This window comes from Phocoena phocoena, chromosome 4 (genome assembly GCF_963924675.1).
Source record: "Phocoena phocoena chromosome 4, mPhoPho1.1, whole genome shotgun sequence".
NCBI lineage: Eukaryota > Metazoa > Chordata > Mammalia > Artiodactyla > Phocoenidae > Phocoena > Phocoena phocoena.
In genome coordinates, this window is record NC_089222.1 from 128,292,169 (window position 1) to 128,436,347 (window position 144,179).

The following is a 144,179-nucleotide window of genomic DNA, read 5'->3' on the forward strand; positions in this document are numbered from 1 at the left end:
CCAATAGCTTTCAACAACATCTGGAGGTGGGCACAGCCCCCGGGGTTATTCTTCATGATAGCTCAGCCACTGCAATAGTGGGCAGTGATACTGCGACATAGCAGCTCCTGGAAGGAATCCTGGTGTCTGGGCACAGCAAACCAATGCACAGATCCTAACAAGGGTCGTCAGCAGCATGGCAGTGCCACGTGACCTTCATGTAATCTAGTGGTTGGCAAATGTCTAGCCAATTACATCTGTAAAAGGAAGCTGGAGAAAAAGAAACTGGGAGATGAAACCTGGTAACTGAAAGGCCATAAGAAATATCCTCTGCGGACTCCCAAATATAATTATAAGTTGTACTTTGCAGGAGTGTGGAAGTCCTACAGTAGCAAATGAGGCCCAAGATGGAGAAATATCATTTATTAGATTAGTATGGTCTGGAGAAGCACAGACTTCATAAATATTTTAATTTTGACATTCATGTATAGACAGCTGTGTGCTGGGCAAAACTTGTTGTATTTTTTGATTGGTATAGAACTCTGCTGTTTATGCAGAATTATCTGGAAGGCTACTATTGCCTTTTTCTCATTTAAAAATCCTTCCCTCACTATTCTAACATATTATTAATGTCCTTTAATATTTTCTTGCTTATATGTATTTTTTCTTTTAAAATTCTGTAGACCTCTCAAGCTTCTAAAAAAAATGCACAACAGAAAACCAACAACCAATTCCATAACAATATGAGATGTGTACAATGTAGACACCAATTTTTATAGTTTTTATTCATTCTTACCAATATTTATGACTAACCCTTCAAAATTAGTTAAAAGTTCACATCGTTTTGCAGATGTCTCCTTCCTTTATCCCTTTTCCATAAATATTGACTCATTCCTTGTCTGGTCAAAAGAAAATATAGAGCATCCACTGAAAATTCATAGTGGTTTCTGTACAGGTGAAAAGTCATGACCTGGGAGATAACTGAGTGAAAGTACCTGCTGGGACCAGGTGCTGTATCAGAAATGAAAGGGTCCTGTTGCTCTCTATTTCAGCCACAGTGTATGTAAGAAATGGAACCTATGGAGACTAAATGATGAATTGCAACAGATGGACCAAGTGAAGGATATGAGTCATCACGATTGTTCAAACATGTACAATCATCCACTTGGAACTCAAGCCATGAAAAGGCCGCTTCTATGATCAGCTCCAAGATTGCCATGGGTAGCTCTTACAAGCAAAGTGTAAATATGGATATATTTCTTTGCAGCATTAAAGGTTTATTGTCACTGAAAGATTATTTTTTTAGGACTGTGAAGTGATGTATCTACAGTTCCTGCAAAATGGGGATAATTTTAATACCTAGACCATGGGACTGGAAGATTAAATGTAATTAAATGTAAAGTGCTTACAACAGTGCCTGGCACCAACACCCCCCCAAACTATTGTTATTATTATGATTTAAAGTTAGATATTTTTAGGGAGGATTCCATTGAGAATCAATCTTTCTTACAATGGTATTATTGCTTTTCAGGACTTGGATAAACGCTCTGTTGCTCTCTGTACATATTAAAATAGTAATAGCACAAAAGCTGGTAGCTATTTTATTACCCATTTCCAGCAGTTTTGGTCTTTTTTGTCTCATTTCAGAATACTCAGCGGTCTTCCAACATACCTTGAAGGAATGGTAATATGAAAACAATGGCATCATAGTTTAGTAAAACTGCCCTTAGTGGATCCTTTGGACAATGCTTCTGAAATCTACATTACATTAGGATCCATTCTATGGAAATGTGATTTATGAGGTAATTCTTTTCTGATATTTGGTTGGTATTTTTCTTATGGAAAAAATGAGAAGCTCAATTTTAATCTGAAGAATTATGAAAGTGCCTCTCCCAGCCTAGCATGTTGTCTTGTTTTGACTGAGTCAGTGACGATTAGCGTGTGCATTTACCTTAGCCAACATGTGTTAACTTGTGCTTAAAAACACAATCCAGCTTTATCTGGATTGACATGCATCATAATTAAAAACTACAAAACTATATAGCCTTTTTCCCAGTTCCCTGACCCATATCTTGGATTATGGACCCCTTTTAGAATATGTTACTCACTATAAACTCTCTTCCTTTCATTCTTAAAGTTATTTTAACTTTCTTTAATGCCAAATATTATTTGCTGACCTAATATATTCAATCATCTATTTCATATTTCAAATCTCGTAGAGTGACCACCTGGAGATGACAGATGTCCAGGAGATAGTCCTTGGAGTACAAAGATAGGTACAAAAAGGGTCAGAGGTGGGACTCAATTATTTCTGATTGGAGGAATGATCAGAATTCTCAGAGTATAAGCCCTTTAGCTACATCTGGAAAGAAGAGCAGGGGATTTACAGAAGTGAGAGGCCTATTCCCAGGCAAGGAAGTGAGGGAGTTTGTCTTGTGTGTTCAGGTGGTGGTGAGACCCAGGGGGTGGGTCTCCTAGTGCATTTTCACAGGCAAAACAGAACTTGAACTTTAACAGTTTCATTCTTCTGAACTGCTTTCAAGTTGTTCCCAGTTAACAGAGAAGATAATATGCAAGATGTGTGATAATGAAGACATTGACTTCAAGGTACAAAAATGGGGAAATCAGATCACTTGGTTCTCTTTGGATTTTAATCAGAAAAAATTATCGATCTTTCAGGCCGTGGAAACAATATAAGATCTCTCATTCACTTATCACTCACTACCAAACGTGATTCAGAAGGTGATTCCTCTGCCTCTTCTCTAAGAAATGGCAAGTGGTAGACACTCAAAAGCTCCTCACGACTGGGATATCAGAGGGGGAGCAGAGAAGAAATAGGAATCGAAGAGTCTAACTGTGCATCATTGTGTTTTGTTTTGTTTTTTTTTTTTTTGCAGTACGTGGGCCTCTCACTGCTGTGGCCTCTCCTGTTGCGGAGCACAGGCTCCGGACGCGCAGGCTCAGTGGCCATGGCTCACCGGCCCAGTTGCTCCGCGGCATGTGGGATCTTCCCAGACTGGGGCACGAACCAGTGTCCCCTGCATCGTTAGGCGGACCTCAACCACTGCACCATCAGGGAAGACCCTGTGCATCATTGTTTTAAACCAGTTATTCCTTAATGCATCCAGAGAAGGCAAGCATTCCCAACACATGTTTCTGCAGTCCCAAACATTTGTTGGGTTTGTTTCCCATTTTTAGTGAAGGTATTCAGGATTAGGTTAGGTAGCAACTTGATCCACTGAACACTCATCTGGAAACTTGTCTTGGAATTCTTTTCTTGATGAAGATTAAATATTTTGGAACAAAGTTGAAACAGAGGTTAGAACTGGGACCACGTTAAGACTTGTCCAGAAGGTATGTGGTATGTGTTGTACTTCATTCCCTGTCAAAATGTGATAGACTTTAGTACAGCTTGTAAATAAAGTTCATGAAAAATGCAAATGTAGTGTCTCCTTTCAATATTCCTTAGGAATGCAGCACTTACCCAGTTAGCATGGGCCTCTGTTGCTGGCTCCATTCTAGCCCTGCCAGGTCACTAAAAGCAATTTGATCACAGCCAAGCATGGCCCTGGTATTCTTTCAGCTGCTGAGTTGGCACATTCTTGGTTGAGGCAAGATTGCCTGAACTTCAAATAATGAATTTAAAGGGAATGAGATGAACTATCCTTGCTCTGGTAGGCTGACTACCAAGAATGCTCTCACCTCCTGGTATTTGCACCTTCATGTAATCCCCTCCTCTTTTGTACAGAGTGGACCTAGGGACCTGATTCTAAGGAATAGGACATGGCAAAAGTGATGGGATATCACTTCCAAGATTAGGTTTTAAGTCTATGACTCCCCTCTGGCTAGCACTATGTTTTGCTACCAGGTTCTTTCACTCTATGGCTCTTCTTGCTGTCTCACACTGGGAAGCAAGCTGACATATTTTTGAGTTGCCCTAAGGAGAGGCCCATATGGTGAAGAATAGGGGTAAACGACAGCCAGTGAGTCATTGAGGCCCTCAGTCCAAAAGCCTGCAAGGAACAGACTCCTGTCAATGACCACGCATGTGAGTGAGCTTGGAGATTGATCTTTCCTCTGTTGCACACTGACGTGACTGCAGCCTGTGACAGTCCCTGAGCTGGAGGACCAGCTAAGCGACGTCCAGATTCTGTACCTATAGAAACCGAGATAATAAATGTTGTTGTTTCAAGCCACCAAGTTTTGGGGTAATTTGTTACACAGTGATGGATAACTGTTACACCTGCTTATAGAAGTGGTAAGGCCTGGGATTGGGGGCACAAAGGTTGGAAAGAGAATTAGGTATGTATATTTGTGTCACCAACCTAGATAGAATCTTTATGACCGATGTCCTACCTCTACTTTTATTTATTTATTTATTTATTTATTATTATTTTTTTTTGCGGTACACGGGCCTCTCACTGCTGTGGCCTCTCTCGTTGCGGAGCACAGGCTCCGGACGCGCAGGCTCAGCAGCCATGGCTCATGGGCCCAGCCGCTCCGTGGCATGTGGGATCCTCCCGGACTGGGGCACGAACCCGTGTCTCCTGCATCGGCAGGTGGACTCTCAACCACTGCACCACCAGGGAAGCCCTATAGGTAAGATTTTCTAGAGCAGCACTGCCCAATAAGGTAGCCACTGACCTCATGAGATTATGTAGCATTTGAAATGTGGCTAGTGAGACTGAGGAATTAAATTTTTCCTTTAGTTTAATTTAAATTCATTTAAATTGAAATAATCATATGTAGCTGGTGGCTAATGTGTTAGATAGCTCAGTTCTAGAGGCTGTCATCCTTATGTTATTATTTTGTTAATTTATTTTTGGCTAATATTTATACAACATTTTCTACATGCCAGGCACAATATGTAGAATGTTATGTGTAATCATCCAATTTTCACAAAACCTGATGAAGTCGATTCTATTATTTACATTTTCCAGAGCAGAAAGTTGAATTTTAGAGAGATGAAGTGGCCTGCCTCAAATCATCATACAGGCAGGAGACAGGATTCCAAACAAAGTTTATCTGGCTCCAGTCCCATGTTTCCTGTACGGAAGAACGAGGCTAAACCGGCAGAGATGGAGGGTGAAACAAAACAGACGCAAGACAATTTAAAATATAACTCTTGTTATAATCGGTTATTTCATTTTATTGCTTATTATAAACACTTTGGACATAGCAAATACATGAGTTTTTAAATAACCATAATTCAAAGCTTTCATATCATATACTATTTCCCCCCAAGATGTGTCATCTATGAAAATAATCAGTGAACTCCAAAAGTCTATACTGATATTGTGCACCTTTATGCGATTGTGACACTAAATACAAATAGTAAAAATACTTATCTGTTGTAGGTGTGTGGGTTTGTGATATGCTTTAAGGGAGGCCATAAAAGGGTTTGTGATATGCTTTAAGGGAGGCCATAAAAAAACTCAAAGAAGAGAGATGGTGTGGATTGTAATAGCTCCTATGTGGGTCATGTTTGCAGAACATAGAAGGTATGCACAATAAACATTTATTGACAGAGAAGGTATGCACAGTAAACATTTATTGACAGTGAATATGATGAGAATTCAATTTCTGCTGGACTCTTCCTCTCCAGTTTTTCTTAAGTGCATTGGGAAACATCATTCTGAATGTCACAGAGGCTCTGGCACTTTGAGTTGTGTAGCTACAGTGTAACTGGGTCTGATCGCACTTGCAGAAGGGAGATAAATTAAAGCATATGCATTGTTAAAATTGTGCTAAAATCTCAGTTACTTGGATGGACTAGAATGCTTGAATGCTTTCTGGCTTCATAAGCAAGAAAATCACCAGTGGCTAAAAATCAAGCAAGTCATTCCAAACAAATCTAGCTTCTAGATTTCACTGGCAGTTAGACTGTATTTCAGTCAGATCAATGTATTTGAAAGTAAAATATGCTACTTATATGAGCTACTGAGTTTCCCAACTACAACTACTGAGTTCCTGAACTATAACTTTTACTTTAAGACATTTCTTTTGGTTGTTTTGTCCAGCAAAATCCTTAGCATCATTTTGGGATTTCACTGAATTGTGCTGATGATGTTGGATTAAACATTTTAGGTTTAATTGAAAAGTGACAAACAAATATAATCATCTATTCCCAATAGTTTCTCAACGTACAATTTTAAATACATAAAAGGACCTCATAAAAATAGAAATGTTAATTAAGGTCACTGGCAACAAAGTATGGCATATTAGAATTATTTATTAAAAACTTTTACACCTAAAGGTAGGCACTTCATAAAATATGGATTTTGGCAAAAGGCAACAGTTTGATGTCAATATCTTACTTTTCCATTAACTGTATAACTTTTTCAAGAGAATAGACTATTAAAATATTACAAGAAAAACAGAAATTTGTCTAAGCTGCATGTGAGTGGAGTTATACAGAACAGAATCCAAACTTCATTTTTCCCTCCTCTTTTTGTAAACTTTTGTATATCTTCCTGGTCGGGTTCTGAAATTGCACTCCCTGATGTAAAATCCCATGGGATTCTGGCTTCTCATCTTTTAATCTGAAATGAAGTATTTGTTGCTTGTGGAACTTGGTAAATTTTTTTTCACAGTTGGAATAACCTTTATCATAATACACTAAATAAAAACAGATGATTTTTAGGTGGCAGTATCTAGCATTGAAGAGTTCTTGGCTTCAAGCAGCTGTTAAGTCCTTTTGATTGTTTTAAGTCTCAAATTAGATAGATTCAACTATCTCTGTTATTTTCATTCTTGATGGCATAGAAATTCACCTCACATTTACCTAAAACATGAGCAGAGCTTTGGGGGCCCGTTGAACCCATCTACCATTTAATTTAGCTCTCCCTTCTCGAGTGTGTCTCTACCAGGTAGTCAGCCAGGTTCTGTTTGGAGTCTTGGTGATAGGGAGCTTCACAAAGCAATCTAGTCAATATGAAAGCTTCAGCAGCCCTTTCTTATACTAAAGCTAAAGTTCTCTTCCTGTAACTTCCATCTAGTGTTTCCAACAATATAAGGCACAGAGTAGGCTTTCAGGCACTCGATCTGCATTTGTTGATGAACAAAAAGACTGAACAATTCTAGTTCTGACTTTTAAAGCTACAGAGTATAGTTGTTTCCTTATGTAGTCCAGGTTATCCTCTTGTCTTACATAAATCTTCTCCTTTTCAGGATCAATATTGCAATTTCCTTCATTTGTTCCTTAAACAACATGAATTTCCGATGTTTTGTCTATCCATTACTCTTCTCTGAGTGTGCTTATGTTGATCAGTAGAACTCTTCAAATGTGGTCCCATTGAACCCAACATAATACCCCATATGGGATCAGCTCTGAGCAGGGTAGAAACCCTGAATCTCTTCTCTTAGCCTGGACATTCCACTTGACATATTGTCTAACCCAAAAAGGTTTTCCTTAGGGCAATCCTTTCCTGTCTGTTTCTGAGTAGAGACATTTTATCCTGGGCAAGATCTCTGATTGGCACATATTCTGTTCTGGGGGAAGGATTACTTCCTTGAATTTCCAGGATATGGAGGGGGTGGAGAACGCTGTGCTGGGGTCGGGGAGTACGGAGGGGGCAAGTCTGCACAGTGTTCCATCTCATGGTCGTAACTGTAGGGGGGTGGTGCCACTGGAAAAGAAAAGGAGAGGGGCATCAGGCATTTAGCAATAATTGAGTGTCCACTATATTTGAGCCACTGGGCTGGGTACTTTGGGGGAGGACATAAGCTTTGCTTTCAATAATCATAGTTTTATCAGGCTGGCGACACACATGTATGGAAGGGCAAGTGCTATAAAAAGTGGTGCCGTTGGCCAAAGTATTTAGAATTGGTGGCTTAGGGCAAGTTTCTTGGAAAGATGATATAGAAGGGGCAGATAGAGAAGGGGCTAAAGGATGATTCAATTTGAGCAAAAGCACCAAAGCAAGAGAGAACTTGTTCAAAGCAAAGGATACATGGAGGAGAGAAACGGGAAAAGATGTTGAGGAATCTGATTGTATCACCATCATGGTGGGCTTTTACAAAATTCTAATTTAAATGGATAACTAATAAGAACCTGCTGTATAAAATAAATAAAATAAAATACAAAAAATATTCTAATTTTTTTTTTTTTAATTTCATACAATTTTATGGACTTCCCTAGCAGTCCAGTGGTTAAGACTCCGTGCTTCCAATGCAGGGGGCATGGGTTCCACCACTGGTCAGGGAACTAAGATCCTTCATGTTGTGTGGCACAACGAAAAAAATGTTTTTTCATATAATTTTTAAAGGTTACACTCCATTTACACTTATTACAAAATATGGGCTATATTGCCATGTTGTATAACATAGGGGTCGGGGGAGTGGGGGGTATAGACTATTGGGTGTAAGATAGGCTACATGGACATTGCACTTTGAATATCACAAAAGGAGTATGTGATATGCAGGCATCAGAGATTTTTTGAATATGCTAGTGAATATGCTTTAGGAAGGTGACTCTTTCGGCAGTATGGATTCAGGTGGAGCAAAGAACAGGTGAGATGATGTAGTAACATATGTGAGGGATGATAAAGGACTCATGGAAGTTGGGGGTGGGGATTATAGGAGCCCTTGAGCAGCTGAGTGCTTAAGTGATGACTGAGTAGGTGGAAAAGGGGTCGAGGGTAAGAAGGTGTTGAAGTATTGGGTACCTGGTACTGGGCTCCTGTAACTTGGAGGGTCATGGAGCCATTACAGAAATAAGAAAAAAAAAAAAAAAAAGGAGGACAAACAGGTTTAGAAATGGGGATGGAGAATTTAGTTTTCTAAATCTTATTAGAAAAAGTGTTTTTAATTTTTTATTATACTATTATATGACAGTGTGTTTTAAAATCACATTTAATACATTTGTTATGACTGTATATAGACATCTATTTTGTAGTGCTCTCCACCCCGTCTCCAGGGTTGGAAGAGAGGTATTCCTTGAGCACTCCATGTCTTTAAGAACCAAATCACTGGACAACATCTGAGCAACCTCTCAGCAACCCCTCTGATGATTTTCTAGTAATTGATTTATCATCAAGATTGTGATTCTAGTTGGAAATTGACATGTCTTAATTGCTTACTGTGAATGTAGCCTAAACCACAAGGCTAGTGTTATAATGATGCAAATAAGCAGCCAAGCTTTTACTTCTAGAATGGAAGAAAAGAACAAGCAACATTTCAACAAACATTTCTAAAACGTCTTCTAAATTGTACTCTTACAATAAGATTATGACGGTATTCTGATCAATATGCATGTATAAACATAGGGCTTCACCCTATATGCAAACACAAAGTTTCTTCTGAATCTCTTTATTTAAAAAATTTTTTTTAAATTAATTTGTATTGGAGTATAGTTGATTTACAGTGCTGTGTTGGTTTCTGCTGTACAGCAAAGTGAATCAGTTATACATATACCCACTCTTTTTTAGATTCTTTTCCCATCTGTATCTCGTTAACTTGGCTCTCTCTACCAGGAGCTTGATGATTTAAACCATTTACTGATCTGCCTGTACTTAGGGATGTGAAGAAGCAGAATTGAGGCACCTGACACAAGAGAAAGATGGAGACACAGAACTGGGTGGGATGTCCTCTGAGGGATGCTCTGGTGAGCAAAGGCTTTGCAAGTCTCTCGTGGGCTGAGCAGGCCAAGGGCTCAGAGCAGAGGACACAGATCTGTGGAGAAGGCAGCTTCTCCACGGCTGCTTTAGACCTGGGAGGCTGGCCTATTCCAAGCTTTGTTTTCTACAACAAAATGGAATAACTCCTGCCAGAGTCTAAACACACATTCCCTCTGCATTATGCCTACTCCTTTGCTTCGTTATATCCAAGAGGACTGAGACAAAGAGATTTATAATAAACTTTATCCAAGGCAAGAAATGCAGCCTCCATGTAAAACAGGAAGTTACAGCTGGGTTCCCATTGAACTGTTTCTTATAAGCATGTGGGTTCTAAGCTGTTTTTATGATGAAGCTTTTCCTTGCCTCCCACTTGAGAAGCACACACCAGATGATTCTACAGATCGACTCTGCATCCTTCTCTGTCATGAAGCTGTGGTGTGTCTTTATGCTTCAGTAACAAAGCATTTATATTTTTCCATCTGCTGGAGGACATTTCAGGGAGATTCCCTACGGTTTATACAGCTGCATGTTGAGCATGAAAATCTAAGATATGAAACAGTGTTCTTTCATTCATGTAGCCTTTGTTATTTTGATAAGGTGATAATATAATGCTGAAGAGTGGTATTTGGAGGACTACATCCATCATGAAATAAACACGGCACATCTTTTATAGTACCAGCCGCAGAAAGACATTTTGAAATAATAATGGTGTAACTGTGGACTGTGCTATCTTTCTTTCTTACAGATAAAAATATTTCACTAGGAAGTAAACTTTTCAGGGTATCAATTTTAGAATTCTTGATTAACCCTAAGAGGTTTTGTTCTCTCTTAAAGGTCAAATCATCTTTAAAAGATACATGGATGCAGCTGGAGATATGGTGCTTTTGAAATTCTTTCATAACCAATAATTCTAATTCTCTGACTTAAGTAGGGCAAATATGTCATTTATCATGTATGTCAATGTAGTTGTGTAGAATTTTGCAAAATTTAGGGATTCTATGAAATTCATAGGAGGAAGTTAATTTTTTTTTTTTTTTTTTTTTAGCAGTACTTGGGCCTCTCACTGTTGTGGCCTCTCCTGTTGCGGAGCATAGGCTCCAGACGCGCAGGCTCAGCGGCCATGGCTCATGGGCCCAGTCACTCCGCGGCATGTGGGATCTTCCCGGACCGGGACACGAACCCGTGTCCCCTGCATCGGCAGGCGGACTCTCAACCACTGCGCCACCAGGGAAGCCAGAAGTTAATGTTTTTTTACCCACTCAGGATAACATCTCTAAAACAAATATAAAGGGAAGGTGCATGGTGTTATAAAAATTGTACAACTTTATTTTAGAAAATGTGGAAACAGAGGAAAATCATCCATAATTCTGTCACCACAGTTTAACAAACAATATCTTTATATACTCCCTTCTAGTCACTTGTGTTTTTATATCCTTGTAGTTACGTAAAATAGTGTATGCTTTTTCACTCTGTATTGTAACAATCTTCTTCATTCTGCGACATATTTTTCATGAACACTATTGTTAACAGCTGTACATTATTTCACTTACCATTCACTTATTTTGAGATTAGCAATTTTTTATTATTATAAATAGTGGAGTGACAAATGTCTTTCTACATATAGACTTTTTATTACTTTGATTTAGTTTTTTAGAATAAAATTCCAGGAATCAACTAGCTGGCTATCATTTAATATTTTGGTAATTTAATAGTGAAAAAATTTCGCTATTAAAATACCCCTTAATTTTACATTTCTTTGACAGTTTTACGTCTTGTTTATTATTTGTAATTCATGTTGTGTGATTTTTTTGTTTGTTGTGAGCTGATAATTTACAAACTGGGATCTTAATTAGAATTAACATACAATTAAGATAACAAGATATAAATATGTATACAAAGTTATTTATCTTTTCTATATCTTTCTAAAAATAACTTTGTCAAAATGATTAGCTATGGTATTTTTACCTTATTGACATCCCGAAGTTTAAGACTTGTATCTAAGAAAATATATGTGGGCTTTTCATCCTTTTTATCTCTTCTGTATTGTTTCCAAATTTAAACATTTGTCTTTCAGATATGTGGTTCATAACCAATCTATTTTTGAGTTTTTCCATGTAAATTTATATATTTGGTGCTTCCTTACATCTGTTATTTTACATCAGAGTTTATTTTTTCTAAGTTTTAAATTTTGATTAAGCCAAAGTATTGAAGCGTTGCCTCTTAATCCTCACTTTTCACATTGTTTTGTTATCTCTCCTTTAGAGTTTGTGAAATTTTAATCACTTGTTCTGTTCCAATTACCAAGGCATATCTTTTTTTTTACCAGAAACACCTGATTTTAATTATTATTGAGTTTCAATGATTTTACTATCTGATAGAACAGGTGAAATTCATGACTTATTTTTTTAACACTTTTTAAATTTATTTTTTCAGTTGAGATACAACTGACATAACATTGTGTAAGTTCAAGGGGTACAATGTATTGATTTGATACATTTATATATTGCAATATGATTACCACCTGTTAAATTAATTAAACAAGGAGGTTATTAGACTGAGGTGGCTCTAATGCCATGGTGTCTATGTAAGCAAACCAAAATCTAAGCTGCAAGTGCCTCAAAGTTATGAAATCAAAACGCTAAGGACAACGAATCACAAACAGCCAACTAGGCTTTAAGTTAAAGGAAATCAAATAATTTCCTTTTGTTGCTTCCATGCTTCCTCTGTATAAGGCAGGGCCCCCCTAACCACTTTGGGTTTGGTGCTGCCCCATTTTTGCTCAAATAAACTCTTCAAGATTTTAATATGCCTCAGTTTATCTTTTAACACATCTTAGCATTAGCTGACACTTCTATCACTCATGACTTATTTTAAAAGACAACTTCTACGAATGACCCAATTTCATTTCTTTTTATGGCTGGGTAATATTCCATTGTATATATGTACCAGTCTTCTTTATCCATTCATCTGTCAATGGACATTTAGGTTGATTCCATGTCCTGGCTATTGTAAATAGTGCTGCAATGAACATTGGGGTGCATGTATCTTTTGGAATTATGGTTTTCTCAGGGTATATGCCCAGTAGTGGGATTGCTGGGTCATATGATAGTTCTATTTTTAGTTTTTTTAAGGAACCTGATGTAGATGAAACTAGAGTCTATCATACAGAGTGAAGTTAAGTCAGAAAGAGAAAAACAAATATCATACACTAACGCATATATGTGGAATCTAGAAAAATGGTACAGATGAACCTATTTGCAGGGCAGGAATAGAGACATAGATGTAGAGAACAGACATATGGACATGGGGAGGAAGGGGAGGGTGGGATGAATTGGGAGATTAGGTTTGACATAAATACACTGCCATGTGTAAAATAGATAGCTAGTGGGAACCTGCTGTATAGCACAGGGAGCTCAGCTCGGTGCTCCATGATGACCTAGATGGGGGAGATGGAGGGTGGAGGAGGGAGGTCCAAGAGGGAGGGGATGTGTGTATGCGTATGGCTGATTCAGTTCACTGTGCAGCAGAAACTAACACAACATTGTAAAGCATTTATACTCCAGAAAAAGAAAAAAAAAAGGACAACTTCTAACATTATTACTAGGAGCAAACCTTCTCGTCACCCTCCCCCAAACCCCACTACTCACAATTCACCTGAACCCCACTCAGAGCAGAGGCCCACAGAGCTCCTGGCAGGTCCTCCACTGCCTGCCCCTCACCACACAGCACAGCCCTGCCCGTCTCTTCCTCTACAATGGCCCGAGATGCACCTCCGGAAAGGGTGACATCATTAGAACCTAGCATCCCCCTTCCTCTCAGATAACATCAGGACACGTCCTGTCACGTTTACATCCCTCTGTTAGCATGAGAAGGACAAGCTCCTAGAGCACCCTTCAGTGTAGATCTTTAGCTCTGGAAGGCTTTACATATCTAATCTAATTAATTTTCCCAACTTTCCCCACCCCCTTCACTGTGCTCAGTGGAACACAAAGTCTGTCATCAGAAAAGCCCTTTGTACCCTCACCCTCTTTTCATCCCTTTACATGTTACCCCAGCTCGGAATATAAGGAAGTTCTCCTCCAATTGTGTCTGTTTTCTCAGAGAAGTAACGTCGGCTGAGAAATTATCTGCTGAGAGAGAGAAAGGCTGAGGGTTTTTTTCGAGCTTTGAGAAGAGAGAAGAATACATGAGACAGTTATCTCAGGGAGTGAAAGGGAACATTTGCTTCACCTTTCTAATTTAATTAAAATCTGGTTTTCCATGAGAGGACAGCTTCCTCTGCAGCACTATTAAATCAGAGCTATCCTTTTTCTCCCACATCCTACATTTTATGGGACCAGGAGGTATGCAGGGTGTTCCCTATGATTCAGCCATTTTTAAACAACTTATTTCCCTCTTTAAAAACCTGAGCTTGAAGTCTGTAAGTCTGTTTCTGTTTTGTAAATAAGTTTATTTGTACCATTTCTTTTTAGATTCCACATATCAGCGATATCATGTGATATTTCTCTTTCTCTGACTTACTTCAATCAGTATGACAATCTCTAGGTCCATCCAAAAGAATTTATGGTTACCAGGGGGGAAGGGTGGGGGGAAGGGATAGACAGGGAGTTTGGGATTGACATGCACACACTGCTATATTTAAAATAGATAACCAACAAGGACCTACTGTATAGCACAGGGAACTCTGCTCAGTATTCTGTAACAACCTAAATGGGAAAAGAATTTGAAAAAGAATAGATACATGTATATGTATAACTGAATCACTTTGCTGTACACCTGAAACTAACATATTGTTAATCAACTATATTCCAATATAAAATTAAAAGTTAAAAAACAAAAACAAAAACAAAAACCTGAGCTTTTTGTAGCATATGCCATGAGATTCTGCTACTTTCTGCTCCTCGTTATCCATAGCTGTGGTTCTCTCTACCCCAAAATCTCACTTATTGAAGTGCGGTACGCGGGCCTCTCACTGTTGTGGCCTCTCCCGTTGCGGAGCACAGGCTCTGGACGCGCAGGCTCAGCGGCCATGGCTCACGGGCCCCGCTGCTCCGCAGCATGTGGGATTTTCCCGGACCGGAGCACGAACCCGTGTCCCTTGCATCGGCAGGCGGACTCTCAACCACTGCGCCACCAGGGAAGCCCTCACTTATTGAAGTTTTAGTATCAAGCCCATTACTCTTCTCTGCATCACGACTTCTGTTATCATTCTAGGTGATTTCAACATCCACTTGCTGAAATAAATTTCTAGCTCCAGGATGGAGCCACTCCTGCCTGGGTTGCCACATCAGCAAACTGGAGCTTAGGTAACTTTCACGTCATTGAAAAGCTCCACTTGATGAGAAACTCAGTATATCCAGTCAACTAATCCGCAAACGCCAAGCCAACTCTGGGCTCTATACTTAACTTCCTGGTTCCTTCTCACCCCAAACAAGGCTGCCTCTGTGGCCCCAGCCAATCAGATAGTTTCTATTTTTCTCTTCTTCGTTCTTTATTCTTCACCTTATAAAAGCTTCCTGCCTTCTGTCCATTTTACTGTTCTCCCCATGAAGACCTTTTGATTCATGAAGTTTGCATCACCTAAATTGTCTTCTTTAATCCGTTTTTAACACATGTAACCCTGCCTCTCAGTCCTTTGAGCCTTTTGCCTTCAAAAATCTTTTTCTCACCCTTACTGTAACCAATTATGGTACCATTTTGTAAATATGACCACCCACTTATCTTTCTAAAATATACATCCCAATACATCTTGGACCTCACCTGGATTTCTGATTTACTGATGACATTAAAAAAATTAATTTAAACTGATGTCACCTCTTTCCTGTCATGTCTTTCTTCATTCAGCTTAGATTTATGGTCCATCACAAAAATTATTCCTGTGCATCTATCAACAACTTTCTCATCTCTTTCTCTCCCCATTGCTTCACAAAGCTCCAGTCCAGCATTTTGGCTACCCCAGATCTGTATCTAGGAGCTTAATATGCTTAGAGCAAAATGCACAGCCATGCTGGCTCATTGCACTTCAAATGCATGACCATATTCTTAAGTGTGGAAGCCCTTGGCATTGCTTGGAAATTGCACATTAGGCATTTCACCACCCCTCCATTCTCTGAGATTACTGTTTCATGCTTTTTTCTTTCTCCTTAGCTACAAACACCTCCTCAAGCCACTTGCAGCCTAAGACTTGCTTCTTATTTCACTAGGAAAATAGATACAATCAGAAGAGACCATCCTCATATCACCAAATCCTTCGAGTGCATGAGTCTTTTCATGTTCAATGTGGTTGCCCTCAATTGTGAATTCAATTATGCAAATGGAGATTGGATTCCTTTTTTTAAAAAAGAAATAAATAAATTTATTTATTTGTTTACTTTTGGCTGTGTTGGGTCTTCATTGCTGCACGCGGGCTTTCTCTAGTTGTGGTGAGCGGGGGCTACTCTTCGTTGTGGTGTGCAGGCTTCTCATTGCAGTGGCTTCTCTTGTTGCAGAGCACGGGCTCTAGGTGCGCAGTCTTCAGTAGTTGTGGCTTGTGGGCTGTAGAGCACAGGCTCAGTATTTGTGGTGCAAGGGCTTAATTTCTCCGTGCATGTGGGGTCTTCCTGGCCCAGGGCTTGAACCTGTGTCCCCTGCATTGGCAGGGGGATTCTTAACTACTGTGCCACCAGGGAAGCCCCTTGGTTTCTTAATGAAATATTTCCAAGAGATTTTAAAGAATACAAGCCAGCTATTTTATAGAATGTTCCTCAGCTTGGGTTTGTCAGATAATGTCTCATGTTAAGATTCAGGCTATGAGCTTCCAGCCAGAACACTACACAAGTGAAATTGTATGATCTTCAAAGTAACACCCAAAGGTGCAAGATGTACATCTGTCCCTCTTTGTTGATATTAATTTTTACTTCCTCGTCAAGATGTTGTCTGGTTTCTCCACTGTGTAGTTACTATTTTTCTCCTTGTAACTAATGAGAAATCTGGAGGTAGACAGGTTGAGAGTATGCAAATATCCTGTTCCTCAGCAATGTGTCCCCCAAATTTAGCATCAATTGATGAATCTTGTTCTAAATTTTTCTTATGATGGTTTTAAATGATGATTTTTTTACAGTTCCACAACTTCTTTCTACATGCATCTTTTGGCATTTTTCTGTTATCAAGAAACTCAGATCCTTCTTCATTGTTTATCTACCTATCTGTCTATCTATCTAAATTCATCATCATCTATCTGTCTATTTGCCTATCTATATTGTCTATCAATCATCTATCAATCAATCAATCTATCATCTACCTACCTACGTACCTACCATTAGGGACTCAGTAATGTACTTCATGGCATTTGATTTTTATATCTTTGCCAGGCCTTTTCTTCTGTTCTTTCTGCATTATTTTCCTCCAGATGTGTGTCATCCAAACCCATTTTTAAAAGAAGAGTTAATATAATCACTTTCTTTTGTTTATACTGAAGTTCTGGAAAGTAGGGGAAACGTAAGACTTGACAAATAATTCTTGTTTTCACACTGATGGTTTTAAAAATAGTTGTCATTAAACAGGACACAGTTCATGCCACCCAACATGGCAGGAGTATAAAACTATTTCAGATGGTCACTGTTCAACAATAGGTTGGGTGTGGCATATTACCTGTTCTTGGTAATCTACTCCCAGTGCAGAGTCATGTTCGCTGTAGGGTTCCCCACTGAGTGCTTTCACCAAGGGATGAGATAACCTTGACTAAATTATTTTCTACCCATTTATGTGGCCTTCAGGTTGTAGGACTATTCAATAACTTGAGTGATTATTCAATTAGCACAGGGTTAATTAATTAATGTGGGTAAAATTATTTTTTATTTCCATAGATGAAAGATTTTGAAAAGCAGTCAGTGCTACTCTGTGTTATTTCCTGATCCTTTAAGTAAAAGCTTAATTAGGGACTTTGAGAAGGAAATGAGAAATAATCAAGCGAATCATGTTTTCGACGGCCTAGTCTTTTGCAGTGAAAATGTTTCCATCATAAGGTTTATGATGTTTTTTGCATTATTCAGTTCCCAGAACAATGCATTTACTGAAAATGCAACATGGTGCTGTGATCTGCCATTATAAATAACGCTACTAGGGCTTCCCTGGTGGCGCAGTGGTTGAGAGTCCGCCTCCCAATGCAGGGGACGCAGGTTCGTGCCCGGGTCCGGGAAGATCCCACATGCCGTGGAGCGGCTGGGCCCGTGAGCCATGGCCGCTGAGCCTGCACGTCCGGAGCCCGTGCTCTGCAACGGGAGAGGCCGCAACAGTGAGAGGCCCGCGTACCACAAAATAATAATAATAATAGTGATGCTACTAGAATAAAGTTTTTGAAAACCTGTTTACATGCATGAAATAGAAACCTCAGACCCCAGAAAACACATTAAAATATTTTGCATTTTCTAGTCTAGTTTTATAAAAAATATTTTAAAAATTAATTTTAACTACACTTTTTGATCAGGAAAAGTGAATCTGGAGCGTTATGTACAGATTGATTCTCCTCATCTTCTCTCCAATTAATGTCTCTGTCAGATGCTCCTCTTCTGCTCTTGAGTTACGGATTGGCCAGGTGAAAATAGGGAGATCTGAAGAATAAAAAATAACTCCCCCTATTTTTTCCTTATACCATAGTTTTAACATTGTTATACTAACCCTAATGATATTCTTAGTAAGTTGGAAAGATTCAAAATAGTGAATTGCTTTTGTAGTGAGTAAAAGCTATACATTCCAGGGTGGAATTGAAGGTAAAATTTCTAGGCATTGATATAATTAAATCAGATTTTGTCATGATATTCATTCGTTCAGCCATGTCTAGCTGAGTGCCCGTTACATGCCAGTTCCAGTCTTGTATGCTTAGGATTGAGTGGTGAATAAAATTGACAACAATCCCTGCCTCATGGAGCTAATGTTCCAGAAAGTGGGGATAGACAATAAATAGTAAACTTAACCACTAGGTGAACAATGTAGTATCTTAGAAGATTAAAAGAAGCATTCTGGACAAAAAGTAGAGTAAGGAGGATTGGGGTGCTATGGGGGAGGGACACATTACAATCTTAAGTAGGGTGATCAGGGAAGGCCTCATTCAGAAAGTGACCTTTGACAAAGACTTGAATTAAGTGAGGGAGTCAGTGTTCTAGGCAAACCTAGATGGCAGTGTGCCCTGTATCTTCACAGCACAGCAAGGAAAAAGTATGAGTGGAGCCAAGTGGCAAGAGGGTGAGTAGAAGGAAGTGAGGTCAGAGAAATAAAAAAGAGGGGCCAATTCATGCATTGCCTTGCAGGCCTTGGTAAAGAATTTTTCTTTTACTTTGGATAAAATGAGAAACCACTGGCTTTAAGTCTTCTCCTGGGGAAAATGGGGAGCCACTGGAAAATTTTGAGCAGAGAAGTGATATGATTTGACATTTAATCATCTTAAATGTGTTCAGTTTGCTACTGTGTTTGTTATAGACCCCTGGGAGGCACGAGTGGATGCTGGCAGAGCAGTTAGGATGTTTTCACAGGAATGAGTAGGAGAGCTGATGGTGGCTCCCACCAGAGAAGGAACAGTGGGAAGTATTCAGATACTCTTATATTTTGTAGATGGAGCTGAGAAGTGTTCCTGTTAGATTGCATGTAGATGTCGGGGAAAGAGAGGAGTCCAGGATGATGCCAAGGTCTTTGGCCTGAGCTCCTGGGAGGCTGGAGATGCCATCAACTGAGATGGTGAATGGTGAGTGGAGGAGGCTTTGGGGGGATGTTTGGAAGTACAGCTTTAGACATGTGAAATTTGAAATATATCAGTTAGATATCCAAGTGTAGATGTTCAACCAGCAGTGGGATCAAATGAGTTTGAAATTCAGGAAAGAGGTTTGGAAAGGAGATATATAACATTGGAAGACATTTAGCATGTAAAGAGTACTTAGTACCATGAGGCCAAATGATAGAACCAAAGAAGTGAGTGTTGATACAGGATGGAAGAAAACACAAGAGTGAGCCTGGAAGCAGTCTAACATGGAGATATTGGAGAAGAGGGAGGATGGACAAAAGAGCACAGGGAAAATGACCATGCTCGCACTCATCTGAAATTTGCTCCCTCAAGCTGAAGATGGTAGGGAAAAAGTTAAGAGAGGAGAGACATTACTAGGGAATTGATACTCAGGGCAGACTGGATGTAGAAGCTACCTTATTCCTTTCCTATAGGGACTGAGAGAGAGGACATGAGTATGGATAGAAAATTATCTTCCTAAGGATTTGTTAAATTTAGAACTTGACTCCTTTTTATATATCAAATTATATATATACAGGTTGACTTAAAAATGCTATTGAAATCAAGGCAAAATGAAGCACTTTGTTTATGTGTTCAATATATTTATATATGGAACTTCTAGTAAATTCTCAAGAAATACTTGTCAAATTATTAATAAATTACCTTTTTGCTGATAATTTTACTATTATGTTAAGACTGTTTTCTTTGCATAAGGGGGACACATAAAAACTTTCTTCAATACTTTTTCTCAAGACATACATACCTATTGAATCAGATGTCAGTTAATTCAGCCATGTAACTTATTCCTTCTCTATAATTATTTGTCAGAACTCACTAGCAAATAGACACAGTGGGTGTGAATTGTCTATTCCTCTTCACTATGGCTGATTGGCAACTGTAGTCAATAAGACAACCACTGAAAATATGAATGTATTCAAATAGGAGGTAGATTTTATTATGTGGATCTAAGTAATCTCCATTGAAAGTTAGAGCTTCAATCTACATTAATTTAGAAATATCCTACATACTTGGAGATTATTCCAGTGAGAGTCTTCTACCCCAGGAGGACAGCATAACTAACAAATCTGACTCTTCCTTCAGAAAGAGTAAGCAGTTTTGCTTACCAGGGTAGGAGGAGATGGCATTGATGTGGGTGGTCCTGATGACACCCACCCGTGTCCCACGGTTGTTTTTCATGCACATGCAGATACATATGGCAATTCCAGCAATGACCCCCATGATGAATACGATTCCAAATACTATGCCAGCAATTGCTGTGCCCCTAAAAAGGAAAAGCGAAAGTACATTTATTGAAAAGGCTCATAAAGATTCCTCAGCCTTTCAACTATAGTTCCATGACTACATGACAAGTGCCCCTTTAAATATGTTCTTAAGGATAATGTTAAAAAAGACTCATGTTGGGCTTCCCTGGTGGCACAGTGGTTGAGAATCTGCCTGCCAATGCAGGGATGTGGGTTCGAGCCCTGGTCTGGGAAGATCCCACATGCTGCTAGAGCAACTGGGCCCGTCAGCCACAACTACTGAGCCTGCGCGTCCGGAGCCTGTGCTCTGCAGCAAGAGAGGCCGTGACAGTGAGAGGCCCGCACACCGCGATGAAGAGTGGCCCCCGCTTGCCACAAATAGAGAAAGCCCTCGCACAGAAATGAAGACCCAACACAGCCTAAATAAATAAATTTATTAAAAAATAAAAAAGACTCATGTTTTCAGTTCTTGAAACCATTCCATAAGTTAATAATTTCCTTTGCAGCGTTTTCTCTGTTTCTCTTTCTGAAAGTCTATTCTGAAATAAACCTCTGAGCCTCCTGGATAACTTCTCTAATTTTTCCTGTCTCTGTTTTCTTGAACTACTTTCCGAGGAACTTCATTGACTTTATCTTCCAAACTTTTATTGAACTTTTAAATTTCAGCTATCATATTTTTAACTTCCACGTGCTCTATCTTATCCTTTATTGCAACACCTGTTTTATAGTGTCCTTATTCTGCTTTTATGGATGTAATTTCTTCTATTAATCTCTAACAGTACTCATGACATAGTCTTTGAAACTTTATCTGTTTTTTGTGTTTCCTCTGTCCTGTCTAGGCTCCTTCTTATTGATTGTTTACTTTAATCTGTTTCATGTTTGACATTTTCCTTAAATGTCTGGTGATCCCTGAATCTATTCCTATGTAATAAGCTGCTATTTAGTAATAGCTGGTTGGGAGTTCAGTGTGCAAAGCTAGTATTGGACAGGTGAACTCTGCAGTAGAGGATCAACTGAGGCCAGTTCACATAGTTTTGTTTTTCTTTGTAGCTGTTCATTTTTACTCCTTAAAAGGATCCTCCAGTTTCATACTTGGGGAATATGAACTGGGCTGCCAGTTTCCTGGAGCCTGGGGTTTTATCCATAAGGGTATGGACTTTCACAAAATCCTCCTGCTTTCAGCTCAGAGACTCAGTCTCATTCTGCTATGACAGAGGAGGCTTTCAGGTTAAGTCTTCAGTAACAAAATCTTTGTGGTTTAAAAGCATGACTTCTAAAGCCAGACTGCCATGGTTCCAACTGTAGCTGGGTAACCTCGGGCAAGTTGCTCAATGTCCCAGTTTGCTTCTTAATGAAATAAAGGTCAGCTTGGTGCTTATCTGGCTCTCCTCCCAAATTTAATGTTATGAAATAACTGTGCTTCTAGATTCATTTGCCACATAAATAAGTTCCTGTTCTCAAGTGCTATATGAACATCTATCGTGTACTTTTCTAGGACAGGTTCATAAACTCTCATCCCAAGGCCTTGGGACTAGATGTGTCTCGTAAGTCAGGAATGTTCAGATTTTGAAAAGGGAACATGCATATACTGTATATTATATGATATTCCCAGGGCCAACATCCTGAGCATAACACATGTACATTTCTGCAGTAAAGGTAGGAATATTAACACTCGTGTATTACATAGAAGCTATAAAAAAAAGCCCCAGGTTCGTTCAGGTTCAGTCCTGCCACCAATTGAGTTGTATAAAACCTTTACTTTTCAGAGTTTTTGAGGACTTCAGAATTGCAGATAAGGGACTGTGAACGTATATCTATACAACTCAGAAGAGATCTTCTCTTTCTGACTTTTCCCTACTCACTTAAAAAAAACAGAATACTGGAGAACGGACTTGAGGATATGGGGAGGGGGAAATAAAAATAAAAAAAAAAAAAAAACAGAATACCATTATGCATTCCAATAGACTCCTTTAAAATATTCCCACATGCATTTTAACGTTGTTAGTAAATTATGAAAGTAGAACGTGAGACATATTTGGATGGGCTGCTATTAGCAATTAAAGAATGGCAGAATCTAGCAGTTCAATAAATGTCTTTTCAAGAAAAAAGATTTATCAAAGGTGGTAACTTGAAATTAAAAAGAACTAAAAGTAATCTGGAAACTTCTTTTTTTATTGTAATTTTCAGGTCTAAATAAGACTAAATTGGAGGACTTAATTTATGTTCCAGAAATAATCAATGGTCTAATTATTCAGGTGTAGAGTTTCCAAAGTATGTGTTATGGAAGCTATCAATTTGGGACATATTTATATTCATTAATTCCTTTTTAAATAGAGAAAAGTAAAAAATCAGTCACATTTTGTTTTCTTGTTGGCAGCTTCAGCAAAAATGCCTGCCCTTGAGGTCAATAATGAGGTTGAAACTAATGTGTTAAATGGGGTTTTTGATTAAATCATGATTTTCATGTCCTTAATCCTTTGATACCCATTAGCAATTGTAAATTAGTTATTTAAGACATAGTAAGTATAAAAGTTATAGCATTATTTAGTCTGTTATTAATTTAAAAAAATAAGCAGTCACCTTCCAATATATAAATAATTTGGTTTAGTCAACTGTTGGAAAGAGAGAAGCTATTAAGTTGAGAAATTTGGCATCATAAAATCCTTGAAAAGATTTATTTAGGGAATGTATTTTTTTTGAAAGAATGCATTACAAGGTTTGCATATTTTCTCTTCTCTAAAATTCTATTTCGAAATAATTATAGATTCAGAGAGGTCCTGTGTATCCTTCACCCAGTTTCCCCCAATGGTTACATCTTAGGTAACTAAAGTACAACATTAAAACCAGGAAATTGGCATTGGTATAAAGTGTGTGTACAGTTCTATGTCATTTTAACACATACATAGATGCATGCAACCAGTTCAGGAAGCAAAGTACTATAACATCACCCCAAAATATTTCCCTGGGCTCCTCCTTTACAGTCATATCCAACCTCTACCACCATCAATAACCCCTGACACCATTCATCTGTTCTCCATTTCTATAACTTTGTCATTTCAAGAATGCTATACAAATGGAATCACATAGTACATGACTTTCTGAAATGCTCTTTTTTCACTCAGCATTATGTCCTTGGAAGCCATACTGGCTTTTCTGTATAGCAATACATTCCTTTTTATTACTGTGTAGTATTCCATGGTATAGATATAACACCAGACCTGAAAATTACAATAAAAAAGAAGTTTCCAGATTACTTTCAGTTTTTTTAATTTCAAGTTATCACCTTTGATAAATCTTTTTTTTCTTTTTTCTTTGTTTAACCATTACTTCTTATAGGACATTCTGTTTACTTTCAGTTTTGGCTTTTCCACTTATAAAGCTGCGATGAACAATCATGTACTGGTTTTTATGTGGACATAAGTATTCATTTCTCTGGAATAAATGCCCAGGAGTAGGACTGCTAGGATATATAAGCATATGTTCTATTTTAAAAGAAATTGCCAAACTATTTTCCAGAGTGACTGTACTATTTTACATTCCCACCAGCAGTATAGGAGAGATCCAGTTTCTATACATCCTTGTCAGCATTTGATATTGTCATTATTGTTTATTTTAGCTGTTTTAATGGGTGCACAGTGATTTCACTTTGTAATATTAATTTACATTTACCTTAAGCTAGTGAACATTTTTCATGAACTGATTTGCCGTTTATATGTCTTCTTCAGTAAAATGTCTCATATCTTTCACTCATGTTCTAATTGAATTATTTGTGTTTTTACTGTTGAACTTTTGAGAGTTCTTTGTAAATTCTAGATATGATTCCCTTATCATATAAGTAGTTTGTATATATTTTCTCCCAGCCTGTAGGTTGTCTTTTCATCCTCTTAACAGTCTTTTGCAAGAGCAAAAGTTTTTCATTTTAATGAAGTCCAACTTATCCATTTTTTCTTTTATGAATTGTGCTTTTGTTGTCATGTCTAAGAACTCTTCACCAACCCCTAGTTTCTGAAGGTTTTCTCCTATGTTTCCTTCTAAAAGATTTATAGTTTTATGTTTGACATTTAAATCTATCATCCATCTTGACTTAATTTTGTATGTGGTGTCAGGTTTAGATCGAGTTTCATTTATTTTGTCCATTGATAGCCAACTGCTCTGGCACATTTATTGAAGACACTATCCTTTCATTGCACTGCTTTTGCACCTTTGTCAGAAATCAGTTGGCCATGCTGTTTGGGAGTATTTTTGGGTTCTGTATATTTTCTTGCTGTTGGACAGGGTGTTTTATAAATGTTGAGTAGATTCTGTTGGTTGATGATATTGTTCAGTTCTTCTATATCCTGTTGATTTTCTATCTAGTTTTACTAATTGTTGGTGAGGGATGCTGAAGTATCCAACTATAATTTTGGATTTGTTTGTTTCTTCTTTCAGTTCTATCAGTTTTGTTCCATATATTTTGCAGCTTTTCTGTTCTGTCTAGGTTCTGCACTTGACCTATGCTGATAGACATCGGGATGAGGCTGTATTTTTTTTTTTTTCTTATGGTGTTTGGTTATAGTCAAATTAGTTAAATTGTTACTGTCTCAAAGTTTTCTGTTTTGCTAGGCTGTCTCTTTCTGGGGACTTTGGCTGCAGAGATCAGGCCTTTGTTGGGGTTTTTATTGTCTGCTCCTATTGGTGCTTATGGGTTGCCAGCTTCTTTATCTACAAACCTGGGGGAAATGAGGCAAAAAGAAAACCCAGGGAGCTCACTGTCATGTTGTTCTTCAGCCCACGAAGTTCCTAGCTGCTCTGCCTTCTTCTCTTCACCTTTCAGAATTTTCTTGTTTGTTTTATAGATAATATTTAGGGTTTTAAAGTTGTACACAGAGGGAGGAATAGGGAAATGTACATCTACTCTGAAAAAATAAAATATTGCAATAAATGGTATTGGTTAAAATTGTAAAGTGATTTTTTAAAGCATAATATAAAAACATTTTTATAGAAGAGATAAAAACTGTGATGAATATCCTTAAAAACATAGTTGGGTTTTTAGGGAAAAACATTGCCATTGATCTACATATATATATCTCCTATGATTTTGAACCTTTTCCTATACATATTAAAAGTGCTCAAAAATCTTTAATAAATACACAAATTAAGCTAACCTTACCCACAATTATTAAACTGTTAGGAACTATCACCCACAAAATTCTTCTTCTGTAATGAAAGTATTTCCTAAAGGCATGTGTTAATTCCCTATTCAAATGAAACCTGAAAGGGCATTTTTCTTGGGAGAAGAACAAAATATAACTTCTTTTTGATGTTGTTAATTCTTTCTTTTTTAACTGCTGATATTTTGGACTATAAAGCATAATTCATGTAAATGTATATGCAAAGACAAATTTCTGTTTTCAGGAGGCTACCGCAACACCTTTTATGAATTCTACAATTTCACAAGTAATTATCTTTTCGTGCCTTTAATAATTTTGTGTGAGCTCAGTTCTAAACAAAAGCATTTAGTTTTTTGGTTACATACAAGAATCACCAGACAAAAAAAAATCCAAGGTTATATAAACAAATTATTCTTTTAAACTATCCATTATAATTATTTATTATAGTGAATGACTTTTTTCGGACAATTTTTAGTCCAAGAGTAGGCAATCTATGGCCATGGGCCAAATGGGGCCCACACGTTGTTTCAGTAAATAAGGTTTAATCGGAACAAAGCCAAACACATTTGTTTACCTGTTGTTTGACTGCTTTGGGGCTATCATGTCAAAGATGAGTAGTTGTGACAGAGACCACATGGTCACAAAGCCTAAAATATTTACCATATTGCTCTTTGTAGAAAAAGTATTGAACTCTGATTTATTTCACTTGTGAATAAATTAATGCTGCCTTTCCCTAGATGATGTTTTCTAAAACATGATGTCAGTAATGATATTGTAACAAAGCAAGTGGTAGCACAGGCCAGACAATTTGTACTGAAAAATCTAACATTTAATGGTATTTGGAAGCTCTTTTAATTCCAGTAATCAGAAATTCACAAGAGTTGCAAGGTCTGAATATTCTTTTTGATTACCACTACTAATGTTGTTTACTCTAGTGCATTTCTGATGCTATTTCAATACAAAAATTACTCATGTTTTGTGGTATAGTGAAAATAAATATTTAGTATTTGCCCAAAGATCTTGGCACAAAGCTTTTAGAACCCTTAGAATCTCTGAAGTGATTAAAGTGTCTTTTGTATGCTAATGAGATGACTGGTGGTTGAGGGGCCCTAGATAACTTTAACAGGGGCACTGGTCTCCAGAAAGACCAAAGCATAATTAGAGGGTTGGAACTTTTCCCACTTCTGACCTCCAGAGATGGGGACAGGGCTGGAGGCTGAGTTAATCACCAATGGTCAGTGAGTTAATCATCAATGGTCAGTGATTTAATCAATCATGCCTACACAAGGATAGCACTGTAAAAACATGATGGGGTTCAGAGAACTTCCAGGTTGATGGACACATCATGGTGCCAGGAGAGTGGAGCATAGAGAGGGAGCATAGAGTAGAGCATGGAGAGGGCATAGGAGGTCTGAAAGCTCCATGCCCCTCCCCACATACATTGCCCTATGTATTGCTTCCACTTGACTGTTCCTGAGTTGTATCCTTTATAATCAACTGGTAATAGTAAGTAAAGCATTTTTCTGAGTCCTATGAGTTGTTCTAACAATTAGTCAAACTTGAAGGAAGGGGTTGGGGGGATCCCTGACTTTGTAGTCAAGTTGTATGGACGTGTTTATAACCTGGGGACTCAGTACTTGTGACTGGCATCCTAAATAAGGGCAGGCTTATGGGAACAAACCGTTACACCTGTGGAGTCTGACACTCACTCCAGGTAGTGTGCGTCAGAATTAAATTGAACTGTAGGACACCCAGCTGATATGAGAATTGGTTGGTGTCAAGAGGAAAGACACCCCACAGGCTTTCTTCTCTGTTCTCCAAAAGTCTTTGTGGACACATCTAAGTATCAGTGTGTATGGTTTAGCTCCATGGATGGTTTTTGACCATTTGCAGATAATAAAAAAATTTGGAACAAAATTATAGATTGAACTGTGTACCAAAATGAGACTTTATAATCAAGATATTAAGTGTACTTGTAGTGGCTTTAATATACTATGAAACCGGGGTTTATAACAAGGCTCAGAGACAATATTTTTCATTCCATAAATAGCTTTTCATAAGTAAAAACGATTCTGATAATGTTGCAATTGTTACAATAATATTTACAACACATTTTAACCTTGGTACTGCTATACAGCAACTTAAAAATACAGATACCTTGACATGGTTTTACTATTAATTGATGTTTAAGGTAAAGAGTAAATATGCAAAGAATGCCATTAGATTATTTCTGTTCTTTCTCTGACATGACCAATTTATAAATGCATTTTATACAAAGGACATGAATATTCCATGCAATAATTTAATAACATGTCTCTATTAAATAGGAAAAAATGGCCACAGAGATATTTGATGCCTACATAAGTTGCAGGAAGAAGCATAGAATATTTCCATTAGGAGAAACTTTTCAAATGAACATAAGAGTTTTTAAGAAGTACATTAAGTGAGAAAACTTTTAGAAGAGAGTTTTCTGGAATAACTGCCTACAATTTCAAAAGAATAAACTTAAAATGAGTTCATTTACTATTAGAATGAAAAATAAGTCATAAATGCAGCAAAAGCATTTTATCTTTCTATTAAAGAGGAAATATTAAATAATCTTATATATTTATAATAATCCATAAGTGATTAATTAAAGCAATGAAAAGATATCATTTCAACTGTAGGGCTGAAAGGAAAAAGCACACATGAGAAAAATAAAACTTGGCAAAGTTCTTCTTCAGACTCTTTCATTAGCTCAATAATTGTTCTTTCAGCCAGTGCATTAAAATACGTAATACAATATTTTCATGCTCGAAATCTTCAAAACCCATGTTTTATTCTACACCTATTCACAATTTATAAAGTCTATAACTTTAGCAAAACTCTTACTGGCTTAATTTAAAAATGATGCATTTTCCTCATTGTTGCTTTCATAAATCAATACAGAAGAGTAAGAATAGAAAAACAAGCTCAATGGAGTATTGTTTTCAACATGGAGAGTATTTAGTTCCCTCACTTTAATGAATAATAGTAGGTCCCCAGAACTAAATATATCTATATCAGTATCTATATCTGAATCTGTATCTCTCTCTACCTATTTATATACATATACATTTATATATATATCAAATACGATGACTATAACTTCAAGTGGTTAAATTATTGCTAAATATTGTTACAATTCGACATGTTAAATGCTTATGAAGAGTTGAAACACCAATCCATGTGATTTTCCCAATAAGTCTATATTACTTGCAAAAAAATCCTGTAAAATTCAAATACATTAAAGATGTTTATTTTACCTTTTTTTTTTTCATTTTAGTCCTTCTCTCTAATAACATAATTCAACATATCTTCCTTCTTGGGGCTTTATAGGTAACTTTTCTGTAGTCCTCAGAATAATAAAATTAGAAACTAATTTTTCTCTAAATGTTTAAATTTACTTCATTTACTGACTCAGTCCCTGTGGTAGACAGTTGTCTACCTCAGTATCTATTCTCTACATTTTCCTTGATAAAAGAACTCTTGATGGTTAACTAGGTACATGGCTACTTGAAATAAATACTATTTTTTCTAGATACCCTTAAACCTAGCAGTAAAGTCTAGAAAATAAGTTGTAAATAAAATGCTTTGTGTTATCACTCAAGAAACCCCCTTGAAAGATGGCTGGGATGGGTTTTTTGTCCCTTCCTCCTTATCTTACCCTCCATCCTGCTTTCTGAAATGTGGGTGTGGTGGCTGAGCTCTCGTGTCCATGCAGGACCATGAGGATAGTCCACCTAGAGATGCAGGAGGTATGAATTTGATGGAGTATGCATCCCTAACAGCTACATGGAGATGCTATATCACTCCCAAGTTGCCTATCTCTAGGTTTCCTTTACATGAGACAGAAACACACTGTTTTTTAAAAAAAATTATTAAAATCTCTATTATTTTAGTTTAAGTGTGTGTGTGAGAGAGAGCTACACTGCTTGACCTAATCTTACCTAATACAACTTCTTTGCTACAATAAGTACACTGGGTAAACAAAAAGAAATATTTCACGTGGAATTAGTTCTAAGGAGCACACAGGTACTCTGAGATCCCCGGATAAAGGTTCCAAAAAAAGCATACCAGGGGGCTTTCCTGGTGGCACAGTGGTTGGGAATCTGCCTGCCGACGCAGGGGACACGGGTTCGTGCCCCAGTCCGGGAGGATCCCACGTGCCGCGGAGCGGCTGGGCCCGTGATCCATGGCCGCTGAGCCTGCGCATCCGGAGACATACCAGAACCAAGAAAGCATGAGACTGCATTCAACTTCTATTAAATTGAGATCACTTATCTTCCATCTTAGGTAGAGTTAAACTTGTATGATTCAGTGAAAGACCTTCAAAAAATCCTTATGTTGCCTAGATGTCAAAGAGGTATACAAAATGAGAATAAAAAATGGTCTTGAATGTGCTGTGAACGCTAGGGTGATCTGCACGATAACGCTTTATCACTGGAGTGCGATAGTAAATGATTTGATTGATGAAGAAAGCAAGAATAACTCAAGCCAAAGAGTACTCTTTGAGAATTGGTTGGTTTGCCCTTATCTCCACTGATCAAATCTTCTGAACAAGTTATGTTAGATTCCTATGTTAGATTCATAAAGTGAGTTCAATGAAGATCGAATGCATATAATAAAATAATTTAAATATTAATAATATCAATTAAATGTTTTTCCATATATATATGATCATATATGAACATATTTAACTGTAATTTAGAAAAACAGGAATCTGAGTGAAGATTCCCTGAAGTATATTACTTGACATATTCTATATACTGTGTGCATTCCAAATGTCATGATCTGATTAGCTGTCAGTATAGCCGTGAGATAGCACAGCATAACATAGTGTAAGTCAAAATTTAAATTCAGTCTTTCATAGTTACAGAAGTTTCCAGAAACGTTTTGCACAATATTCGCAAATGTGATTCATTTCATTGTTTATTTAACAACAATATTTGGAAAAGTAGTATTGACCCACACTTAACACTGGTTGAATTTTCCAGTCATGGCCTTGAGATGTTTGATTTATTCCTCAGTCATTATGCCTGTAATTTTAAACAGCTATCGCTAGATAATTAACAGTTATCACTTTATTGATGAAATATATATCGGTTATCTACCATGTGCTAGGCACTATTCTGGGTGCTGGGATGCAAAGTTGAATGATGCATGGTATCTGTCTTCAAGGATTTTAGAGGCATGTACGAGATACTAAACAAAAAGATTTTGAAAGGCCACTATCTCCAGGCATAGAAGACTAAGTCAATAAAATAATTAAAAAATTTGATCATACTCAGCAAAAGAGAACATTTTTTTTAATGAATGTAATAAACTCAAGAGAATAGTAGTGATTTCTTAATACTTCTTACTTGCATATAATAATTTTTTGACCCAGAGGATGCTTTTGTGAAATAGAATTCAACCCACTTGTTTTGTGGGTGAAAAAATCAAATCCATGGGAGGCTAAAATAACGATCTTCTAGTTAGTTTCGTGGTAAAGATTAGAGCTCAGCAATCCTAATTTTCACCCCAGAGCTGTTTATATGGCAGTGGACTGCCCTGCTCATATTCTTTCATCCACTCACCAAACATTTATAGAGTCTGTCTGCTGTGCCAGATACTCTAGTGAGCACTAGACATATAAAGATGAACAAAGTCTCCTTAGGAAGCAGAGAAGAAGAGGAGAGAAAGGATTCCTGGAATGTTTGGGAAATTGAAACCTTGAGACCTGATGACTGACTGAATTGGGTAGTAAATGAGAGGCAGGAGTGCGGAATATCTTCCATGTGGATGACTGCCTCTTGCTGTACCATACACAGTCCCTAAAAATGTCTTGAAATGAAGAATAAATGAGACAGGGAATCATAAACTAGATTTAAGTAGATACAGGCAGAAGGCAAACCACACAGGTTTCCTTGCCTTCTGCCTTCTAAACCTAAAAATTTCCCAATTACTTCTAGACTTACGTTTATAATGCTTTGGCACAGTTCACCCTTTGAAGTGACCTTTGCTGAAACTTCACACTGAGCTAATTACCTTAACTTGCTTATGATGTTTACTTTAGACAGAACTTTCTTCTTTTTCTTCCTGTACATTTTTATCATATTTTAAGTAGAAAAAAATCATAAACCCGTTTTTTTTAACACTAACTCTAAAGATTTCTATTAAAAATCCATTTGTTGAGATTTAAGTCCTAAGAGCATGTAAGATTTAAGAGACTGAATCTGATTATGAAAATCAGAACCCTCAGGATAATCTGATTTCCTTTCCATTGACATGAGCATGGAGAGTTTCAAATAAATATGGATGCTTATATAATTATTGATCTAGTAGAACAGCAACTACCTTTTAGGCCTAGACATTTGAAAATTTAATAAGTTTCTCATAGGATTGGGGTGGAGGTTGTAAACCTTTCCAGATTAACTGCTGAAACAGGTAACAGACCTTGATGATGTAATGGACCCCTGGCAGTGAGACCATGGGCCACCAAATACAGTATTTTCACATGTGGCTCTGTCAACTGCTAGTCTATACATTACAAGGTAGCCAGCCCACTCAGACAACTGTGGTCCCTTCCTGGACCCTAGAAAGTCCCCATCCTCTGCTGAGACAAACCTGCAACTGATCACCATCTGCGGGTAGGTCTCCATTCTAGTCTGCCAATGATTTGCTCAGTTCTGACGTTTACTATCTGCACACAACTCCCTCAGGCTGGGGCTGCTCAGACCCAAGGGAGGCTGCCTGATCTCACCTCTCTGAAAGTCTTGTTCACAACCTCACCTGCACCAGCCTAATGTGGTTGATCAGAGCTGTTACACTTTGGCTGCCTCAGAGAATCTAGCCTCACACTCACTTTAATGGCTCTTAAAGTCATTAACAAGCAATACACCCTCATCACAGCTAATCAGATCATGACATTTGGAATCCACCCAGTATACAGAATATGTCAAGTAAGATAGTTCAGGGAATCTTCACTCAGATTCTTGTTTTCCTAAATTAAACTTAAATATGTTCATATATGATCATATATACCTGGAAAAAACATTTAATTGCTACTATTAATATTACTATTATTATATGCATTTGATCTTCACTGAACTCATTTTATGAATCTAACATAGGAATTGGACATTTGTTCAGAAAATTTGATCAGTGGAGATAATTGCAAACCAACCAGTTCTCAAAGGGTACTTTTTGGCTTGAGTTATTCTTGCTTTCTTCATCAATCAAATAGCTACAAACAGTTTCTGAGTTTTATGCCGTATAATTATCCATGAGAGGAAAACTGATTTCAATCATGTCTCATTACAGTAGATTCAATCCCAGAGAAGGAATGTGAATAGCTCAGGTGGAGTTGGGGACCCTCCTATAGAACAGTCCACTTGGCCAAGGCCAAGAATACCACAATTAACCCAGCTGGGGTCAAATGCCTGTCCCCAGACCTGCTCTATGTAACCAATGCAGAAACACGTGGGGGAAATAGAGTTGGTCAATTCAGGAGCAGAGGCAAGAATTTGGCAAACAATGACACAGTCATTCACACACAAGATAACTTTGTATAGTTGACATTAGGATTCCAAGTCCAAGTCTGAGTTTACGGCTGTAAGCTAGGATTATAAAGAATGAAGAAAAACATAATTCAAAAAGAGTTATGTACCACAATGTTCATTGCAACTCTATTTACAATAGCCAGGACATGGAAGCAACCTAAGTGTCCATTGACAGATGAATGGGTAAAGAAGATGTGGCACATATATACAATGGAATATTACTCAGCCATAAAAAGAAATGAAATTGAGTTATTTGTAGTGAGGTGGATGGACCTAGAGTCTGTCATACAGAGTGAAGTAAGTCAGAAAGAGAAAAACAAATACCGTATGTGAATGCATATATATGGAATCTAAGAAAAAAAAAAAGGTCTGAGGAACCTAGGAGCAGGACAGGAATAAAGATGCAGATGTAGAGAATGTACTTGAGGACACGGGGAGGGGGAAGGGTAAGCTGGGACGAAATGAGAGAGTAGCATGGACTTATACACATTTGGTATACACTACCAAATGTAAAATAGATAGCTAGTGGGAAGCAGCCACATAGCACAGAGAGATCAGCTCGGTGCTTTGTGACCACCTAGAGGGGTGAGATAGGGAGGGTGGGAGGGAGACGCAAGAGGGAGGAGATATGGGAATATATGTATACGTATAGCTGATTCATTTTTTTATACAACAGAAACTAACACACCATTGTAAAGCAATTATACTCCAATAAAAAAAAAGAGAATGAAGGACAGATAGAGACAAATCTCAGTTCTGTTCATCCTTCACCTAAATATATACGTGGTATCAGAAAGTCAGAAAAGTAACTTTAGACAAATACAGAGGTTTGGGACTATAAGGATTTCTAGTCGCCATGTTTTGAAAGACCTTATTTCAAAGAATCTTAAATTATATAACACTAAACATATTTGAGTATTTCCTAGATATATGTTAGTGTTTCAAGGAAGATAGAGCCTGGGGAAGACACATTCGCACGTATGTAAATAATTATAATGCACAGTATTGATTGCAAACAGGGGAAGCATGGAGTAGGTTTTATGACAGCAGAGGATAGAAAATGTGCGAGTGTGTGTGTGAGTAGAGATGGGTGTGTGTGAGAATGTATATCACTGAAAGAAGGTGCAGGTGTATATGCGTGTTTGGGGAGTGCTTGAGGATGGGTGGATTCCTAAAGGAGGTAACCCCTTCTGAATCTTAAAGGAAGATGAGGAATTAATCAATGGAGATTGAGGAGATTGGAGCAGAAACACATTTAAGATCAAAGGAACAAGGTATAAATGCGATAGGAATGTAAGATACTGTGACATGTTTAAGGAACCATGAAAAATTGAGAGTTGCTGAAATAGAAAAGATGCAGATGAGGCTGGAGTAAAAGCAGGGGTTTGGGGGTGGCAATTAGGAGGTTCTTCAATAACACTGTAAAGAACTTGACCTTTTTATTGGAGTTAATGGAAAAATAAGTGAAAACCTGCAAGCATGGATCAATCTAAGAGTAATGTGAAGAGTGGATTTAATGGGTACCAGGCCGTACCCAAGTGGTCCTATTGAAAGACCATTGTAATTATCCGGACAAACCGTGGTGAAAGACTGAACCTGACAATGAAAGTGGGGCAGGGAAGAAGGTGGGGAGGAGGGAGTTCAAAAACTCAGAACATATAACATGGAAGGTAAAGTTAGCGGTGCCTTCATGTCATCAAATTCAAACTCCTAAAAGATTATTATAACTCTGTGCTATCTGCAGGCAGGCAAAGCTCTTGGACACTCCCAGCACTTAAAAGTCACTAAGTCTGGAGGCATCTTTTCCATTACTGAATAATTCCCTGTAACTGTGGGACACTTCAGTAGATTTAGTTCACCAGATCTCTTATCTCTCTCAAAGAAGGGACCTCTGCAGAGGGAAAGCTCTGGTCTTTCATAGGAAAGAAGGGAAGTGTCAGGCCCAGAAGGTGTCAGAGGGCAGGAGATAAACTTTGCTTACCCTTGTTGTCTACTGGTCTGATTTCAACCAAGTGTGTTTTCCAAAGATGAGTATGTTTATAAAAAGCATATGTACTCTTTAATATTGCATTACATAAACTTTTAGCATAGTGAGCATGCATAGATAGGAGGTTTGTTTTATTTGTATAATCAATGAACTCTTAATTGCCCTTCTCTGAAATGCATGTCCTTAAACCTCTGTAAAACATAAATTAAAAATAATAGTCTTTGAGTTATTCTTAGATTGCTTCATGCAGTCTGATCTTCCGATCCAAGTCTTTGTGCAGTTAGAATCTTAATTGTATCAGCTGATGCCCGATGTCCCCTCCAGCTCCCCAGTACCACAACTAATTAGCAGAAATTCCACTTTAATAATACAGCTGCTGCAGTTAAAGAAAGGAAAGCAAAACAGAGGTGGAAATCTCAACCTAATGAACACTGAAGAAAGATTAGAAGCAAGTTAAAATTCAGTGTGATAATTAATTACAGTCCAAGAAAATGAATATTGGCTAACTGTAATTTAAGCTATATTTATTCATGCAAGTCTCTTCCGCAACATCACCTCCAATTCTGAGATAGAAAGAGAATACCTCTTCTCAGTAATTCTTATCTCATTTATTGTCAATATAAGCAACAATCTCAAGTCTGTGGAGGTGTAAAAATCATCAAGGTAGTATTCAGTATTTTAAGTGAGTAATTATAAATGCATGCACTCATGCATATTATCAAGCCAACTCTTTATTAATTATTTCTACTTTGGAAAGTCATAGTTTTGTCTCAAAGATCTTGGCAAAAATAGCTATACCATGACACAACAGTTGGTTTGGAAGATATTTTACTTTATTTTTTTTAAATAGAGAGAATAAAAGATTAAAAAATCAGATGGATTCTTGCAATTTTAGGAGCAGCTATTATAATGTGCTTGAATGTTTCACTGTATTCTTTGAAATTCCAATGGGCCAGGGAGCTACCCACTCTTATAGCCATGCAACATACAGGGAGGGAATTATGTCTGGTTTGAATCACTAGAGTGGTATTATATCAGTATTGCCTCTTTAGGCAGACTTCATCCTGTTGCATGTAATAGTACAGTTAACATTTAGGAGGAGTGGCCCCCAAAATGACAGTTCTCTTACTGGGGAGAAGATAACTAGCCAACATAAGCTGTGTAGTCTGGTGGGATGAGGTAAACAGTAGTTATTTAAGTAACTTATATTACCTGTGTGGATGGGCAGAAGAGCAAATTACAGTGTGGGTCATCACCATAAAGTCAAGATTCTTCTGACCAAATTACTGCAGAGTGGGCAGAAAGGTGGATCCAACAAGAAGAAACACAGAAACAGAGAATTAAGGGGGTCATAATCTTTAGTTCCACAGGTCCATCTAAGGCAGGTGAGTGCTGGCAGCAGCGTTGCTGTGGAGACAGTAAGAGCTACCTGCTCCTCTACATTTCCCAGCTGTCCATGCATCTTGGAAGGGAGGGGCTGTGTGACTAATTCTCCCCAACAGAATACTGAAGGAAGAGATACGTCACTTCCTGTCAAGATCGGTGAAGAGGTGGTGTTCCTTCCTCACCTCCTTTCACTACCCCAGCCTGGGTGCCTGGAAGCAAAGGATTCTGGGATGGTGAGTCCACAATATGGAAGGAGGCAGAGTCCCTGAGCCATGGCGTCAGGGAGAGCCACACAGGTGAGCTGCTGATGTGATCAAAAAATAATATGGCGTTGGGTTGAGCCACTGAGATTTCAGGGTTTATCTGTTTCTGCAGCATAGTCTAGCTATCCTGACTAAGGCATTGGTGTTGTGACTCAGAGCAGAGGATGTGGATTCAGCATACCAACGTATAAATCTTGTTTCCACCACTGACGACCTCTGTGACCTGACGTCTCTGAGCTTCAGTTTTGAGCGCAAGAATTTTGTTATCAGGATGAGACATCATAAGTGGTTTCAACTCAGGCAACAAAATATAAGTCCCGTGGTGGGCCCTGGAAATACTGCCTCCTAAAACAGATGAAACTTGTAAGGAATCAGGTGTGGGTCTCAGGCTCCTCGAGTAACAGAGCTGAATGGGCCCCACAAGGCACCTGATTTGGTAAAAAATATGAGAGCCAATCCCATGTTGGCTCTCATATGTTGAGAGCCTCAGAGTGAAGGCTGGTCCCCAACTCTGGCTTCATGTTAGATTGAAATTAAGTCACACAACAATATTGACACCTGTAAACCAAATCAATGAAATTAGAATCTCTGGGGATGAGATCCAGATATTATATTTTTTAAGTTACCCTGATTGTGCTAATATAGAGCCAGAATTAGGAATCAATGAGTTGGAGTAACAAAGAGATCTAAAGCTGCCTAAAAGCTTTCTGTCTCCGTTGAAATTGGTTCAGGAGGCGAAGGATAGAGCTCAGGGGCAAGAAACACCAAGTGGACTCAGATACGTGAAACTGGCAAAAGAAGTGATTTTAGCAGCAATTTCTCAACAAAAAAAAGATAGTGATTTAAACATTTAAACATCTCCATCTACAGCACTTACACAGAATAAATATCATTATGAATATTATTGTTATTTTCTTTTCAGTCCTCATTCCATATCATATTCTCAGTCTACTAAATGCACTTAAAATAAGGGAAGAAATCATGGGTGTACACATGAATATTCAGCATAGAAAAATATTTCTGATTGGTAATATACAAAACTAGTAAAATATTAACAAAATGTTATAGAAATAAAGAAACTGAACAATTGATATATGTTTGATTCTGTGAAAATAGGCAGATCAGTGCTTCCCAAATGGGGAGAAAATTTAGTTCAGCAACCTAGAAATTGCCAGTTGGTTCAGACCTCTTATTTATCCAATGCCCTGTTCTATTGCTGACCTACCCTACATTCAGCAAGAAAGATTAATTTCCTTTCAGATGTGAGTGAATCTTAATGGCAATGTGTACCTTAATTTCCTTTAGTCATCTATAACTATTCCTCAAATTTCTCCTGTTTTTGGACCGCTAAGGTCCAGTGGAATGACAAACTTGAAAATATCTACTAGTAATGAAAGGCATTTGTTGGACACTAGCATATTAATTACCTGGTTTTGATGATGTAGGAAGGTTACTAAAAGTACTCAGTTTACTGGCATGAAGGCTTTTTGTTTTTTCTTCTTTACTTGAAATCAAAGCCAACAGTCTTAATAATTTTGACTGATCCTTAAAATATTCTCACATTTGCTCAGCGTTAATTTGCAAATGAGCCTTTCCTAACCAATGGACCCTCATCAGGAAATCTAAATCATAAAAATTCCAGGGAACAACACCAATAACTTATTTTATGTAAACTGTTTGGAATTATGCCAATCAATTCACTAGTTCATGATTTCAAAGATTGTCTCATCAATCTTGTATTACTCAATTCATAGGACAAAAAATAGACCCTTTAAAAAGAATTTGGATTTGATTCTGTAAGAAAGACAAGGTCATTTTTTAAAAGCAAATCAGCTAGCAAGAGGGCTATCAGAAGCATGCGTACAAAGAAAAATGGTCACAGAAACTTTGGGCTCTATTCTATAATTCTTGACCTTTATTTTTCCCTTCTGCTACTACTTTGCTTCCTTTACTATTCCCTTAGGGAAATTCTAGTATCACATGGGGCTAAGAAATATAATTTGATCTTTTACTATTTTAAGTTCAAGTTATTTAAATGCCATGGACTCAGTGAAGTGTGGCTTACGTCCATAAGACCAACCTCAGAAAGCATCGTACATACTCCCTCTGACAACATGATAATGTGAAACTAATTGCTTTTGGGGGAATTCATCAATTTAAGATCAAGGCTCCTAAACATTATGTTTCAAAATGCCTAAGAAACACACATTCTTTTCTACACTGAAAGACAAGCAAAACATGGGTCTTTCAGGAGACCCACGTGTAAATATTGATTTTATGCCCTCCGCCTAGTTAAAATGTCTAAACTGGATCTCAAGTTGAGTTCCCATTTCATTTATATCATATATTTTCATTTGGTTTTAAACTCCAAGAAGCTAAATTTGGCATCAGTTTGACAAGATTCCCATCTTTTACATTTGATAAGTTATTGAAAATAGAGTGAGGAACATATCTCTTCATATATTCATCAGCTATGGATGAAGTACCTATTCATCTGTTTGTCTAGGAGCTGTGGGCACAACAGTGATCCAGAAAACATCTGCTTTGACCTCTACCATGGAAGAAAGACAGTTAGATAATAAGATATTTAGGAATATTAAGGAAGTTGTAATTAAAATGAGATTTGAAAGGTGAATTAGTCAAGAAAGAAAACAAAGGATTCATGAAGAGGCAACAACCTGTGGGAAATGGGGAGACAGTAGGGAACATTTTAAGAGAGAGAAGATCCGTAGAGCAAGTACTGTCTACAGCTTTGATGGTAGGAAGGTGTTTGACTAATGGCTGAAGATAGGCTTGGGGAGCTAAACAGCAAAGAGATCATGAAGGGCCCTGAAAACCATGGTAAAAGGGAGACCATAAAGCAGGGGCATCAGTGGCAAGAAGACAGTTGTGTTGCAGGAGGATGTCAGTGACAATGACAAAGGGATTGCCTGAGACAAGAGTGGAGACAGAGATACCAGTTGGGAGGTGAGAAAAGGCACTGCCAAGCATAGTGGGTTGAATGGTGGTCCTCCAAAAGATATGTCCATGTCCTGATTCCCAGACCCTGTGAACATTACCTTATTTGGAAAGGGCCTTTGCAGATGTAATTAAATTAAGGATCTTGAGATCAAGGGATCATTCTGGATTATCTGGGTGGACTCTAACTCCAATGACAAACATCTTATGAAGGACACACTGGGGAGATTTGACAGGCGGAAGAGGAGACTGCAATGTGACCACGGAGGCAGAAGTCTGAACACAGGCCAAGGAATGTCAACAAACACTAGACACTGGACAAGGTGAGAAAAAACTCTTCCCTAAAGCCTCTAGAGGAAACACAGCCCTGCTGACACCTTGATTTGAGACTTCTGTCCCCAGAACTATGAGAACAAATTTCTATTGTTTTAAGCTACAGTTTTTGGTAATCTGTAACAGCTGTCATAGGAAAAAAATACAGTGAAGCAAGAGAAAGACACTGGAGGAGGGAGAGAACACAGGGCATCTGGGACACTGCAAAAGTCCAGTAGAGCAGGATCTAAGGGCATTCATGAGTGAAACCGGAAATGAAGTTGGGCAGACAGGCAGGAAGTTGTATTAGTGAAAAGCTACTTGGTCTGAATGCACATGGAATGCCAAAATACCAGTGAATGGGCCAGACTGGCTGAAGGAGAAGAATTATGGTCTTGAGCAATTTGAAGGAAAATTGGAAAGGGAGGAAAAATGAACAGAATGCAGTATTTTCTGGTTAGAGGAGGGGTCTATGACAGTGAAGGGAAAAGGGGTAAAAGGGCTGGGTCTGGGGAATTTATACCCCAGTCAAACACAGGGCAGTGTCTTAGTCAGCTCGGGCTGCTGTAAGAAATACCATAGATTGGGTGACTTAAACAACAGATATTTATTTTCCCACAATTGTGGAGGCTGGGAAGTCCAAGATCAAGGAGCCCTTTCCTGTCTTACAGATGACTGCCTTCTCACTGTGTCCTCACATGGCAGAGAGAGAAAGCTCTAGTGTCTCTTCCTCTTCTTCGAAGGGCACTAATCCTACCATGGGGTCTCCAGGCTCATGACCTCATCTAACCCTAATTATCTCCCAAAGGCCCCACCTCCAAATACCATTACACTGGGGACTAGAGCTTAACATATGAATTGGAGGTAGGGGACAAACATTCAGTCCAGAACAGGCAAGGAATGTGACTATCTATCTATGGACTAGATGTGGGCTATGTGGGATAGAGTCAGCTGGGAGCTGTTCTAGGTCCTGAGAGAACCACCAGGGGGCAGCGGGGCTGCAACAGGGGAGACTGCTGAGTCTGTGTGTGGAGTGGATGATGGAAGGCCAGAGGTGGCCGTGCCCTTCTCCCTGAAGACAGGTGACCCACCAACTACTGTCCTCAGCTAGAAGATGGGGAGAAGTCTGGCGTGAAGTCTGAAATGCTTTCGGACATCTCAAATTAGACATTGAACCTTTCCAAATGAGAGTGTTTTGAGACTTAGAAGATTTAAGGACTACCTGTGAGTGGGAAAGCCACAGATGTGCCAAAGTTTCAGTCATCAGAGGGGAGAGCTTCCTGTCAAATGGCAGTGGGATCATGCTTGTTCAATGTACTGTTTAGACATTCAAGAACAACGATGGATATTTCGTCTACGAAATCCTAGTAATCAATTTTTCCCGCAGAACCATATCAGTAAGGTGGCAAAAGCGCGTTCTGAATAGATGCTAACCAATTCCCTAGTGCTCAGTTGAGAATCACAAATCATGGTGTGATTATTTGTTTTCCTTTAATTGTATCACTTCTTATTAATTCTTGGAGAAAGGTTTATACAGAAGTTTCTAAAGCATCCCATCTGGTTCCATCTGTTTTCCCCAGTCGAGAGAGAGGTTTGTAACAAGATCAAACACAAACGAGCTAGGATTGGGAGCTGGGATTGAAAAGGCATTTCCACTCTGTTCACACAGCCTCTCTCTCTTTCCCCTTGCTTCACCACTTAATCTTTTGTGCTCGTTTCCTTCATCTGTACAGTGGAGATAATGGGTCCCACTTTCATTTTGTCACCTTGATGGAAGGATTCCCAGTTAGACTGAATGAAAATCTGACCAGTCATGCCCACTTAGCTACCTCTCTGAAGTGTTGTAAGAATTAATGATGGTCAGGAAAATGTACTGAGGATGAAGAGCACATCCTGAGAGAGAGCTGATTATTAAGTGTCAACGGATAAGTATATTTTAATGAATATGGAAAAAACATCCAGCAAAGGAGCTTGGCTTGCTTGCCCTAGTACCTCAATGCCTTAGGGTAGAAAGGAATATGCATAATATCTGAGTAGAAAAATAAAAGCAATAACAAAACCTGACACTCCAAGACCATAAACAAATTGATAGTGAAATATTCTTTGCATTCTAAAAAATCCTGCTAAATTTTTAAAATAAAGCACTGATTTACATATCCAGGATGTAATGAAATCAAGCAACATGTCTTGGAAATATAGAATAGTCTATATAGGAAGGCAAAGGACTAAAGACAGAAATGTTCAGAAATAAAGCCAAAGCAAAGAGATCAAGGATACTTTCCTCCCCAATTCAAAATGCAGCATGGGACAGACTTCATTCTCTGTGTATAAATTTGATAACTGCTTTTTTTTTTCAGTCTTGCAAATAGAGATGAAATGGGGATCTGAATGTTGCTTGCTTTGAAGGATATTCAGGGAGCAGATGAAAATGCATAGCAAGTTTGATAAGAAGAGTAAGTTACATTTGTAAAGCAATAAGAAAAGAACAAGTTATTTATGAATTTAAATATTTTTAGAGAAAGTTAAAGTCACTGTTTCCTTCCTGTACACTAATTATTTCAGGCTGTAAACCTTCCAGCATACAGAGAATAGTTACATTATTTTGGCCCTTTCAATTTCTCTTGGTCTTTGTATCTACAAGGACAAGATATTACAGTGTCTGTCTTTTCTTTTTAGAAGGCTCTGATTCCTTGTACACGTAAAACAGGTGTCATAAGTCTATTTATAACATATTTAACTACAAATATATTTTCTATTTCATATTGTTTATGTTGTAAGACATCAGTCAGCTGTTGCTAATGTTAAAGCTAAGACATTTTATTTAAGTTCTTCTTATCTTTAATACCATATGTGAAACAGCTGGTACTCTGTTCCTATAGATGAATATGTTTGATGATGATTTTTTTCTTTTTCTTCCTTATTCCCATGTGCTTGTTTATTTTTGCCCAAATGTTTATATTCTTCCATAGAGATATGGTCTGAGTGTATTTGCTGTAGTCAAAAGTGTCTGTTTTATACTTGATTCTGGAGGCAGGTGGGACAAGGAAGATAAAAGTAGGTGGAACTCATAACAGACTTAACCTTACTTTTTCTTTTTTTCACAAGGTTCAATTTTAGAGCTACACTGGAGTTCACAAAAACAGTCTCTATGACATTAATTCCAATTTCAGTAGGGTAATTTCACCACCATTAAAAGCACTGGGAGGGCTTCCCTGGTGGTGCAGTGGTTGAGAGTCTGCCTGCCAATGCAGGGGACGCGGGTTCGTGCCCCAGTCCGGGAGGATCCCACATGCCGCGGAGCAGCTGGGCCCGTGAGCCATGGCCGCTGGGCCTGCGCATCCGGAGCCTGTGCAATGGGAGAGGCTGCAGCGGTGAGAGGCTCGTGTACCGCAAAAAAAAAAAAAAAAAAAAAAAGCACTGGGAGATACTATTATAATGGAGAGAATATTCGGGGACCTCATTTATTTAGGATATTAGTGAGAAAACTTAGAGACTGTTCTTGACTTTCAAGTATTTGAGTCCTGCTTTCCTTAACCACTTATATCAGTAATGTGAGGTATACTATCAAAATTGAACCAAAATTATATTTTAAGAGTATGTTAATGAGCTTTACATTTTATTGACAAAAATTCAAATGTTATTAAACAAGTCCTGAATCAATAACTAAAAAATCCCATGTTCTAATTTAAGAAATGAATTATGGCTTATATTTTTTCCTTTTAACTCCTCTCTCCAAGATACTAGAATGTTCTGATATGTATCTCTCAAATACATCTATATTTTTTATGAATTCTTCCTTTTTACAAAGTCACTATCTCATCTTATTTCTGTTCACTTTTGTGTCCTCTGCAGTATCTTGCTGGAATCCTGTTGCCTGGAGACCACTCTTGAAGAACATTCACTGCCGTGGCCTCTTGGAGATTTAAGACTTCTGATAAGGAGTTGACAGAATTCATCAGCTTGCGCCCGATCAAGTAACATTTTTTTAAAGTCACAATAAAACACTTGTCTGGATATTACCCATTCAGATGATCATAACAGCTAAAGTGTAGGGTGCAAAGGACAAAAAAAAAAAAACCTTTGGAAAATTCTAAATTTTACAAATGTGTGCCAAAGGGAGATGGGGCAAAAAAATTAAAAGTCCACTTTCTTTTATAAAAAGAGAAATTTTCAGGCCCCCCCATTGATTATCTATATTAATTTTCAAAATTATTCTAAAAGGCTCTAATATTTGTATTTTTTAGCTCTTGTTTGTCTATTAACATTCTCTTTAGTCTAGAGGACTTTTGAACAACAAGTTCAGAGAAATGGCATGAAGACAACTGCAAAAAAAGTCAACAATAAAGGAACAGTAAATGTGGCTATAAGAATTCCATATCACACACACACACACACACACACACACACATCAACAAAATGGAAAGGCAATCTATAGAATCAGAGAAAATATTTGCAAATAATATATCTGATAATAGGTTAATATCCAAAATATATAAAGAACTCATACAACTCAACAGCAATATATATATATATATATATATATATATATATATATATATATATATATATACACACACATATATCTCTCCAATAAAAAAAGGGCAAAGGGCCTGAAGAGACATTTTTCCAAAGAAGATATTCAAATTGCCAATGGGTACATGAGAAGGTGCTCAACATCACTAATCATCAGGGAAACACAAATTAAAACCATCATGAGATATCACTTCATGCCTGTTAGAATGGCTGGCATCAAAAAGATGAGCTAACAAAAGCTGGTGAGAATGTGGAGAAAAGGGAACATTTGTCCACTGTTGGTGGGATTGTAAATTGGTGCAGCCCCTATGGAAAACAGTATGGAGGCTTCGCTAAAAGTTAAAAATAGAACTGCCATAAGATCCAGCAATTCCACTTCTGGGTATTTATCTGAAAATAAGTTCTGAGACCTCTGTTGGCTCTCTACCTAATCTCAGTGGTTGCCCACTTGCAAAAATGACCCTGGCCCCTCATTTGAGCACTTGGCCACTGGAAACTCTATAAGCAAATGAAGCTCATGATAAGCAGGGGATCAAGGTTTATAGCTAATCACAGAGAACTAGACTCATTTCTAGCATAATCCTTTTCATAACAATAACAGTGAGCTCTGAGCTTGGATTTTTCCACTTGCTGCATGAAAATACAAAGACTAAAATAATGCAGCTTGGACAAATAGTAGCTATGAAAACCCTCAGCCCACAAGTTGCTGTGATTTTTCACTTGAGTACGCTCAAGCATTCATTTTACTTTTGGCTTTAAAATTCACACTCAATTGTGACACAAGACATATGACTCAGCTCTTTACAGTACCAATCCTGTAAAAACCGATGACTCAGCCACCAGTTATATCAGCATATTATTGCAGTATTCAACCAAACATGCCTTATGCCAACTAGAGAGGGCTTTCAAGTTGATCAGGCAAAAACAGCAATGTCCCAACTCAGAACATATGCTGTCCTGTAATAAGAATAAAAGAGCCAAATACAAACAGTAAACAATGCTGTATTACTAAAATGTAATTTCTTAAGAAAATCGGGCATCTTTAGTTTTTCCATTATTTGCTTGCATTCCTATACACTAAAAATGAAAGATGAGAAAGAGAGATAAAGGAAACAATCCCATTTACCATCGCATCAAAAAGATTATTAGTTTTAGATAGCTGCTCTCTTAAATAAAATCTATTTTGACACAAATTTCAGAATTCAGATCCCCATATGAACCAAGAAACCAAAGGCTGATTTTTCTCAACACGTTTCCCTTTCATAGCCAAAGTATCCAGTGAACAAGAAAATGAGGTCAGCCCTAAGGAGAATGGTAATCATTTAATAACACTGGCTGCAAGCCAAAGAAGAGTTACAAAGATAAATCAATCTGGAGCAATAAAATGCCAGAAAAAAAACAGGACAAGTTCAATATTAAAATATCATTTACGTTCAACTTATCCAAAAAATTGCTGAAAGAAATCACTACATTTTCCTTCACAAACAATGTGACAGCATAATGCCACTTTCTACCCCTTGAGCATCATAGGATGTTGGGGTACAGACATGGCATCCTCTTCCTTATGCACCAGGCAACAGAGCCAGATTGGTATTTTGGAGTATTAATTCATTCAACATGGACTGAGCACTTACTATGTATCTACTATGTCTCTGTCTTAGGGGCTTGACATACAAAGAGTTGTCTCATGGGGGTGACAGATGTAAGCTCAAAGTCACCATTGAAATAAAGTTACACATGAGGGTCCTTGGAGGAGACATCAGGGAAGACTTCACAAATGATATAGCATACAAGCAGAGGCTGAAAGCAGGAGCAATTTTGCAGTTAGACAAGGTGAAGAAATATTCCAGCAGAGGGCATACGCAAAGTCACAGATGTGTGAAACTGCTTGTGATGTTTGGAAAACAACAAGCAGTTTTGTGTGGCGCAGCAAAAATTGCAATCTAGATGTGGTAAAATGCAGGAAAAAACTTGATGGTCAGGGATCTTTAAGTCCAAAGAGTTTAGCTCATTCTTTACAAGGAGGAGGGTGCCACAACCAGATTTGTATTTTAGAAAGATGCCCCTTTAGCAGTGTCCAATGAGAGAATGGAGCCTGAGCGATGCATTAGGGGCTGATTCAGCAGTTCACAAGAGAGGGAATGGGGCTCGATTTGAAGGTGTGTTGGGGAAAGAAAGGGGAAGGGGTGAATTTGAAAGGTGTGTAGGAGAAGGAACTTTTAGAAATGGTTACGAATCTTTGGGTTTTCTGACTTGAACTACGGTGGTAATGGGGTTTTTCTGAACTGAAAATGGGAATACAGTGAACGTAATGTCTGGAGTAGGTAGATGGGAGTGGGGAATGATTTAATTTTTGGATATACTGAGCCAAAAGACGTCTTTTGGGTATCCAGGTGGAAATGAGGAAGTAATCAGTTTGTGAGATCAATGCATCTCTGTCTAGGGTACTCCAAGTGCTGGTTTCATATGCTATGAAATTATATCCAACTCTTTTTGACAATTTACAGTGGAGGTTCAGGAGAATAAAGACTCTTGCAAAGATTTCTTTGATAGTTTTATGGCAGTGTTTCAGATCAGGTCACTGCAGCCTAGGGTATCATTGGGAAACTTAGATGGAAGTCTGATTGTCATCAATATAGTCTGCACTGTAAGTTAGTCCCACCAGTATTAGACTGGTGAGAATTAGTCAAGGATTGTAATGACATATGAGTGAAGCCAGGATTATATTGCAACAACATCACCCATTGTAAATAACGTTTTAGTGTCATAAATATGCTTTTAGAAGACAATTCTTTAAAAATAGAAATCAAACCATGTCACTACACAGCACCACACTTTCCAGTGGCTTCCAATTTCACTCAGAGTAAGAGCCAAAGTCCTTATAACAGCCCACGATGCCCTCTATAATGTGCTTTTTTCCCCCCCTCTAACTTCATTTCTCATTACTCTCCTCCTCCTCCAATCACTGCCTTTCAGCTACACTGGTCTCTTTGTTTCTCCTAAAACATCAGATGATTGAATATTCCCTTTTGCCTAGGATGAATTTCCTGCAGATATCTGCATGGCTTTGAGTCACTGGTCAAAAGTTCTCTCTTAAGTGAGTCCTTCCTTGACCACTTAGTGTAAACACCTAAAGGCACTGAAACCTTAACCAATCCCTATCACCTTCTCCTGCCTTATTTTCTCCATAGCACCAAAGAGCAGTTTTTGTACTTTCTTAAACATCTTAATTAGAGATCATGGCGTATTAGGACATAATGGTAAAGTGCTGATAGGAGCTGCAGAAAAGATCTAGATGAATTACGTTAGTATAGGCTGAGTTTGTGCCGTTGTGACAAGCCCCCAACTTTCAGTGACTAAATGAGAAAGTTGATTTCTTCCTTAACTGAAGTCTGCTTAAGTTAGGTGACTCACCACGATGGCTCTCCTCTATGTAGTGACTAAGTAATCCAGTCCCTTTGCATCTTATGGCTCCACGGTCTCCACATATGGCCTCCACACTTGGATCAGCTATTGGGCGACAACATCAACCCTATGTTCCAAGGACTGATGTGTATTGAGGATCAGGTGTAATACTGGCCAACTGTCAGCTATTTGAAACATCGCATTGGAATGTATTTAGGAAGTTATCAAAATCTTTTAGTAGGTTTTTATAGATTTGGGTAATTCATGAGTACCTGTGTTGTCAGACTTCCAAAAGATACTGAATTTATACATAATTATTTTGTTAGTACCTCAAGATCATTGATGATGATAAGATGTTAATAATGATACCTATTTGTCCATCTCCTCTATTCAAAGAAATGTTTTAAATAACAAATGTAATCTTTTAAATACATTTAATGCAAAATACTCAAAGATGTAGATTCTACTATTAAAATATGCTTTGGGTTCTCTAGAAAAGTCAGTGGACTCCTACAACATTATGATAAGGGGAGTCCAAGTCACCTGTTCCAGTATCCTACCAAATTAACACATTGTCCTTAAGGAGAATTTCTTATTGACTTAGCATCCTGTTTTCTATCTATGAGAAAGTTCATTCCATTTGTATGTATCTATATCTAACAGAAAAGTATTTCCCATATTAAGCATATATTTGCCTAGGTATGACCTCCACCCATTTTTGTAGTTTAGAAGCTGCTTCTTCCTGCTAGTAACATTACTGCACACACAGATACTAAACATTTTTAGGAACATCTTTACTATTTTTTAAAGATTACAGCTTGCTAGCCTGAAATGTTAAAGACTGTAAACCAGTCGGTATTAGGGTAACTAACATATAAAAATCCCTATGAGAATTTTCTAATTGAAACTTGTCGTGGAGTTTTCCTGCCTAGTCACTGGCCCACATAACTCTGCTGTAATGAGCAAGGGAAGATGGATCCAACAAGGCCAGCCACAAATAGATACCCACGGCCACGTGCTGGAATGCAGACAGCATATCTACAATGAGATAAAGCTTTCTGAAGCAGAAGGTAACTGAACCAAGATTTCTGACACCTGCTGAAGTGCTGGCTTTTCAAATGGAGAGTAACAGAAAGCATGGTGAATTTTGTAAGATGTTTTATGTGACGCTGTGACAAAATAGGACCAGGTTATTGTAAAGTGAATGCTCCTTTGTTTCCTCTTGCTGACAACTTACACTACTGCTTTGACTCAAGGGTTTGAGTCTCCCCCCCTTCCACTGTTACAACCTTGAGAATGACTGCTTTTCTCCTTTTATTCTCTTTAGACACTTCTGCCATTCTCTTTTATAAAAGACATTCAGAGAGCTGGTCACAGTGCCAAGTCATACACTGTATAGTCATTTTGGAATAGAGAGTGTAGAAAAACAAAGTCTAGGTCAAAAGTCACTTTCTACATAGCAGTTCAAAAATGTGTCAAAAATAGTGCACGCACACGCATGCGCGCACACACACACACACGCACAGCTTGAACTATGACAGCAGCCTCAGAACTAGCCTCCTCAAAAAAAAAGAAAGAAAAGAATTGGTTTCCTATCTCACATCTGTCTCTTATCTAGCTTTGACAATATTATGCTTGCCTTTAATAAACACCACCAATGGCTTTCCACATGGCCACTGTGTCTTACAATCCAGGAGTATCATTCGCATTGAGTCTATCTCAGGGTTGGCAAACTATAACCTGAGGGCCAAATCTGGCCTGCTGCCTATTTTTGTATAGCCTATTAACTAAGAACAGTTTTTTTTTTTTTACATTTTTAAATGGCTGAAAAAAATCAAAAGAATAATTTTGTGAAATTCAAATTTCAGTGTCCATAAATAAAGTTTTACTGGAGCACATCCACGCTCCTTTGTTTAATATTGTCTTTGCCTTCTCTTGAGCTACAAAGGCAGAGTTGAGTAGTTACAACAAAGACTACATGGCCTGCAAAGCCTAAAATATTTCCTATCTGGCCAGATAAAACAGAAGACATTTGTCAATCCCTAATGTGTAAGAATGGGACCCTGTGGAGTTGGGCAGTGCATAACCTGTATGGCTGTATACTACAGCCTGGATCTCTAATACTAGTTCCAGACCAGAGCTCTCTAGCCTTCACATCACTACTTACCCTTTTCTTGATACCTTTTGTCTGTTTATGTTGCTTCTTTGTCCTAGCTGCATGCTCCTCTTTGATATCTAACACTTAGAACCCAGCTCAAATGTCGTTTTCAACATGGCAGTTCAGAAATGTGTCAACCTAATGTGATTTCTTCTATGATTTCTCGCTTCTCTGACACACTTACCATATCCTGCCTTGCACTGTGCTTAGTCATGCACTTGTCTCATTTTCCCTACTCTATTATATGATTCTTAAGTATAAGACTTGTGCTCATCTTTGTACCTTTAAAAATGGTGTGGAAGTGGACAGGCCTGGTACAGATACCTGTAGACCAAGGGACTAGTGCCAGGAACCACACCAGGGCTGAGTACACATGCAATCACATACTTCCTTAGTTGCAGGGTCCAAGGGAAATTCCAGTGGCATGGCAAAAGACCCGAGTCAGTGCTCTGAAAAAGCTTCTGTGGGGAGAGGTGGCTCAGTTCCATAAAAAACAAACAAGAGCTTTGAAGGGCACAAGCAGAAGACGCAATCCAGAAGCAGGCGATCTCACACTGAAGACCAGTCAGGCCCTAAACTTGGGTCATGTTCATTATAAATAGCAAGATTCTATTAACAAGAACAGGGTCCAGGGCAGTAGAGACAACAGAAAAGAGAATAAAGTGGGGGCTGTGGAGTTTGGCAGGAAGATAGAGACTTGGTCTTAGAAAGACTGGGGCTCCGAGGAGGTGACCTGTCCAAAGGCCAAAGACAGAAACAACACTCAAGATCAGAGCTGAACTCCTACTAATAGGGTGACCGAGCTGAGTCCCAAATATTGGGTAGGGGCTCCTTACATTAGTCCTGCTTAGGTTTAGCTTTTTTTTTTTTTTAGGGAATTGCCCCATCTTATTATTATTTTTAAAAAATATATTTATTTTATTTATATTATTTTTGGCTGCATTGGGTCTTCGTTGTTGCACATGGACTTTCTCTAGTTGCAGTGAGCAGTAGCTACTCTTCGTCGTGGTGCGGGCTTCTCCTTGCGGTGGCTTCTCTTGTTGCAGAGCATGGGCTCTAGGTGCCCAGGCTTCAGGAGTTCTGGCGTGCAGGCTCAGTAGTTGTGTGTTTGTGGGCTCTAGAGCGCAGGCTCAGTAGTTGTGGAGCATGGGCTGAGTTGTTCCGCGGCATGTGGGATCTTCACGGACCAGTGCTCGAACCCGCGTCCCCTGCATTGGCAGGCCAATTCTTAACCACTGCACCACCAGGGAAGCCCAGGTTTAGCTTTAATTCTAGGATCTATAGATCAGGAAAGCCTATAAAGAAGGATTAAGTGGCCCTAGCTCTGGGGGAAGACAAGAGACACAGAGGAAGGAACAGAACAGAGCCTGGAAGGGGCCATGGTGGGAGGGAACTAACTTTTCTTTAGCACTAACCATGCCCCAGGCCTTGTGATGATAAGGCTTTTGCTTACAATATCTCATTAACATGCACAGGAGCTCTGCTAGGAAGCAGCATTATCCCCATTTTACAGATGAGGAAACTGTGGCTCAGAAAAATAAGTAATTAGTGGAGCTGAGATTTGAAGGCACATCTAAGTGAACCCAAACCAATTCCCTCTGCTCCCCACCACTACGTCATGCCTCTCAAATAAATATTTACTAAATGTATAATGAAGATAGAAAAATTATGAATGGACAGTCTTTTTTACAGTTCAACATGGTAAGTATGATAGTACTAATCTTTTTCCCCATGTTTTCTCTAGTTTTTTTCCTTGTAAGTTACACAGCTTTTGTCTCTTTTATTACTGGCCCATTGGACTCACAACTCATGGATTTTCTGTGTCCCATGTACAAAGAGGTACATACAGTAATCTAAGAACATTGCTGGTTGCTCTAGGTTTCTGGTTGCTTTGGATTTCTGGCCTTCCAAGCATTTCACAAACCAGTATATATTTCCTTTCCGTGATTATTTTGTTCAGTCCTCTTGGGCTACTTACTGTCTTCCAATCAACCACTGTACACCTTGTGCCCTCTATGTTAAATGTTACCTTCCCAATAAAATCTGCCTTGATCTATTTATTCAGAAATGATCTCGCACGCTCTCTCTCCCACTCTTACATTTCTTTCTATACCACTTATGTGATTCTATATTTGATCTGAAATAATACTTGTGTGCCTACTATAAATTCTATGAACTTTAGAGTTTATACAAATCTTTTTATTCCCCACAGTGCCTGATAGTCATACAAAAGAAGTGTTTAAAAAACTGTAAGTACTAAAGAATAATGTGTAAGTGAAATTTCATGTTCTTAGGCTCCTCTGTGTAGGCAATTTTCCCCTCAGAACTTTCTCTCGCCCCCTTATTTTTGACTTGGTTCTTTCCAGCTAATACAATCCTTTCTGGTCACTGGAATTCTTTAGAATGAAGCAGTTGTATGAAATAGAAGTTGGTACTGAAGGTAAACTATGGGTTTACAGTAGATTTTGTTTTATACCACTTGCAAAGCCAATGTGAGGATCTGATTCTAAAAATACTTTCTACTACCAATAGTATGTACAAGCCTATGGGATACAGTCTGTTTTTCAAAGTCTTTAATGAAATACACTGATTTGCATCTTACGATCACATACTTCCAAGAAGTTCTACTTAAATAACTGCATGATTTCTTTTACTATGTAATTTATATAATTCTGACACTCTGATAGTTCACAAGGGCCCTTTGACAGCCGATTTGGATTAGAGGGCAAAACTTATATCTAAGGCATTTAACAAGCATATTAAGAGAGACTTTTTTCTTCTCATTTGATAAATATTAATGCATTTATTAATGGATGACCAAAGGGTACTAAATTATGAAGAAGTAATCTTGAGTTTGCAGTGATTATAAGAAAATTCACCATTATTGAGGCTAAAAGCATGAAATACATATCTTCTGAAAGTTGCACCTTAAAAATATTGATGTCAGGACACCAAACTAATGGACTGCTGGATGATAAGTTCCCTAGTTTTGATAGATTTACAGAGGTTCCCCCAAATATAATTAGTCTTAATTATCTTTGCAAATAGACAATAGTAGCTGTGTCTATTCTGTATGATAATGGTTAAGCATAAAGCCACTTACTGGCCTCTAGAATATGTTATATATTTTAGGGAATATTTGCTTCAAAATTCTTTGCTTAACTTAAAATTATTCTACAAGCTAGTAAGTAATGAAGGGATTTTAGAGAATAATAAAAGAAATGTTATTCAGGATTTAAAAATTCATTAGGATAGTCTATCCAATTATAATTTTGACTATGGTGAAGGCTAAAAATATGTACCTATTAATAAAGTGATATACAAGGAAGAAACAGAACACCCTATACTAGGATTATCTGAACCTATTCCTTCAAGAATCCTTTTTTTTTTTTTTTACTTTTCATGTTATTATATACAGTTTTAATACAGTATTACTTCTAATCTTTCAAGTACTGCTGTCAGATAAACCTAATTATTTCCCAGAAGTGGCTTGCAACTGGAAGAAAAATGCAGTAGAAAAATGTATTCATCCATGAGGTATATTTAGTTTATATAAAATATTTTTTCTCTTTATTCCTTTTTCTAAAATGAGAAGATTCAGAGAGATGAGGAATCAGCTATATTGACAGAGGTTGGAGGTTGGAGGGTGTGGGAAAGGGGGAGCCCAGACAATTTTTCATTAAACATCTAAGAGACCCCAGAAGATTTCCAAACAGGCACATACAGGTATTTCTTGGGTACTGCTATGGACTAATATTTGTGTTCCCTCAAGATTCAGATGTTGAATCCCTAATCCCAATGTGATGATATTTGGAGGTGGAGCCTTTAGGAGGTAATTAGGTTCAGATGAGGTCATGAGGATAAAGCCCCCATGATGGGATTAGTGCCCTTATAAAAAAGACTAGAGATCCGGCTCTCTCTCTGCCATGCCCTCCATCTTTGCAGCAAGAAGGCAGCTGTCTGTAAACCAGGAAGAGATCCCTGACCAAGAGCCCAACCATGCTGACTGATCTTTGACTTCCCATTTTACAAAACTGTGAGAAATATTGGTTGTTTAAGCCACCCAGTCTATTATATTGTGCTATAGCAGCCTGAACAGACTGTGACCTGAAGGTATATCGGTATTCCTCTCACATGGCCCTGAGGTCTTGGCCCACAACATCACTGAATATTTGTGTCTCAGTACCTACACAGCCATGATGAAGACATTGGATCCTTAATAAGGAAGGGCTGACTTCAAATGGGGTGGAGCCTCTCCCTGAGCATTTGGAAGGGCAATGCTGAGACAGTGTCTGGGTCATGAAAGCAGAAATCAGCTCCTATGTATCTGCAGCCATCTGAGATCCAGACTTAGATGCCTGACATTTTTGTCCAGGACACTAACTTCTTGAACCTACTGCTTTAATCTCTGCAGAAATTATGCTACTTTATTCTTTGTAGCTCCATACTTTACGATGTTCCCAGATAGCACATCTCCCTAAAGTTTAGCCTTCTGATACACAAACCAATGGTTCAATTTACTTCTTGCCAAGTGATTACCTTAAGAAAAGTAAAGGGCCCAAGAAGAGGATATCACTCTGAGTTAAAATAATGCAGGCAGTAATGTACATTTTTGGAGTATCCCTGAAATCCTTGTAACAGATGTCTTTTCTCTCAAAGTTGAATAGACTTGGTAGAACCATCCCTGCTCTATCACTCAGGCCTGTGATCAATGGCAAACATTTTAATAGAGTTCCAAATGTTAGAGGTAGTCAGCTTTTGAGCGGGATCATGTCTTCTTATTCATTTTTGTACCCTCAGAATAAATTAATATGTAAAACATAGGCTGTACAGCCAATCGTTCATTTGTTTGATTCAACAAATATTTATTGAGACCCTACCATGTATCAAGCCCTATTTTAGATGTTTGGAATGTATTATCAAATAAGATACTCATCCTTGAAGATATTACATTCTGGAAAGAGTGGGGGAAAGACAATAAACATAATAAATAAATAAAGTATAAATATTGTCAGAATGTATTAAATTCTACAAGGAATAAAAAAATAAGTCAGCAGGGTAAGGAGAATCAAGAGAAAGGATGCAGATGATTTGAGATACAGAGACTTGAAGGTGATGAAGGAGTGAGCCAAGACACCTGGGCAAGAGCATTCCGGGCAGGTGGCACAGCCAGAGCAGGAGCCTAAAACACATCTCATATATTCAGGCAAGGAAGTCAAGGTAGCTAAAGTTGAAAAATGGTAGGAGCAAGGTCAGATGTCAAGAGGCCGGTCATGGAGCAACTTGTACACAATTTAAGGACTTTGGCTGTTATTCTGCATGAAAATGGGGAGCTGCTGAAGGGTTTTGAGCAGAGAAGTGACATGATTCAACCTTAGGTTTTTCAAAGGAATCAGTCTGGTTGCTGGATTGAGAAGAGACTGCCAGGAGTTAGGATATAGTAGGGAGATGAAGTTAAGAGGGATTTAACCTATCATTCTCTGTAGCCTAGACTCAAAGTACTTTATAAATATACTAATGAAATCTAGTTACATAGATACAGCTCTGCCAATAAATTTTCACCTGGAGATATGCTCATGTATTTTTCTTAATTCTTAAATTTTGTAAATCAGTGGTACACTGAATGGACACTGAATTCAATAACAATTTCCAATAAAAGCCATCAGGACTAACTTATCTGAAAGGAACATTCAAATTCACATCAATCAATAATAGCAAATAATGGCCTCCTTCAATTTGTTTTAATTTTGACCAAGTAATGGAATTTCCATGTATTTTTTAAAAAAGAATTTCTGATGGACTGCTGCCTCTGTTGAACTCTTAAGTGTATCTAATTCCAAAGAGAATAATCAACAAAATATTGTCTCATCAGATGCAGGATACGTGCTATATTTTTCAATATACCTACCCACATCTCATCTGACATCACCTCAGAGTCAAAAACAGGACCATCATATTTCAAAGAAGAAAACATGAAGAGACAGAATAAAATATTTGCTCATGTTTAGGAATAAGTTATATCCATTTCTTTAGTGGGCTATGGTAGCATATATAATGTTTTTCCTCTTTAACGGAGCTCCTTGTTAGCTGTTTTGTCCTTCAGGAAAGGATCTGTGGTGGTGTGGATTGAAAAGGTACCCTGTCATCATTGTACAAATGAATTCTATCTGAAGTGAAATTCACCAACAGTTTCACATTGATGTTGTATTGTCCTGTGTGGTCTTCTGTCAAAGCTCTATGCCATCGAGAACAAAGCACATTTAAACCAACTGTAGTATTAGACATACACACTATGAGAATTGTAGTGTAATAATTGACAATGTGGGCAATATTCCAACTATTGAGAATATTTACTGTATATTATTTTTAAAAAGCTCACAGAAGAGTGTAATTTAGTGGGACTGGAAGCCTCTAAAATTATTTGCAAAGTTGTATATTGATATGAATTTGTTAGATGATCCAACAGTTTTGATCACAATTTCAAAGCACCTGTGATGGCACTCCCCCTCAGGGGAAAAAAAAAAAAAAAGAACTTAAGACACACTGACTTAGAAAAATGCACAAATAGTATTTTTAAGGGGTTTTGATATATCAGGTGAACACTCTCCCAATTTGTGAACAATTTACTCACAAAATCAGTTCTGCTTTGATTGAAATGGACCTTTTGCTTCCACATCTTGATTTTCTGGAGAAAATATTTTACTTTACCTGTTATAATTTTTCATACTGGAATAGACCTTAATTTATTTCAGCCAATATTTTTGGGTATCCATTATACATTGGGAGATATAATGATGAAAAAATATAAAAAGACCACGAGAATCTCACAGTCTATCAGGAGAGACATAATAGACACAGCTAATGATCATATATGGTGAAAAACATCATTCGGGAAATGAATTCAAGGGCAGTGCTATCCCTGGGTTACTGAATTCTGCCAGGGATTACTGGGACTGGAAAGATGAGTAAATTTTTCTAGGTACAGGAGGAGCGCTAGACTGTCCTGGGTGCAAAGAACAACAGGCATGAAGGTATGGATGTTCAGTTTGGTGGGAACACAGGCTGGGAAGGGGCTTGGCTGAGAGGAAGTCTAGGAAGGTCAGACCAGACTGCAAAGAGCTTGGGACAATCATAAGTGTCTAGACCTGTGTATGTAATATGATAAGGAAGTATTTAAAGGGTAAGAAAAAAGAGAGCTATAATCTGGATTATTTTAGAAGTCTTACTCTGGTGGATGAAATGAAGACAGATTGAAAATAGGAAGCTGCTTAGCCAAGACATGGAAGCAACCTAAATGTCCATCGACAGAAGAATGGATAAAGAAAATGTGGTATTATATATACAGTGGAATATTACTCAACCATAAAAAGAATGAAATATTGCCATTTGCCCCAACATGGATGGACCTAGACATTATCATACTAAGTGAAGTAAGTCAGGCAGAGAAAGACAAATATTACATGATATAAACTTATGTGTGGAATCTAAAAAAACAATACAAATGAACTTATTTACAAAGCAGAAACAGACTCACAGACATAGAAAACTTATGGTAACCAAAAGGGAAAAGGATGGTACAGGGATAAATTAGGAATAAGAGATTAATAGATACATACCACTATATATAAAATAGATAAACAACAAGAATATACTATATAGCACATGGAACTATATTCAGTATCTTGTAATAACCTATAATGGAAAAGAATATGAAGCTGTACACCTGAAACTAACACAGCATCATGTATCAACTATAGTTTAATAAATAAAAGAAAAAAGAAAATAGGAAGCTGGTGGGAAAAAAGATAATTTGTTAAATTAATAAAAGAATACAGTTGTTCCTGCCTCTATTTTAGAAATCCAGAAGTTTTCTTTTTCTAGCTAGAAGTTTTCTTTTTCTAACTTCCTTCCCAATTACATTGATTCTACCTCCAAAACATATATGGAATCTGTCCACTTCTCTTTATTCCCACGCCATTATCTGAGGAAAAGCCCCATTCTTTCTCTCCTCTGCCCCTGAGATAGCTCCAGAGTTGTGTCTCTGCTTTCTCTCTTGTCCCTCACAATTCTTCACATGGCAGCAAATGACCCTTAAAATAAAATAGAAATGAAATCATTTAATTCCCTTATTTAAAATCCCCACTACACTTAGGAGTCACATCCAAACTTCTGACTGTGGTCTGCCAGGCCCTACGTGATTGGACCCATGTCAACATGCTCTGCATCTCCTTCTCATTCCCTAGGACCCCTGCATTGGGTCACGATGCTCCAGCCACACCCATATTCTTCCCATTCCTGGACCATTCCAAACTTTTTTCTGCCTGAATCCTCTTCCTGAAATGCTCTTGCCCTTCACCTCTGCATGACTGACTTTCCAGGCTCCAGACCAAAAGTCCCCTTGTCAGAAAAGCCTTGCTGACCCTCATTCTAAGGAAGTTGTCAATCTCATTACAGCCTTCTGCCTTTAATAAATGTTTTTGTGCATTCATTTGCATGTTTGATATCTCTACTCCTCGCCCTCTGTGCCCCCACCCATAAATGCTCCATAGCAAGCAGGGAATCTTGATTGGATTGTTTCTTGCTCTGTTTCTGGCAGAGTGTCTAGTGTGGTTCTGTCCAATCCAGTAACCACCAGCTATCTGTGGTGTTTAAATATTAGTTAAAATTAATTAAAATTAAATACAATTAAAATTTCAGTCCCTCATTTGCACTAGCAACATTTCAAGTGCTCAAGAGCCACATGTGCTTATCATATTGGACAGAGAAGAGACAGAACACCTCCACCATTGCAAAAGAGCCAGTAAATATTTTTGGAAAGAACATATTGTTGAATGGGAAATGCAAAGTATTAGCACCTGCTCAACTTGACCTCATTGTAAGTGGCTACTCATTTCATAGAAACTAATCAAAACTCTGTATCTTACTCAAATAAGAAAAAGAAAGAAAAATTCTGTAAGATTCTAGTATTGTTACCTTTAATATATAAATATCCAACTGTCAGGGACTGAATGCTCGTGTTCCCCCAAAATTCATTTGTTGAAGCCCTAACCCCCAATGCGATGGTATCTGGAGGAAGGACTTTTGGGAAGTAATTAGGTTTAGATGAGGTTAGGAGGGTGGGGTCTCCATGATGGAATTAGTGTGCTTATAAGAGGAAGAGCTATCAGAGCTTCCTCTCTCTGCCATGTGAGGATACAGTGGGAAGATAGCCCTCTGCAAGACAGGAAGGATGTCCTTAACCAAGAACCAAATCTGCCAGCATCTTGATCTTGGACTTCCCAACCTCCAGAACTGTGAGAAAAAATGTTTGTTGTTTAAGTGAGCTGGGCTATGATATTTTATTATCAAAGCTCAAGCTTATTAAGACATCAACACACAAAGTTTTCAGCAACATTTGTTGCTTTGGTTAGCAGGGCCTCAAAGCAGTGAATGTTGGCAAAAACTTTGTGTGTTGGTGTCTTAGTTCTAAGATCCAGGTAAGACAGTAAGACAAATAAATGCACACACATTTGTATTCCACTTGGAGGTTAGGGGTTGCCTATACTTGTTATGTTTTAACATTTCATATACTAAGGGTTCCTTTGTGTTTTGGGTATTCTTAGATCTCAAACAATGTATGTATCTGTATATAGTCCGTTTGACATTCTTATTCTTTAGCCATTTTATTTCTTAAAATGTAAGTTTGGACAGAAATTAAATGCAACTCAGTATCATTAAAAAGTGAGTACACTCAACTTGAATCCAAGAGGATATTCAAATTTGCTACTCTTGAATTTAACCCAACAATTTCACAGACAGCTTACATTCAATGTTTTGGTCCCTCCAGTCATTAGCTGGTGCTGTGGAAAGCAGAAAGAAAGATATTTGGCCTATATATATAAAATCCTTGTCTCCTTTCCTCAGCAACAAACTCTACAAGACATTCTGAAACAAAGCACTGTGTGGTGGAGAAATAAAGGCTTAACTGAGGTTTAGGCAGTTCTGTTGGATCCAGATGCCTAGAAACTGATGGTGCCTGGCCTTCAACCTAGAAGTCAGCAGCACAGTGATGCCTTGCTCCTCCCCATCTCCCTCTCTTTCTCTCACTCTCTTTGTCTACCTCTGTCTCCCTCTGTCTCTCTCTTTCCCTCCCATTCTCCCCTTCCCCCTCACCCAATCCTTCCCCTCTCCCCTTCTTATTTTCTGTAATTTTTAAAATTTTGCCAATTTAACATTCTGCATAAACATACAGAGGGTCACTCAACAAACAACCATGTACCCATCACCCAGAATAAAATGCCATGAACATTTTGTCATTTTGCCTCAGCCAGTTTTCTGAGAAAATAAATAATTGCAGATAATGTCTATGATATATCCTTCCACAGTCTTATTTCTTTCTGTTTTTCTCCAAAGACAACCCTTGCTATGAGGTTGGACTCTAGCTAGGCCAGATTTTCACATTTTATACTTTTTAAAAGATATGTATCCATAAATAATAGAGTGTTTCATTGTTAAAAATTTACTTATGCGTATTTTTCTACAAGTTATTTTCTTTCACTCAAAATCGTTTCTTCTTAACCACTGTGCTATTACATTGCCTGAATATCCCACAATTTATTTACTTTTTCCCTCCTTGATGAACATTTTGGGGTTTATTTAGTTGTTTTTTTCTCTCATGACAATAAGACTCCAAGAAACATCTTTGAATATGCCCCTTTCACCATGTGTCAAAGGTTCTACCAATTTATATTCCAAGTAGTGGTGCAGAAAAGATGTTTCTTTTATCATTTCCTTTCTTCTACTTTCTTTGAACCTCTATTTCTGTTTTAAGACCTCCTGAGCTGAGTGCTTAACTCAATTATTTTTAATCTTTTTAAGATTATATATTTTTTCTAAGTAGTTTAGTTTGCATTTCAGAAAACTCTGTAGTACATTTAATACTATTAAGTTCAAATCATTTTATAATCTCCAGTAAGATTCTCTCTTTAACCCAAAATTTATTTAGGAGTGATGCTAAACTTAGGTTGCTGTATTTTAACTACCTTTATGTGCTTGATATTTAACTTTAATTGTACTTTGAGTGGTTTGTATGACATTATTTCTTGATATATGTTTAAATTTTCTTTGTACTCATACTTTGTAATTCTCACATATATTCTTGAAGGGAAAGTAAATTTTCTGTTTTTTAACATATTCACCTGTATTCTAATCTTCTAGATCTTTATATATTATATGTCTGAAAAGTCTACTAGTTTCTGAGAAGGGTGTTAAAATCTCCTATTGTCATTATAGGGCATTATCAGTTTCTCTTTGTAGTTCTGTCACCCTTAGTTTTATATAATTTAAGCCTATGTTGATAGATGCATAGGAGTAGGATTGTGTATCTTCCTCATATAACTGAAAGGGTGCACTGTTCCTTTTTTCCATAATTCTCTTTATAAAATGGAGCCTTTTGCTTTCAAGTTTGCTTAACAGTGCTCTTTGCTTTAAAGATTTTTTACTGATTAAAATTATAATGCTAAGCTTTCTTTTGATTAACACTTGCATGATGTATCTTTTTCCTTCCTTTATATGAAAATATTTTTTGGTCATTTTTTCTCTTGTAAAAATCCAATCATTGGATTAAATGAAAAAAGTCCAACCTAAACATCTCTGTCCTTTAATATGTGAGTTAGTCGATTCACCTTTATTGTGATTATGATAATTTGGGACCTTTCTATTGCATTATTGTGTACGTATGTGTGTGTGTGTTTATAATCATGGTTCCCCTTTGCTTTTCCCCCTCCTTTTTACCTTCTCATAGGTTGGTTAAATTGATTCAATGTATTGCCTTTTTCTTGGTGCTAGTTCAGAAATTCTATTTTTATTCTTTCAGTGGTTTTAACATGTAGAGCTGGCATAAGTAAGTCTAAAGTTAATTCGTGTCTCCGTTCACTTTAAAAACTGTGCAGAGATTGTATTCGGATATAGAGACCACACAGTGTTTTAAACAGGGGAAGTATATACATAAAGAATTAATAAGGTTGATAAAATAATAGCTATAAAATATATGGAAATTCTATATGGTATGCTAGGGCTGAGGGGGGGTACCCAGGAAGGACAGACTGGGAAAGTTTCACTTGCTGGAGGTGTAGTTCAGTCCCTGGACAGCAGAGAAGTTTGTAATTTGGCCAGAGGTGGTCTGCAGTCACTGGGCAATGAGGAGGCCGCCTCTGGAGAGCAGACTGGGCCAGATATCAGAAACCAGGGGCTGGGCTTGTAGAGCAAGTGGGAATTCTATGGGTGCTGGTGGACTGCATGGGTATCTGCAGAGAGAGTGGAGGTTTGGTGGGAATGCTCTGCCAAGTAGGGAGCCTGCAGAAGAAATCCAGGTACCTGTGTAGGCAAGAGAACTTTTGGGCAGGCAGAAAGTTCTCAGGGCTCTGGTTTCTGTGGTTAAAGGCTCCAAGAGAAAGGTTATTGTCAGGCCAAAGCTGCAGAAGTATTGAGTGATCTTGCCTTCTGGGTGGCTGGCTGGAGCAGAGCTCCAACTTATGTCCTCACACCCACACTGCCGACCTCCTCCCACTTCCATGTACTTCCAGTGCCCTCTACTGAGAACGCTTAACATCACACTCACTTTATAAGGGCAAAGCTTAAAGGAATGCCACCTGTTTTCACAGAGAATATATTGAAGGGTGAGCTTGGAGCTAAGAAACAATAAATTGATAACCAACATGGGAAGATTTTAGAATACTCCCTCTGTCATCTCCTTTCTGGTGTCCCTTATAAATTCCTCCAGACCATCTTCCAATTCACTAAATCTTTCTTTAACCATACACAGATCTTATTCTACACAGAATCTTATTCTACACAGATCTTATTCTACACAGAGCTTATTCTATGAAATTTTTCTTTTATGACAATGCCACATTATTAACTTGCAGGATTTCTAATTATTTCTTCTTTCCCCTACCCTCCTCCCTCTCTTCCTCCTCCTCCTCCTTCTTCACCTTCACTTTTCTTTCTGTTTCTGTCTGTTTGTCTTTGTTGCTTTTCCAAATTTTTTAATGGCCTTCCTCATGTCTTTGAGACTCTAAAATAATATTTATTCTGAACCATTTTCAACGGCTCCATCATGTTATTTTACTGCAGCTATTTCAGCTTCTCTGATAGGTGGGTGAGCTGACCTTAGCTTCGTAATAGCCTGCAGGTTAAAGAAGTTAGTCTGGTTCCCCAGCTCTGTGGTCCCCCCAGTGAGTACAGAACTTTGGAAACTAATTCCTATACATCCTTGCCTGCTTCCCTCCTGAAAGTTTTCAGCCCTGACTAAACATCTGTGTATTTCTATTCATTTTTTATCCAGGGAGCTATTTATTTTATTTCTGAGCCCTATAACAACTTTTAAATTTAAAAAATGTTTTTCTAGTGTGTATGTGGAATATTTAATGAGTGATTTATAGCACTATATTAATTCCTTTCTTTGAAGAAATCCACTTATTCATTAAAGCTATTCTAGGCTCTCTGACTCCCGTGAACCTCTATAATCATTGCCTACAGTTTAAAACCATTTCACTCTGCTAACTTTGTAGGTGTTTTATTACCTTGCTGAAAGTTAACTATAGGCAGCTGCTAATTTATTGCTAAACTGTTTTACGAAAGTTACATTTTAACCTCTTATTGTAAAGTAAAAGCTACTTCCATGTTAAGATCATGACAGCCATTTTTTTAAACTATCATCATTTAAAAAATTTTTCTAAACTTTTTACTTTATATTGGAGTATAGCTGATTAACAATGTTGTGACAGTTTCAGGGAGGGGAGTTTGGGGAGAATGAATGCATGTATACGTATGGCTGAGTCGCTTTGCTGTGCACCTGAAACTATGACAGCCATTTTTAATTATAATTTATTTGATGAATATGATAATCCCCACTATACTTAAAATAATTTATAAGTGTTTAAATGAAAAAATGAATTCCAGTTCCAACTTCAGGATTCCACGAACATATATTCCAGCTTGGTATCCTAGTGTTAAGTTCAGAAAACCAAGTTCCCATCTCAGATCAGCAATCTAGCCATCCCTGCCTGTGTCCTCTCCAGAGGCTTCAGCCCAAACACCTGTGATTTTCTATTCCTTTTTTTTTTTTTTGTCTGTGGAGATATTTATCTTCCTTTTGAGACCTACTACAACTTTCTATTAGCTGATGGACTGTGTAAATCCTCTGTAAGGTTCTTTACCTCTTTGGCTCTTGGTTTTTATTTGTTTTCATATTTGATGTGGTAGAATAATTCCTGCCCTTATTTCAGGGTTCTAGGTATTAAAGGAAATAAGCAAGGTGAACATGTTTTAAAATCTAGGAACCCCACTTAGGAACATATCACATGTCCTCCAAACACTATGGCCTTGTTAATTCTCAAATTCTGCCCTCTTGCCCTCTGCCAAGCATTCCTATCCCTGTATAAAAGAAGCCAAGAGTTCAGGTCAATCACTCGTAATGAATTAGACAATAAAGTAAGTTGACCCTAAAGGTGAAGAAGCTCTGGACTCTTCTAGGTTTTTTTCTTGCAAATAGAGCAGTGTGTTCATAACATGAAGGATCAGATGTCAGGGAGTAGCTGCCCTTAAATAACTCTATTCTGCCAAGGAAACATATAATAGTACATTTAGAGCAAATTAGAGCCAGAGTAAAGGCCAGAAGCACTGCCAGTTTTCCTCTTTTCTTTCTCCACAGGTCAAAATACTACCAAAATAAGTAGTCCTGTCATTAAACTGGGGCTTAGAATTTGGAATTAACCAAATTTCTGAAATTTTATGGCTTTCTATTTTGTTTTGTTTTTGCAGGCATGAAGTTGTGTAAACTCAACATATTTTAATTATGGAAAATAATCCAGTCTACATAACCACATGAAGTCAAATCACTTATTTTTTTCCCCAATGAATGTTGTATAAACCTCGAAGTTTAGAAGGCCAACTGAAAAAGAAGATCTAATAAGTAGCTTTTTATATTCTCCCTAAATTTAGGAATCTTTCATTATATAACAATTGCTGATAGTTGAATAGATCTGTTTTCATCATGAGGTAAAAATGGCCTACGTTGGGATGAATATACTGTTTGATTGCTGCTTCTGTACATTTCTTTTATTTTGCATGAATATGGCCAGATGAATCATATACTAAGAAAGCTCAGCTCCTCCAGAACACTGTTATTTTACAAAGAGTTCTGCTGCCAACTTCAAAGCTAAATTCATGTTTGAGGGATCAGAATCTTTTACAGGTCCCAGGAGAATATCTTTTTCAAATAATATAATAGTTCAGTGATCAGATGTTCTGTTCACCTGTTGGGTCTCCAGAAATACGATACTCAACAAAGTCAGAGGTACTGAAGGTTAAGGCATTATTATTATCTTTTGGGTAAAAAAAGCTCAAATTATAGAGTGAATTGTTTTATAAAAACAGCACATAGAAAGCTCAAGAAATAAACTCTAGCAATCCTATAAAGAAAGGATCAAGGAAAAAATTCAGCAACACTTAAAATGAGTAAAAATCCAGAAATGTTCTGTTAGAAATCTGGTCAAGTGTCAATCAAAAAGAAACAAATATCATTACAGAAAAGCCATTTTGACATAATAGAAATAGGAATATTTTATGCCTATTTTGATTAATAGCTAGATTTCTGCTTTCAGAGCCAAAGGTTAGCATTTAAAAGCCTTTGGTTTCTTTATAGACATCTCTTGTTAAGTAATATTTTCCAGAAATTTGTGGATGCAATTTTGGAAAGATCTTAAAATGAGGAAAAAAGTGAAAGTAAAATCTAAGAATCAGTTCAATCTGTTGGGATGGTACCATTATTTATGTACTCAGAGAGAAGCAATTTCCTGATCAGAAATCAATCTGACCTACAGTTATTGAGGCACTCGGTTACTGATTATATGTGGCCACTGAAGGAGAAAATGTGCAAGAGAAGAAAGAGCATTGAAATAAATCTCTCATGAGCCTTTTCAACAAAGGTTTTTCTGGGGCAGGCAGGCTAACACTGTAAAGTTTTGTTGGTTTAGTATCTATTTCACTCACATCTCGTCCACTATTAAGAGCAAACAAAGGGGCATAGGTGAGATTAAAACAATTATTGAGTCCTTCTCAATGACACTTTACAAAGACACCTCACATATATAACTTATTTCTCACAACAGTCCAATAGATGCATATTGTCATTGCCACTTAACCTAAAGTAAAGGCTCAGAGGGGCTTATTAACTTGCCTGAGGTCACCTAGTTAACAAGTGGCAGAGGTAGCAATATTTTTTTTGACAATTTGAATTGAAATATGCTTAGTTCAAAACCCATCATGTGTCTATCACATCAGATTTTCTTACATATGTTCCCTTTGCATATTTTTTAAAAGGTATATAGAGTTTTATGAAATAATTGAGTCTCTGATAAACTGGATATAAATTACCTTACATAGATTGAGCCATATATTAACATATATATATGTTAAATACATATATTTTAAATACAAATGACCGCTCTTGGCTTTGCCTAAATCTATACAAAACATGGTTTTGCTGGAGCTAACAGCAGCTGTTAGCACGATTTGGGAACAAGAGCACAGTACTGCAGGCTTGGAGGATGGATAGACCAATAGCATGGCATGTCCATACACAGATCGTGAAGGCAAAGGGGAACATGGGTTGCATAGTCATAAACAATATCATTAGTCTCTATTTCACTTAATTTAAAATCTCAACTATAGGTACATTGTTTTTGACAGAGGTCACTGTGGTTCGTTGCTATTGGATTTTATGTTATTAAAACAAACAAGTTTGTTTGCTAGAAAGACTGAAGGGCAGAGGTGTATTTGGAGTGGCTAAGGAGTTAACCCTTAGACGTATGGTAACAGCGAATCTTCAAAATGAAGGAAACAAAGGTTCTTTGAAAGCTCTTTCTTGATAATTTTATATTATTGTGCCCAACCTGTCATTTCCAGTGATAGTGACAGTGATGAACTGTGTAGCCACACTAATATTTAGCAACAGGAATGCTGACTTGCTAGTGTTGGTGAGCAATGCCATAACTGTGGTAAGTAAATAATCAGGTCTTCCTTTGGAGACCGGAGCAAACCCAAGCTCTAGGGTTTGGGGTGTGTTGCGAAGCTTAGATTTGTCAGCCAGTTTGCCTGTATTTGTGTGTTATGGAAGTCACTGGAGTTGGAAAACTGCTTATGGGATCCAAGCTGTTCATAATCAGCCAGCATGATTGTTTCATTATAATAAAATTACTTTTTTTTAATGGAGAAATTTTACTGGTGTCTAAAAGTTGAGTATTCTGTTATTTTGGCCACACTACAGGCAGCACGTTATCACAAAGCATTGACCAGGCTCTTGCTATTACCATTGCTGGTGGTGGTGGTGGTGGAGCGGTGTGTGTGTGTGTGTGTGTGTGTGTGTGTGTGTGTGTGTTTTGTGTTCAGTGCTTGGTTCTGAGAGTGAAAAGACCTGTAAAAGTGAACTTCAGCCAGCACTGGCGTACATGACATAGCCAGCCAACATATTCTTTCATGGCAAAAGGCCTACAAGCTTTTGTTAAGAATTTAGGACTCAGATGTATTTGCTTTAAGGTTGATTCTAATAATGTAAAATTCAGGATCAAATTCTAATTGCACCACACACCTGGAGCCTCAAGCACATGTGGTAAGCTCTTCACCAGTATTTCTGGCACACTGTCAGTGTTTGTTTCAATTCAGTTTAAGCAATTTGTCAACCAGAATCTCACAATAATGACCTTAGAAGAAGACACTGTGAATATTTCACTAATATCACTATGAGTTATTGTCCTTTGCCTGTTTACATGTCTGATTTCTCCATTACAACTCTTTCAAGGCAGAAATGATGTCTTATTTCTTTGTATTCTCAGGAACTAGCAGACTTCCTTTACATAATAAGGGCTTCACAAAGGGTTAATGTTAAATGAGTGAATCGATGAGTCTCGCTTCTCAGCCCCAGCATCAGTGACCATACACTGAGTCTCTACCATGTGTCAATGTGCTAGATACTATCTTCTTGTCCCTCTGACCCACCCTCCACCCTTCTCCATCTTGCTCAATAATCAGGAAGGCTGACCCATAATGACTGCCTCAGAGATCAATGTGCCCTCTGACCTCTGTTTGGGTTTGGCCAATGGAAGCCTGATGTGGGAGACTGGAGGCTGAGAGGAGCGTGAGAATGGGACCCATGATGTTCTGGCTCCCCATCCAGTCAGTTCCTGCCAGTTGGCTGCCTTCAATAGACAGCCATAGTTCTGATGGGAGCTACTCTCTCTGGATTTTGGTTACTGCTCCCTCCCCTTGTCCCTTTCCAGTTAGGGATGATAGAAGCTCTCTGCTGTTGACAGTCCATAATACTGTGCCATCTTTTCTTGGTTTCTCCAGTCCCTGCTTGCAGCTTTATTGAAGGTCCTTCTACTCAACTCTCTTCACTTTCCAGTTTGAGTGTGCTGTCTCCTTCTGGGAACTTGTCAGGTACCAGCTGATTGCACAGGTCTTACATATTTAATTTTATTCCACAGAGTGGCAAAGAAAATAAGACTATTCCCATTTTACAGAATAACTGTGATAGAAACACATTCTACCCCTAGTACTTTTATTACTTCCATTCATTCGTTTTGTTTCCCATAAGTCATTGGAAATTTGTCTACTGACAATGCGACAGCTGAGGTGTAGTCCCTGCCAGAGCACGGGCCCCAGAGACAGCCTGGCCCAGAGTGGGTGTCATGTTGGATAAAAGAATAAAACAGTTGAAAGGTGCTCTTTGCTAAGTGATGGCAAAAAGGGGGAGGAGGGAAGCTATGAAAGGAGGAATGGAGGCATCTCAGCTCAGAATAATTTTGCTATTATAAAGAAGTGTTTTGTTGAAGTTTTGCTCATTCTGTTAATTTGGATCGGGGTGGGGGTGGGTGGCAAGCAGACATGAGAAACTTTTGCTAGTACCTCACTCAGTGGCTGTGGAGTGAAGTTAATGAGTTTGCAATCAGGTTTTATTACAGTTCTTTCTAAAATCCAGGGGACTCTCTAATTTCATTTGTTTTACATACAATGGCTGCTTTGTGAGGGTTCTTTTCTCTGCATGTGATGCCATGGTGATTCAGTAGCCACTCTCAGATGCCACCCTCCAAAGGCTGCCTTAGTTTCTCCATCAGGTTCAGGAGTTGAGTGAACTCTGAGGGATCTCCACCAGAGGGTATTGGCAACTTGCCTATCCAATAGACCACCGGTAAGTTGGTATGTCTTCTTCACCACATAAGCCTTAAATTGCCAGAGAAACATGGGGGAAAAAATGCAGAAGTGATATATTCTTGAAATCCCTACAGGTATTAAGCCCTGCTTTTCTGTATGATGATTTATTATGCTTTTAACAAATGGGTATGGGTATGGGTATAGGTATATTCTATGTGAATGAAGAAATTGTGTATATTATCAAAGGAAGGCAATGTCAAATTATGACATTTCAGAATCAGGTATGGCAGGAACTTAAGATGTTTTTTGGACCGTGTAAGTCACCTTAGTACATTTTAAACACCATTTCCTCCATACTCAAGTTTCATTTTAGAAAAGCATGGCAGGAGTCACTCTAATGTGACTACAAAGGGCCTGACGCTTTGCTTTTAAAATTCAGTACTTAGGTAGAAAGAAAATGATAACTTTTTCCCTTTGATTTTTTAGTCACTATTTTTATAACACTAGCAGCCATGAGACACCAGAATGGAAATGGATCTTCTTGATGTTACCGGGGCACCACTAAACTGCAGGCTTTGAGTTGGTTCTGTTTTCATCCCAGCCCTGACCTTTATTTCTGCATTTTCCCCAATACGACATAATTTCTGTGTTCTCCAGACTTATTCTCAGCTTTCTGGATACTACTTTCATGTGTTCCTTCATTCAAAAAATATTTATCGAGCACCTACTGTGTGTCAGGCCCGGACAGAAATGCTGCACTCATGAAGTCAAGCAAAAGTGCCAAGAATTTGTAACTGTAAACCCTGATCATTGTAAACACTATGAAGGAAAAGGACAGGTGTAGGAGCATAATGCCTGGGGATCTTGCATGGCATCTGGGTTTAGAGAAGTTTTCATGGGAAATGATGTTGGAGGGCATTGGGATAGGTGAATAAAAGTTAATTAGTTGATTGAAGAGTATAGGAGAAGGTCTAGGGAGAGTTCATCAGGTAGAAAGAATGGCATGTGCAGGGACTCATTGGCTGTGTGGTGCTGGAATCAGGTATGGGTCTATACAGTGTTTGACTTAAAACCACTGCAGCCCAAGTAACTTATGCAAAAGATCAAGTCTATTAAATGGTCCAACTCAGCTTTCTTTATCCTATTCTTCTGTGTGGAATTTCCCTTTGGTTTACAACTCAGAACACTTAAAGAGCCATGCATGGAGGTAGACGGTAGAGATTCTAGTTTATACTCAATACAAACAACCTCAAGCTCTCAGTGCTTGGTCCAAGCAAGGTTTATCTAGTCCTCAAACTTTATACCCAACGTGAGGTTGGCAGGAAGGGGTATTTGTCCTGTATCTGCACTCAGTGACCCAGACTGGCAGAAGCTTCACTGAAATACAAAGAAGAACATAGGCCAAATAGTAAACCAGCTCTGGAAGCTTCACTCCAGAAGTGTTGCACATTTCACTGGCCAAATCAAGTCGCAGAGCAATGCTCAACTTCAAACTACAGCAGAGGGAGCAGCCTACTACCATGAGGCTGGTAAGTAGAAAATTAGAAATATTTGGTGAGCAGCAGTAATGATCACTACAGAGATGAACCTTCGTTGATCTGATATTGCAGCCTGTGGAAAGAGCAAATTACTGATGCCTTACCTACAACCAACCCATTTTCTCACCTTCTCTCATGTGCTACTGTAGGGGTGGGTGGGTGTGGGTGAAGGCATTGTAGTGCAGTGATAGTGTACAGAAGTGGAGATCAGTAGGTGTTTTGTAAATGGATAATTAAGGTGGATAAAATACCATTTCCATCTCTTTGACTTTTTCTTCTACTTCCTGGAAGAAGCAAAACAGAAATGTCCTTCATATTATTTTCGGCATGTCTGTTGAGCTTTTTATTGAAGTTCTCTTAATAGAATTTCTAAGAGCTCCCTCGTGTTCCTTGTTCCTTTGTATGTAGTGTCCTGGTCTTCTTTTATGAACACAATACAGTCTCTTATTTCTCTTAGGATTTAATTATGATTCTACTTTCATGGGTTCATTTTCTCACCACTTTGTTTCTCTCCCCTCTTTGTTTCTGATTTGATTCTATTTTGTTTTGTTCTGTCTTTACCTTTCATAGCAGAAGTTGTCCTCAAATGTCTGGTCTTCCTTAACTGTCAAATCATATTTAAAAGTGAGTCCCAAAGAAACCCTATTCAGAAACATGAGTGTGGCTTATCACTTTGTGAGTCTCACTGTAAGGTTGCTATCATGGGATCATTCATTTGGTTAGGGGAAATCTCCAAATGCCTGTATCCATAGTTTAGAGGTTCTTAACTGTTTTGGTGCCATAGCAGTCTGGTGAAGCCTGTTTCAGAGCAATGTTTTTAAATGCAAGAAATCAATTATATCAGGGCTTCCCTGGTGGCACAGTGGTTAAGAATCTGCCTGCCAATGCAGGGGACACATATCTATGCTTCCTGTTGGTGACAAAGTCACAGATACTGCTAATACTACGATGGTTTCTTGCCCACATTCAGAAATGACGGAAATGCTGACTTGCAGAGGTTAGTGAAAACAAAAATGAGTTATTGTTCTCATTCATGTTCATAGACTCTCTGGTTAAAAAATCCCTACTGTAGGTCTTTACTTTTGGGTGGGTCGATTCTTTTGCAGAAGGCAGTTCACCAATCTCCAGCCTCAAGTATGTGGGCCTGGTTGCAGGCCTTTCAGGAGCCAGGTGGAGAACAAATCTCTCTGCAGTGGGAAGATTTTCCCATAATCCCTCTGTTTTCAGCACAGTAACTCACCCTCCGATCTCAACTGTGCTTGCTGTCTCCAAATCCAGAGGCTGTAGATAAAACCTCTCCAAAATCGACCCCAGGTTTTCTCTTGATGAAGCATGGGTGGAGAGGGGATATGGGAAGTCCACCTTCTCTTTTAAAGATGTTCAGTCCACATTCCAATTTTCAGTCTTTTTTTTTTTTTTTTTTTGCACACCTGCCTTTCAAGCACCAGTTGTCTCCAATCCCTGAAGATTTCTTTAGTTTCGTGTGGAAATGACTAGCTTTTTGGCTTTCTGCTGCAACACACTCAGATCATTGCTTTCTCTAGTATAAGCAGTTGCCAGCAGTTAGACTATTTCCCAGATTTCAAAATGTTACTTTTGTTGTCGGCTATTTTCTCTTTGTCCTTGTGAGGTTTTGTTTTTTTTCTTCTCTTAATTTCTTTACTGTCATTGCTTTGTGAGGCTTCAGGAAGAAACAGACATCTGCATTCAATGCTGTTTTATCAGAAGCTTTGATGCATTCATAAAGAGCATTTTATTATGTCTGGGATTCACATCTTTTTGTCCTCTCATAATAGCATATCTCCTTATTTAATATAAAAGTGAGAAAACAAGATTATAGGCAATGCAACTTTAAGGAAGATACCTCTTTTTTGTTTTAAGAAAATCATTTCTTTAAAGAACTTTTCTTAGACTTTCCCTAGATGCTTTTCATCTCTCTACTTAGAGCACTAGACTGAGTTCCTCAAAGGCAACAAACAGGGAGTGGGCATTTTCTTCTTCCAGTAGAACGGTAAAAGTAGATTATCTCCTATGGGTCCAACCTTACCACAGAAAACAACTGTGAATTCTTGACAAAATATAAAAAGCACCATGCTTTGTGACCACCTAGAGGGGTGTCATAGGGAGGGTGGGAGGGAGATGCAAGAGGGAGGGGATATGGGGATATATGTATACGTAGAGCTGATTCACTTTGTTGTACAGCAGAAACCAACACAACATTGTAAAACAATTATACTCCAATAAAGAAGTTTAAAAAAAAAACAAAATAAGCAACTCCCTGAAGTCACTGGAGAGAAACCAAAAGCAGACATAAATTGGAATTGAGTCAAAACTTGCAAGAAGGAAATGGGATCGGATGCTTCCTGTTGATAAGACTTTTTGTTCAAAGGCATGCCCCAATCAGATTGAGCAAATTAGCTAACTCTTAGATAGAAACCCTTGTAGTGTACTGGTTTTAAGAACCAGAAGACAGAGCTTAGGACTATCAAAGTAAATGGAAAGTGAGGGTGGAAATCAGGGAAAGGAGAAATGATGGAGGAAAGGAGACATTAAATTTTGCACATAAGTTGTGGAAAAATCTCAGGATCATCTCTGAGCTATACATGCATTGGGCAAACTCCCAGCAGGTCAGATAAGGCTAAAAGAACTGAACAGAGATTTTCGCAACTATCCATTGCAGAGGTGACAAGGACTGCAACTTGAGTCTTGCCACATTAACTACCTGATCAAACAAACATACAAAAAATCAACACGAGGAAATAACAAAATCCAGTTTCTACCATGTATTTTTCACAGTGCTCAGGATACATCTCAGATTACTGCATACATAGTCAAGAGGAAAGGCAATTAAAGACATTGATCCTGAGATGACCCGGATGCTAGAATTAGCTGATAAGGATTTTAACTATGCCCAAGGATACAAAGGAAATATGTTTGCAATGAATGGATAAACAGAAAATCTCAGCAGAAAGATAGTAACTAAAAAAAAAAAAAAAAACCAGAAAAGAAAAAAGAACCGAATGGAAATTCTAGAAATAAAATAATACAATATCCAAAACAAAAAATGTACTGGGTGAGCTTAATAGCATATTGCAAGTAAAAGAAGAGTCAGTGACTTGAAGACAACTCAATCGAAATTTTTTTTCATGTTTTTTTCAATTGAAATTATACAATGTGGAGAACAGAGAGAAAACGAAAAGGAAAAAAAATAACAGACTCTCAGTGATTTGTGGGACTATATTAAAAGGTCATATACATATAGAGTTCTAGAAAATGAGAGACAGAACTGGGTAAACCCAACATTTGAAGAAAGAATGGGCAAAATTTTCAAATGTTTAACAGATTCAAAAAACTCAGAGAATCCTACATAGTATAAATAGGAAAAACAAAAAACAAAACCCACCTTGGAAATGTGAAAAACAAAAGATAATCTTGAAAGTATCCAGAGAAAAAAAACACTTTATATATAAAGATTGCAAAATTATTACATTTTAACTTCCAACAGACTGAAAATTAAGGATATATATTGTAATCTGTAGAGCATGACAAAAATAATAGAAATAGGTAAATGAAAAAGACAATAACTTAAAGCGGAATTCTAAAAGTAATTTCAATGAACTCAAAATGATAGGAGAGGTGGGTTAGAAGAACACACAAAAAAGGGACAAATAGAAAACAAAGAGGAAGCCGATAGACCTGAATCCAACCACATCAATAATTACATCAAATGGAAATTAAATACTCCAATAAAAAGGCAGGGGTTGTCAGAATAGCTTAAAAGACATGAAGTATATGTTTTGTATATCCGAGGTACTTTAAATACAAAAATTCTGTTAGGTGCACCCTGAATTCAAAGACTCCCTTAAAGGCTGGGAAGAAAATATGTACATATTTTCATAATGTTGAAAGGTCAATTCATCAGAAGACTTAACATTCAGAAGAACATTTGCACTTAGGAACAAAAGGAGTTTCAAAATCCATGAGGTAAAAATTGGTAGAATTAAAGAGATGAAGAGACAAATTCACAGTTATGGTTGGAATTTTAACAACTTCTCTTTGCAATTAATAGAACAACTACATAAAAAGTCAGTAAGGATACAGACCAAGTGAAGAACATTGTCAACCACCTTGACTACTTGACATTTATAGAACACTACACCTAAGGAATGCAGAAGGTACATTCTTTTCAAGTACACACGTATATTCACCAAAGAGGTCATATGCTGGGCCAAACAAATCTCATTAAAGTACAAAATTTGAAATACCCCAGAGTATGTTCTTCGACAAAAACAGAAATAAATTAGAAATCAATAGTAATAAGATATTGAGTAAAACTCCAAATATCTCAAATTTGAGAAACACACTTCTAAATAATTGATGAATCAAAAAAGAAATCATAAAGGAAATTAGAACAAATTTTCATGTCAGTGATTATGAAAGTTCATAGCAACATTTGTGGGATGTAACTATACAATGCTTAAAAGAAAACTTATGATCTTTAAATGATTATATTAGAGAAGAAGTAAGATCTGACATTAAATGATCTAAGCTTCCATCTTAAGAGGAAAAGAAGAGCAGTGAAAACATAAAATAAACAGGAGGAAATAACAAAGAGCAGATATCAGTGAGTTAGGTAACAAAAAATACAGAACATCAACAAAGCCCAAAGTTGCTTCTTTGAAACTAGTAATAAAATTGAGAAACCTCTAGCTAAGGTAGACTGATTAAAAAAGAAAGAAAGAATGAACAAGAATACAAATTAGCAATACTGGGAATAAAAGAGGGTTTATCACTACAGATCTTAGAGATATTAAAGGACAATAAGGGAATATTATGAACTTAATAAAATTAAGTTTGAAGACTTAGGTGGAACGAAAAAGATTTTTGAAAAAAATATATGTGGGAATAGAAAATCTAAATAGTTCCATACCTATTAAAAATTAAAATCATTATCAAAAATATTTCCCCCAATAGAACTCCAGACCCAGGAGGCTTCACTGATGAATTCCATCCAGCTTTTAAAGCAGAAATAAATCAGTTTCACACATTTTCTTTCAGAAAACAGAGGAAGAATGAGCACTTCCTTGGCAGTTGTATGAAGTTAGTGTAACTGAGAACAAAACTAAAAACATTTACAAAGAGGTAAAATTACAGACCAAATTCCCTCATGAACATAGATGCAAAAATCCATAACAAAATCCTACCAAATTAAATTCAGAAATATATTTAAAAAAGTTAAAAATCATGTCTAAGTAGGGTTTCTTCCAGGGCTGCAAGGGTGGTGTAAAATTTGAAAATCAACCAATATAATTCACGTTACAAGAGAACTAAGCATATGATCATTTCAGTACATGCAAAAAAGTGATGAAATTCAACACCCAATTATTAGGAACAGTACAGAATTTCCTCAATCTGACAAAGAGGATCAACAAACAAAATTAAATTAATCATAACTTAATGGAATATTTTTACTCCTAAGTTCTAGAACAAGGCAAAGATGCCTACTCTAATAATTTATATTCAATATTTCCAGGGCAACAAAGTAAGAATAAGAAATAAAAGGCATACAGATCAGAGAGAAGCGTAACTCTATTTGCAGAAGACAATTTTTTACATAGAAAATCCTGACTAATTTACAAAATAATTACTAGGAGTACTAAGTGAATTAGCAAGATTGTATAAGGATTTATATATAAACACTGATTATATTTTTATATTATAGCAGCAAACAGAAAACAAAATTAAAAACAATTCTTATGTATTCAAGCGTTAAGAAACAAATGACTGCTTAGGAATACATTTAACAAAGGCAGGGATCGAATCACATTTACCTTTATGTCCACAATGATTAGCAGAGTTGCTGACAAAGAATACATTTAATAAAATTTGTTGAAAAATGAAAGAACATTTGTCTGCTATAACAGAGATTTAAATTAATGTCTTAAAATATGAGAAGTTGTTTTCTCCCTCATCTATCTGTCATGGCATAAGTGCATCTGGGCTCAAAGGATGGTACCCTCATGTCACAGGCCATACTCTTTCCTGAGCTACTTTTGCATTCCAACCAGAGTATATGTACTGAGGTTGTGCCTATTGCCTCTGCTCATAGACCATTGGCTGTAAGTTAGTCACATGGTCATGCTGCAAGGAAGGCTGCCAAATGTAGTGTTTATCTTGGGCAGATATTGTGCTCTATGGAAATTATATTATTGCAGAAAAAAAGAGATTGGATATTAGAAGACACCTAGTGGGTTTTGACACACCAGTCCCAACCTGGCAGCTACAGTCAACGATAATTTTAATTATAATATTTTACTGTTCTTAAAGCTAAAGTATTTGGAAATCACCAATAAGTTTAGAGCTCACTTTTACCAGTGCACCCAGTAGACTTCAGAGAAAGTTCTGCTTAGCTGCTGTTTTTATTTAACTGAATTATGTGCAAATTATCACTTTTAATTATCGACATCCTAAAATGTGTACTTATAAGACACACTGCTAAATACAGAGCACTTAGAAAACTAAAAACCTACACTGACCAGGATTTATGAATTACATGTCAAAACAGAAATCACAGAATAAGATTTGTGCCTGATCAAATTATAGATTTTAGCATCCTGACTCATAAATCAGTCACTTGAATCCTAAGGACAATAAAAGGATTTATAAATCAAGACTTATTTAGGATGTATTAGCCTAATGTCTACCATACGAATGCAATGTTTATAAATCTCCTTTCTGACTTAAAAAACTAAATTTTATAAATTCTTTTGTAGTCATGGTACATCTCTAATGACACTCTTGATGGGTACACATTGTGATGTACCCTGCTGATGCTTAGGATACACTGATTAATGACAATGTCAGAAGGAAAGATAATTTTATTAAAATTGCTTGACATTATTTAAGTAAATTTTAAAGGATACATTTATAATTAAAACAAAAATCTATTTTTTAATATTACAAAGATTTGAATGTTTATGGGTTTGAATATTCTGAGAATAAAATAAATTATACTTTATAAAATGACATGAAAAAAATAATTTAAATGCCAAAACCATTTCAGAACAGCTTAAATATTCCAGGACACATTAAATGACAAAATTTCTCTACTATAAATCCTGGTCTGTGTTAAATTTCTAATTTGGCAAATAATTTTATGTTAAAATCACATAACGTATTTCATTACAGATATAAGATATTTGTGCTATTTTGAAATATTTTATTTTTAAAGTTCTATTTTCTCCTTTGGCAGATCTTGTTTAGACTCTCTGGATTTGCCTCCCACCTGGGGAAGTGGTATTGGTCAAAATATTCACATGGCTGTTTTCCCGTTTGGATTAGTTCTCTGCTCAAATATCACCTCCTTGGGACCCTTATCTGCTCATCACTGACCATCCAGTTTAAAGGGGTACCCACATCACTCTCTTTCCTTTAGGCAGCTTTATTTATTTTTTTCACAGAAAGATGCTAATAAACAACTGTCAGTTTAATTCCAAGATGGGAAAGTTAATAAATGACAGCACAGGTAAAGTTTCTATCTTCTGGTTAACATGATACTCCCAAAAAACTTAAAGATGGTTTACTTTATTCACTTCTAAATAATGAAAAACTAAACAGATAATTTAATTTAAATAAGCCCATAAATAAGGTGTTTCCTTAGTTGGGACATAGCCCTTGCTACCTTTAGATATCAGACATTTATAAAACAGAGCTGGAAGAAATGGTTTGTAACTTTTAAAACAAAATGCAAGTTCAGTAACTATATCAAGAAAACAATGATCTGCTTAGTTTCTAATTTCAGAAAAAGTTGGGATAATATTTCTGTGGGTTTACCAATTAGCTAATGTTGGTGAGGGTGTGGAGAAAAGGGAACCCTTGTACACTGTTGGTGGGAATGTAAATTGGTGCAATCACCGTGGAAAACAGTATGGGGATTCCTCAAAAGACTTAAAATAGAACTACCACGTGATCCAGCAATTCCATTCCTGGGTATATATATGAAGAAACCGAAAACACTAATGCAAAAAGATACATACACCCCAATGTTTATAGCAGCATTATTTACAATAGCCAAGATGTGGAACCCACCTAAGTGTCCATCAGCAGATGAATGGATAAAAAAGATATGGTGTGTGTATATATATGTGTGTGTGTGTGTGTGTGTGTGTGTGTGTGTGTGTGTGTGTGTGTGTATACACACACACATATATATACTGGAATATTACTCAGCCATAAGAAAGAATTCTGCCATTGGCAACAACATGAATGGACCTGGAGGGTATTATCCTTAGTGAAATAAGTCAGACAGAGAAAGCCAATAGTGTGTGTTATCACTTATATGTGGAATCTAAAAAATAAAGTGAACAAATGTATATAACAAAACAGAAACAGACTCACAGACTCCTAGGGGTAGGGGATTAAGAGGTACAAACTGCTATGTATAAAATAAATAAACTACATGGATATATTGTACAGCATAGGGAATATAGCCAACATTTTATAATAACTTTAAATGGAGTATAACCTATGACATTTTTGAATCACTATGTTGTACACTTAAAACTAATATAATATTGTAAATCAACAATACCTCAATAAAACAAACAAATAAATAAAACAAAATTTCTGTGGCTTTCATTCTCTTGATATTTTCTTAAAATGCAATTTTTAAAATACAAAATGGAAAGTTTTTACTCTACAAAATAAAATGTAAAATACAAAGATCATACTTTGAAAACTATTATTGAAGAGGTTTGGTTAAATGTATCCCTCCCTCCTCATCCCAAGGTCCAATAATTGTAGCAATGATGATAATAACAACAGCAGCAACAACAGATGTTTCTGTTATAACAAGATGTACGCATTCTTGAAAAAAAAATCTACAATATCATGAATTAAAAATAATAGGACTGGGCTTCCCTGGTGGCACAGTGGTTGAGGGTCGGCCTGCCGATGCAGGGGACACTGGTTCGTGACCCGGTACAGGAGGATCCCACATGCCGTGGAGTGGCTGGGCCCGTGAGCCATGGCCGCTGAGCCTGCGCGTCCGGAGCCTGTGCTCCGCAACGGGAGAGGCCACAACAGTGAGAGGCCCGCGTACCGCAAAAAAAAAAAAAAAAAAAAAAAAATGATTTATGGGAAAAACAGATTAGAGAGAGACCAGTTAAGATCTATGCAGCTTGGTAATCAAAGCCAGTGGTGGATCAGTGTTTCCTGAAGTCTGACACTTGTATAATTTTGAGGACCCTTTTTAAGGAAAATACATTAGATTACCTAACTGCCTGATACAGCTCAGCAGGGTAAATTCCCATATGTTTTACTATATTTTTTGGCTGCAAATTCTTTCAGCTTTTCTTCACATGACAATAACTTTGCAACAAACAGAGAAGAAAAAGATAACGCAGTCTTTATTCTAGTGCAGGGATTGAGATTTGCTTGGGGTTATTCTTGGTGTAAAAATTTTCTTTAGCCTCACAACTCGTTGGTGATAATGTTGTGTAAATATTTAGGACTCATCAAATTTAAGACAACTTCTATTCAGTTTCTTTCATATACAAGTAGTAATACTGTGTTTGGAAGAATTTTCCACAGACTTTCTTCTGGCTCCTATATGTCAAATTTTGTTTCTCCATCACTACTCATAAACTTCCATTCTGCATAGTTGTAAGATACACTTCAGTTACACATTCATGTTGCCACCGGACCTCCAGCTTTGACCCTTGCTGCAAGAGCACTGGGCAGGGCTTCCCTGGTGGCACAGTGGTTGAGAGTCCGCCTGCCGATGCAGGGGACGTGGGTTTGTGCCCTGGTGTGGTAGGATCCCACATGCCGCGGAGCGGCTAGGCCCTTGAGCCATGGCCACTGAGCCTGTGCGTCTGGAGCCTGTGCTCCGCAATGGGAGATTTTGGGGAGCCCTTCCTGTAGTGGAATGACTTGCAATAATTTAGCTACACATGGAAGTGACTAGGAATCACCTAAATATATACTAAACTTAGACTGAATGAATCCACAATTCCACTTCTCCCATCTGGAACCCCAAAATTGTGCAGCCATTCCAAAGCCCCTGATGATGAAGAAACTGAAGTGGAAAGAGACTGTGGTCTTAAAAGAGACAGTCAAAATACCGTACTTTGCAAGTGTTACAAAAACACATGACCATTTGAGTACTCGCTCTTAGATACAATGTAGGGGCCCCTGCAAGATAAGAGCTCTGAAGAGAACGTTTCATTTATGTCACAATAGCTTCTACTGGGCTTAGAGTAGTCCAGCAGCAATAATGGATGGATACTCAGGAAATAACTTGCCCAACTCCAGGAGGAAGCTCATTGTGGCCTGAGGCTGCCTCAGAGGATATTAAAAACGCACAAAAACAATCTAGTGGAAATGCCAGCTTCCCAGCACTGAGACAATGCCGATGGAAATGTCATCTGGCAGAAGTCAAGGGCTGAGTAAGGCTGAGGGTGCGTTTTTTGGGTTAGGGAGCCCCAGATGTGAGCACTCATTTTTATATTGCTTAAAATAGTACAAGAAAGGATCCCGCCTGTGCAGCATTTAAACCAGGGGTTCCCAACCTGTTAGGAGCCAGGCCGCACAGCAGAAGGTGAGTGGTGGGCAAGCGAGCAAAGCTTCATGCTCCCCATATCTCCCAGCGTCCGCATTACCGTCTAAACCATCCCCGCCCTGCCCCCAGCGGTCCGTGGAAAAATTATCTTCCACGAAGCTGGTCCCTGGTGCCAAAAATGTTGGGGACTGCTGATTTAAGCTAAAGGTCTTGTCCTTACCCGCTGAAGATTGTAATTCTACTCTCACTTTTTTTGACTCTCTTTACCAAGGAAAAATCATGCTTGAACCAACATAACTTTCCTGTTACACTAATACCAATCCCTGATTTGCCTATCACGTATGAGATAACTGATGTAATGGAAACACACATTGGAGAAGAATAGACGGTAGCTAATGACTACAGAGCACCAGCTGCTGTTCTAAAGTGGTTCTCAAGTATTAACAAATTTACTCCTTGTAGCCACCTATGGGACAGATTCTAATGTTCTCACCCTTTTACGACCCTGTTTTGGGCAGTGCTAAAAGCTTTGTAAATTGACTGTCCATGGGGTCACTGAGAACTCATTGATCTCCTCCTATGTCCAATTACTTTGATCAAACATAAATAAATCTTTATAGGATTTTATTTTCAAAACTCCTGAATATATTCACCATAGTAATATAACTCTTTATGTGTCTATGTATGTATGAAAAAGTCATAGTTCATGAAATCACAGATTATATCTCTTAATTTGATTACAAAACAAGATAATAGGAGTCCAAAATGAAATGTTTTTTGGTATGGTTTTGTTTTTTGAAATTAATTAATTTATTTTTGGCTGTGCTGGGTCTTTGCTGCTGCACGCAGGCTTTCTCTAGTTGCGGCGAGCAGGGGCTACTCTTCATTGTGGTGCATGGGCTTCTCGTTGCAGAGAATGGGCTCTAGGTGCTCGGGCTTCAGTAGTCGTGGCACGCAGGCTCAGTAGTTGTGACTCATGGGCTTAGTTGCTCTGTGGCATGTGGGATCTTCCTGGACCAGGGCTCGAACCTGTGTCCTCTGCATTGGCAGGCGGATTCTTAACCACTGCCCCACCAGGGAAGCCCTGGTATGGTTTATTTAGACCAGTGTGGTCCAAGGGCCATCTGTTCCATAATTTCCTAATGGGAGGTGACTAATAAAAATATGTTTTCTGCCTCTATTTTGGACCTACTGAATCTGAATTTCTAGATTAGTTTCCGAGAAAATGGATTTTTTTTTTTTTTTTTTTTTTTTTTTGGCGGTATGCGGGCCTCTCACTGTTGTGGCCTCTCCCGCTGCGGAGCACAGGCTCCGGACGCGCAGGCTCAGCGGCCATGGCTCACGGGTCCAGCCGCTCTGCGGCATATGGGATCTTCGCGAACCGGGGAACGAACCCGTGTTCCCTGCATCGGCAGGGAAACTCTCAACAACTGCGCCACCAAGGAAGCCCGAGAAAATGGATTTTTAGCAAGCATTCCTAGGTAATTATAATGCATACTGAAGTTTGGGAATCCCTAATTTAAAGTAATTTAAATGCTGTGAAATCTCTACTTTACTTTCCAGTGAGCAGATATAACTAATTGTCTAGTGTTTATAATTGCAAGACATTTAAAAACTTGAATGTGATTTAGGAAATGAATAAATACGTTTTTGTTTCTTGTATGCTAATATAGGCTTGAAAGTGTTATTTGAAACAAATGATGCAGTACAGGAAAAAAAAGAACTACAAGATTTTGCAGATCTTTAAATCAGACCATCGATTAATTGAAACACCTGGGAGGTTAGTCTTCTTAATAGCATAATCTAAAAAGTAGAACAGATTTTACCGGCTTTGGATAAATTGTTTGAGGATAAGCTCTTTTCCCTTATGAACTACTTCCTTCCTGCACCCAGAAAGGAATGAATTTTGGGGTCTTGCAGTTCTGAGTAAGCTCTCTCTTCTCATAAATACTTAGATTAGAAGAAAAAAGCCAGGACCATTCTTTTAAAAAGCTTAATGAATTTTTTAAAATGTATGAACATAGTTGGGAAATCCTGCCAATGATTAAAGGGTCTTGGGTTTAATATTACATTCTTTTCTTTTCCCAAATTCTCTTCCACATTTCATGAAACAATATATTTCTCTAAATAAACCTAAGTTGAAATTAATCATTTTAGTCATTTTCATCACAAAATTTAATTATCAACACAAGTTTCTGCTGCTCATGTCTTGATCTTTATTCTATGCCATCTACAGGGCATACTCTCCATGCTGTAAGTTAAATTAATATTTCTACCATCACTTCAATGGCTTTTTGGTGCATTATGTGTGGGCCATTTCCTTAAAGATCTCATTTCCTAGTTGAGGTGTTTACACATAAAAATGCCAGGGATTGTTAAGTTCTAGGTTGGTTTAGAATTAGAATAGAGTAAATCTAACCTTCCATGCTATTATCTGCAATTCACTGACATGACATAATTAAAAATGAAGAAAAAGAAAATGTAAATAATTTCATTTAATCCTACATGTAAGTCAACATACACATATTGTTATTTTTCTCTTGGAAGATTAGTTTCAAAAAACAAGATTAGTTTCTTTATTTGCTGCTTATAAAAACCAAATATCAAAATTTTGAAGCTCTCCTTTTGATTGTTATGCCTTTTTGGTTGATTGACCCTTTTCTCGTTAAGCAATATCACTTTTTATCTCTGGTGTCTCTGTTCTGGACTTTACTTTGTCTTATATTAATAAAACCACTCTTACTTTTGGTTAATGTTTGCATGGTAAATCTTTTTTCAACCATTTAATTTATTTTTCTTTTCTTAGCTTGATAGCTCATCTCCGCTCACCCCCCCAGCTTTATTAAGGTATAATTGACAATTAAAAATTGTTTACCTTTAAGGTGTACAACTTGATGACTTTATAGACATATATAGTGAAATAGATCACTGCAATCAAGGTAATTAACATATTGACCACCTCACAGTTACCTTTTTCCTGTGTGTGTGTGCCTGTGCCTGTCTTGAGAAAAAGTAGGATCTACCCTCTTAGCAAATTTCAATTACATGTATGGTATTGTTAACTGTAGTCACATTATTATACATTAGTTCCCCAGAATTTATTCATCTTACATAACTTACACTTTGTACCCTTTGACCAACTCCATTTTCCCCACCTCCCATAGTTTTGACCTACTTATATCATTATAGTTGAAGTGAGTTTCATGTAGATAGGATACATTTCTGTCAGTTAAAAAAATCCATTCTCCGTCCTTCAGTTGGTGTTGTTTTGACCATTAATGTAATTATCGATCTGGTTGGATTTAGGTTCATCATTTTATTAGTGATTTCTGCTTATTTTCTGTTTTTCACTCCTTTGATTCATTCCCTTTACCTGCCTTCTTTTGACTATAGGCATACCTCATAGAGACTGGGCTTGGTTCCAGACTACTGCAATAATGTGAATATCACAATGAAGCAAGTCACATGGATTTTTCAGTTTCAAAGTGCATATAAAAGTTACATTGACACCATACTCTAGTCTATTAAGTGTGCAATAGCATTATGTCTAAAATATACCTACCTTAATTAAAAAATATTTTATTGCTGAAAAATGCTAACCATCATCTGAGCCTTCAGTAAGTTGTAGTAGTAACATCAAAGATCATTGATCACTATAACAAATATAATAATAATGAAAAGGTTTGAAATATTGAAAGAGTTACATTAAATATCGAAAGAATGATACAGAAATATGAAATGAGCAATTGTTGGAAAAATGGTGTTCAGATTGGATATTTTCTACTTCCTTTTTTCTAATTCAGTCTTTTCACTATTAATTTCACTAATAGTGCTCACCCTTACTTTCTGGGTAATTTTCATAAGAGCTGCTTCTGAGTCTCTATCAGATAAATCCAACATCTTTGTTTCCTGATTGTGTTTTCCTTTGTGAGTCGAGATTTCCTTGTTTCACTGTATGCTGGGTAATTTTTTGACTATATCTTGAACTTTTTGAATATTATGTTATGAGACTTTGAGATTTGTTTAAGTCTATGGGGAATTTTGATAATTTAGTTTTAGCTGGCAACCAGCCAGGTTCAATTTAGACCACAAATTCCAATCAGACTTCTGTGGGTTGTGGTTTCAATGCAGGTTCCATTTTCAAAGTTTCTGTAGTCATGTTTGGATCTGTTCCATGCGTACACCACTCAAATGCCAATCTAAGACTTGGGTGGTTGTATATGCTGTATTCAATTCTTAAGTTCTATGGTGTACTGTTTAGGGTCAGATCCATGCATGTTCAACCTGAGACGAGCCCAGGGGTTCAAAAGCAACTTTAGGGGTCATTTTCTTAAGTTCTTCTATCTTGATGATCTGGTTCCCTGGGGCCACCCTTTGTGGTTCTCTGGTCAGAAACGGGGGCTTTATTTACCCTGCTCAAATGGGCTCATTTCCAGGGTTGAATAGTTGGAGGACAAAGCTTAAAAAAAGCAATGGGGATTCACCCCATTCTCCTAGTATTACATCATTCTGATCAGAAAGGAAGGTTTGCCATTCTCAGAGTTCTAGGCTCCTGTCAGCTCCTGTTGCTGCCAGTGTCACTGCCACTACTGTGGCAACCAAAAGGTCACTTAGGAGCTACACAAGAGAACAAAGAAAACTATTGGGGGTACTTCCCCCACTGTCTTTGAGCATGAAGAGATCTTGCTTATTTAGCCATAACTAGAGAGATTTTCCTGTATCTCTCTCTGCCCATGTCCTGAAGCCTACTTATGTATTTTGGGCTGTGTTTGGTCCAGAGTGGAGTAAACAGAGGGGAAAAAAACTGGTAAACTCATAGCTAGTTGGGTAGTACTTTGAATTTTGGTCTTGTTCCTTAATCTGCATAAAATTGCTCTTCATCTACCTGAAATAGCTGTTCCACTCATTCCGTCCAAATTCTATAGCTGCATTCAGTGGGGAGCAGAGTGGAGTGTGCTCTCTCTGTCTTATGCAGAAGTGGAGCCAATCATCCCAAAGGAAGGTAAAGAGACAAAAACAAGTTTACAGCAAACACTAAGCGAAACACATAGCATGTATAGTAAGCTGGCTGTTTAAAGCCAACACGCTGAGTAAAAGGAAACTCATTTTAGAACTGATAGACCTCAGCTGATCCGTGCTATGATCAATGACTTTGTATTCAGCATGCCATCTGGCATTTACTTGCTGGCACTGAAAACACTTTGTATGGCAGTTGTTGCTAAGGTTGGTTAGGTATGATATCATCGGAGGCAAACTCATCCCCCTTTTCATTCTTGTAAGTCATAAACACTGACATATTGAGAGAACGGCTGATTAACAATTAAAAAAAAAAGTCTAATCAGGGCAATTCTAAACTTTTATATGCAAAGGCATGCTCAACTCTATAGCATACTGGGATCACTCCACTGAAATGGCTAGCACTTAGGATACTTTTTCTGCATTAATTATTGGCATGTCATCAATAGAGATGAACCAGTCATATGCACACTACATATTTCTGAAAAGTTGTGAATGAAATAAATTATGAAAAGGAACTTAATTGGATCTCTACAATGAATCCTTTTGTAAAGCAAAATCATTGCTCTCTGATTTTGGGATTACATGTATGATTTTTTCATAAACCTGATTTATATATTTTTATTTAGACTTGTTTACCCTGTTTTTGAGTCAGCTTCTCTAATTCACAGGTCAGCCTAGGGCAACATGGCAGATTTGCTACTTAAGGCACATGACTTTTTTGGCTGTATTATGCTTATAGTGATGGCTGAGCAGCAGGAAACAGTACTTAATTAGCTGCCTTTGCAGTTATCAGGCTGCAATCACATTTGATTAAGAAGGCTGTTTATTTCACTCAAGGCTGAGAAAGCTCTCCTGAGGAGAGATGCCCATGTTTTGGCCCAGAGAACCAGAAAAAGAGCCTCGCACGTGAAGGGGCACTCTGCAGCTCAGTCAGGTTTTCTTAATGACCTTGAAGAAGTCACTTTGCTCCCCATTTGTTTCCTCTTTTCCTAGACTTCAAACGTTTTCAAAGCCCAATGTCAGGAACATATTTCAAAGCTCTTCTAAGTACTTTTATGTGCTAATATACCCTTCAGTCTAATTCTGAGAGATAGGCAAGTTGTTACTCTTATACCCTCTTAACAAATTAATAAAGAGGCTCAATGATATTAGAAGAATAAAGTTTACACAGCAAAAAAGAAGAGGAATTCAAGACCAATTTGGTGAACTTGGTTGTTCTTCTACACCCCCTATTGCTAAAACAACTATTAATTAAGAATAGAATCATAGAGAGTTGTTTCCTGTTTAATTTCACCTGACAAAGGGCAAGAAGGTCTATTAATGTGAGGATGGGAATTACTTGAGACTGAAACCATAAAGAAGAGTTTTCCCCATTTATTTGATAAATATAAATTCAAATATTTGCCTATATGTAATACTTTGGAAGTTGACCTTGCATTATTCCTGGTGTTTATAGAGGAAAAATGTTGTATTAACATTGTACAGTTGTTTTTTTTTTCCATTATTTGTGGTAGCTATGTTTTTTTTAACGCCTTTATTAGAGTATAATTGCTCTACAATGGTGCTTTATAACAAAGTGAATCAGCTATACATATACATATGTCCCCATATCTCCTCCCTCTTGCGTCTCTCTTCCACCCTCCCTATTCCACTGCTTTAGGTGGTCACAAGGCATCAAGCTGATCTCCCTGTGCTATGTGGCTGCTTCCCACTAGCTATCTATTTTACATCTGGTAGTATATATATGTCCATGCCTCTCACATAGTCCCAGCTTACCCTTCCCCCTCCCCGTGTCCTCAAGTCCATTCTATGTCTGTGCCTTTATTCCTGCCCTGCCCCTAGGTTCTTCAGAACCTTTTTTTTTTTAAAGATTCCATATATATGTGTTAGCATACAGTATTTATTTTTCTCTTTCTGACTTACTTCACTCTGTATGACAGTCGCTAGGTCCATCCACCTCACTACAAATAACTCAATTTTGTTTCTTTATATGGCTGAGTAATATTCCATTGTATATATGTGCCACATCTTCTTTATCCATTCATCTGTCAATGGACACTTAGATTGCTTCCATGTCCTGGCTATTGTAAATAGAGCTGCAATGAACATTTTGGTACATGACTCTTTTTGAATTATGGTTTTCTCAGGATATATGCCCAGTAGTGGGATTGCTGGGTCGTATGGTAGTTCTATTTTTTGTTTTTTGAGGAACCTCCATACTGTTCTCCATAGTGGCTGTATCAATTTACATTCCCACCAACAGAGCAAGAGGGTCCCTTTTCTCAACACTCTCTCCAGCATTTATTGTTTGTAGAGTTTAGGACGATGGCCATTCTGACTAGTGTGAGGTGACACCTCATTGTACTTTGATTTGCATTTCTCTGATGATTAGTGATGCTGAGCATCCTTTCATGTGTTTGTTGGCAATCTGTATATCTTATTTGGAGAAATGTCTGTTTAGGTCTTCTGTCCATTTTTGGATTGGGTTGTTTGTTTCTTTAATATTGAGCTACATGAGCTGTTTATATATTTTGGAGATTAATCCTTTGTCTGTTGATTCATTTGCAAATATTTTCTCCCATTCTGAGGGTTGCCTTTTGGTCTTGATTATGGTTTCCTTTGCTGTGCAAAAGCTTTGAAGTTTCATTAGGTCCCATTTGTTTATTTTTGTTTTTATTTCCATTTCTCTAGGAGGTGGGTCAAAATGGATCTTGCTGTGATTTATGTCATAGAGTTTTCTGCCTATGTTTTCCTCTAAGAGTTTTATAGTGTCTGGCTTTACGTTTAGGTCTTTGATCCATTTTGAGTTTATTTTTGTGTATGGTGTTAAGGAGTGTTCTAATTTCATTCTTTTACATGTAGCTGTCCAGTTTTCCCAGCACCACTTACTGAAGAAGCAGTCTTTTCTCCGTTGTATATTCTTACATCCTTTATCAAAACTAAGGTGGCCATATGTGCATGGCTTTATCTCTGGGCATTCTATCCTGTACAACTGAGCTATATTTCTGTTTTTGTGCCAGTACCATACTGTCTTGATTACTGTAGCTTTGTAGTATAGTCTGAAGCCAGGGAGCCTGATTCCTCCAGCTCTGTTTTTCTTTCTCAAGATTGCTTTGACTATTTGGGGTTTGTGTTTCCATACAACTTGTGAATTTTTTTGTGCAAGTTCTGTGAAAAATGCCAGTGGTAGTTTGATAGGGACTGCATGGAATCTGTAGATTGCTTTGGGTAGTGGAGTTATTTTCAAAATGTTGATTCTTCCAATCCAAGAACAAGGTATATCTCTCCCTCTGTTTGTATCATCTTTAATTTCCTTCATCAGTGTCTTATAGTTTTCGGCATACAGGTCTTTTGTCTCCTTAGGTAGGTTTATTCCTAGGTATTTTGTTCCTTTTGTTGCAGTGGTAAATGGGAGTGTTTCCTTAATTTCTCTTTCAGATTTTTCATCATTAATGTATAGGAATAAAAGAGATTTCTGTGCATTAATTATGTTTCCTGCTACTTTACCAAATTCATTGATTAGCTCTAGTAGTTTTCTGGTTATGTCTTTAGGATTCTCTATGTATTATATTATGTCATCTGCAAACAGTGACAGTTTTACTTTTTCTTTTCCGATTTGGATTCCTTTTATTTCTTTTTCTTCTCTGATGGCTATGGCTAAAACTTCCAAAAATATGTTGAATAATAGTGGTGAGAGTGGGCAAATTTGTCTTGTTCCTGATCTTAGTGGAAATGGTTTTAGTTTTTCACCATTGAGAATGATATTGGCTCTGGGTTTGTCATATATGGCCTTTATTATGCTGAGGAAAGTTCCCTCTATGCCTACTTCCTGCAGGGTTTTTATCATAAATGTGTGTTGAATTTTGAAGAAAACTTTTTCTACATCTATTGTGATGATCATATGGTTTCTCTCCTGCAATTTGTTTATATGGTTTATCACATTGATTGATTTGCATATATTGAAGAATCCTTGCACTCCTGGGATAAACCCCACTTGATCATGGTGTATGATCTTTTTAATGTGCTGTTGGATACTGTTTGCTAGTATTCTGTTGAGGATTTTTGCATCTATGTTCAGTAGTGATATTGGCCTGTAGTTTTCTTTCTTTGTGACATCCTTGTCTGGTTTTGGTATCAGGGTGATGGTGGCCTTGTAGAATGAGTTGGGGAGTGTTACTCCCTCTGCTATACTTTGGAAGAGTTTGAGAAGGTTAAGTGTTAGCTCTGCTCTAAATGTTTGATAGAATTTGCCTGTGAAGCCATCCAGTCCTGGGCTTTTGTTTGTTGGAAGATTTTTAATCACAGTCTCAATTCTAGTGCTTGTGATTGGTCTGTTTATATTTTCTATTTCTTCCTAGTTAAGTCTCGTAAGGTTGTGCTTTTCTAAGAATTTGTCCATTTCTTCCAGGTTGTCCATTTTAATGGCATATAGTTGCTTGTAGTAATCTCTCATGATCTTTTGTATTGCTGCAGTATCAGTTGTTACTTCTTTTTCATTTCTAATTCTATTGATTTGAGTCTTCCCCCTTTTTTTCTTGATGAGTCTCGCTAATAGTTTCTCAATTTTTTTTATCTTCTCAAAGAACCAGCTTTTAGTCTGATTGATCTTTGCTATCATTTCCTTCATTTCTTTTTCATTTATTTCTGATCTGACTTTATGATTTCTTTCCTTCTGATAAATTTGGGGTTTTTTTGTTCTTCTTTCTCTAATTGCTTTAGGTGTAAGGTTAGGTTGTTTATTTGAGATGTTTTCTGTTTCTTGAGGTAGGATTGTATTGCTATAAACTTCCCTCTTAGAACTGCTTTTGCTGCATCCCATAGGTTTTGGGTCATTATGTTTTCATTGTCATTTGTTTCTACGTATTTTTTTATTTCCTCTTTGATTTCTTCAGTGATCGCTTGGTTATTTAGTAGTGTATTGTTTAGCCTCCATGTATTTGTATTTTTTTACAGATTTTTTCCTCTAATTGATATCTAGTCTCATAGCATTGTGGTTGGAAAAGATACTTGATACAGTTTCAATTTTCTTAAATTTACCAAGGCTTGCTTGATTTGTGACTGGAGATATGATCTATTCTGGAGAATGTTCCATGACCACTTGAGAAGAAAGTGTATTCTGTTGTTTTTGGCTGGAAGGTCCTATAAATATCAATTAAATCCATCTTGTTTAACATGTCATTTAAAGCTTGTGTTTCCTTATTGATTTTCAGTATGGTTGATCTGTCCATTGGTGAAAGCGCGGTGTTAAAGACCCCTACTATGATTGTGTTACTGTCGATTTCCCCTTTTATGGCTGTTAGCCTTTGCCTTATGTATTGTGGTGCTCCTATGTTGGGTGCATAAATATTTACAATTGTTATATCTTTTTCTTGGATCGACCCCTTGATCATTATGTTGTGTCCTTCTTTGTCTCTGATAATGGTCTTTATTTTAAATCTATTTTGTCTGATATTAGAATTGCTGCTCTAGCTTTCTTTTGATTTCCATTTGCATGGAGTACCTTTTTCCATCCCCTCACTTTCAGTCTGTATGTGTCCCTGGGTCTGAAGTGGGTCTCTTGTATATAGCATATATACGGGTCTTGTTTTTGTATCCATTCAGCTAGTTGATGTCTTTTGGTTGGCACATTTAATCCATTTACATTTAAGGTAGTTATCGATATGTATGTTCCTATTACCATTTTCTTAATTGTTTTGGGTTTGTTACTGTAAATCTTTTCCTACTCTTGTGTTTCCTGCCTAGAGACGTTCCTTTAGCATTTGTTGTAAAGCTGGTTTGGTGTTGCTGAATCCTCTTAGCTTTTGCTTGTCTGTAAAGGTTTTAATTTCTCTGTCAAATCTGAATGAGATCCTTTTTGGGTAGAGTAATCTTGGTTGTAGGTTTTTCCCTTTCATCACTTTAAATATGTCTTGCCACTCCCTTCTGGCTTGCAGAGTTTCTTCTGAGAGATCAACTTTTAACCTTATGGGGATTCCCTTGTATATTAATTATTGCTTTTCACTTGCTGCTTTTAATATTTTTTCTTTATATTTAATTTTTGATAGTTTGATTAATATGTGTCTTGTTGTGTTTCTCCTTGGATTTATCCTGTATGGGACTCTGCTCTTCCTGGCCTTGATTGACTATTTCCTTTCCCATATTAGGGAAGTTTTCAAATATAATCTCTTCAAATATTTTCTCAGTCCCTTTTTTTTCTTCTTCTTCTTCTGGGACACCTATAATTTGAATGTTGGTGCATATAATGTTGTCCCAGAGGTCTCTGAGACTGTCCTCATTTCTTTTCATTCTTTTTTCTTTATTCTGCTTTGCAGTAGTTATTTCCACTATTTTATCTTCCAGGTCACTTATCCATTCTTCTGCCTCAGTTATTCTGCTATTGATTCCTTCTAGAGATTTTTAATTTCATTTGTTGTGTTGTTCATCATTGTTTGTTTGCTTTTTAGTTCTTCTAGGTCCTTGTTAAATATTTCTTGTATTTTCTCCATTTTATTTCCAAGATTTTGGATTATCTTTTCTATGATTACTCTGAATTATTTTAGGTAGACTGCCTATTTCCTCTTCATTTGTTTGATCTGGTGGGTTTTTACCTTGTTCCTTCATCTGCTGTGTGTTTCTCTGTCTTCTCATTTTGCTTAACTTACTGTGTTTGGGGTCTCCTTTTTGCAGGCTGCAGGTTCATAGTTCCCCTTGTTTTTGGTGTCTGCCCCCAGTGGCTAAGTTTGGTTCAGTGAGTTGTGTAGGCTTCCTGGTGGAGGTGACTGTTGCCTGTGTTCTGGTGGATGAGCCTGGATCTTGTTTTTCTGGTGGGCAGAACCACGTCTGGTGGTGTGTTTTGTGGTGTCTGTGAACTTATGATTTTAGGCAGCCTCTCTGTTAATGGGTGGGGTTATGTCCCTGTCTTGCCAGTTGTTTGGCATAAGGTGTCCAGCACTGTAGCTTGCTGGTTGTTGAGTGGAGCTGGCTCTTAGCATTGAGATGGAGATCTCTGGGAGAGCTTTCGTCGTTTGATATTATATGTAGCCGGGAGGTCTCTGGTGGACCAATGTCCTGAACTCTGCTCTCCCACCTCAGAGGCACAGGCCTAACAGCTGGCCGGAGCACCGAGACACTTTCAGCCACATGGCCAGGTACTTGGGGACTTTCTTGCCTTGTGGAAAGTCTGAGGTCTTCTGCCAGTGTTCAGTAGGAGTTGGTCCACATGTAGATGTATTTCTGATGTATTTGTGGGGAGGAAGTGAACTCCACGTCTTACTTCTCTGCCATCTTGAAGGTCTCCCTGTACAGTTGGTTATTTGCAAGCACTGGTATCACTCATTTTTTGCAAAGTGAAGCACAGAGAGATAACATTCTGTTTACCTTTTTTGACAGTGTGAATTCATACAGAGTATGTTTGAAGTAATTTGTCATGTTTTTCTTTATTTTTGTCAGATTTGGCCAAAGACATAAAAAACATTCTTTTTGTTATCTGTAAGATTTTCTTTCTTCTTTCTTTCCTTAAGAATGCATATCCAAACTACAAATTCTATTTATCTCTGAGCTACTGTGGGTTAAACAGCCAAAGCTTTCACCCATGGAACATTCTGATGGAATCCTATTATATTTTATGTGGTTATCATCTCCCTCTGAAATTTGCATAGTTATGGGTGTGTTCATCCTAACATTTGGCAATTAGGAGACAGCTGGAAGATAGTGTGTTCTGGCCAGCAGCTGTCCATCAGAATTCTTCCAATATAATGGAATAAAAATCACTGTGTGTGCATAACTCTTGCCTTCTCAATTTTATCAATAAAATATTTTATCTCTAAAAATTATGCAACTGAATAGAGTTGTACAGGAGCCTGTTGCCTGATGAGTGACAACCTGGCAGATCATACTGCCTCATTGATAGAACATATTCAAATATGTGAATTGTGTGAAAGCCTGTATGGGAAGTAGGTAGGACCAAAACTAGGCCTCCTAGTATATGCCTGAGGCAAACTTCAGTGCAAAGTACCTTCTACCTTTGGGTTCTAGATCTTCTGCAGTGGAGCCATTTTTCAACTTTTTCCACTGAAACACTGAGCATTGATAGAGCACATTCAAATATGTGCTCTACAATGAAATATGACAAGAAGTTAGATCATTATAATCAAATTGCCTTTTGAGTTCTAATTCTTATCATCTGATTATAATTTATTATTAACAGTGTGATTCGAAAGTGATGGCTGACTCCCTAGAAATCACTCCTTTTATTTTGTAATCATACCTGATTTTTACCCCATGAAAGAAATTCTCTGAAATCAATAACATATTTTAATTATGAGCTGATATTTCTAAGCAAATATTTACCCAGATGATACATATTTATTTAGAACTCACAAAATGTCAGATTTTTCATCCTTAAATGGAGGATTACTTTTGTTTAAATGATCCACTCTAGATCATTCAGTTGGTCAGGCCCCATACCTTCCATGGTAAGTTGGCAGACCTACTTCTTGTCCTCTTGGAAGGACAGACAGATCGTTTAGGAACTTGATTAAAGTGATAAATAATAGCAGGGCAGAGAAAGGATACTAATATGGCAACATTTAGGAGGGAATTTAATCCAGATTGAAGTTAAGAAAAAGCTCCCCCCAAAATATGATGTTTAGATATTCATAAGTTCTTATAGCAATAAATAGTTTTCATTCTTCCTATCTTGAAACCATCAGTTCTTCAGGAGCCAGAGGGGAGTAGCAGAAAAAGGTCAAGAACACAGTTTTAAATGCCAGCTTATTACACAGTAGCTGTGTGAAATTAGACAAATTACTTAACTCTGAGTCTCAACTTCCTCATCTGTACAGAGAAGAATAATAATACCCAGGTAATGGGGGCTATTCTGAAGATTAATAAACTAATATATTTTAAGCATCTGGGACAGAGATTGCATTAAATAAACGATACTTCCCTTCACTCTAATAATTTCTGCCACCGCTAAACACTCTTTCCCTTATAATATCCAACTCTGACTTCTATCAAATGAAGGTAGCCCCTAAAACCTGGAATATATGACCAGCTGTGAGTTGACTTGTTTGGGGCACAATCTCATGGATGAATAAATAAAGATGGATCCTCACATAAACTGCTTTGTTATGGCAACATATTCAATTCAGAACGAACAAAAATACCACAAACCCGATCTTTTACATAATTTAAAATACAAAAAGCACGTAGAAGAGAATTAAGGGATTCACTGTTCCCGCCACCATCGAAGGTATATTCAGGGTGATTAGTGAAGGAAAGATCAATTTTAACAGTGAAGGAATTTTGAAGAGCTGGAGAACACTTTTAGGGAAGCTGAAATAGATGTAGAACACTTTTCAGGAGGCTGATCAGATCTAGAAAGGGGGAAAATACAGTGTATTCCTGCATTTTCACAGGCTCCATGGTGGGCTTGCTGTTCTCTTTCTTACACTTCTCTTCAGAGCATCCCATTCACTCCCCCCACACCTGTTTCAACCAGCACCTCTAGGCTTTTTACTCCCAAATCTAGATGTGATGCTCCAGGCTCTCCAATGAGGTTCAATTGGTGCATCCCACCCACTAAAGGTTCACTGAATTTGTCTTATAGGCTATAAAGCCTATTACCCCCACTCCCCACCACTCAACATATTAAAAATGGAATTCATTCCCCCTTCTGAACCTTCTTGAATGTTCCTCATTAGTTCCCAGAACACACTATCTACGCAATCATTCAGAACTTCAGACTTGATTTGTACTTGTTCCTCTTGTTTAGCCCCAATTCTTAGTCTCTTTTATCACTTTGCCCTGCAGTACAGGACATTGTCAAAGAGCACCAGCCCTCTCTACAAGCATGCTTGAAGGATGGGCAGCATCAGAACCCCCTGGGAGTTTGTTAAAAATACAGAATTCCAGGTTCCACACCAGACCTAACCAAATCAGAATCCACATGTTAACAAGGTGCTGTGATATTTATATTAACAAATAAATATTTGATCTTTGTCCCATTTCTGGCACAGAGATCCTAAAACCCCTGGAATTTCCTAAGTGATAAGAGTAATAAAGGTGTCTTAATATTCATAACAAACCCCTTTCAACCACACCTGAGTTTATGTTAATAAGGTGAGTTTTAGAAAGCACCTGAGGATGGGGGCTGGTTGCCAGGGAAACCAACCTTGTGATTAGAGGGTTGGAACTTTCATTCCAACCTCCAGACCTCCAGGGAGGGGAGAGGGGCTGGAGACTGAGTTAAATCATTAACAGTCAATGATTTAATCAATCATGTCTATGTGATGAAACCTCCATAAAACCCCAAAAGGACAGGGTTCGGAGAGCTTCCTGGGTTGGTTAACATGTGGAGAATTAGGGAGAGGGACTTGACTGGAGACAGCATTGAAGCTTCAAACCTTTCCCCATACTTTGCCCTATGCAGCTCTTCCATCTGGCTGTCTCTTAGTTATAATGTTTTATTCTAGTAAGTAAAATATTTCTTTGACTTCTGTGAGTGCTCTAGCAAATTTATTGAATCCTAGGGTCATTGAAACCTCTAATTTATAGTTCAGAAGCTCAGGTGACACCATGGACTTGCAACTGGTGGCTAAAGTTGGGGGAGGTAGGAGCAGTTTTATAGGACTGGACCCGTAACCTGTGGATCTGATGTTCTCTCCAGGTACGTAGTGTCAGAACTGAGTTAATTGCTTGTGGTGTTGGAAAACCCACACAATGAAATTGGTCTTAAAAATCTTAGGTGTCCACGTGATCTCTTACTGTCTTCATCAAACATTTCCATTGCTTTCTTTCTTTTAATTATAAGGATTTTCCAAAATATAAGAATTACAGATACTAATATAAAACACCCACATACCCACTACCCATACTTATTGCATGTTAATAATTTATAATATGTTTCAGATTTGTATTTTTTAAGTAATAAAATATGAGAGTTGAAGGTCTCCTTCCTACCCCTGTGCTTAAGGTGACAAACTTGTCCCAGGACTGTCCCAAATTGTAGCACTGAAAGTCCTGCACCCCAGGAAATCCCTCAGTTCTGGGAAATACTGAAATTCATCTGTACCTTTCCCTCCCCCACAAATTTACCACACATTTACCACATGTGCATGTTTCTATAATAAACAGAATTATTTTATGTGTTTAGCTTTATGCAAATAGTATCATGTTTGGCACATTCTTTTTCTGTTAGCTCTTTTTCACACAGCATTACAGTTTTGAGATTTACTCTAATGATACACTAACATGCGTGGATTTAATTGCTATATCCCATTCTACTGTATGAATATACTCTAATTTACTTATCCATTCTCCTCTGATTGAAATTTAGGTCGCTTCCAATGTTATGCTATTTTAAATAATATCAACCAACATTACGATGTCTCCTTGTGCGTATTTGAGGATTTTCTAGGGAATATATGTAGAAGGGGTAAATTGCCAAGTCCTAAAGGATGCCCATCTTCATCTTTTCTGCATGTGGTCAAATTGCTCCCAAGTGTTGATAACGGTTTGTGTTTTCCCACCAGCAGTGTGAGTTCCCTTTCACTTTGGCCCACAGTGCTTGGTGCTATCAGACTTATAGAGTATTGCCAGCCTGACAGCTCTGAACAGTCTTGTACTGTTTTAAACTGCATTTCCCTGCTTTAGCTAGCCAGGGGGAGCATCTTCCGTGTGTTTATTGCCCTTCTGGTTTTCTGCTCTACTACTTTTGAGCACACACATTGCCCATTTTCCTATTGAGGCATTATGGATACTAATCTTTTGTGAATCATATGAACTGCAAGTATCTTCTCCAAGTGGGGAATTTGCCTGACACTTCGCCTATGGAATTGTTGCCTTATATATTTTTTAAAAATTTAAAGATTGAGATATAATTCACATACCATAAAATTCATTGTTTTAAAGGGTAGAGTTCAGTGATTTAGTATACCTCTTCTTTTACAGTTTGTGCTTTCTAGCTATTATTTTAGAAATCTTTCCTATTCTGATACTATGATGCCATTCTACTCTTTTTAAAAATGTTGTAAATGTTTGCTTCTTGCCTTTATGTAATTAGCTCATTAGGATAGATTTTGGGGTGTGGTGTAATGGAGTGATCTAGTTTAACGTTTATCTGTATGGATAGTTAATTGTCTTGGCACCATTTATTAAGTAATCCACCCACCTCTACTAGTTTGTAATCAGTAATCATCTCCGTTATCACATGAGTCAACTTCTAAGCTTTATATTCTATCAGTATATAGAATATAAAGTATATATATAGTGTATACATATATAGTATATATATATATATAGTATATATATATCTGTGAACCAGTATCACACTATTTATTTTCCATAACTTTATAATAAATCTTGATGTCTCCTAGGCATGTCTTTTCACTTTGTTGTTTTTCATAACTGTTTTCTTTTGTCTACACCCTTTTCTTGCTCATATACATTTTAGGCTCAGTCTGTCAAACTCAATAAAAAATGGTCCTGTGGGTTTTTATTAGAATTGTATTGATTTTACATATAGTTCGGGAAGAATTGACATATCCCAATATTGACAACCTTACAATATTCCCATCCACAATTCGGTATCTCTTAATTTCTTTAAGTCTCCCTTTAATCTCTTGAAACTTTTATGTATTTATATTACTTCATAAGTGCCAGGCACATATTATTGGATTTCTTATTAGGTACTTAGTTTCTGGTGTTGTGAGATTTGTGTACACACATATATATTATGTTTTCTGAGTGTTGTTGATGTATAGGGATTCACTAATTTTTGTACACTGATTTTACATCCTGCAATGTTGATGAATTCTCTTATTTGTTTTTATAGTCTGAGGAGTATAGGCAACCATATCATTGGTAAATAATAACAATTTAATTCTTTCGTTTCCAATTGGAATCATCTCTTTTTAATTTGTCTTGTTGGTTACACTGACCAAGCCAGTAAGATGCTGAATAGAGTGGTGCTAGATGCTAGCTTGTCTTATAGTTGCCTTAAAAGGGAATGGTCATAACAGTATAGCACTGAGTATGGTTCTTGAGGTAGGTTTTGTTTTTTCTTTTGAGATCTTTATTCAGTTAAGAAATTTTCCTCTATTCATAGTTTGCTAAGTGTTTTTTTAACTCAAGTGAGTGATGGATTTCATCAATTGTCGTTTCTTTCAAGGATCTTCTTAGAATTGCTCTCCTTCAAGAAGTCTTCCTAGCACCCTAAAGTTGGACTAAAAACTCCTTCTCTCTGATTCCACTACATTTAGTCCTTTCCACAGCCTACTAAACTGTCTGTTTTCTAACTTCATGTTTCGCAGTAGCTTATAAGCAATTCAAGAGCAGGAACTGTGTTTGATTCATGGCTATGTCCTCCATTACCAGCTGTAGAACATAGAATATCTCTGTACATATTACAGAAATAAATTGCTGGGAACATGTTCTAGAAACTTATCTAGCCCTTCCTAAAAACAAGTTATGTTTTTAACAAGGAAGCTTAATTTACAAAGGCAGTTATGATTGAATAGAGTAGATTCAAAAAATTTTAGATATCTACACATTTATATTTGCTCTTAATAATACATAAAATGTATTTATGTAATACATAAAATACATGTCTTCTGAGAAACAATGACTTTCTTCTTATAGCAAACATTATCTGTTACTACATTAAATTTTTTTAATTCAATTACTTAAACTAAAATAAATGTTCTCTGAGCACACCATTCTCCACAAATCTCCATGTATTTACCAATCTGGCAGCTTTCCAAACCCTGTCCTTTTGCATTTTCATGGAGGTTTCATTACAAAGGCACGATTGATTAAATCATTGGCCATTGATACTGAAATCAATCTCCAGCCTCTCTTCCCTCCCTAGAGGTCCAGGGGTTGGGATTGAAAGTCCCAACCCCCTAATCACATGGTTGGTTTCCCTGGCAACCAGCCCCCATCCTCAGGTGTTTTCCAAAAGTCACCTCATTAACATTAAAATCAAGTTCATATTCATTTTAACACTATATTAGTTATTTATCATTCTGTCATTATTAAAACAAAAACAAGACTCCCACAAACTTTGATTTGCTCAGAATGTACCTTTTAGAGGTGTTTTATCATATCTAAGTCCTAAGAACATTTTAATTCATTTAATTTAAATGATGTTCTTACCAATGCCAAAGGCTTTTCAAACTGTATTATGTTTCTGTCCTTATTTAAACAGCCTCACTTATTTTATTCAGAATGCTCAGCTACTTAGTGAGTATGGGACCTCAAATGCCATTTGGAAATATGAAACCTTTATCTTTTAATTCAGTTTTGCTTTCATGAATAACATGGTTCTAACATCACAGTTGTGATATTTATTAGCTGTCTTTGCAAAACTTCGGGCAATACATCTTTTACATTTCATTGAGAAGAAAAGAAACTTAATCCCACCAGCATCTCCATTATTAGTTCTTTCTTTTGATTTTTCCCCGTGGGAATTTTGTGTTGGCCAGATGGCACACTGAAGGATCCCTAGACATATCTGCATTCTATGAAAGCAACATGGAAAAGCAAAAATCTATTTCTGAATGAGAGGATCAAATTTTATATCTTATCATCTGGCTCACCATGTCCAACCCAGTCATTATTTGGTTCATGTTCAATTTGTACAATTATTCTCCTATTCACATAACAGTCTTTCTTCGTTTTCAGTAAAGTCCTGCTTTTAGTCTGTCCCATTACTAATGGTAATTAGCCACTCAATTGCACCCTCTGAGCCCTTGAATTCTACTAGTTCTAAAGAATACTCCATAAACCTTATCTTTATGTTGGATCCTATCTCTAGGAAATGTCAGTCAAATTTCATCAACAGCAAAACTGAAATACCCATTTCCATATTCATCACAAAATGTTTATTTTCCATGGAGAAAAGTGGCTGGATGAAATGTTTGAGAATCAGTTTGATGAGAAATTGTTTACTTTGTAAATTGGCCCAATTCTCATTTTCAAACACAGTGAGGTTTCTAATTGTCAGGTAGTTACACTCCTGATCAAAAATGGAGAAAAAATTCCAGTCACATATTCTGTCATAAATGGTATTAAATAGTGTCACATCTCAAAGTGTTCACTCTAAATATTTTCTCTATGGAATAAGTAAAAATAATCTTCATTTGGTGCCTTCTCACCTTTGTCCCTTGTCTTAGTGGTATCTAAGAGTGTGTCCGTTTTACATAAAACCAGCTCTTATTTCCAGAAAAATACTGAACTATTTTATTTTAGTTTTGTTAGACATGACCAATAAAAGAATGTAGTCTACCAATAAAAGTCTGTAAAATAAGGATGTATCTTTTGTCTTACCTATTTATTTGTATGTTATATTCAAAGTTTAACCTTCCTTTTCTAGCAACACTGAACAACATGGGTTTTCCCAAACTGACCATTTTCTTTCTTAAATCTTTGCCTTTGTAGGGGACACTGTCTCTGTCTGGAATGCTCTTCCCTTTCTTCACTGTCCACTTATGTAAATATCTACTCTTTCTTTAAAACTCTGTTCAAATTTCATATTTATGAGACTTTCTCTAAACATCTCTTTCTAAACACACACACAAATTTAGCTGCTTACTCTCTTCTCAGCCCTTCGATAACACTTCATAGATTAATTCTATGAAGAATTATTTGTCTACATTTTCTTCTCTTACAAGACTGTGAGATTGTAAAGGTCAGGGAACATCATTTATTCATCTTTGGATCCTATGCTGCCATGGTAACAGGCACTCAATATGAATTTGTAAATAACTGATTGCACAGTATATGCTGACTTTTGCAAAAATTATTCTTAAATTCTGGAAAATAATACTGTTACTTTTCTATATGGAAGTCAATATCTGTGACCATAATGAGCAAAAGTAGGCATGCCATTTTAAATAGATTTATGTCAAATAGACTTATTGTATTGCTCATTTTGCAGTATATACAAATATCAAATCATTATGTTGTACATCTGAAACCAATATAATGTTACACGTCAATTATATCTCAATTTTAAAAAGTATATATGTTATTTTTAAAGTTTAATTTTTAAATTGTTTTCACAAGACAAAAATAAATTTTCAAATTCCTAACTGATAGAAAGGGGGTAAAAGGGAGAGACCTGAATAAAATAATACTTTTCAACTATATATAAGGTAAATTGAAAGATAGCTTTTGTGATATCTTTGAAAACAAATCTTAACGGTTAATTTGCAGAAGTTTAGAAAGAGCAGTTGAACTAAATGGAATTAAGGGTTAAATACCTCTACTCTGATTATTTTAGAGAGGCCTCAGCAAGAAGGATTAAGTGTGTCTTACCTTACCAATTTACACACAGTCTAGAATGACCCAAATCGTGTTTTGTACTCTCTTTAGCTCATTTTAGGCTAAGCCAAGACATTTTCTATTTGAAAATAAAAAAGACTCGAAGTCAGATTTATAAAATTATTCATTTAGGATACAAAACATTCCACTGTGTTTATTGCTTTCTTCCCTATTACCTTACTGATGACCACGAAGATTAAATTCTCTGTTAAGATGATTAAAATGATTTTACTAAGAATGTGTCTGGATGCTTGGGAGAGAAGAAGCATAGCATATGAGTTCCAAAATAGCAATATTTGAAAACATGTGCATGAAAGAACTTTTGTAAGCATTCTTGGAATTATTTTCTCTTTCTCTACCCCACACACCCACCCTAACTCAAAAAAGAGAAAAGCTTTGGGTGGAGTTAACTCTTTTCAAATCTTAAACAATAACTGGAAATCCTGAAAATGTATTCTCCTTTATCCAGTGGGGAAAACACTTTAAAGCTCTTTTTTTTTCTCTAAGAATTGTTTAGCAAGGGATTTACTTAGTGGTTTCTATTTTGAACAGAAAATTCAGTTTAGCTGCCTGAAATATAATGACATCTGTGTTTATTTCCGCCCTCCCAAAAACACAATTCTTTTTTTCAAACATAGCAAGTACATGGCCCTAATAACCCAGATAGAGATATAACTCAATGAATTTTTTACTTTAACCAAGTGATAAAATTAGTTCTAAGAATAGGTACCATAAAAAATGAATCTGATTGCAAATATATGACATGTAAAGCACAACTATAAATTTAAAAAAATTTTTAACTATTTTGATTAGTAAGTAATTATGTCTTCTATATATATTTATCAGGGTGGAGGTATCTATGAGGTGAGAAAAAGGGCACAACACACACATTGTGATGTAGTTAGTTGGCAGAGAAATGGGTCAGGAGCCACAGGACCAAAGAATCAGAGTCATTCTGACACCAGGTTCTTCAAATCTATACCACCTTTGGGGCCCACTCACACATCTACCTGTAACAACAGCCTCTGGCATGTGGAGATCATTGGAAAAATCAAATTTGAATTTAGTAATGAAGTATTTTAATTTACTTAAAAAGTATGAAGTGATATACAAATGAGAAACATCATTATGTATTTATATTCTAAGCTGATTCTGACTGTTTTCTAAATGTAAAGGGACTTAATGTTTTTCCACCAACTCTTCTATGAGAAAAAATTTAAACATTTTAGAGTTTATTTGCATTTCAAAGAATGCTTAAATTCTGTTCATCAATCTTTATTACAGCCTGACATTTCTGCCATCGCCATGACAGTCTTCAAGAATATCCTGAAGTATGATTCTTTCTGGCCTTATTCATGGAGACATGATCTCTAAGATCAGCCCCACTTTGATTCTAGAAAGTCTATGCGATGCCAGGTTTTCTATTCTCAGGAAACCGAGGATGACTTATAAGCCATCTCAATGGGTATATGCTTAAAATAGCCAGGCACACATCACTTATTGCCTAATCTTTCCTGGCTCCACGTAAGCCTTCATAAAACACAAGTTAAGTCACAATGGAGCAGCCTTCAAATCATCCTGACAGTCACTTGAAAAATACAAAACGCAGACTCCTGAAAGCCATGGGTGATGGTCACCCATGGGTGAAATTCTTATGTTCCTATTCTCTACCTTCTATTTCTCAATTTGAAGGTGTGTGTAGAGGAACAGAGAGTTGCACAGTCCTCAGACATACAACCCTGAAGACAACTTCTGCTTGTCCATTTCCCTTCGCTTAGAAGCATCTCTAAAATTAATCCTTAATTTGTTAGGGAGAAATACTTAACACCTTCTCTGCATGTATGTTTCATTGATTTTTATAGTTGGTTATCACTTTACCCTGTTGAGGCTAGATTTCTTGGGCTCTAATCCTGTTTCCCAAAGTTGCTTTAGATGCATCATGTAGAAAACTGACGTTTCATATCTCAACTGTTTTTTATTCATAATGTCTCTTTTCCCTGATATCTGCTGGCTGAGTCAGACAAATATATACGTGGCAAAATAAACTGGCTATCATTAAATGACAAATTCTAACTTACTAATCCTTCAACAAAGCGGATAAAAAAATATAGTTTACAATGTTAAAAAATGATCAATATATGAATATGGTCTAGTTAAAACATTATTATTACTATTACATTATTATTATCATAAAGCAAATTAGACAATAAAAATATTCTTTAAACTCCCTTATAACAAAAGCAATTTATTTTGTATATTAATTTGAACATTTAGTTAAATAATACAATACACTAGATAGTGATGAGTGTTGAGTGTCTCCAGTAAAGATTTTATGTCAACAACCAATCTTAGAATTTCCTACTCATAACTATAACTTAGTACTTTTTGAAAACATAAACGGGCAAGGGAAAAAGTATCAATATGGCCAAATTTGATTAATACTCACGAGAGAATATTCCCAATATAGGCATAGTAGGAGCAACAGTAGGGTGTGGTTCCATCACAGCAGTAAGATTTGCAGTCTTTGCCACACTGAGCAAGGCAATCCTCTACAAAATAAAAACCATATCCATGCAGTTACTTTTCTGAAAATTCCACGTTTACGAAAAATCACTCTATTTCACATCCTGATCAGTTAACGACCACTCTTTAGCACATTTAGACTTTCATTTTACGTGCTTACAATTCTAAAACATTTGTAAGCACCTAAACTAGTCTTCCTTCCTTATTAGACATAAATCTGGAAAAGGCAAAGACCAGTCTTTGAACCTCCTCCATCGAGCACCATAATTGGTAGTCAGAGTTGGTTGAATGAGACATTGAAGGGAGGAATGAATGATCCAACTAATCAGACATTAAATTCGTCAACAGAGTTCTTGCAATAATTTTTAAAAGATAAAGTCTTTTGACTTTAGGGTGCTACTCTCAACTACATTTAATGGAAAGTGGTGTTGACACGAATAATATCAACTGGAGATAATATTTAAGTAATGTATATTTTTCACCACAATGCATTATATGCTTCCCTTTCTCTACAATTTTTTTACCTTCGTAATTACAGTTTGTATACATAAGGTACCACAGATGAGTCTGCATATCCTGTTAATCCATTTGGATTGGAAGATAGTGAGTTAGTTAGCTGTGGGGGAAAGTTCCTATAGATAATTCACTGGTGAATAATTAAGAGTTTATTTGATGCCAGATTTAAGAATCAATAAGCTATGAGGGCTTCCCTGGTGGCGCAGTGGTTGAGAGTCCGCCTGCTGATTCAGGGGACACAGGTTCGGGCCCCGGTCCGGGAGGATCCCACGTGCCGCGGAGCGGCTGGGCCCGTGAGCCATGGCCGCTAGGCCTGCATGTCCACATGTCCAGAGCCTGTGCTCCACAACGGGAGAGGCCACGACAGTGAGAGGCCCGCGTACCGCAAAAAAAAAAAAAAAAAAAAGAATCAATAAGCTATGGAACAGCACTATGTGAAAAGGGAAATGTATTTTCTGATTAAAAAGGACATACCAGAGCTGACAAAACCAATTGTCTTTTTTCCATGTTTTTGGCAAGGAAAATTATACCAAAATGTTAAATAAAAATTACCCTACCTTTAAAAAATTCTTTATTCTTCCTAAATGATTTATGTTTAACAAGTTAAGGTTATCATTTAGTTATAATCAGTGGTACAAATTACAATGGATATGTGAGTTTCAGGTACATGTAGGAAAACATTAAGTACAGTCTGATAATTTAAGGTACATGCTCAAGAATCACAAAATAGGTCATTTCCAACTCAATCTCTGAAGGCAATAACTACTATCTAAATTATATAAGACTTTTGCTTTTCTGTCAAAGTCATAACATAAAAGTGCAAATGTTATATATATGCCTACATGTCCATGTAATTGATTTGTCTAGAGAGGAAAATACAGATTTTGCTTTTAAATCACTTCCCTGACAAGATGATTCTTTACAAATTGATGCAATCAAAACCCAGCAAAGTTCTTTCACCTTTATCAATAATGCATGGCCTCTGTGGAACAAGTCAAAAGTTCATGTTTTCTTTTCCTCAATTTTATTCTACTTCATAAATGAACAAACCTTAATGTTTTCTTCTGGGATGTGGTAAGAAGACATGAAAGGGAAAAATAACTACCTTTGTAAGATTCAGTAACTCTACTTAAATCCAAAATTTTGAGGGCAGAAAACACGATCTAATGATTTATTGACAGTGTCTGCCTTTTGCAGTTTATTTTATCATTTTCCCAGGGAATTTCTATAGCTTTTATTTTTAGTACTGTTTAATTAAGTCAAATATTTAGACTAGTCAGTTATCTCAAGCGCTTAGCTGGGATGTTTTGCTTTATGCTCTTAAAAGCCGTTCAGATAGTGGGAGAGCTGACACCCCGCCTTATTCTGTCAGAGGAGGACAAGTAATTTTTAAATAGCTTCATGGGGTGGCTTTTGCATAATGCCCAAGACAGTGACATCTTATTAAGCTCTCCATGATTATCGAAGATTCAATTACTGCTATTGTAAGGACATGGTGTTATCAAAATATTTTGAGCCAATGTTACAGGAAACCAAGTCCCAAATCTTGTAGCCAAGAAGCTGGATTATACCTGCAGCAAACATCTAGATCCTGCCACACATTGTTCATTATTTTTATGGCATTTTCCAGCAGTCTTGTCTACTTCCCAGAATTAAACAACTGAAAAGGGAAGGTTTAATAGTATGGCAAATACATTCACAATCACAACATTTCCAAATTGGGGGGTCAACCACACCTCAAACTTATTTTGATATGTTAGTTGCTTTCTCCGGTTTATTTGAGAGTAATCCTATAAAGATCACAGTTTGGACAGTACAGAAGCATTTTCTCACGTGTAAAAGCATGAAACATCCCAATGGCCCTCAGAAGATAAATAATATTATTACTAATATTCAAGTTAACATCCTTGAAAATTAGCTAGTTCCAATTTTCGTCAATGACTTTAGTTAAAGGCAGCATCTGGAAGAAGCTTCCCCACTCCCATCTTAAGAAATGTGTACTACAGGAAAGCATCTGGCTCCAAGCACTTGCTCAGAATTGGCTCTTGTAATCTATAGCTAAGGATCAAAAAGGAAGGAAAGGGAGGAGACAGAAATCACTGGCTAGGGTTGGGAAGGTTAAAACCTTGGCCAAATCCTGTCTTTGTAGCCTGCAGTGGGAGTTGGATAATAATATAAACACTTGATTGAATCCCTTCCCCAAAGTGACTCCACAGTCAGACACGATGCTCCAGGTATAGAAACCTTGCTGTTATTTCCTTAACGAATGGAACCTGTATTTAATGCATTTTCCTTGGGGAAAATAATTCAGGTTACGGACAGTGCACCTACATAGGTTTTTGTCCCATTAAAGCTGGCAATTTTTTTAACAGCATATCTGGATTAATTCTATTTCTTCCGTGTTCCCCCATTTCATCCCAATCCTCACTTCCAGCCTTACCTCTTAGTTCCAACCCAACTGTGTTATCTGTTTTTGCACATACAAATCTCATGATTTTTGCCTTTGTTCACATCTATCCTACTACATCTCCTATGTCCAAGGCTTCCTCTAATTCAAAGGTGTAGGTCCTAAAATGTCCTCTTCAATTTAATTTCTCTGAGCAAATATTTCCTGAGTTCCTCTTATGGGCCAGGTGTTTCGCTAGTCTCTGAGAATATTATGCTAAACAAAATAGACATTATCTTCATGGAGCATATCCTCCTAAGCCAGCAATAAGGTCTCCTTCAAACACCTAGAGCACATGGTGTATCTCTCCTATAATACAGCTTTTTATACCTTAGAGTAAAGGGCACACCTGATCTCCCAAAGACTCAAAGCATGGCCTCTGTCCTACGTATCATTCAACACGTCTCATTCCGTAAATATTAGTTGAGTGAATATGGCAAGCATAAAAAGGCCTCTGAAATAGAGTTCAGGAATTAATATCAAAGGCACATTAGCTAATCATTTCTTATCAAAGATGATAACGCGACCTAGTATTGGCTTGCAATGACTTTGTAGTGTACTAGGGAGGGATGCGGATGGAGAGAAGAAATGAATGGAATGAAAACTTTTCAAACTGATCAAGCTTGCTGCTGGCCAGCTGGGCGGGTTTCCTGAATCCTGGGGGTGCTGTGCACTTAACATTGGGGAAACAGGAAGAAGGGAAGGAAAAGTGCAAATTAGAAGCGTTCGGCTCACCAAAGAGAATAAAATGGACAAAAGAACAAGAAAAAGTTGTTCAGTGGTGTGACTAAAGATGAGTAAGGGAATTAAAGTTTCATCTGCTGTGTTCTATTTTCTTATTTTTGTTTTATTTTGGTAAACAGAGGAAGTGGAAAGAATTATCATTGTTTCAAATGAATTAATTTTAATTTAACATTTTAATTTAACATTAAGATTTTAATATAACACAAATATTAATGCAATTGATTCTGTTAGACTCTCACATTCTAAAAACATCATATGACTTAAGTAGTGCTGGAAAAACATTATAATGTGGACTCTCCTCATTAAATAGAAAGTACTTTTTCTATTTTATAAATTTCTGTATTTGAAGGTCAGCTATTCCCCTACAATAAAATATCTTTAAAACAACTTATAGACAGACACTAATTTACATTTTAATAAACAGATTGGAAACTTCTATAGAAGTTATTGTGATTCATTTCTGGCAAGGTTGAATGAGAAATTCAGTTCTACTGATGTTCAGGTAAGAATGTTGAAGAACGTCTTCATTTTGGTTGCAATATCATTGTAAGTATCAAAAGGCCAGCACAGTGCTATACATAAACTTACTACTGCAAGGTCATAGGTAAGCCTGTGGTGTTTGTCATAGGAAGTTAGAGACATGAAAACATTTACAAAGAACTCTGCTTTTATCCTGTTTTCTAAAATATGAAGCGGATGCAAAGCCTTATGTGTAATTAACTTTATACATGAATAACCAATGAAAGGCCATTTTGGGCTCAGCATCAGTCACAAAACAAGAAAACTGCTTTGCTTCATCAATTATTAGCAATTCTCTCTAAGAATAATTAGGATGAGGGAAATGAGATGCCCTTCACCTATAAGCAAGTGCTTAACAAATTCAGCGAAAACAGATCAGATTCTGGGTGAATTTATGCCTCTCGAAAACCCTATATTTCAACTCAGAGCTTCCAATTACCCTGTCCACCACACTTGAGGATCATCTTCTAAAGAAGAAAAACAGAGGTCTAACGCTTTTTTATTTCTGAAAGGGAAAATCCGGAATATTAGGAATGTGGAGGTGGAGGGGCCAGTGGGTAGCATTTACTGAAATGGAAAAGTCATCAGATTAGTTTATTTGAAACCTCAGCGATGCCTCCCTAACTTCAGGTGCTTTTTAAAAAACATGCTTTCCTCGCACAGCTCAGTCTCCACCCTCACCCCAAATTCCCGAGTCCTGGATACGACTGGAAAAAATGCACGCTATCCAGAAAATAAAAACAAAAACTCCTAAATGTGGGGTTGGGGGTAGCTGCTTCGCGGAGAGAGAGAAAGGATAAGAAAAAAAAAAAAAAGGAAACGTGTAAGGAAAGGGACAAAACAACCGCGTGGAGGTCAAGCCCAGGGCTGCAGAGCGCGGGCGCGGGCTTCTGCTCCTGCCTGCGGGGACCACACAGTCTCTGACCTCTCACCATGGTCCCGTGCATCCCGCCCAACCCGTGTTTGCTCGCAGTGTGACCCCAGCGCCGCCCCGAGCCCCCTTCCCCTCTCCCGCCGCCCTAGGTCACTGACCTGCGTAGACAAAGAGCAGGACCAACTTCGGAAGCAAGACCCCTGGACACCCGGGGACCCTCCGCGCGTCCATCCAAGCCGGTGGCCGGAGGTTGCGCGCCTGGACAGAGATGGACAGAGAGACAGACAGACAGGTCTGTAGAGAGGGCTGGGAGCCAAGGGAGAGCCCGGCACCGGGAGGGGATGGGGGAGCTGGAGGGCGGTCAGATGGAGAGGGCAGCGCTCTGGAGAGCCGGGTGGCGCGGAGACCTGGCCATCGCCCTGGGAGCTTTAGAGGGGAGCCCGGGCCGCCGCGCGGGGCTGCGCTGGGGCGGAGGTCTCTTTGTCTGTCCCCGCGGCGCTCGGGCGGCGGGCTAAGCGTCCGATCCAGCGTCCTCGGCCACCCGGGCTCACATTTCATCTCCGCGGGTGGCACCTACGCGAGGCTGGGGGCGGGGGTGGCCCCGACTCCTCCCCACACTCCAGTTCTTCCTTCTATAGAGTGACTCGAGGAGCTTGGTCCTCTCCTGAAGGAACTTTTTCTAACCCTTTGCTTTGGCTATCGACACGGAGTTTAATAAGCTCCTTTATCGCCCTGCTCTCCACTCCAATTTTTCCTTTGGAAGTAATGGATGAAGAAAAGCTTTGTATTTTATCTTTACACAAATGAAGGGAATTTTCAGGGTTTAAGATGTTAGACAAAGAAAACCAGTGAGGAAAACCTAGGAGAATTGGAATGTACAGAAACAGTGAATGGTTTAAGGAGAACACTGTGGCAATATGTATCAAAATTCAAATGCACAAACACTTTCGTCAGTCCTCCTCTAGGAATTTATAAATATACTGCTACATGGGTATTAGAGGATGCAAGGATACATCGCCTCCAAAATAAACATCACTTGAGCTTCCTACTGTGTTTTATGCATCATTGCAGAGCTAACCATCCACCAGGTCCAACAAGAAGCCTGGTCAATTTCTCCTTCTCCCTCAGCCATAATAACCAGTCTATCACCAAGTACCACTGATTGTATACCTAATACTCACTCAAATGAATTTGCATTTTGGCCTCCATTTCTGCCCTAATGTAGGCTCTTGTAGTCTCCATGATAACCATTCTCCTGCCTCAAGGGAGATCAGCCAGACTGAAGCTAGATTATTTCTTCTTAAACTACAGATTTAATCACATTCATTCACCTGTTTAAAACTCAGTGGCCCTGGAGGGGTGGGATGGGGAGAGTGGGAGGGAGGGAGACGCAAGAGGGAAGACACATGGGAGCATATGCATATGTATAGCTGATTCACTTTGTTATAAAGCAGAAACTAACACACCATTGTAAAGCAATTATACCCCAATAAAGATGTTAAAATAAATAAATAAATAAATAAATAAATAAATGTATATCTCCTTTGAAAAAAAAAAAACTCAGTGGCTTCCTGTTGCCCTTAAGTTAGAATCCAAACATTTAATCCTGGGCTTCTGAGAAACTTCATCCCTTGGTCCTACAGCCTCACAGTTTCTGGAAAGTAAAATAAAGCTTGACTTGAGTTTTTTTAAAAAATTACAGAAAAATTATAAAATGGTCACATTCAAAAACAACTTAGACTGTTCAATCAAATAGAGCGCATATTCGTAACATAGAGAAGAAGTATAAAGGTGAGGAAATCATGGATAAAAATATTAAAAAATACTCCAAGGCACATAGAGAGGAGGCCCCAAATGAGAATAATATGCAGGCTCGAAGCAGTTTTTAAAGAAACAAAAATGAAGAAGCAAACAGCAAAGATATTTTTTTTTAATTCTGAGCTATAATAATATTTGAATTTTCTGATGTAAAATGGTGAGTTCCAAAATTTTTTTTAAAAGAGGCATGCATATATACATATCCCCAAGACCTATTTGAACTTGTATAAATTAAAATCATATAAATTTTCATATATAATTTTTAAAAAGTCTCTTAGAAAAATAATCAGACAGACATTAAACTTCTCATTTGCAACCTTGGAATTTAAAAGAGAGTGAAAATATTTCTAAACCATTGAAAGATAAAGACTATAGTCCAAGAATCGTATTCCCAAATTGGATTCCATTAATATTTGAGTTCATGAAGATATTTATAACAGTGCTTATTATCATTTTAAAACACTATAAAGAGCCTACATGTCCAACAGAGGTAAAACAATTAAGTAAATTAGGATATGTGCATGTTATATACGAACTTTAAAATGATGGGGAAAATCCATAAGATATATAGTTAAGAAGAAAAATGGGAAAAAAAAACTGGAAGTAACCCATGGATAAACAGATAGTGCTATGTCCATACAATGAAACACTACTTAGCAATAAAAGAAAGTTTGAAGTACATGCAACAACACGGATAAATCTCTGCTAACAATATGCTGAGCAAAGAAGCCAGACACAAACAAATTACTGTGTTATTTTGTTTATATGAAATTCTAGAAAGGCACAATTAATCTATAGTGACAGAAAGCAGATGAATGGTTGCCTGAGGGTATGTGTAGGAAGAGATTGATGGCAGAAGGTCATGAGGGAACTGTTTTGGGGTGATGGAAATGTTCTATATATTGATAATGGTGGCTATTCTACAGGTGTATACATGTGCTGAAGTCATGGAATTGTACACTTAACAGTACACTTAAAATGTGTATGTTTTAGTGTATGTACCTTTTACCTCAAAGAAGTTGATATTTCAAAAGCTATGCTAATTCATAATAGGAGATAAGAGTATATACATCATTTTATGTACATTTAAGGTTTCTATGTGTGTCTGGTCTTCATCTTCATTAAAAGATGTGCAGATGCCAAGAAAAGAAAGTGTTCATGCAGACATGGGCATAAAACCCAAAAGAAAGCAAGGAGGGAAAAAATGAAGAAGTAAAAGGGAGATGAACTAAGTATGGCATTCAGGGCGTAGAAAGAATATTGAATGCTGTGTACCAGGGCCATTTTTAAGTTCTTTAAAATTTCAATGAATACTCTCAACAGCCCATTGAGGTGGATACTATTATTATTATCACCCTTGTTCTATGAGCAAAGTCAGGAGGCCCAGCGTCGGTAAATAACTTTGCCAAAGTCACACAGCAATGAGTGGTGCCCGATAGTGTAACTCCAAAGCAGAGCATCTGCCCCTAAACACAGAAGCTAAATTGTCTTTCAAAATTAATAGCTTGGTTGGTTTCAGTGACGTTTAAAATTCCCAGTTTGACCATATCAAAAACAAGAGATAAAATACTTGCCAATGACGGTCAACTGAACTTATTTCAGATAGCATCAATAAGGCTTAATGAGCAATCCTATGTTCAAGACCTAGTACCAAGTGTGGGAAGTTTTAAGGAATTAACCTTCTTTGAAGTTTTGTAGAAGGGCAGTTTGATAAAAGCACAAAGTACTATTGGTTTTAAGATTTTTCTCTCACAATTCTATGTCACACAATAATAATCTACCATTAATGATGAGGGTTTTTGCTACAGTTCAGAAATCATTTCCGCATATGTAATATCTCATTTAATCATCATAATCCTAAAATGGATTTTATTACTATTACTATTTTTTATTACTGTTATTTTTGTTGTAGCTTAGCAGTATGGTTCTGAAAGTTTAGTGTGTATCAGAAGCACCTTCAGGGCCTGTTAAAACACAGGTCACTGGACCTAACTCGATTTGGTAGGTTTAGGGTGGTACCCAAGAATTTGCATTTCTAGAAAGTTCCTGGTTGATGCGGATGCTGCTGGCTGGGTACCACAACTAGAAACAAACCACTGGTTTAGAAAATTCTGACTTAGAGAATCTTGCCCCTTGCCTCAAGTGACTTCTAAGAGAAAGAAGCAGGCTTTAAATCCAGGTTTCTCTTTCTAGCTCTTATATCCATTTTAGTATACTGCTGTTTCTCATCTTCAATTTTCACCATAGTTCAGCTATTAACAGCCCTGCAAATCACCTTTTAAATGTTCTAATTTTACATCTCACAAGGATTTCTGATGAGTATCTCATAATTAAAAGTGGGATTTGAGTTTGAGGGTTTTTTCCCGCTCAATATGACCATATTAGCTTTTCAAAGGAAATTTGGGAGAAATTCATGTAACAGCCATATGCTTTGAAATATTAATTTGGTTTTAAAAGTCTATCCACAGGGAAGTAATTTTATTCTGTAATCCATCTTGTGTGGCATTAAATGCTTGGCTCTTAAAAGACTGCAGTGTAAGAAATTCACATTTTAGAGGAAATATACTCATATCGCTACTAAGTACATAATGTAGCCTATTTTATTTAACTATTTAAATCAGATGTTTCATCATTTCTTTAAGTTTGTGTAAAATATCCAACAATCTGTCCCTAATTCAAAGAAAGACAAAGGACAAGATGGAAACTTTACCATTTGGATATTTTCTTGTTTGTTCTATCATTTGTGACACTTTCATTTACTCAGAGGATGATGAAACAATGACATTTGTGTAGATTTATTTTCTGCTTTTTTGTAAATTTTCTATTTGGAAATAACATCAAACAGAAAATCTTCAAGAGTAGTACAAAGACACCCATGTTTCCTTTACTCAGATTCACCAATCGTTAACACTTTGTCCCATTTGTTTAGCATTTGCTCTTTTTCTATATATGTGTATGCATTATTGTTTTACTGAACCATTTGAGAGTAAGCTGCATACATCATATCTCTTTCCCCCAAATACTTTAGTGTATGGGTCAGTTTATTGGAAATTTCTACTATATAGTTGCTGCTTTTTCCTTTCCTAGGAATATGCAATCTGTGGGAATGCATTAAACCTCCCAAACGTCCTGCTCTTCAGCAAAATCCCTCTCCCCCTTAGATTTAACACGTATGAATGCTTTTTGCTTGAAGCAGTCTCTACTGTGATGGTTGCAGAATGATGATTTTTCAAACTCCAAATCTGTCTCTGCATTGGCCAATTGGCACTTGGCATTCAAAACAAGAATGCTTCTCCTTTATTGATTGATTGATTGATCATCAATAAGGACTCACGAATTCCTAATTTTTGAGGGTTTATAATTTATTAATCTCAAAATCTCCCATATTTGGCCAGTGGAGTCCCTTCAAACTAGCTCCTATGTCCTTGTGACACATCCCATAATTGCTTCAGGCACTTCTTTTAACTTCCTGATATAAAAGATGTTCCAGGTCCATATTGAATCTTACCTTCCCCAGCCCTGGAATCAGTCTTTCTCTGAGGAGTCCTGGTTCCTTTTAATGGATAATGGTATTAGAAATCAACATCTCATCACTAGATGTTCTTGTTGCAACTGGAGTGTCTTTGCTTCTTGGGCCTTCCAGTGGACAGAGATAAGAAATATATGCATGTTTTATATATGAGTCTACACCAACACTCCAATTCCAATTCATTACCGTAGGGCTCTTCCTCAATTTCCACCATTTCACATCTGTAACTCTCTTTTTACATTAACTTAGTTTTGCATTCCTATAATACATTTTAAATTGTTTCAGAATTACTTTGCTTATGTCACTATCAAAAATGATAATGCAAAAAAAAAAAAGCACCCAACACTAAAAAGAGTTCAGAAATTGTTTTCATTATTCCCCCACCCTACTTGACCCAAGACTAAGGGTATATAATTTATTAGTGTGTTCATAATATACTTTAATTAGTCAAACTCTCCCTCTCTAGCCCCAACTTTAATTTAATTGAAATGTAGTTGGGTTCATTTATTTCCATTTGTTTTCAGTTTTTGTTTTTTGAGGCTGCTGCTGTTATCGTTGTTTGTTTTGGTTTCTTTCCCCATCTTTGTTGATTTAATTTTATATTTTGAATATGTAGAGCTTCTGAAAGTCAAAAGCAAACAGTAAGATGTATTCAGAGAAGTGTCAGTCCTTCCCATATGCCTTTCATCTCAGTCTCCCCGTGCCTTCAGTGGAATCAACTTCATTATTTTCTAGTTTGTCTCTCATGTGTTTCTTTTTGTTTGTAAAGAGGAGCAGCTTATTTTTTGTAGTGGGCAAAGAAATTTTAGATGTATTATAGGATTGTGGAATTGGAAATAGAAAGGGAGAAATCTGGAGTGATAGATTGAAATTGGAATTATTGGTACAGATGTCCTTATTTCCCTTTCTCTCTTACACAGAAGGTAGCATGTCATCCATGCTATTTTGCACTTCAGTTTTTTATACTGAATTTTGGAAATCACTCTATACCAGTTCATAAAGATTGTCCTCTTTAATTTTTTAATGCTTTGTAGTATCTCATTGTATAGCCTTCTCATATGTCTGGATCTTTAGATAGTTTCCAGTATTTTCAATTGCAAATGATGCTGCCATGAATAACCTTGAGAATATGTATTTTCTTATTGTTGCAGCTATATCTTCAGGGTAAATAAGCACAAATGGAATTGCTGGGTTAGACAGTAAATGCATGTGTAGTTTTGTTAAATATTGCCAAATTCTCTTATAGAGGGAATATACCATTTCGCATTTCTACAAGAATTGTATCTGATTGCCTGTTGCCCACAGCTCTGCCAATAAAATATACTGTCAAGCTTTTGATTTTATCTGTTTTATCAGTTTTATGGGATTGGTAGTATCTCTTGAACTCCTCTTATTATGATTGAAATTGAACACGCCTTCTTTTTTTGAACACTTTTATTAGAGTATAATTGCTTTACAATGGTGTGTTAGTTTCTGCTGTATAACTGTGAATCAGCTAAACATGTATCCCCATATCTCCTCCCTCTTGGTCTCCCTCCCACCCTCCCTATCCCACCCCTCTAGGTGGTCACAGAGCACCAAGCTGATCTCCCTGTGCTATGTGGCTGCTTCCCACTAGCTATCTATTTTATATTTGGTAGTGTATATATGTCCATGCCATTCTCTCACTTCATCCCAGATTACCCTTCCTCCTCCCTGTGTCCTCAAGTCCATTCTCTATGTCTGGGTCTTTATTCCTGTCCCGCCCCTAGTTCTTCAGAACCGTTTTTTTTTTAGATTCCATATATACATGTTAGCATACAGTATTTGCTTTCCTCTTTCTGACTTACTTCACTCTGTATGACAGACTCTAGCTCCATCCACCTCACTACAAATAACTCAATTTCATTTCTTTTTATGGCTGAGTAATATTCTGTTGTATAGATGTGCCACATCTTCTTTATCCATTCATCTGTCAATGGACACTTAGGTTGCTTCCATGTCCTGGCTACTGTAAATAGAGGTGCAGTGAACATTGTAGCACATGACTCTTTTTAAATCATGGTGTTCTCAAGGTATATGCCCAGTAGTGGGATTGCTGGATCATATGGTAGTTCTATTTTTAGTTTTCTGAGGAACCTCCAAACTGTTCTCCATAGTGGCTGTATCAATGTACATTCCCACCAACAGTGCAAGAGGGTTCCCTTTTCTCCACACCCTCTCCAGCATTTATTGTTTTTAGATTTTTGGATGATGGCCATTCTGATGGGTGTGAGGTGATACCTTGTTGTAGTTTTGATTTGCATTTCTCTAATGATTAGTGATGTTGATTGAATTGCGTATATTGAAGAATCCGTGCATTTTTGGGATAAAACCCACTTGATTATGGTGTATGATCCTTTTAATGTTCTGTTGTATTCTGTTTTCAAGTATTTTGTTGAGGATTTTTGCATCTATGTTCATCAGTGATATTGGCTTGTAGTTTTCTTTTTTTGTGGCATCTTTTTGTGGTTTTGGTATCAGGGTGATGGTGACCTCATAGAATGAGTTTAGCTGTGTTCCTCCCTCTTCTATATTTTACAAGAGTTTGGAAAGGATAAGTGTTCGCTCTTCACTAAATATTTGATAGAATTCGCCTGTGAAGCCATCCAGTCCTGGGCTTTTGTTTGCTGGAAGGTTTTAAATCACAGTCTCAATTCCAGTGCTTGTGATTGGTCTGTTTATATTTTCTGTTTCTTCCTGGCTCAGTCTCAGAAAGTTGTGCTTTTCTAAGAATTTGTCCATTTCTTCCAGGTTGTCCATTTTATTGGCATATAGTTGCTTGTAGTAATCTCTCATGATCCTTTGTATTTCTGCAGTGTCAGTTGTTACTTCTCCTTTTTCATTTCTAATTGTATTGATTTGAGTCTTCTCCCTTTTTTTCTTGATGCATCTGGCTAACAGTTTATCAATTCTGTTTATCTTCTCAAAGAACCAGCTTTTAGTTTTATTAATCTTTGCTATCATTTCATTTCTTTTTCATTTATTCCTGATCTGATTTTTATGATTTCTTTCCTTCTGCTAACTTTGGCGTATTTTTGTTCTTCTTTCTCTAAGTGATTTAGGTGTAAGGTTAGGTTGTTTATTTGAGATGTTTATTGTTTCTTATGGTAGGATTGTATTGCTATAAACTTCCCTCTTAGAACTGCTTTTGCTGCATTGCATAGGTTTTGGGTCGTCGTGTTTTCATTGTTATTTGTTTCTAGGTATCTTTTGATTTCCTCTTTGATTTCTTCAGTGATCTCTTGGTTATTAAGTAGTATATTGTTTAGCCTCCATGTGTTTGTATTTTTTACAGATTTTTTCCTGTAATTGATATCTAGTCTCATAGCATTGTTGTTGGAAAAGATACTTGATACAATTTCAATTTTCTTAAATTTACCAAGGCTTGATTTGTGACCCAAGATATGATCTACTCTGAAGAATGTTCCATGAGCACTTGAGAAGAAAGTGTATTCTGTTGTTTTTGGATCTAATGTCCTATACATATCAATTAAGTCCACCTTGTTTAATATGTCATTTAAAACTTGTGTTTCCTTATTGATTTTCAGTTTGGTTGATCTGTCCATTGGTGAAAGTGGGGTGTTATAGACCCCCACTATGTTTGCGTTACTGTCGATTTCCTCTTTTATGGCTGTTTACATTTGCCTTATGTATTGTGGTGTTCCTATGATGGGTGCATAAATATTTACAATTGTTATATCTTCTTCTTGGATTGATCCCTTGATCATTATGTCATGTTCTTCTTTTTCTCTTGTGGTAATTTTTATTTTAAAGTCTATTGTGTCTGATATGAGAATTGCTACTCCAGCTTTCTTTTGATTTCCATTTGCATGGAATATCTTTTTCCATCCCCTCACTTTCAGTCTGTATGTGACCCTAGGTCTCAAGTGGGTCTCTTGTAGGCAGTATATATACGGGTCTTTTATTTGTGTCCATTCAACCAGTGTATGATTTTTGGTGGGAGCATTTAATCCATTTACATTTGAGGTAGTTATCAATATGTATGCTCCTATTATCATTTTCTATATTGTTTTGTGTTTGTTATTGTAAGTCTTTTCCTTCTGTTGTATTTCCTGCCTAGAAAGTTTCTTTAGCATTTGCTGTAAAGATGGTCTGGCGGTGCTGAATTCTCTCAGCTTTTGCTTGTCTGTAAAGGTTTTAATTTCTCCGTCCAATCTCAGTGAGATCCTTGCTGGGTAGAGTAATCTAGGCTGTAGGTTTTCCCTTTCATCACTTTAAATATGTCCTGCCACTCCCTTCTGGCCAGCAGAGTTTCTGCTGAAAGATCAGTTGTTAACCTTATGGGTATTCCCTTGTATGTTAAATATTGCTTTTCCCTTGCTACGTTTAAAATCTTTTCTTTGTATTTAATTTTTGATAGTTTGATTAATATGTGTCTTGTCGTGTTTCTATTTGGATTTATCCTGGATGAGACTCTCTGCACTTCCTGAACTTGATTATTTCCTTACCCATATTAGGGAAGTTTTCAACTATAATCTCTTCAAATATTTTCTCAGAACATTTTTTTTCTCTTCCTCTTCTGGGACCCCTATAATTCAGATGTTGGTACATTTAATGTTGTCCCAGAGGTCTCTGAGACTCTCCTCAATTCTTTTCATTCTTTTTTCTTTATTTGCTCTGCAGTAGTTATTTCCACTGTTTTGTCTTCCAGGTCACTTATCCGTTCTTCTGCCTCAGTTATTCTGCTATTGATTCCTTCTAGAGAATTTTTAATTTCATTTATTGTATTATTCATCATTGTTTGTTTGCTCTTCAGTTCTTCTAGTTCCTTGTTAAACGTTTCTTGTAATTTCTCCATTCCATTTCCAAGATTTTGGATCATCTTTACTATCATTAATCCAAATTCTTTTTCAGGTAGACTGCCTATTTCTTATTCATTTGTTTGGTCTGGTGGGTTTTTACCTTGCTCCTTCATCTGCTGTGTATTTCTCTGTCTTCTCATTTTGCTTAACTTACTGAGTTTGGGGTCTCCTTTTCACAGGCTGCAGGTTCGTAGTTCCTATTGTTTTTGGTCTCTGCTCCCAGTGGGTAAGGTTGGTTCAGTGGGTTGTCTAGGATTCCTTGTGGAGGGGACTGGTGTCTTTGCATTGATGAATGAGGTTGGATCTTGTCTTTCTGGTGGGCTGGAACACATACGGTGGTGTGTTTTGAGGTGTCTGTGATCTTATTATGATTGTAGGCAGCCTCTCTGCTAATGGGTGAGGTTGTGTTCCCGTTTTGCCAGTTGTTTGGCATATGGTGTCCAGCACTGTAACTTGCTGGTCATTGAGTGTAGCTGAGTCTTGCCGTAGGGATGGAGATCTCTGAGAGAGCTTTTGCCGTTTGATATTATGTGTGACCTGGAGGTCTCTGGAGGACCAGTGTCCTGATCTTGGCTCTCCCACCTCAGAGGCTCAGGCCTGACACCCGTCCAGAGCACCATGACCCTGTCAGCCACACAGCTCAGAAGAAAAGGGAGAAAAAAAGAAAAAATAAATAAATAAAATAAAGTTATTACAATGGAAAAAAAAATAAAAACATTAAAATGTAATAAAAGAAAGAGAGAAAAAAAAAAAGAGAACAACCAAAGCAAAAAACAAATCCACCAATGATAACAAGTGCTAAAAACTATACTAAAAAAAAAATAATAATAAGTAAAATGGACTGTCAGAACCCTAGGACAAATGGCAAAAGCAAAGCTATACAGACAAAATCACACAAAGAAGCATACACATACACACTCACAAAAAGGGAAAAAGGAAAAAAATATATATATAAAAGGAAGAGAGCAACAAAATCACTAAACAAATCTACCAATGATATTAAGCTCTAAATACTAAACTAAGATAAACATAAAACCAGAAACAAATTAGATGCAGAAAGCAAACCCCAAGTCTACCCTTGCTCCCAAACTCACTGCCTCAGTTTTGGGATGATTCTTTGTCTCTTGAGGCATTCCACAGATTCAGGGTACATCAAATTGACTGTGGAGATTTAATCCGCTGCTCCTGAGGCTGCCAGGAGAGATTTCCCTTTCTCTTCTTTGTTTGCACAGCTCCTGGGGTTCAGCTTTGGATTTGGCCCCACCTCTGCGTGTAGGTCACCCTCAGGCATCTCTTCCCTGCCCAGACAGGATGGGGTTAAAGGAGCGGCTGATTGGGGGCTCTGGCTCACTCAGATTGGGGGGAGGGAGGGGTACGGAATTCAGGGTGAGCCTGTGGCTGCAGAGGCTTGCATGACGTTGCAACGGTGTGCTCTCCTGAGGAAGTTGTCCCTGGATTACGGAACCCTGGCAGTGGTGGGCTGCACAGGCTCCCGGGAGGGGAAGTGTGGATAGTGACCTGTGCTTGCACACAGGCTTCTTGGTGGCTGTAGCAGCAGCTTTAGCATTTCATGCCCATCTCTGGTGTCTGCAGTGATGGCCGTGGCTCGCGCCCATCTGTAGAGCTCATTTAGGCGGTGCTCTGAATCCCTTCTCCTTGTGCACACCAAAACAATTGTCTCTTGCCTCTTAGTCAGGTCCAGACTTTTCCCTGGACTCCCTCCTGGCTAGCTGCGGATACTAGCCCCCTTCAGGCTGTGTTCACATAGCCAACCACAGTCCTCTCCCTAGGATCTGACCTCTGAAGCCCGAGCCTCAGCTCCCAGCCTCGCCCGCCTCGGCGGGTGAGCAGACAAGCCTCTCGGGCTGGTGAGTGCTGGTCGGCACCAATCCTCTGTGTGGGAATCTCTCTGCTTTGCCCTCTGCACCCCTGTTGCTGTGCTCTCCTCCGTGGCTCTGAAGCTTCCCCCCTGCCATGCCCCCGTCTCCGCCAGTGAAGGGGCTTCCTAGTGTGTGGAAACCTTTCCTGCTTCACAGCTCCTTCCCAGAGATGCAGGTCCTGTTCCTATTCTTTTGTCTCTGTTTTTCCTTTTTTCTTTTACCCTATCCTGATACGTGGGGAGTTTCTCACCTTTTGAGATGTCTGACGTCTTCTGCCAGCATTCAGTAGGTGTTCTGTAGGAGTTGTTCCACATGTAGATGTAGTTTTGATGTATTTGTGGGGAGGAAGGTGATCTCCATGTCTTACTGCTCTGCTATCTTGAAGGCGCCCCCCTGAACATCTTTTCATAAGGTATTATTTTTCATCTTTTTGTTAATTATATGTTCAAATCTTTGCCCATTTTTCTGTAGGATTTTGGTGTGCTTTTGCTCAACTAAAGTTCTTTGTATATTAATATATTAGATCTTTTAAAGTGACATATATTGCAATTATTTTCTCCCAGCTTGTCATTTCTCTTTTGGCTTTTCTTGTGGTGCTTTTGCTATGCAAATAATTTTTATTTTTAAGAGGTCAAATTTTTAAATTTTATTTTTTGCTATCTGGATTTTGAAGTCATAGTTAGAAAGCCTTTTTCTACTCCAAGGTTATAAAGGAATTCACCTTCAATAATCATACTTGTATAGCTTCTATACATTTTGATCTCTTTTTTTAGGGTAGTAGGGTAAGAGGATATAGAATTAGCATATAACAATTGTTAAGCATTTAAGTACATAAATCATAACTGTTTGGAAAATATTATGTTCTTTTTGTTGCTGAGAGGTTATATTGGGAGATTTGAAATCAGATGGTCACCATTGTTTTCCAGTCGGAGATCTGATGCATTATTTTTAACAGAACTAGGAATTCTTCAAGCAGATAATATCTTTTTTGTTGTTGTAATGCAAATAATGATGTAGGAAAGCTAATGGAATGCCTCTTTGTATTAAAAAAAATAAACTGAAACACTCTACCATGATAAACACAAATGCAAATTTGACTTATCAACAATTTTATCTTCTGGGCTGATAAAAATATTTCACCCTATTAAGAGGACAGGCAAGAGAAATCTTTCAGTTAACTAAAGAAAAATTTCCAATTTATGTTGTAAAGTAATATTATATTAATTTAAAATTTTGGAGGAAAATATAAATATAAAGGAAAAATATTATCCATATTTTTTTTCTTTTTTGATGTAGTTGGGGTGTAGTCTCATTTAAGACTTTGTGTGCATATGTAGCTCACATAGTTGAAGCATAATATCTGTTCAGTTTTACATCCTGCTCTTTTCAGTTAACACTGTGTCCTAAACTTTTTTAGTATTTGTACAGTCTTCATAATCATTATTGGCAGTAGTGATTTAGAATTCCATTAGCTTGTCTTAGCATATTTTACTTAGACCTCCCTTTATTGCTGTCATAGCCTTCTTACTATTCTCTTCATTTCCACTTTACTCATATTCAATCAGTTTTCCAGGCATTGGCCTGAGTAATCTTTTAGAAATTGTATCAGATCCCCATAATCCACTGACTGAAATTCTTTCATCTATTTCCTTTGCACTTTGAGTAATATTCAGACTCCTTACCAAGAACTACAGAAGCCACGCACAGGTTGGTTCCCATCTGCCTTTCTCAACGTCTTACCACCTTTTCATCCTTCCCCGCTATGATCTGGCCTCAAGAGCCTCTTGGGGCTTCCCAGAAATACCAATCAGTTTCTTGCCTCAGAATCCTAGCTCATGCTATTCGACCACTCTGTAGCAGGTTTCTCCCTAAATCTTCACTTCAGACCTCACCTGAAATGTTATTTCTTCAGATTCCTCCTTGATTCACCCTCTGTTACTGTCAATTAAAACACTGATTAACATGCCTTCCAGTTAATTCAGATGCATATTAAAATTTGAGAACCAATTGGTCTAGAAAATTGCTATCCAATAAAAATATAACATGAACCACGTATGTAAAGTTTTCCATAGCCATGTTAAAAAAGTAAAATGAAAGTGGTGAAATTAATTTAAGGATATATTTTATTTACCTTGATCCATCCAAAATATTATTATAACATGTAATTAAGATATCATTAATGAGATATTTTACATTACTTTTTATTTTTGTTTATTTATTAACATCTTTATTGGAGTATAATTGCTCTACATGTTTAGTTTCTGCTGTATGATGAGGTGAATCAGCTATACATATACATATATCCCCATATCCCCTCCCTCTTGCGTCTCCCTCCCACCCTCCCTATCCCACCCCTCTAGGTGGTCCCAAAGCACTGAGCTGATCTCCCTGTGCTATGTGGCTTCTTCCCACTAGCTATCGATTTTACATTTGGTAGTGTATGTATGTCCATGCCACTCTCTCAACTTCATCCCAGCTTAGCTTTCCCCCTCCCCATGTCCCAGATCGAGATGGACTGTTATATAAAATACACATAGGATTTTGAAGACTTCAAATAAAAAGTAATGTATATGGTGTAATACCAAATATATGTAAAAGTTTTCTAATAACTAAATGAAGCAGCAGTTTTGAAATCTTAATTTAAAAATTTTGTTTATCGGTTACACCAGCCACAGTCTAAGAGTCCAATAGATACATATGGCTATTAGCTACCATATTGGACCTCACAAATGTAGAAAATGCACAAATTAGACAATGAAGCTGCTTAACTGAGGACTCTACATCTTGGGTTCCAAATATTAAAATCCCTCTTACTGATCCCTCTCTAGCCTGGAGGACTTTGCAACGTTACATAACCCTCACAAACTGTAGAGTCCGTGTGTCCCTTCATCTTCACGGCATGTTCTTTTGCATTTAATACCAACAATGCCCCATGTGAGGGGCAGGGCTATGGTCATACGCCTGTGATTTAGTTGTAAGAGACCCTGGAATGTTGAGTTTTGGGGATCTTCCTTAGGGAGGCAGGCTTGCTTAGGTGGAAAATTTTCAAAACACTGGAGGGGCACTCAGGGAGTGCTGGGCAGTCAGAGAGGTATGGTAAATAGCCACTGCATGGCCCCACTATGCAGTGGGAGTGTAAGCTCCAAAAGGTAACAGTTGCATCTATTCTGTTCATGGCTATTTTATCCAAAGCTTTAAACATGATTTGGCTTAAATGTCTGGGCAATAATTTTTGGTTCCATAAATGTGTTTATGACTCACACCAGAGAATGTGATTTAAGAAATATAAACCAGAAGTTGATTTCTGTGTCTGGGGAAAATCAGTTTCAATCTTACACTGTTGTGAGGGAGAAATATACTTATATATTTACTTTTAACCTCTGCTACTGTTAGGATGATTCTTCTGATATCTCCCAGGGATTTCTCCAGATGATAAATTAAAAACGGAACATGAATGATAGCAGAGCTGAAGGGTAGAAAGACCTTGAGTACACAGCAAAGGGTGATTTAGCTGATGATTTTGGGAGATCTGTCAGTCAGGAAGCTTGCCTACCCACAGACTCTTTAAAGAGAAACTGACTTGACTGCAGTACTGCTCAAGGGAAACTGCAGGCAAGTATTTTTGTACTAACTGATCTTTTTCCACCATAGACTTTTGATTGGATTAGGAAAGGGCATCTGCTCCAAAAGTAGTCAATCCTTATATTGGCAAACACATTTTGGCATTACTTGGAACAAAAAGATAAGTTCAGCCCATCAAATGAATTCAAATTAGGAAATACCAAAATAATGAGACAGGTAATAGTGGGAGCTGAAAGTGAAGGAGGGTGATGCTAGGAGAGACCGGGCAAGTATCTATAGAATGAGCCATTTGCTGGCCTAAGTTAGCCAGAGAGGGGCAAGGAGGTAGAGAAAAAGTGAACCTAAGTGTACAAATATATACATACTGACTTTGTTCAGGTTGCTTTAACAAAAATACTGTAGACTGAGTGGTTTCTAAAAAATAGAAATTTATTTCTCACGGTCCTGGAGGCTGGGAAGTCAAAGGTCAAGGTGCAAGCAGATTCTGTGTCTGGTGAGGTCCTGCTTCCTAATTGGCTGTCTTTTCACTTCCTAATTCACTGTCTTTTCATTGTTACATGGCAGAAGGGCTGAGGGAGCTCCATGGAGTCTCTTATATGAGGGCACTAATCCCATTCATGAAGGCTCCACCCTGATGACCTAATCAACTTCCAGAGGCCCCACCTCCTAATGCCATCTCCTTTAAGGATGAGGATGTCAACATAGGAATTTGGGGGGAACACAATCATTTAGAACATAGCACATACAGCACACACATATATATACATACACATATATGGTTCTGGCTCTTTTCTTTTCCTGGAGTCTTCTTTTCAGAACTTCATATGGGAAACCTTTAACTATCTCCTCTAATTATCTTTTGGGTTTTGAGTCAGTGTCACCTCTGCAGTGGATCTTCACTGACTCCTAAGTCTAATCTTGCTTTCTGTGCTTCTTCCCCCATCACCAATCATTTCTAACACATTTCACCACCAGAGTTTTTATTTATTGATTGGCTTACTATTCACTGTCAACTGATCCATGTGAATACAAACACCACGAAGGTGGGGGCCCTAAATATCACACACACTGCTGTATGTGCAGTGTCTCCAATGGCCCCTGACATATTGTGGGTGAGAAATAAATATTTGTTAAAAATATACAATAATTATAAATTGATAATGACATATAATGTAGACAAAGGAAATGCTGATTGCTGGAGAGACACTGAATGCTGTAAATAGTAAAACACTTGTGTGACGACCAAGGGATCCTACCACTGAGTTCCTCAGAGCCTCCTTGGCTCTTTCCATTCTTCACCTCTCCTGGGGTCTGATTTCTTTTTACTGAGATCGTAGAATAATTTAGGGTCAAAAGTATTTTTTAATTGAGGTGTGATTGACATATAATATTATATTAGTTTCAGGTGTATAATATAGTCGGTATTTGTATGAATTGCAAAACAATCACCACAATAAGTCAAGTGACATCTATTGCCACATACAATTACAAAAATTTTTTTTTCTTGTGATGAGAACTTTTAAGATATACTCTTTTAACAACTTTCAAAAATGCAGTACAGTGTTATTAACTATAGTCATCATGTTGTACATGACTTATTTATTTTATAGCTGGAAGTTTGTATCTTTTGACACAGTCATAAGTATTAGGATATGTCTTTCTACAAGGTTTTCCAAGTCATTTTTTTTTGTTTTTGATTAAATTAATAAGTAGTGTATCTATCTTGTGCTTGTCCCTTTCTTCCTTACCCTGGTAACAGTACTCTAATTTATCTTTAAATAAGAGGTTCTCAACCAGGGGAAATCCCCCCTTCCCCCTCCCCAACAGGAGACATCTAATAGTCTCTGGAGATGTTTTGTCGTCATGACTTGGAGGGTGGGTAGTGACCAGGGATGCTGGTAAACATCTTACCAATGCACGGGGCAGCTCCCCACAACAAAGAGTTATCTGTTCCCAAATGAGAACAGTGCTGAAGTTGAGAAACACTGCTCTAAATTATCACCCCATTCATTGATCTTATACAGATGATATAGTGTTTACTTTTTCCTAAATCTAAGGGTTTTCTGCCACTTATAATAGAAGAGTTGAAATAGAGAAATCACCATTAATGTTAGGGATACTTCCCATTAATCAGGCAGATTGATCACACACATGTATCTACTCTCTTTCCCAAACTTCACTAAAGAAGAATTAAGAATTAAAAGTGTATCAATTCATAAGGCCAAAGAGAATGAGACATGTGGGCAAGAGATTGCTATGAATTTTGGAATCTAGAAAGTCAGTTGAGGAGATGGTACTGTCCTGACAGTCCAGTGGTTAAGACTTCACCTTCCAATGCAGGGGGTGTGACTTTGCTCCCTGATTGGGGAGCTAAGGTCCCACATGCATTGCAGCCACAAAACCAAAACATAAAGCAGAAGCAGTGTTATAACAAATTCAATAAAGACTTTAAGAATGGTCCACATCAAAAAAGTCTTTAAAGAAAAGCCAGTTGAGGATAAATACCTGACCTGGCAGAGGGAAAAGATACCTCAAGTATCAGTAAAAGATAATCCAGTTGCAATGCTCAGAACTTGGAGGTATCAGATAACATGGAAAGTAGTGGTATGAAGACAGGTGAAACAAGGATTGTTTAATGGAATATTACTCAGCCATAAAAAGAAACTAAATTGAGTTATTTGTAGTGAGGTGGATGGACCTAGAGTCTTTCATACAGAGTGAAGTAAGTCAAAAAGAAAAAAACAAATACCATATGCTAACACATATATATGGAATCTAAATTAAGAAAAAAAAAGGTTCTGAAGAACCTAGGGGCAAGACAGGAATAAAGATGCAGACACAGAGAATGTACTTGAAGACACGGGGAGGGGGAAGGGTAAGCTGGGATGAAGTTGAGAGAGTGGACATATACACATTACCAAATGTAAAATAGATAGCTAGTGGGAAGCAGCCACATAGCACAGGGAGATCAGCTCAGTGCTTTGTGACCACCTAGAGGGGTGGGATGGGGAGGGTGGGAGGGAGGCACAAGATGGAGGGGATATGGGGATATATGTATAGCTGATTCAGTTTGTTATACAGCAGCAACTAACACACCATTGTAAAGCAATTATACTCCAATAAAGATTAAAGAAAAAAGAAAGAAGGATTTTTTAAAGTGGATCTATCAAAATGGGTGGACTCTATATCTCCTCTGCAACCTTGCAATGCCAGTTACTATGCTTTCCTTCTCCTCTCCCTCCTCCTCCACTCCTTCCAACCCCATTTGCATCTTTATGAGCACCTCATATTTGGACCCTGGACAATTAGAACAAGAGAGTTTTTAGAACCAGTGACCCCCAAGCATGACTCCGCCAAGCAACGGGGTAGTGGTGTGAGATGGTGGTGTTGGATTCAAGACTTGTTAATCCTGGTGGACCATAGTGAGAAGTTTAAAAGTCATTCTAGAACTTCCTTGGTGATGCAGTGGTTAAGAATCTGCCTGCCAATGCAGTGGACACAGGTTCGAGCCCTGGTCCAGGAAGATTCCACATGCTGCGGAGCAACTAAGCCTGTGTGCCACAACTACTGAGCCTGCGCTCTAGAGCCCACGAGCCACAACTACTGAGGCCACGAGTCACAACTACTGAAGCCTGCGTGCCTGGAGCCCGTGCTCTGCAACAAGAGAAGCCACCACAATGAGAAGCCCGCACACTGCAACGAAGAGTAGCCCCTGCTCACTGCAACTAGACAAAGCCTGAGTGCAGCCACAAAGACCCAACGCAGCCAAAAATAAAAATAAATACATAAAAGTCATTGTAAATGACAGGAAAATTTTGAGCATTTCAAGAAGAGGAATGTCATTATTTTATTTATCTTTTTAGAAAATTACTCTGATTGCTGTTATGAAAAAATGGGTTATAGAAAGACAATGATATAATGAAATAAATTTGGAGGCTAGTTTTTTGTATTCCATGGTGATTTGGACCTGTGTGGTGGCAGAATAGATAAGAGAAATGGATGACTTAGCTTCCATCCGGGAGGCAGAAGAGTGAGAAAAAGCTGTTGCTAGAATACATGCAAGAGATGAGGGTAAGGGAAGAACAACAGATGAATTTTAGATTTTTAAATTGAACAATGAGGCAGATGTTAGCCCCATTTACTGAGATGAAGAAGGCTGAGAAAGGAAAGGTTTAGAGGTGGGAAGTTGGGACAGTTAATAAATTTTGCACGTGTTGAGATGACTACTTAGGTATCCAAATGGAAATGCCAAGTAGGCAACTGAGAGATTGCTCAGGGTCAATCAACATTAAAGATATGAATTTGGGAATCACCAGTGCACTAGTGGTGTTATAGGTTTAAATGTACCTCTTAAAAAGATATGTTGAAGTTTTAACCCCCAGTACCTTAGAATGTAAACTTTCTGGAAATATGGTCATTGCAGGTGTAATTAGTCAAGTTAAGATGAGATCATACTGAAGTAGGTTGAGCCCTAAATCCAACATGACTGGTGTCATCTTAAGAAGAGACACAGAGATACACACACACAAGAAGAGAACACCATGGGGTGACAAAGGCAGAGATTGGAAAGATGCAGCTGCAAACCAAGGAAAGCCAAGTATTGCCAGCAAACTGCCAGAAGCTGGGAAGAGGCAAAGAAAGATTCTCCTACAGGTTTCAGAGGGAACATGGCCCGGCTGATACGTTGATTTGTTTTTTTAACATCTTTATTGAGGTATAATTGCTTTACATTGCTGTGTTAGTTGCTGCTGTATAACAAACTGAATCAGCTATACATATACATATATCCCCATATCTCTTCCCTCTTACGTCTCCCTCCCACCCTCCGTATCCCACCCCTCTAGGTGGTTACAAAGCACCAAGCTTATCTCCCTGTGCTATGTAGCTGCTTCCCACTAGCTATCTATTTTACATTTGGTAGTGTATATATGTCCATGCCACTCTCTCACTTTGTCACAGCTTAGCCTTCCCGCTCCTCATATCCTCAAGTCCATTCTCTATGTCTGTGTCTTTATTCCTGTCCTGCCCTTAGGTTCTTCAGAAACATACTTTTTTTATATTCCATATATATGTGTTAGCATATGGTATTTGTTTTTCTCTTTCTGACTTACTTCACTCTGTATGACAGACTGTAGCTCCATCCATCTCACTACAAATAACTCAATTTCATTTCTTTTTATGGCTGAGTAATATTCTATTGTATATATGTGCCTCATCTTCTGCATCCATTCACCTTTCAATGGACACTTAGGCTGCTTCCATGTCCTGGCTATTGTAAATAGTGCTGCAATGAACATTGTGGGACGTTACTCTTTTTGAATTATGGTTTTCTCTGGTTATATGCCCAGTAGTGGAATTGCTGGGTCATATGGTAATTCTATTTTTAGTTTTTTAAGGAACCTTCATACTGTTCTCCGTAGTGGCTGTATCAATTTACATTCCCACCTACAGTGACACCTTGATTTTGACCATTTGGTTTCTAGAGCCGTGAAACAATAAATTCCTGTTGGTTTAAGTCACTTAGTGGGTGGTACTAGGCTATGGCACCCCAGGAAACTCATAAGATGGAATATAAGGTCAGGGACCCAAATGAAAACATTCAGTGTGAGAAAATATACAGAGAGAGGGCCAAGAACTGAGTCATTCCAACTGAGAGGTGCTATGGCGTTGCCCCAGTTTCTGACTGGTTTCTAAGCCCAGTGCTTCGTTCCACATAGACAAACTGAAGATAGCCTACCTAGACTCTCCAGACATTTTGATCATTGTTGCCCTTGATGTTGTTTTTGGGGTTCTGTCTTTTACAGTGACTCATGGCAGTGTTGCCTTACTAAGACAGGAGAGAGAAAAGCTGGCAACCTTGTGAAGCACCACTTTTATTACCATATGATAAAGGAGTTTATGTATGTGTCTAATTCACTGCTAATAAACAAAGGATCCAGAATATTAAAATCTGAATATTTCAAAACTTCTTCTCTTTTCCCTATAACCTGTTATGCCAGTCCTGAGAGGAGGCAGCCTTGATGACATTGTGGGCATGGTGGTGGTCTGCTTTAGTGGACTCACAGACTCTCCTTCATAACGTCTGACCCATGTTCCATATCGTAGACTGAATGATTAACCTACACTCAATATGAGACATTCAAGCTAATGAGGGGGAAATCCTATCTTCTGTCTCCTGGAATGAATGACTCTGCTCTATAATTATCCATCCACCATGCAAGGCTTCTCGTATATATTGCCTCTTGACTATGAACAAGATATTATATACTTTAATGAAAGTTTGCTGTCTTCCATTTTTTGTGATCACATATTTTCTATTTGTTTCTTAATGTTAGAAGTAAGCAGGGGTGCAATAATACTTCTTTTTTTATAAGGTTAATTCAAACTTAGGAAGGTAAGGAGGCTTCTTTACTAACCACCCAGGTGCTAAAAGTGGAATTGAAATAAATCTAGTGTTGTTTTCTATCCATTCCCAAGATCATATTAGAGGTTTCAGTTTTAGTTCAGTGTCTTTTCCCAGACCTCTATTCCCAAGGCTTCACCAGTGTCTCCTCTTATCTGTGGTTAATCTATCCAGTTAATGTTCTAACTTCCATCTCCTTCTATCTCCTAGTTATAGTGCTCCCAGGAGAATTTTTTTCTGCATGGATCTCTTATCTGCATTTTAGCATCTCTTTCTTTATTCCCTGCCTCTTTTCCTCAGTGTGTAAACATGACCGCAGATATTATAAACTGAGAAACGCTATAGTCCCTTTGGTGATTTTAACTGTTGTGCATAAGTTTGTGGCAAAGCCATGTCTCCACAGATTTTGCTGCTTCTTTGAGAGATGTGTTTCTGCTTTATGAATATATTTGTAAAGTAGTCTGCTTGTATACTGTAATTTATTCTTTGAGATTGCATGTATTACTGCTTGAACAGCTGTTTTCTGGAATGAGGATCTCAGATGTAGAGGATTTCAGGAAAGAGATAGATATAATTTTAGACACACTGGAAAGAAACTAGAAAAAGGAAAGTCATTTGTTTTTGAGTGTAAACGTTTTTGTGGACCTTTGATTTCTAGTCAGTGGTGTTGTCTAAGACTGGATGACAAGGATGCTGAGAAATGACTTGGTATAGGGCTACTGTGTTCAGATATGATGGTTCTATTCGGGCCAGTGGAAAATGCCACATCTCTGTAAGGGTGGGGAGGGGTTTCTCCTTAAGGGAGAAGATATTCCTTCAGTTAATCAACCAGGAAAAATAGAGATCCTGTGACAAGAATGTAAAGCTCATAGTAGGATGAAAAGGAAAGTTTTCTTTCAGATGAGATCTTGGGATAGGAGCGACGATACTCAGAGGTGTGATGGTAGTCAGGACACTGAATAGAGATGTGAGTTGGTGCTGCCACGTGTGTATGTGACCAGCGCCTAGGAATACTGTATGACCCTGAAAATGGGAATGAACTTGGGGGCTCTGAGATGATGTATATACAGCAGAAGTCGATAATTTACTCTCTGAGTTATAATTTTCCTCATTTTCACTGAATCTTCAGTAAGGCATTAAAAGATCCAGCCTGGTCTTGGTTCTATGTCTTAGAATGTGGTCAGACATGCTTAGCATAGTGACAGCAGTGATGGGCACCAGTCCAGGATGGCTGAGCCTGGCAGAGTGGCAGTTTTATGCCAGGGCAGCAGTGGCCAACTTCAGGAGGAGGCCAGCATATTTCAGAAGCGATCGCAGGAGACTCATAGATGTGATTAGAATATGTTTAAGTATCTAGAAGGGTGTATATGGGCTCAGAGTCATGGCACTTTGGGGGCATTCCTAGACATGTGACCTTGAAGCTTAGAGAATAAAACATTACCTTCAATAGTTCTTCATTTCCTCTCCTCTCTCACAAGGACAAATGTCTCTTTCCTCTAACCCTGAGAATATGCAATGAAAAATAATGATTGTACTCTTTGTGACCCATGGGGAATGATAAATTTGCCAGAGGAAGGATGAAGAAAATAGTGTTTAATTAATAAATAAATCCAGAAACTATAAGATGGGTGTAAATTGGACCTGTGTATTTAACCATATTGCGAGAATAAGTTTTAGGTAAATTCTTTTTATTAGAAATAAAGCAGAGTGAGATGTAAGTCAGTATGGAGTGATAGGAAAAACAGCAATGTATACATCAAAAGATCAGGATTCTAATTCCGAATAATGCTCACTTACAGTGAGTCCTGCTAGCTAACCCTTTACCATTCTGAGCTTTCATTTCCTGGACAGTGCAATAGGAGCACTCATACCTTCTCGGCTTACTTATATCATAGTAGGAATAAAATAAAATAACATATATAAGACATATAATATACACTCCTAAGTTATTATTTTTACCATTTGATGAACTCTTATATCCGTTTAAAGCCCAATCCCTCGACTCTGTGAAAGACATGTATGGAAATATTTTAAAATGTTAATAGTAAGTAGTATGCCGTTTTCCATATTGAGAGACTGGAATACAAGTATTTTCAACCCTACATTTGATTTTTTTTAAATTCAACGTTAAAACTTTATGCAATTTAATAATATTATCCTGGGGGCTGTAAGCAAAAATAATAACAAGCATTGCCATCCATCAAAAGAAGCATTCGCAGTTTTTCAACTGCTATAGGTCCATATTTCTTTATTTGATTTTCTTAAGTACATTATAATAAAGCATATATGGTATCATTTGTCCCTCCAAATGTAAAATTTTCAAAGAAAAGAATTTTTGTTTGGCAAGTGGTTACAAGTTCACAAAAATAGTTCTCTGTATTAGTCTTCTTGGACTGCTATAACAAAATACCACAGGCTGAGCTTAAGAAACAAAAATTTATTTTCTCACAATTCTGGATGCTGGAAGTCCAAGATCAAAGTGTTGGCAGAGTTAGTGTCTTCTGAGGCCTCTCTCCTTGGCTTGCAGACCACCACCTTCTTGCTGTGTCCTCACATGGCCTTTCCACTGTGCACATATCTCTGGTGACTCTTCCTTTTCTTACAAGAACACCAGTCATTTGGGATTATAGCCCCAACTTTAAGACCTCATATGATCTTAATTACCTGTATAGAGGCCTTATCTCCAAATACAGTCACATTGGGGGACATGGTTTCAACATATGAATTTTGATGTTACACAATTCAGGCCATAACACTATCATCAGACATTTTCCTAAAACTAATGAAAATTAACAAAATCTAAAGTATATTAGCAGTGTACAGTGACAAATTAAAAATACAATCCTGGCTAATGGCAATAAAAAGAATAATTTTCTGATTTATTTATTTTCTTTCTGGATGTGGCTTAATTACAGAAAATTATTGATTTACAAAGAAATACTTTATGCTTCACTCCCAGATATGGAAGCATTGACTGTGATTGATCCTCTAGTATAAAAGCACAATTCATGATATTAAAGTATGGGTTATTAAAACATTGTTTTATTTATTATTATCATGGTTCAAGATTTTATATGAACCCATATAAGCAGAGGACATTTAAAGAATTTTCTAACTGTGATAAAAAGTATAATACAGATGACTGCTTCAGTGTTCATAAGTAAAGGTGACACTGGCAGGAATTAGCTGGTTGGAAAGGTTGCTTCATCTCTTTGACCCTCAGCATCCACAGTGACAAAATGAAGGAGTTACATTAGTGAAGATCAAATTTCTTTCTATCTTAAAGGTTCTCTGCTGGATACTGGTTCAGGGTGAGAAGGTGAGGGGTTTGGTGGAGTTGAGGGTGGTGGGGATAGGATGGGAAGAAAGCTCTCAAAGAAACTCTCCTTTTTCTCTGCCCGAGGAGGAAAATGGGCTATTCATCTGAGTGGTAAGATTATATGACCTTAGTTGGGATACTTTTGCAAGTGGGTAAGGGAAATTGTGTTTAGAGGCTGCACAAATGGTTATGGCTCTCTCTTCTGTCCCTTGTTCCCAGTGGCAGAAAAAGGTGTGCTGAATCAGATTCATGTCCACAGAAAGAGCATCTTCATACTGCTCTATTCTTTTTCTTCTCCCCTTTAGATATATTGAGAAAGTCAGTTGGCACATATTCCACTGAGAGATGGGACTAACCATCTCCGTGAAAGTCTGGCACTGCTGCCTTTAGGGTCATTTTTTCTCCTATGTGGCCAGTGGTAAGATTCAGATTCAGGTCTCTAAGCCTGACTAGAGGCTTAGTGATTTTATTAAACATTTCAAATGACCAGCTTTTGGTTTAATTGGTTTTCTTTATTGGTTTCCTCTTTTCAGTTTCAGTGATTTCTGTTCTAATTCTTATTACTAATTTTCTTCTGCTTACTTTGGGTTTAATTAGCTCTTTTTTTTTTCTAGTTTTCTAAGGTAGAAACTTAGGTGACTGATTTTAGATCTCTTGTTTTTTCTACTATATGCATTGAATTCTGTATTTTCCCTCTAAGCACTGCTTGCTCTGTGCCCCCCAAATTTTGATAAGTTGTATTTTAATTTTCACTTAGGTCAAAATATTTTAAAATTTCTCTTGCGATTTCTTCTTTGATCCATGTGTTATTTAGAGGTGTGTTGCTTAATCTCCATGTATGTTGGGATTTCTCAGTTATCTTTCTGTTACTGATTTCTAGTTTAATTCCACTGTGGTCTGAAAGCAGACATTTTATAATTTCTGTTTTTAAAATTTGATAAAGTGTGTTTTATGGCCAGGCGTGTAGTCTGTCTTGGAGAATGTTCCACGTGAGCTTGAGAGGTATGTGTGTTTTGCTGTTGTTAGATAAACTAGTCTATAGATGTCAATTATGTCCAATTGATTGATGGTGGTGTTGTTGAATTCAACTATGTGCTTCTGCCTGCTACTTCTGTCTGTTTCTGATAGAGGGGTTTTTGAAGTCTCCAACTGTGACAGTAGATGCATCTATTTCTCCTTGCAGTTCTATCAATTTTTGCATCGTGGAGTTTGACACCCTGATGTTAGACACATACGCCTTAAAGATTGTTATGTCTTCTAGGAGAATTGACCTCTTTCTCACTAGGTAATGCCCTTCTTTATCCTTAATAATGTTTCTTGTTTTGAAGTTTGCTCTTTTTGAAATTAATATAGCCTCCCTTGCTTTCTTTCTTTTCATTAGCATTAGCATGGTTTTTATTTTGCCATCCATTTACTTTAATCTGAATAAGTCTTTATATTTAAAGTGGGTTTCTTGTAGACAACATGTAGTAGGGTCATGCTTTTTGATCCACTGTAATAATCTCCATCTTTGTTTTGTGTATTTAGACCACTGACATGCAAAATGATTATTGATATAGTTGGATTAATATTTACTATATTTGTTACTGTTTTCTATTTGGTGTCTTTTATCTTTACTCTTATTTTGTCTTCCTATGTATATCTTTTCATTCATGTTTTAAAACCCACATATATGTAAGAATGTATGTATCATATGTGTATAGTAATTGTAAGGTAACAGTAACTCTAAAAGGAAGAAATGAAAACTAATAGTATATATGAATATAGCAAGAAAAATAATCTCTGGATCATTGACATGTTGAACATTAAAATAATGTCAAGAAAAGTGTATTTATTTTATTTGAAAAATTTCATAACATCATTCTCTATAAAATACTTTATTATTTTTTTAAGTAAATATAAGTTAAAGAATTATCCTTGAAAAGAAGAGGTCTGAGAGAAAAGTATAGACTGCAACCCTGTGTTATAGGAAACAGTTTATTTCATTGTATTTATATCTATGTCCATGGTAGTATGAACATCTTATCAACTGGGATGTAAAGACAGAGAGAGAGAGAATATGAGAGGGAGAGAAATGATTTCTCTTTTGACATAAGCTGGTTTGGGATAAAATTATTTTTGAAATCATACATTTAAAAATCTTTATGAGAAAAGAGCTCGTGGAAATATGCAAATGGCCAACCATGTCTGGCGGTTCACAATAACTGATGAAAATCCACTTGGAACAAATAACCATTACTGCTAATTCTGTAAAATTTTGTTTGCTTGCTTGCTTTTTAATAATGAAGAATCACATCAAACCTATGGTGCCATACTAATGTGTGGGAATGAGCACATTTAATCTGTCAAGTAACAGGACTGGGGATAAAGCATTCTGTACACTTCTTATACATTGCTGACTACACTCCTGAGTTTTGCCACTATTCTAGGTGATGAAGCTGGTTTAGATGACATCATTCCTTGCATTTAAGTTTGTCTGTGACTATTTTCCTGTGGACTCAAGTCATGTGCCTTTTATTCACTTGGAATAAATATATTCTAAATGATCATCTTCATTCCTAGAATAACTACTGATTGTTATTGATTCTTAAGATGGCTGGAATCTAGTCTTAGAGATCCAATATAAATTTAACTTAATTGACAGTTTTACGAAGGAAATGTGTTTACCAGGTATCCATTTCTGTGGCTGCTACATTTTTAAGCATCCACTCAACTTTCAGACTGTATCTCCCCACTCTCAGTCAGCAAATGAATAGGAAATTAAAACTAATTTTAATATTGCACAAAGCAAAACATAATTAAGAAAATGTGTAAAAAATTAAAAAGCTGCAATCCTCATAATGAAGTTCGAACCTAAATAGAAATAACTTTTTAGTTATTGGCTCATTTGAGTTATGTGCCACAGCATCCCAAGAGAGGTGTCTGTTTCGATCCAAGTGCATATCTCAGTACGTCATTATTACACCACAGGGTATGTAAAAGGAAGTAAAATTGCCCTCCTTCCTCCTCTCCTTCCTTCCTTCTTGTCTAGGACTGGGGATGGAGTATGGTAAGAATATGGCTCCCACTATTCTCAATCCAACATTCATTCCTCTTCTCAAGAGTGTACTCAATTCTGGGGCACAGGGTAGGGGAAGGATCTATTATTGAACAGCTCCTTCTAGGGTATCTCAATTATCCCTTTTGTTTCATGCCCTATCTGCCCCCCACTTTCAGTTCCTCAGCCTTTTTTTTTTTTTACTTGAAGTATAGTTGTTTTACAATGTGTTAGTTTCAGGTGTAAAATGAAACTATATATATATAGTATATATATATATATTCTTCAGCAAAAGAATATATATTCTTTTTCAGATTCTTTTCCATTAGAGGTTATTACAACATACTGAATAAGCTGTTTTGTTTTGTAGAGACAGCAGATTTGCTTTTTGAGAAGGCAGGTGACTTTCAGCTTTCTCAAGCCAGCTAAATCCTTTATCACTCATCTGTCTGTTTTTCTATTTCTAAATTTTGGGGGAAAACCCCATAGTGGCACAGTGGTTAAGAATCCATCTTCCAATGCAGGGGACATGGGTTCGAGCTCTGGTCCAGGAAGATGCCACATGCCACAGAGCAACTAAGCCCGTGTGCCACAACTACTGAGCTCAAGCACCACAACTACTGAAGCCCGTGTACCACAACTACTGAAACCCGTGTGCCTAGAGCCTGTGCTCCACAAGAGAAGCCACCACAATGAGAAGCCAGCGCACCACAACGAACAGTAGCCCCCATTCACCACAACTAGAGAAAGCCCGCGTGCAGCAACGAAGACCCAACACAGCCATAAATAAATAAATTTATTTATTTATTTATTTATTTAAAAAAGATTTGTTTTTGGACCTGTCTGCTCTTGTCTCTTCTACAATTCTCTTTATCCTTATGGATTTATGACTTTTACCTTTTTTATCTCTTTACTGTCATTTTGGTTCGCTTCCTGAAGTCTGCATGAGAAAATGCATCTGAAACAGATGTCCCAGAGACAGCGTTTTGAATGAGGGGAAGATAAGTCTTTGCTCTTTGCCTTTCTCTCTACAATCTTCCTCCTTTATCTCTGTCTCACTTATGCCTCGAAAGGTAACTATAAAGTTCTCAACTAGCTGTCAGTTCATCGTCATCAAGGTATTAGTTGACAGCAGCTTAAAGTTTAGCCTATGTAGGAACATTGAATATATATTTCTCCTATTCCAAAAACAGCATATTTTCTTTGCATCAAGCTGCATAGTGCAGGGAAATAAGCTCGGTGCTTTGTGACCATCTAGAGGGGTGGGATAGGGAGGGTGGGGGGGAGGGAGATGCAAGAGGGAAGACATATAGGGATATATGTATATGTATAGCTGATTCACTTTGTTATAAAGCATAAACTAACACACCATTGTAAAGCAATTATACTCCAATAAAGATGTTGAAAAATATATATATATAGAAGGTTAAAAAGAAGTAGCAAAATTTCTTTTAAATGGGAGTCTGAAAGACCCCCCCAAAAACCCTTTAGACTACCAAGGAAAAAATAAATCTTAATTAAAGGTTTAGGCAGATCCAGTTGCTTTGGGAGAGATTGTCTCCATCTAATATAATTAACCTGGGTCAATTCAGGCAACCTGCTCCTCTCTGAGATTCAAGTAGCTGTTACGATATTAATTGAAAGTTTCCCTTGTAGGTAAACTACTGAGTGAAAAAAATATAATTTAAAGGAGCACATGTTTTTTTCCAAAATGTCAGTGATTTTCACAATGAGGTTACTTTTTAGTTGATTAGTCTTGGTGACATTTCAAGTAGTGTTTATACACCAAAAGATTACGGGAAAAACCTTTTTTTTCAAAAATTTTAGGCATCAGTTCAAATTTATGAAAAAATACATCATTTAAAAAAACTAATTAATTAATTTATTTTTGGCTTCACTGGGTCTTCGTTGCTGTGCCCAGGCTTTCTCTAGTTGCGGCAAGGGGGGGCTACTCTTCGTTGCGGTGCATGGGCTTCTCATTGCGGTGGCCTCTCTTGTTGCGGAGCACAGGCTCTAGGCATGCGGGCTTCAGTAGTTGTGGTGCTTGGGCTCAATAGTTGTGGCGCTCGGGCTTAGTTGCTCCACAGCATGTAGGATCTTCCCGGACCAGGGCTTGAACCCCTGTCCCCTGCACTGGCAGGCAGATTCTTAATCACTGCACCACCAGGGAAGGCCAAAAAAATACACTATTAAATGCATTTCAGTTGAGGATATAAAGACAGGTTAAGAAAATAACCTCCAAAATAATACATTCTTAAATGCATTTCAGTTGAGGGTATAAAGACAGGTTAAGAAATAACCTAACAGTCAATTGTGTGGTACCTGAGAAAACTTACTAAAGCAGATCTCTTTGGAATTACTATTTGTGTCACACATGCCTTAAAGCCTTGATAGCTGGAGAGACCCCGGAATAAACACAAGGAAAAAGTATTCACAAATCCTTGAAAAAAATAAATTCTTGAGTATATTATTTTTCTGGAAAGTAGACAGAAAATGAAACAAACCTCTCAATTCCCAAGGGAAAAAAAAGCAGTAATTAAAAATCTATTATTAAACAATGAGAACAGCAAACTTTATTTTTATGGGTCTCTGGAAATAATGGAAGTGTTTTTTAAAGTTATATATGTAGCAATATTTACTATAAGCCAGCTCCGTGTATAGAACATTCCCAACCGAAAATTTTAGAAATCTTATCTGATGTTAAATCTTTAACAAAGAAGCTGGTATAATAATATTCTTAAGTCCCCTTAGGAAAATCACTTTGTTCAGGGTTTCATCCTGTTTTACCTTAAAAACAGAAGCTTTTGAGATTTGATCATCTTTCTAGTTTTAATCTAGGGTTAAAGACAAAATTGCATATTGAATCATTTAATGAATATAGGTGTCTAAGGTGCTGAGCTGAAGGTATAGATTCACAAAAACAAGGGATTTAATCACAGAATTTCCCACATCATGTGAGATTTTAATCCCATCACAAAGTACTTAATCTGCCTCTAGGAATGATCCTCCAGGACTCCTGAAGTCTGGATGTGCTTAGGGAATAGACTAGAAAATTGACCTCTGCTTCTCAGAAAACGTTAAGAAACATGTTGGGGGTTGCTTTACAGTTGATTAATGCACCTGTTAAGCAGGTACAGTTGTAGCCTCATTCTTTTCCACAATTCAGTGGTGAGGAGGAAGGCCAAGAGGATCGAAAACCACTAATTGAATGCACGAGAAACTTCTCTAACCTGGTTTTATTCCTTCTCCTCATGCATGGAATCACACACAGCTGTGCATCCTACCTCTTTCCATGATAGTTTTGGGAACTGAGAAACTGACTCTGTGTAATCTCCGTATGTAAACAAGTCCGTATATTTCTGCATCTTTTCTTATTAGCTGAGCTCTTTTACTTGTATTTGTTGACTTTTTTCTATCAAGGACACCATCATTTCATTGTGATAACAATGCACTACCACCAACTTAGAGTATTCAAGACATTGGAGCATTTTATTGGAAATAGATCTGCTTTCCAGAAGGATAAGACTTAGCCTCTGAAATGCAGGAAAGGTTGCAAAATTTTTTTTAATTAATTAATTTATTTTTGGCTGCATTGTGTCTTCGTTGCTGCGTGCAGGCTTTCTCTAGTTGTGGCGAGCAGGGAGCAACTCTGTTGCGGTGCGCAGGCTTCTCATTGCGGTGGCTTCTCTTGTTGCAGAGCACAGGCTCTAGGCACATGGGCTTCAGTAGTTGTGGCATGTGGGCTCAGTAGTTGTGGCTCATGGGCTCTAGAGCTCAGGCTCAGTAGTTGTGGCACACGGGCTTAGTTGCTCCAAGGCATGTGGGATCTTCCTGGACCAGGGCATGAACCTGTGTTCCCCCCATTGGCAGGTGGATTCCTAACTGCTGCACCACCAGGGAAGTCCCAAGGTTGCAAAATTTTACTTTTAGTTTCACATAAGAAATAGTGTTAACTTTTTCCATTAAGTTCTCTTCTCCTCTTTTACCCTTCCTTCAGTGTAATTTTTGAATCACTTTGCGTTCGTTTGATCATTGGGAAAATCCCAGTATCATTTTGGGCCATGGGTGACTTCCACTGTATCAGACTTCTCCCATCTCAGGGGAAGTGTCCTCTGACACCTGTCTCCCACCGTGATGTGCCAGAGCTGGCTGGTACCAGCCGAAGTGCATATCTCTTTCCAACTTTGCATTCATCAAAAGCAAGTTGGTAGTATATCAACTGTGGTGGGAGTGTTTACAACGTTGGAATTGACCTCTCCTGCTAAATCAGTCCTCCTCTCCCTAAGCTGGGTGTTAAACATTTACCAGTATATCACTGTCCCTGAATTATCTATATGTGCATATACATTCTGATCTAGTTAAATGGTATGTTTTAGCATAAATAGTAAAAAGGATCCATCTGAAAATGTCTTTGCAAAGCAACCCTTCACGTCCTGAGAAGATACCAGATCCTCTTCAGTCGCTGCTCAGTCCCTCACGCAGCATGTTTGACTGTTTGCAATGCTGGTTCAGAGAATCAGTAATCTGGAAGTTCTGCCCCTTCAGTGTTTCCCAAACGTTCTTACTTAAACTCTTTTAATCTTAATATACTTTCTGAAAGATCCTCTTAGGAATTTGTTGAATTATGTGTTCACTTTTGGATGGTTTAGTATCATGAAAGAAAATTTGTTATTATTTCTAAATATTTCAGACATAATAGAAGACACAAGGAATATTATAGTGACCACTCATGTATCTGCAGCCCGGCTTAAAGAAAATTAGTTGAAGCTTCCTGTCTCTTATCTCTCTCTAGTTTCTGCAGAGGTAACTGTTATTCTCCATATGATGATTATAATTTTTACATATTTCTTGTTTTTTTCTACATATGTGCTATTTTGTTGTTTTAAATACATTTAGAAATATATCATAACATTCTTTTAAACTTTTTTGCTTGATATTATATTTGTGAGAATTATCCAAGTAGATACAAGTAACCCACACTTATTTTCATTGCCACATAATGTTCAATTTAAGGATATATATCACAATTTTTCCATTCTTCTCTGACAACACATTGATGCTGTTTTGATATTTTAGGTTTTATAAAAAATGCTGCTGTGAACATTTTTGTAGATGTTTCCTTATTCATCTATCTGAGAGTTTCCTTAGAATATGTAAGTAGAGGTGGAATTACTGGATAACGGAGAATGCATCTCTACAGCTTTCTTA

The 144,179-nt window shown here is 37.5% G+C and overlaps 1 protein-coding gene across 1 annotated transcript; it reads right to left on the minus strand.

The window, feature by feature from the left end:
- Nucleotides 1-6,568: 6,568 nt before the first annotated feature.
- Nucleotides 6,569-111,032, minus strand: CYYR1 (cysteine and tyrosine rich 1). Its single transcript, XM_065876707.1, has 4 exons — nucleotides 110,718-111,032; nucleotides 105,384-105,486; nucleotides 20,472-20,629; nucleotides 6,569-7,607 (listed from the first exon to the last, which is right to left on the minus strand). Exons 1-4 carry the CDS (start codon nucleotides 110,788-110,790, stop codon nucleotides 7,483-7,485), a joined length of 459 nt encoding a protein of 152 aa, XP_065732779.1. The 5' UTR covers nucleotides 110,791-111,032; the 3' UTR covers nucleotides 6,569-7,482.
- Nucleotides 111,033-144,179: the final 33,147 nt, after the last annotated feature.

Excerpts from the sequence above, each read along its gene's own strand:
- CYYR1 (XM_065876707.1), bottom strand. The coding sequence starts at position 110,790 with ATGGACGCGCGGAGGGTCCCCGGGTGTCCAGGGGTCTTGCTTCCGAAG. Across the intron at positions 105,487-110,717 it reads CCTGCTCTTTGTCTACGCAG|AGGATTGCCTTGCTCAGTGT; the intron begins GTCAGTGACCTA and ends TTTATTTTGTAG. Across the intron at positions 20,630-105,383 it reads TATATTGGGAATATTCTCTC|GGGCACAGCAATTGCTGGCA; the intron begins GTGAGTATTAAT and ends TTTCCTTTTTAG.